This window comes from Sphaerodactylus townsendi, linkage group LG06, assembly GCF_021028975.2.
Source record: "Sphaerodactylus townsendi isolate TG3544 linkage group LG06, MPM_Stown_v2.3, whole genome shotgun sequence".
In the NCBI taxonomy this organism is placed as follows: domain Eukaryota; kingdom Metazoa; phylum Chordata; class Lepidosauria; order Squamata; family Sphaerodactylidae; genus Sphaerodactylus; species Sphaerodactylus townsendi.
The window spans coordinates 8,075,898-8,219,218 of record NC_059430.1 but is presented as its reverse complement, the minus strand read 5'-3'; the positions used below and the strand labels follow the sequence as shown (position 1 = coordinate 8,219,218).

The following is a 143,321-nucleotide window of genomic DNA, read 5'->3' as shown; positions in this document are numbered from 1 at the left end:
CCTGGGCTGCTGGACTCGATTATTAGCATTAAACCTAAGACCTAGTTTTGGGGAAGCAGTGTAGGTAACCCTGTTAAGCACTGTTAAACCCCACTGATTTTCATCCAAAGAACTAAAGCGTGATCCTTTACCTGGGAGTAAGCTTGGTTGCTGGCAATGGGGCTTGCTTCTGAGTAAACCTTCCTAGGGTCACGATTCACCCATTGGAAGAGTTGCACGGTTGCTTCAAAGCAAAACCGCCGACTACCACCAAGCTCACTCCCGAGTAACGCACGCCTCAGAGCCAACTGTTTTTTCTAAACTTAAACCTCAGTATTCAGGTTAAATTGCCAGCACTTTGCAATAAATAAATGGGTTTTGGGTTGCAATTTGGGCACTCGGTCTCAAAAAGGTTCGCTGTCACTGGTGTATAGTGTCTAGATTGTGGGATGCAATTGTACCTCTCTATTCTGCATTGCTTAGACCTTATCTGGAATATTGTGTACAGTTCTGGGCACCACTGTTCAAGAAGGATATTGACAAGCTGGAATGGGTCCAGAGGAGGGCAACCAAAATGGTCAAAGGTCTGGAACCCAAGCCCTACGAGGAGAGACTTAGGTGCTGGGGATGCTTAGTTTGGCGAAGACAAGGTTAAGAGGTGACAGGATAGTCATGTTTAGATATCTGAAGGGATGCCATGTTGGAGAGGGAGCAAGCTTGTTTTCTGCTGCTCCAGAGACTAGGACCAGGAGTCATGGGTTCAAGGTGAAGGAAAAGAGATTCCACCTGAACATTAGGAAAAACTTCCTGACAATCAAGGCTGTTCGACAGTGGAATGTGCTACCTTGGAGAGTGGTGGAGTCTCCTTCTTGGGAGGTTTTTGAAGGGAGGCTGGATGGCCATCGGCTAGGAGTGCTTAGATTATGAGTTCCTGCATTGCAGGGGGTTTGACTTGTTGGCCCTTGGGGTCTCTTCCAACTCTATGATTCTATGAAAGGGTCCATAATGGAATTAATATCAACCACTAAAATATTTCAACATTTAGGGTTAAGTATCTATACAAATAAAATACATATCTTCAATAGCAGTCTAAACAGTCCAGACCAGTGGCATAGTGGCTAAGAGCAGGTGCACCCTGATCTGGAGGAACCGGGTTTGATTCCCAGCTCTGCCGCCTGAGTTGTGGAGGCTTATCTGGGGAATTCAGATTAGCCTGTACACTCCCACACATGCCAGCTGGGAGACCTTGGGCTAGTCACAGTTCTTCTGAGCTCTCTCAGCCCCACCTACCTCACAGGGTATTTGTTGTGAGGGGGGAAGGGCAAGGAGATTGTAAGCCCCTTTGAGTCTCTTATAGGAGAGAAAGGGGGGATATAAATTTAAACTCCTCCTCCTCCTCCTCCTCCTCCTCCTCCTCCTCCTCTTCTTCTTCTTCTTCTTCTTCTTCTTCTTCTTCTTCTTCTTCTTCTTCTTCTTCTTCTTCTTCTTCTTCTTCTTGCGGCTTGGAAGCTAAGCCGGATCAGCCGTGGTAAACACTTAGGTGGGAGACCACCAAGGAAGACATAACAGTTCCTGTGCGTAAGAAGGCAGGTACTTAGGTGGGAAACCTCTGAGAAATCGCGGGGGGTAGGTTCTGTACAAAGGAAGGCAAGAAGAATTAGGACACTTGAGGAAACCTCCTCTGGGTCGAAGGTCTCCCTGAGCTGCTCCTAATTAAAACACACTTAAAACAATATTTAAAAGTTGCATTTTTTTTAAGAAAACCATAAACGGTATTAAAAAAAAAGAAGGCATGAAATCAGCAGTCGGTCGTTTACTTTCTGTCAACTCTCCTGGTAGAATATACCCACTTTTGTCGATCTTTTAAAAATCCTACAGAAGTTTCCCTGAGGAGGAAATTTCATTGGAAAGGTGCCAGCACACAGAAGGCCCTGCCTTTTCGATAGGCTGATGGCACACTTGAGCATGTGTCTCTGCGTGATTGAAATCTGCAATCTCCCCTTCCGCTTATACAAGTGGGCTTGCAAATTCATGCTTGGCAAAATCTGTTTTCATGGCAGCTCGACCCCTGACAGATGCCTTATCATCTGTCCCCTTCCTGGCAACCTTTTCGTGTCAGTGCTGTACGAACTTAGTGTGAATGGACTGGAATCCTATCCGCAGGCTCTCCCGACTTATATCTTTCTTGCCTTTGCGCTAGCCTAAAAACTGCGCCCCCTGCAGGCCAAAACTGGAAAACCACTAAAAATACCCAAAACGACCCCTGCATTTTGATGCCTCCCACAAGTTGGTGCCCTGGGCAGCTGCCCACCTTGCCCAATGGGCATTACGCACCTGCTGTGTACCAACCGTTCTCCACTATGCTAGGTCCACAATACTAAAGGCAGCAATGGGAAACTGCCCTGATGGAGTTTGCTTTTACAAAATTTTGATTTTGACATCATCATGTCTGGGGGCAAGGCAATGTTGCAAATTGCACCCTTTACACTTTTTAACCAATGCAAATAGTTATTTCTCCCACCCTGGGTATTCCACGGGTATACATACTCCACTTGCTTTGCTACCATCAGATCCTCTGAAGATGCCAGTCACAGATGCAGGCGAAACGTCAGGAGAGAATGCTGCTAGAACATGGCAATACAGCCCTGAAAACCCACAACACCCTAATGATTCCGGCCACGAAAGCCTTCGACAACACAGTCTTCCTAGTTGTTTGTACAGTGGAACCTCGGTTTTCATTGCCTTTGGTTTTCATCGGTTTCAGTTTTCATCTATTTTTTTCACTGAAAAATTTGTCTCGGTTTTCATCGACTTGCAGTAAGGTTCAGGGGTTTGTGGAGAAAAATCACCCAGACAAAGCTGTTGCAGTCCGTGTCTGCAACTTGTTTAATGACAATGTCTTGCCCCATTTCAGACAAATCTTAAAAGAGGCGTCAGAAACAGGCCTCTTTGGACAGCTTTCTGGTGCAACATTGGTCCACTAGCTCTGAAGCTGGTCCTAGTGTTATTGTTTGTTACTGTTTTCAGCATTAAACACCATATTTATTGTCAAAGGCTTTCATGGCCGGAATCACTGCAGTGCTGTGTGGTTTCCGGGCTGTATGGCCGTGTTCTAGCAGCATTCTCTCCTGACGTTTCGCCTGCATCTGTGGCTGGCATCTTCAGATCCTCTGAAGATGCCAGCCACAGATCCTCTGAAGATGCCAGCCACAGATCCTCTGAAGATGCCAGCAACAGATGCGAAGCGAGAAGCGTCAGGAGAAAATAAGCTACCATCTGAACACGGCCTTATTTCGAAACCTCTTTATTCACCCCAAAATGTGTTTCTGGTATGTTTTTTTTGGCGTGCCTAGAACGGATTAATTGGATTTACATTGATTCCTATGGAGAAGTTTGCCTCGGTTTTCATCGGTTTCAGTTTTCATCGATTCTTTTTGGATGGATTACTAACGAAAACCGAGGTTCCGCTGCATATTAATCAGTGATCTTAATCTCTTTGCACACCACAAAACTGACCTCACAGCAGCGAACCCAAAGCCTATACACTTGCTACCTGGAAAACACCTGGAAAACGAGGGGAAGGTTTACAGTTCAAAATGAACCCAGATCACAAAAATCTTCTGTGGCTGCGTGCTTCCCCCAGCAGGCAACGAAAAAGGATTGTCACAGCGAATGACAAATAACAGACATTTTAAAAATGTAAATGCCGGAGTAATAACTGGATTATTTGATTTGATTGATTTGATTTATTAAATTTATAGGCCGCCTCATCCCCGAAGGGCTCGAGGCGGCTCACAACATGACTGTTTCCAGAACAGTAAATCAAGACAACATAAAATCTAACTCATTAAAATTCAGCAGCAATTAAAACAATAGATACAAATTAAACAACAAGGTTAATGCTGGCAGGGGCAGATGGGATTTGTAGTCCATGAACATCTGGAGAGCCGCAGGTTGCAGACCCCTGGTCTTGACTGTCCTTCATAAGAACTAGCCTGCTGGATCACTCCACAGTCCATCTAGTCCAGCACTCTGCTACTCGCAGTGGCCCACCAGGTGCCTTTGGGAGCTCACGTGCAGGAGGTGAAAGCAAGGGCCTTCAGAGATGTCTCTGTTGTGCCAGTCCCAATCCTGAAGCTCAACATTTCTTCCTCATACTTTAAAATTGATTCTGACACTTCCCACAAAGAAGGAGAAATGCTTGCAACGGGCGGGGAGGCGGGGGGAGCGAGAGGGAGAAGAACTATAATAAATACGTATGTTGGAAATCTCTTCCCTGTTAAAGCAGCGATGGTTAAGAGCTCTCTGTCCTTAAGGTTACACGTTCCATTTCGTGGCCCCAAACACGGCCGCGCGAGATACCCCGCCGTCGCCCAGGGACAGATAATAAAGAGGAGCGGCAGCCTGTTGGGCCACGACTTTGAAATACTGGAGAGAAAATGAAAAGGGCCCAGCCATGCTTCTTCTGAATTAGCTCCGCTATCAGTGCGGGCGCCGGGCGCTTTGTGCTGCTCCGTCGGTCCAAGCTAGCTGAGAAATGAGATTTGGAAATACAAGAGCCTTTCCGTGACCCCTGGAGTGACAGGTCAATTTCAACAGAGAAAGGGGGAAAACGCGGGGCCTTAATGAAACATGGCTTTTCTCTGCGAGAACACACGCACGTACTATGCGTCCCCGGACAGACGAGCGTCTGCAGCCCCGTCTTGGAAAGCAAAAAAGAAGATAAAACATTATCCAGTTAGCGGACGGAGCCGGTGACTGGCAGATAAGACAGGAAGGCTGGCCAAGTTCGGGTTCATTTGGCGGCCATCTTGCGCTCAGTCCGCTTACAATTGGATGGGGCAGTGAAAGAGAGAAGCGGCAGAGAAAGCGGAGTAGGAGCAAACGTCAAACGCTGTGGTGATCTAGTGCTGGTCTTTTCTCTGTGTTGGTCAGCTCAGCTAAGTACTTAATCAGCAATCTGCCTTACCTGGTTGGCATTTCTTTTTTAGGGGGGGAGGACTTTATTCTTATATTCACGATTGAGGAGATGGGGTTCTCAGAAGGGTTAGCAGCCATGAGGGTCTCTCACTGGCTGCTGCTAATGAAATTACTGTTTGTAAAAATAGTTTTAATGGTTTTTTTAAAATGTAGAAGTTGTAGTCATCCCCGCAGGGTCGTCGCTAAGGAATAGGCGAGACGCGGAGGAGGTTTCATCTGGTGGAGAGCGTCAGCAACAGGAAGCGCGGGATTTCGTGATCCTGACAACTCTGCCCTAATGCTGGTCTCCTGGCTGCTTACAGTAGGGTTTCATTGTGAAGTGTAAAGGAGGTGGGGAGGGAGATGAGCGTGAGACCGGGAGACCTGGAGATCATCATGTGATGCATGATCTCCTGCCTGGCTACGTCTTGAGGAGAGGAGCGTAAGCGTCTGAGCCTAATCCTCACCTGGGGGCAAGACCATTGTCCCTGCGCCCGGTGACTGAGCCAGACAGTTCATGACCCGTGACTCATAGGGGGATGAGGAGTGGGGGTGCGGTGCGACCAGAAGGCCGTAGGTCCGTTGGCGTCCCAACGTTCTACCACGGCGCTGCTGGGTCAGCAGTGCATTACTACAGAAGTTCTCTTGGAAGTCCTGTGGTTGCCGGTGTTGTGGCAGAATATACGCCATTTTTGAATACACAAGTAAAGCATCAGTGGAGCAGCAGTGGCGTAGGAGGTTAAGAGCTCGTGTCTCTAATCTGGAGGAACCGGGTTTGATTCCCAGCTCTGCCGCCTGAGCTGTGGAGGCTTATCTGGGGAATTCAGTTTAGCCTGTGCACTCCCACACACGCCAGCTGGGTGACCTTGGGCTAGCAGCACCAAAATTTCAGCGTATCATCAGGAGACTGTCCTTATGCTACCCCCCAAGTTTGGTGAGGTTAGGTTGAGGGAATCCAAAGTTATGGACTCCCAAAGGAGGTGCCCCCATCCCCCATTGTTTCCAATGGGAGCTATTAGGAGATGGGGGCTACAGTTTTGAGGGTCCATAACTTTGGCCCCCCTGAACCAAACTGCACCAAAACTGGGGGGTATCATTAGGGCAGTCTCCTGATGAGACCCTGCAAGTTTTGAGACTGTGCCTTCAGAAATGTCCCCCCCCCCCCGACTGCAACCCCCATTGACAGCAACGCAGAAAACTCAATGCAGAGCAAAGATTCTTGGGCAAATTTTTGGGATGTTCCTGCAGGGGGTGCATTTTTGGGCGTATCAGCACCAAAATTTCAGGGTATCATCTGGAGACTGTCCTGATGCCCCCCCCCCACCAAGTTTGGTGCAGTTTGGTTTAGGGGGTCCAAAGTTATGGATCCTCAAAAGGGTAGCCCCCATCTCCTTAGCAAAGAATGGGGGCGACCCTTTTGAGGGTCCATAAACCCCATCAGGCACCAATATCCTGGAGCAAAAAAAAAATTGGTCGTGGTGGAGTGGCCGCCCATGGGGGGGGCATCCAACTCAGGTTTTGCCCAGGGCTCCAGTTTGCCTCGTTACGCCCCTAGTACACAGGGTCAATGTTTATCCCCATGCATAAGGCCTTCGTTTCCCTAGAGCCCACACAATAGCCAAATGCCGTCCTCCACAGCTGAAAGATGTTGCTCTTAGGCTAAGAATAACGTTGCCTATGTCCGTCCACTAGGACCGCACTGACACAGTATTCCCAGACCCGTATAGGAAGCATCTCTGGTTATAATGTAGTTGATTAGAGTCGTTCGTCCCTCTTTCCCTATCAGAAGCAGATAGCTGCTTGAAAACTAAGCTACTAGAACAAGAGTATCGGGATATGATAACAGCTGCGAGGGAAACGTGTTCCCCCCCTGACCCTGCTTATTCCAATTGAACAAGGACACATGGCCAATTATTTACAGTGGATCCTGTACCCTAAGTGCAGAAAGAGCTTTAGCAGCTGGCCAGATTCAATCTAGTGCCTTCGGTGCTGCGCTAGGGCAGAAATCAACAAATTGATAAACAGGGGAGGCTATGTCCATGCAATATGAGTCAGGTGAGGGCTACTACAGAATCATACCCTCTTTCATTGTGTAGGTTTTGCAAAGAAACCAAGATGTCGCAATCTGCACTTATCCCATTTCTGTATAACAATCTAACTGATGGTATAACAAGATACCTATGCTTTTAAACAACATGGATCCCAAAGTGTGTGAGAATGTAGCAAGATTTCTACTAACAATAATAGGCATTAAAGTCTAAGATGAATACCAACCAATGTCTATGTATTATGACCACATATAGCCAGCAGTAATTTTGCTAGCTTCTGTCAATTATCCGATGGCCGTTTAAAGTGAGTTAACTTAGCTGAAGGAATGTCCTATAGTTACAGAAGGACCATGTATATATTTTAGTATTTAGTATTTTAGTACCAGTGTCTATAATTGTGAGCAATAATGGGCAAATTTTGTATGCTGATTTTGTATGTTTATTTTATGCCAATAAAGGCTTGTGACTGGTTATAATGTATGGTTGTGAAAAGAGGCGTGCCGACTTGTTATTGGCTCTTATGCAGAGGTGGGACCCAGCAGGTTCTCACAGGTTCCCGAGAGTAGGTTACTAATGATTTGTGTGTGCTGAGAGGGGGTTACTAATTGGGGATTTTGCCATGTAATTTTTGACTTGGTTACACCCCTCCTCTCCGCAGTAGCGTGCAGAACTGGAAGCAGTCTAGCAGGAGGTGCGCCGGCGTGCGTGGCAGCCTGCGCCTGCGTGCATTCGTTTCCCGCCCAAGGACCGGCGCAGTGGCTGTGTCCTTGCCACAGCCCCGCCCAGGAATGCCCCGCCCCCGTCGTGCCCCGCCCAGCCCCATTGGCGCTACGCCACAGTTTGAATCCCACCACCATGGGAACCTGTTACTAAAATTTTTGGATCCCACCACTGCTCTTATGTTATAGGCTCTTGTGACTGTTGAAATGCCACTTGGCATTCTACTGTGTAGTTCACACTGTCTGGTAGAGATAGATTAATTCGGCCTCGATGGACTTCGTAATCTCTTTGTGTACCACAGTAATCTATTGAGATTAAACTCAGCAATCAAGGAATAAGAGGGGAAGTCCTCCTATGGATTAAAAACTGGTTGAGAAACAGGAAGCAAAGAGTGGGTGTCAATGGGAAATTCTCACAATGGAGAGATGTAGGGAGTGGTGTCCCCCAAGAATCCATTTTGGGACCAGTGCTCTTTAACCTATTCATAAATGATCTGGAAGTAGGGGTGGGTAGCGTGGTGGCCAAGTTTGCAGATGATACCAAATTATGTAGGGTGGTGAAAACCACAAAGGATTGCGAAGAGCTCCAAGCGGACCTTGATAAATTAAGTGAGTGGGCTAGGAAATGGCAAATGCAGTTCAATGTAGCAAAATGTAAAGTGATGCACATAGGTTAAAAATCCAAACTTCACATACACGCTACAGGGGTCAGTGCTATCAGTCACAGACCAGGAAAGGGATTTGAAGCGTCCTAGTGGATGGATTCCATAGGAATGTCAACTTCGATGCATGGCAGCTAATGAAAAAGGCAAACTCTATGCTGGGGATAATTAGGAGAGGAATTGATAATAAAACTGCAAAGGAATTGTCATGTCCTTATATAAAGCAGTGATGCGACCGCGCTTGGAGTACTTTGTGTTCAGTTCTGGGTAAGCCCACATCTCAAAAAAGGATATGAGAGAAAGAGATAGAAAAGAAAGTGCAGAGAAAGGGCAACGAAAGGATGATTGAGGGACTAGAAGCCTTCCTTATGAGGAGAGGCTGCAGAGTTTGGGGCTCTTTAGTTTGGAGAGGAGACGTCTGAGGGGGGGGATATGATTGAAGTTATAAAATTATGCATGGGGTAGAAAATGTTGACAGAGAGACATTTCTCTCTCTTTCTCACAATACTAGGAACCAGGGGGCATTCATTGAAGAAATGCTGGGGGGAAGAATTAGGACTAATAAAAGGAAACACTTCTTCACGCAACGTGTGATTGGTGTTTGAAATATGCTGCCACAGGAGGTGGTGATGGCCACTCACCTGGATAACTTTAAAAAGGGCTTGGACAGATTTATGGAGGAGAAGTCGATCTATGGCTACCAATCTTGATCCTCCTTGATCTCAGATTGCAAATGCCTTAACAGATCAGGTGCTCGGGAGCAGCAGCAGCAGAAGGCCATTGCTTTCACCTCCTGCAGGTGAGCTCCCAAAGGCACCTGGTAGGCCACTGCGAGTAGCAGAGAGCTGGACTAGATGGACTTTGGTCTGATCCAGCTGGCTTGTTCTTATGTTCTTATGTTCTTAATCTCCTTGTGCACCGACATGGTGCCCACTGACCATGGGGGGAGACCCCCCGTTCTTCATTGAATCACAATTGGCTTCTTGAACCAGCAGGAAAATCTTAAGTGCATGATGGGAATTGAATTGAATTGATTTGTTAAGGGCGGCATTCCCATTAACGCTGGTTAAGAGAGCACAAGACGAAGGCGCCATCGAGTCTCTCTGGTTTGTAAGGAAATAATGTGAAGGTGGAGAAACGAGAGCCGTCTTTAGCCCATATAAAATTGTTTGTTATTTTTGTTTGCTCATCATTTCTGGATATCAGCGAGGAAATTGCAACATTGAGGAACAATACAACAAAAACGGTATAATTTAGCAGCAAACAGAACAATATGAGATAAACAAAGAAGAAACAATGGGACAAAGGCTACCTGGAATTGTACAGAAAATAGCGATTATAACATTATTCCTTTTATCAAAAAGACCACCTGAAGAGTCCGATTTACACATTCTGTGTTGGGTTGTCAGATCCTTGCTAGCAGCCCAGGTGGGGATGGGGTGCAAATGACAGCAAGGGAAGACCCGGGCCTGTGTTCAACAGCACACTAGTGATGTCACGTCCAGAGCACATAGGAAGAGACATCATTGTGTCATATGGGACGTTTTGATATTTGGGCAAAAAGTCTATGGTAAAGGCCTCTGTTTACCAGATTTTAGCATCCACACCATCCACACCTGCTGCTGCAATGCAGGCCTCCTCCTCCTTCCGATAAGTCCCCCCTGCCCCCCCAGAAGAAGGCAGCAGCGGGGGGCAGGGGGTTGCTGCCCGCCATGGGGCCCTTGCAGTCATGATTCTATGAAATGGTAGAATCTGTCTGACCTTGTCACACAGTTGATAGCAGGAGATTAGACCCATGTCAGAGAACGACTGAGTCGAGTAGCAGAGTGCTGGACTAGATGGACTCTGATCTGATCCAGCAGGCTAGTTCTTATGTTCTTATGTTCTTAAGTATCAGCTGCTCTTGCTCTCTTGCACTTCGGCACCCGCAGATGGTTTTACTCAGATGAGCAGAACTACTCCGGTCGTGTCATTTATTCAATGGCTGTTTAATACAAGTTGGTAGAGCTGAGCCAGGGGTCTGCAACCTGCGACTCTCCAGACGTTCATGGACTACAAATCCCATCAGCCCCTGCCAGCGGTGTAGGATTCCATACGAATATGAAAAAGCGTGGCTCCGTTGCATTGCATGTTCATCGCACAAGGGGATATTCCTCCCTCCTCCAATTTTGTTGGGCAGTCCCCTTTGGAGACCTTTTTATTTCATCCCCAAATAAAACCATCACAATGTTTTGAAGTCCGGTTCATTTTCCGGCATGCATTGTCGTCCCCCCCCCCCCCCGCCCCGTAATAGCTCACATTGAAACAGACTCTTGTCTTCTTCCTTTCCTAACAAAGCGGCATCTATTAGCATTTCTGCGGTTGTTATTTGTAATTGCCTTGCCGTTCCCGATGCCTGCACATTGTAATTAAATCATTTCGGATTCCTAGTTACGGCCCGAAAACAGCTGCACCAAATTACAGCCCAAGACTTGCACTGGAAATATGCAGCTCCAATTAGCTAAATATCGGGGGCACCGAGGGGGGAGGAAGCACGAAAATAAAATGAGAGGCCGAGAATAGGTGACAGCTTTTCATCTGCCGATTTCTTCGAAGAGTGTTGAGTTGAGTTGAGTTGGGAGACACTGCAGTTCCTCTTTCTGCACAAAGAAATAACTCCGGAGTTGATGAACTCTCAATGTTTCCTAGGCCAGGGTTTTTTTTCCTTTATATTGTGTATAATGGCAAGAATGGGTTGTATGTCACAGCTAGTAGTTGTGGGAATGGGTTTCCCAGTTCACTTTGTGCCTAAATGATGGAAGATGGGGCAGGAGTTAGAGGAGCAGTCCATTAAGGCATAGGTCAGTGGTGGCGAACCTTTGGCACTCCAGTTGTTATGGACTACAATTCCCATCAACCCCTGCCAGCATGGCCAATGGGAATTGTAGTCCATAACATCTGAAGTGCCAAAGGTTCACCAACATGGGCATAGGTGTCAAACTCACAGCTCTCCAGAGGTTATGGACTACAGATCCCATCATCCCCTGCCAGCATCATGCTGGCAGGGGATGATGGGAACTGTAGTCCATAACCTCTGGAGGGCCGCGAGTTTGACACCTGTGCATTAAGGGGTCTCAAAGCATCTCACAAACACCTTCTCTTCCTCTTTCCCCAACAGACACCTAAGGAGGTACGTGGGGCTGAGAGAGTTCAGAGAGAACTGTGACTGGCCCACGGTCACCCAGCAGGCTTCATGTGGAGGAGGAAGAAGAGTTTGGATTTATACCTTGCTTATCTCAACAATAAGGAGTCTCAAAGTGACTTACAAGCTCCTTCTATTCTTCTCACCTGAGCAGACACCTTGTGAGACAGGTGGGGCTCAGAGAGTTCTGAGAGAACTGCAACTGGTCCAGGGTCACCCAGCAGGCTTCCTGTGGAGGAGCAGGGAAACAAACCTAGTTCACCGGATTGGAGTCTGCTGCTCGTGTGGTTGATTGGGGAACTCACCAGATAAAAGTCCGCCTCTTATGTGGTGGAGAGAGGAATCAAACCTGGTTCTCCAGATAAGAATCCACCACTCATGAAGAGGAGAGAGGAATCAAACCTTGTTCTCCAGATTAAAGCCTCCGGCTCTTAACCACTACACCACTCTGTCGCTCTATGCTCATTTCAGGTGCTTTATAGGTCGACTCTAGATGGATCCCTAATGGACTCTTGGGCCACCAGACTCCTGCAGAGGCGTGTAGCTGCAATACCATCTTTGGCCACCGGCAGCAGCGGTGCTGTAAGAGAGAAGCAGCCACTCCCTTCTCCCCACATCCAGAGCACAAGACCCCTAGTGCCTCAGACCAGGGGTCCCCAATATGGCCCCGTGGGCACAATGGCACCGTCTGTCCCCCCTTTTCCTGGAGCTCACCAAGTGTTTTTATAAAGTGGGAGGGACCAGGAGCTCTCATTGGCCGTTGGTGGCTTGATTGGCTGTGCAGATTTGTTTGAAATGTTGCATTGGCGGCAGCCGCTGTTGCGCCACCAGGATCTTCGTTGTGTGACAGAGGCCACGCTGTGGCATCCATTCCGTGGCTGGCTGGGCCTCCTGCAGCCAACAGCCGTTTTGTGCCTGTGCCCACCGTCCTGTGCCAGAATCCCACAGGCGCCGGCAGGCTCAAACGGGTCGGCGATCCCTGCTCCAAATGAAAAAATACAACAGATAATTTAATTGGCTGGAAAGATCAATCAGTCAACCAAAACTTTTTGTGGGCGCAAGTTCAATCCTGTACATAGAGAACAAAGTATTTAAAAAGCGTGTCCAATATATTAAACTGGAATTAATTATAAATTGTTTTAAAAGCTCATAAAACAGTATCTGGGACTTATCAGTATCTGGGAGCAAAAGTGGCGTAGTGGCTAAGAGCAGTGGCTAAGAGCTGGTGCACTCTGATCTGGAGGAACCGAGTTTGATTCCCAGCTCTGCCGCCTGAGCTGTGGAGGCTTATCTGGGGAATTCAACCTGTGCACTCCCATACACGCCAGCTGAGGGACCTTGGGCTAGTCACAGCTTCTCAGAGCTCTCTCAGCCCCACCCGCCTCACAGGGTGTTTGTTGTGAGGGGGGAAGGGCAAGGAGATTGTCAGCCCCTTTGAGTCTCCTGCAGGAGAGAAAGGGGGATATGAATCCAAACTCCTCTTCCTCTTCCTCTTCCTCCTCCTCCTCCTCCTCCTCCTCCTCCTCCTCCTCCTCCTCCTCCTCCTCCTCCTTCTTCTTCTTCTTCTTCTTCTTCTTCTTCTTCTTCTTCTTCTTCTAACCACCCTTCACTTTATGGCTGACGCTAAAAACTCAGCTACAGCTTAAGTGACATCTGAGTCCCGGTCAGACATCAAAACCTGGAAAAGTTTGACTCCTGTTTAAATTTTCCTTGGCAACGATTACAGGTCTTATTAATCTGTCCCTTAATACATCATAAAGTCCAGGGGAACGTGCCTCGCTGAGCCAAGAGTTTCGTCTATGCATGCACAATGTCCTCTGAGTAAGAAATTTGCTGGACTTTGCCAAGACAGGACAGATTAGGGGAATGCTGGAAAGATGAAAAGTTATGGCAAGATGGAATTAATGTGTTGATGTAATCGCATCGCCGGATGAAATGTGATCAGTTTATTGTTGCGACGACTTTGGTAGGCACAGCTGAGACCTGTGCTCCTTGCAAACACCTGATTTGATACGTGGGCAGAATTCTGGATCCTTGAAATTGCCCCTTTCATTTAAGCTGTCCCGGCTGCATGAGTGAGATTGAAAATTTCTGGTGAAATATCAGAAGTTTTGGTGGTTGAATGGGCAAGAGGCCGAGTTGGCCATACCGTTTGAAAGAGAGGAGGTCTCAGCCCCACCTACCTGAGAACATAAGAACATAAGAACAAGCCAGCTGGATCAGACCAGAGTCCATCTAGTCCAGCTCTCTGCTACTCGCAGTGGCCCACCAGGTGCCTTTGGGAGCTCACGTGCAGGAGGTGAAAGCATTGGCCTTCTGCGGCTGTTGCTCCCGATCACCTGGACTGTTAAGGCATTTGCAATCTGAGATCAAGGAGGATCAAGATTGGTAGCCATAGATCGACTTCTCCTCCATAAATCTGTCCAAGCCCCTTTTAAAGCTATCCAGGTTAGTGGCCATCACCACCTCCTGTGGCAGCATATTCCAAACACCAATCACACGTTGGTGTGATTACCTCACAGGGTGTTTGCTGGGGGGTGGGGGAGGGAAAGGTGATTGTATGTCCCTTTGAGTCTCCTTACAGGAGAGAAAGGGGGGATATAAATCCAAACTCTTCTTCTTCTTCTGGGTGACCTTGCAACTGGTGGACACAGGGGGAGGTGGAAAATCAAGATGTGGAGGTCCAAATGTCATCCCTAACATGATGGCGTAGCTTCTGACACAACCCAGAAGTGACACAATCAAGTCAGGATGATGCTCTAGCACTCATTTAAAGTCTATGGTTGAACCATAGAGTTTTGGGGCAAGTGCTCAAGTGTTGCCCATAACACAATTACATTACTTACAGGTTGTACCAGAGGTTGTGTTATTGTGTCAGAAATGATACTCCCCCACACACACAATTTCGCTGGCCAGATTCCTCTCATCACCCAAGTGAGCAGGTGGTGTCCCATCGTAAGTGGGGACATAATGAGCCTGTCCTAGGGATCAGAATTAGAAGTCATACTACAACAACACAAGCCTTTATTGGCATACAAAACAGGACACAAAATTTAAAACAAAACAAGGTTAAGAAATGCAGTTAAAATTACTAATTTCCAGTATAAAATTTGCAACAGTTTCACAAAAGAGCACATCAGAGCTGTTCGGGAGATCGGGTATCTTATAACACTCTTGCCACTGAGAACATTGCAAGAAAATGGAATTCGTGTATTTCATGCATATCTTATTGTATTTAGGGCATACAAACAGAGAATGGTCAAGTGTTTCAACCGTAGTCATATCACATGAACAAACTCTTTTAGAACGTTCCATATTCTTAAATCTTCCCTCCAGCAGAGCTGATGGTAGCACATTACATCTTGCAGTAGCCAAGGCTCTCCTCTGGGTGGGATTAATCAGCAGACGAAGATATGCTGCCATAATTCCACGCTCGCATGGGATTAATAATGTAGTCGGAGAACAGGTTGTCTTGGCAGCAAGAGTCAAATTATGAAAATCAAGATCCAAGAGCCTATTCTTAACTAGTCTGAAGGCTTCCACCTTTGTGAGCATAAGGAGAGATTCCAAGGGGAAACCAATAGCTTCAATCTTTCTAAAGATCATAGAAGTCATACTATCAACTGGCTGCTATTGATTTTCTAGGCGATGTGGCCGCAGTCTGGCCATTTTTGCTACTGACGTTTCGACAACATCTATGGCTGGCGTCTTCAGAGACACGTCATCGTAAGATCCATTTCTTTCCACGTCACGGATGTGTTTCTCTCTGCGTCATGGACAGAAACACATCTTCCCACGACGTGCCACTGAAGCGACCAGTCATAGACGTGGGCGAAGCATTAGGAGTAAAAACTCCCAGCCTGGAAAATCCGCAGCGGCCAGCTGGTTCCGGCCACGAAAGCCTTTGATCACACCATGCAACTTATAATAAACGATCAGGGAACGGGGAGTTAGCAGCGAAGTGGCCAAGTTTGCAAACGACGCCACGTGTTTTTTTTTTGGAACGACTGCAAACACAAACAGATTGCGAAGCGCTCCAAGAGGGTATTTTCAAGCTAGGCAGCGACACGGCAAATGAAGTGTAAATAAATGTAAAGTGAGGCAATCTGGGCGAGAAGGAAAACTCTTGATTCTGCCGGCTCAGTGTCTAAGTAGGAAAGAGATATTGGGTGGAGGCTTCCGCGAAAACAACGGAGCAGCAGCAACGAAAGAAAGACCCCCTTCATGCCGGAGATGATTAGAAAAGAGACTGAAAATAAAACAGCCGGCGTTGTAATAACCTTCTGTAAACAGGTCATAGGATCATAGGTCCCCTGCGCACTTATAGTTTTTAGCGTGGCTGTGTACTTCCCACAGTGGTGTAGGCAGAGGTGGGATCCAGCAGGTTCTCACAGGTTCCCGAGAGTAGGTTACTAATTATTTGTGTGTGCCGAGAGGGGGTTACTAATGGGTGATTTTGCCACGTGACTTTTGCCTTAGTTACGCCCCACCTCTCAGCAGTAGCGCGCAGAACTTGAAGCGGTCTAGCAGGAGGTGCAACGGGCGCAGGTGGCAGCCCGCGCCCCGCGCGTAATTGCTTCCCGCCCAGGGGATCACAGCAGCGGCCAAGCGCCCCTGTCACAGCCTCGCCCCAGGAATGCCCTGCACTTCCGGAATGCCCGGCCATCACCGGTCAGTGCCCAACCCCATTGGTGCTACGCCACAGTTTGAATCCCACCACCATGGGAACCTGTTACTAAAATTTTTGGATCCCACCACTGGGTGTAGGGGGGGATGACGCCCAGGGCAACACCTGCTCCGGGCGCCCTCACCCCCATGCCCCACTTACCTTAGCCAGCGGGAGCCTCCTGTGGGCCACCCTTCGGCCCAGCTCCTTCAGCAGACAGAGGTTCCCCCAACCGAAGGAGCAGCCTGGCAGGGCGGGGCTGAGGGGCGACTGGTGGCAGCCCACGTTGGGGGAGGCTCTGCCACCTGAAGAAGCAACCTGGTGGGGTGGGGCCGAGGGGAGGGCTGTGGGCCGCTGGCATGGACCCAAGGACATGTGACCTCATGTGTCCCCATGAATGCTCTGCCTGTGGCTTCACACTGGGGTCTCGCCATGTCCTGGTGCTTCCCCTAAGACCAGCTGCCGTTTTGCTTGCTCCCGACTTCCAGGTTTGGGTGTTTGTTTTCCACCTGTTTCTGAATTCCCTCGAACCTAAGGTGACCAGTACACTGCCTTTTGGGGTGTTCCCCTGTTTCCTGCCCTGTGACAGGGCGAAACCAGGGAGCGCCCCAAAAGGCAGTGTGCTCCTGCAGCCGTGTGCGCGGGAGGTTGCCGCACTGCCTTCTGGGGCGCTCCCTGGGGCGCTCCCTGTCACAGGGCAGGAACCGGGAGCACCCCAGAAGGCAGTGCGGCAGCCTTCCAAAAATCGGAAAATTTTAGAAAACCCGCGGGGCGCGGGACAAATTGCTTAAAAGCGGGACTGTCCTGCCAAAAGCGGGACGTCTGGTCACTATGCTCGAACCGTCAGTCCTGGGATAGATCGAAAGCGTCTCATTTCTTTTTCAAAGGCGCCCCATCGATCCCCCAGAAATGCCAGCAAAACTGTTCCTGCATGGACTGGGGAAGGCCGGAAGGAGCAGAAAACCGGAACGGAGCCCAACACCCGCTGGCGTGCTTCGCTTTCCCTGCGCAGGCAGGGAAAAAATAGTGGGAGATCTCCAGCCCCCGCCTGGAGGCTGGAAACCCTAACGAGGGCACCAGATTTCCTGGAACGACTCCTGATCTCCGACCAGTTCCCCCAGAAAAGAGGAGGCTGCTTTCCAGGGTGGATTCTATGGTGTTCGCCCCACTGAGTTCCCTCCCCAAGCTCTACCCCAAAACCTCCACGAATTCCCCAGCCCGGAGTTAGCAACCAAGAGAGAGCAGAGGCATTTTCATCAGAAATCAGACCTGGCAGATGATCACAGGATTTCTTTAAAACACTGCTTGGTGGCGGAAGGGCGGTTGTTAGCCTGTTGCTTAAAAAGTCCTAATTGGTTGTTGCCGTTACATCTTCTTTTGAGCAAAGGCATCTAGATAGAGCCTCTTCAGCCGTACGTTCATATTGTCTGTTTGCTGGGCTTAAAAAATAGAAAAAGGAGTTAGCGCGCTCCTAGGGATCCTTTTGGTGATTTATTTTGCTAAGCAGATTTGTATTAAAGTGCGTACTAGAGATTTTTGCCTTGTGTGTGATAGAGAGAGGGGGGAGAGAGCGGAAAAGCGAGCACTCGCGTCCCGGCTTAGCACGGATGAGGTTTGTCTTTCTCGCCGGGCTGAGCATCTTTCGTAAAAAGATAGCGGAATCCGAGCTCTGGAATAAGAGTAGGGCTGGGAAAGGATTTGCAGGGTGTAAGTAAGCCATTGGACATAGTGCTCTGGAGCGGCTGCTGAGCAGCTCAGATGTTTTCTTTCGCTTTCTTTTCAAAGTGTGGATAGCTGGGGTGAAAGGGCCCACTGATAGACTTCAAGATCTTGAGCTGCCTGGTTTCCATACAGATTCTAAGTGTGTTTGCAGCAACAAACTGTTCAAAAGCTGGCAACTTCTGAGTTTTGATGGGTGCCAGTAGAATTCTGGGCCTTTCCCCACTTACCTTAAGCCCCGCACTACTTGAGGAGAGTAGCGCGGGGTCCCCCGGCACTCCCCACGAGAGGGGCGACGACCCCCGACGCTGCCGCTGTCGCGGCCCCTCAGCGCGAGGCATCCCTGGCGCTCTTGCAAAGGGCGCCTTTTGATGAACCCGCGCAGAGCGCGGGGTTGTGGGGACACCTGGGCACGTGCCAGGGATGCTGCGCGCTGGGAATTGCACGCAGCGACGGCGGCCGAGAGAAAAGTGGGGAAAGGCCCTCTGTTGCAACAGCAGCACCCAACATTGGTGGAGGAATGCGTCAGGAGAAACTCTTCCATGACAGCTGGATTTTAGAAGAAGAAGAAGAAGAAGAAGAAGAAGAAGAAGAAGAAGAAGAAGAAGAAGAAGAAGAAGAAGAAGAAGAAGAAGAAGAAGAAGAGGAGGAGGAGGAGGAGGAGGAGGAGGAGGAGGAGGAGGAGGAGGAGGAGGAGGAGGAGGAGGAGGAGGAGGAGGAGGAGGAGTCTCCTGCAGGAGACTCAAAGAGGCTTACAATCTCCTTGCCCTTCCCCCCACAAAACAACCACCCTATGAGGTGGGTGGGGCTGAGAGAGCTCCAAAAAGCTGTGACTAGCCCAAGGTCACCCAGCTGGCATGTGTGGGAGTGTACAGGCTAATCTGAATTCCCCAGATCAGCCTCCACAGCTCAAGTGGCAGAGCGGGGAATCAAACCCGTTTCTCCAGATTAGAGTGCACCTGCTCTTCACCACTACGCCACTGTGCGGAACAGCAAAATCCACTTACAAACAGTTCTTCTGAACTCTCTCAGTCCCACCTGTCTCATAAGGTGTCTGTTGTGGGGAGAGGAAGGGAAAGAAGGTTGTAGGCCACCTTGAGTCTCCTTACAGGGGAGAAAGGGGGGATATGAATTTTGAGAAAACTGTGACTAGCCCAAGGTCACCCAGCAGGAATGTAGAAGTGCGGGAACACATCTGGTTCACCAGAGAAGCCGCTGCCAGTCAGGTGGAGGAGTGGGGAATCAAACCCAGTTCTCCACATTAGATTCCACCTGCTCTTAACCACTACGCCACGCTGGCCACTTGTTGCTACCTCTCAGTGAAGGACTTGTAATGTGGAAAACTGCAAAGATGCTCATCAGCATAAATTCTCAGAAGCATTAAACATAAGGCAGACAATACGACGTCAATACGACAATACGACGTTAGCCAAACACATTTGCAAATCTGACATATTTAGAGACATTTGAAGACATGGTACGTGTGTTTTAAAATAATCTGTAAAAGGGAAGCGTTGGAATGGAAACTGTATACAGGGCCCAAAGGAAAGGGACATATGAAGACGCTAGAGAGCTATGCATGCAGCCACAGTTTTTCATGTCTCTGAAGTTCCCACTGTTAAATTAATAGTCAAAAGAAACTGCCAACCAAGATCAGAGTAATTCATGCCACGGTATTCCCTGTACTGTGTATGGGTGTGAAAGTTGGACACGGAAGAGAAGACAAAGAGTTTGGATTCAGACCCCACCTGTAAGAAATCTCAAAGCGGCTTCCAAACTCCTTTCCCGACGGTATAAAAACCAACTATGGTCGATTCCGCACTTGCGTTATCGACCTAAGTTCGAGCTGCGTTCGATCTAAGTGCTCCGCGCAACCACTGGGATCGATGTGGTTTTGTACCAGCTTCGCCGCGGGTAACGGTCAAATTTCCAACTCCAGTTGGGAACTACTACTTTTTCAGGGAACCACGCTTGAACTCAGCTCGATTCCGTAAAGTCGCCGGAGATCTACCTGGTGCCAGGAGTCCCCCATTCAGCCAATCACAGCTGAGTGTTTCAGGCATGCGTACAGCCGGCCAATCAAAAAACGCCACCTTCGTCCCTCCACTCCTGTGGCAGTTTTTTTTATAACGTGTGTGGGGATAGACGGAACATGGCGTAGAACAGTAGCCAATCGGAACGGAGCGGCGAAGAGGCACAGGATGATCCCGCCCTCCGAGCTGGGATCAAGCTGGTTGCAGTGGGGAACAACAATGGCTTCGACCTAGGTCAGTACCCTTCTCAGGGAACTGGGTCGAACCTATTTTACTTGTGTGCGGAATCGCCCTATTTTTCTTTTTCTGGGGCTGATTGTTGGGTTTGTTTCTCCTGACGATAAGGAACTCTATTCAGAACTCCGTTCACCTTTGGGAATGCGACGGTTCTGCTTTAATCACAGGGTAGGTGTCGGGGAGGGGGCGAATTCTGGCCCCCCAACGCTCAGCAGGGGGGTCTCAGCAAAGAGGCAGCCTCCTGGCAACTTCCTCAAGTCAGACTGTTGACTAATGAAGTGCTACTAATTAAGAAATTGACCTCAAAACACCTTTGGCTGCGATGTCTCAAGGGCTCCATTTCCTCATTTGCAACACTAATTTAACAAACGAGGAACTATAGCCAACAGACTTTCCAAATGTACGCGTGAAGGAGCCACCGTTTTATTAAGACAAAAACAAACTGTTCAAAAGCCGGCAACGTATCATATTTAGACAAGTCAATACAAATAGCCAGGAAGTCCCGTTCCTGTATGTCGACTAGGATTTCTGGTTCTTGTGGAGATACTGCTTCCCTTTCCGAAAAGACTTCCCCATGTCAGCTGTTCAGAAGGTTAGGATAAATACATGATAAATAAATGAAATAATTTTTTTCTATCAGGGTGGGTTGCTGCTCTCCCGATTCGATCCTTGGAGAAAAACATATGCCCTTTCCACTCAATTTTTAAAAAAACGTTTTCCGGCAGGCATTCAAATGTTTCCCCCATGGAGTTCCACATTGCTTTTCCACCTCACATCTCAAAAATGTTTGCAGCAGTGGCGTAGGAGGTTAAGAGCTCGTGTATCTGATCTGGAGGAACCGGGTTTGATTCCCAGCTCTGCCGCCTGAGCTGTGGAGGCTGATCTGGAGAATTCAGATTAGCCTGGGCACTCCCACACATGCCAGCTGGGTGACCTTGGACTAGTCACAGCTTCTCGGAGCTCTCTCAGCCCCACCTACCTCACAGAGTGTTTGTTGTGAGGGGGGAAGGGCAAGGAGATTGTCAGCCCCTTTGAGTCTCCTGCAGGAGAGGAAGGGGGGATATAAATCCAAACTCTTCTTCTTCTTCTTCTTCTTCTTCTTCTTCTTCTGAATTCATCTGGGGCTGGAGACAGCGGACATAATCTCACTTGCGCATATTCACTTATCCCAGATAGGACACCATGAACTTCCTTTGCCGCCTCCACTGTAAGAGAAAAGGAAATTTCAGCTTAGCACAGCACCGAATATCCTGTTGATGCACAAGAAGCCCAAAGCCGTCCAAAACACAATGCGTGTTTCTCTCCCAATGCCCTCCTCCTCCTCCTCCTCCTCCTCCTCCTTTGGAAGGTGCGTTCATTGGGTCTGCTTTTCATTTCACGCGCCCATCCTCTGTACCAGCTTACAAGGGACCAAGAACAAAACAAACTTTGAAGCTGGCTGAGAATCCGTCGGCGAGACAAAGCACAATTGTTTTGTCACGCGTCTTGTTATGTTGGTGTATTAGTTTAATTAAATTCCTTGTTAATTAGCGCTGTATGTACTAGCGTTAATTATTATTTGCTTAGCACAATCAACAGTTTAATTCTTCTCAGAGAGTGGTGCGCTCCCGAGTTAAACGCTGATTTTCGTGAGCTTAAAGAGCGACTGCATCCCTTTTGTCCTACACAGTCGGCCTTTTGGCCCCACGAAAAACCCGTTTGGCGCTGGGTTTTCATCAGAAACAGAGTTTAAATGACGTCCCTTTCTCATCTCTTCTCTTGCTGCCTCCTTCCACTGCTGATCAGAGAATGAAAATAGATAACCGGTTGCCCAATCACAGTCGATTTTGGCCCTTTCCGCACCTGCAGAATAATCCACTTTCAACCCACTTTCAACGCACTTTGCAGCTGGATTTTACTGTGCGGAATAGCAAAATCCATTTGCAAACAACGGTGAAAGTGGACTGAAAGTGCGTTAGTCTGCAGGTGAAGAAGAAGAAGAAGAGTTTGGATTTATATCCCTCCTTTCTCTCCTGTAGGAGACTCAAAGGGGCTGACAATCTCCTTGCCCTTCCCCCCTCACAACAAACACCCTGTGAGGTGGGCGGGGCTGAGAGATCCCCTAGAAACTGTGACTAGCCCAAGGTCACCCAGCTGGCGTGTGTGGGAGTGCCCAGACTAATCTGAATTCCCCAGATAAGCCTCCATAGCTCAGGCAGCAGAGCTGGGAATCAAACCCGGCTCCTCCAGATTAGATTCACGAGCTCTTAACCTCCTACTCCACTGCTGCTGGTGCGGAAGGGGCCTTTGTTTCGCTTTGTTTTATGTCCGTACCAAGTGTTTCCCCTCTGCAGGTGCTCAAGAAAATGGCTGCGGTGAAGCGCCGTCAAGTCCTAGTCGACCTACGGCAACCCTATAGAGTTTTCAAGGCAAGAGTTGTTCAGTGGTGGTTTGCCATTGCCCGCCTCTGCACCCTGACCCTGGCCTTCCTTGGAGGTCTCCCATCCAAATACTTACCAAGATCTACCCTGCTTAGCTTCCGGGACCTCTTCAGGTCAGGCTAGCCTGGGGCAATCCAGGTCAGGTCTTGTAAGGTGCTTCAGGACACAAATCTTGCTCTTCAGCTAAAAATTGCTCCACTTCTTTGTCCGACGAAGACAAGGGGCCAACGGGGCGGAGTTCTGACAGCATGCTGTGGGTTCTTCTCCTTGGAAGGGGAGCCGGTAGGCATAGCAAGTGGTGGGATCCAAAAGTTTTAGTAACAGGTTCCCATGGTGGTGGGATTCAAACAGTGGCGTAGCGCCAATGGGGCTGGGTGGGGCACGACGGGGGCGTGGCTGGGCATTCCGGGGCGGGGCATTGCTGGGCAGGGCTGTGGCAAGGACGCAGCCACTGCTCCGGTCCTTGGGTGGGAAACGAATTCACGCAGGAGCAGGCTGCCACGCGCCTCCTGCTAGACTGCTTCAAGTTCTGCGCGCTACTGCCGAGGAGGGGCTACTGCCGAGGAGGGGCGTAACTAAGGCAAAAATCACGTGGCAAAATCACCCATTAGTAACCCCCTCTCGGCACACACAAATAATTAGTAACCTACCCTCGGGAACCTGTGAGAACCTGCTGGATCCCACCTCTGGGCGTAGCCGTGCCGGTGGTGACCTCAGGCAGCAAGGGGGAAAGGAGGAAATAGAATGCATTAATAATGGAGACCTGCGTAGCTCCCTGTCTTGCCAGCCTCTTGAACAGAGGCAAAGATTGATTAGCTTCTCCTTCCTCCTAAGTAATAAAAGAAGAGGAATAAGGTCTAACTGTACAGCACCTTGCTTGGCGGGGTTGGCGGGGAATCAGCCCCATAAGCGGCGGCGGGCAGTTTGTCGGGTGTAATTGTTTCATTAGCTATCTGATAGTTTTGCAGACGGCCGCCTCTTTCATGCCACGTCCACAAAAGCCGTCTTCCTCCGAATCTGCCGTGGGGGGGGACAGGCTTAAAGAAGGGGTTTTTTTGTGTTTTTTAATCCATGCATGCCTCTTCCGAACGGCTAGCAGCGAAAAGAGGAGTTTTGGGGAGGGAAGAAATGCACGAGGAAGGTGGCCAAAAGGGAACAAGGTTTTTTTTTAACAAAAAAAAATAAGACAACAAGCTTCATTCAGAAGCTTGGCAAAAACCGACGGGGGCTTTTTAATATTCCGCCGCTAAATTAGACAGCAGATCCGGCGCAGGCCTCAGGCTTTGACATGTGTTTTATAATGACAGTTAATTAGATGTTGTCGGCAGCAATCATGGTCTGTCATTTCTAATACACGTCTCGAAACTTGAAGGACGGGAGAATCTCCTTTCTCCTCCCCTCCCCTCCCACCCCCCCCCACCCCCCCGGATAGTTTTTTCCCTTGAAAGGAAAGTGGTGGGCAAAATTCACAATGAATATATGAGGTGTTAGTTTGACAATTAATCTGATCTCCCTTTTGCGTGGCAGCCGGCCCTAGGAGGGAGGGGAGGGTCTTTTCACCAGTCTTCCCTGTCAATCTGTGAGTCTCCCTCTGTCCTGCCCACCCCGTTCAGCCTTTTCCAAGGATGTATTACCCATCACGGGGTTATAGCATTAAAGACTGTCAAGTCCTACAAATCTCTTCCAATTGCACTCCCGTTCTCCACCTTCGCGGGGCAAGGACATCATTACTTGCAGGGCTTTGGCTCAAGCCGTCTGAGCGAGGAGGCAATTTTGCTGTCATTCACAACAGTGCGTATCACAGGAAATCCTAATTCCCAGCAAATTCTTCCTTTACAGTGCCAAAGAGCAAGCCAGCCAACATCAGGAGAAGGCCTCAGCATTTACGCCCTGTTTGCTGGACCTCCAGACAAATTGGTTGGCCACTGTGTGAGATGGGATGCTGGACTAGATGGACCACTGGTCTGTCCAGCAGGACTCTTCCGATGTTCTAATGAAGGTCTTGGTCTCTGTGCCCTGTTGTTGGCCCTGCAGAGGAACTGGCTGACTGCTGGACTAGATGGCCCTTTCCGTCTGATCCAGCAGAGCTCTCCTGAGGTTCTTATCAAGAGAAGGCCTCAGTCTCTATGCCCTGTTGTTGAGCCTTCAGAGGAACTGGTTGTCCGTTGTGTGAGACAGGATGCTGGAGTAGATGGACCCTCACTGGTCTGACGCAGCAGGGTTCCTCCTATGTTCTTAGGAGAGCAAGGGGGGATATAAATCCAAACTCTTCTTCCTTCCTTCCTTCCTTCCTTCCTTCCTTCCTTCCTTCCTTCCTTCCTTCCTTCCTTCCTTCCTTCCTTCCTTCCTTCCTTCCTTCCTTCCTTCCTTCCTTCCTTCCTTCCTTCCTTCCTTCCTTCCTTCCTTCCTCCCTCCCTCCCTCCCTCCCTCCCTCCCTCCCTCCCTCCCTTCCTTCCTTCGCTGTGAAATTTGAATCTGGGTTGCCCAGAACCTGGCTGGCCCAGTACTTTACGCACAGCCCTACACCGGTTCTTAATACTCTCTCTCTCTCCTGCTCTCTCTGTAAATACAAATCTAAAATTATAACACCTTGGGCCAGTCACAGTTCTCTCAGAACTCTCTCAGCCCCACCTGCCTCAAAAGGTGTCTGTTGTGGAGAGAGGAAGGGAAAGGAGTTTGTAAGGCACTTTGAGTCTCCTTATAGGACAGAAAGGTGGGGTATAAATCCAACCTGTTCTCCTTTTCTCTTCTCTTCTCCCTCCACCACTGCTCCCGCACTTCATTTTGGTACGCCAGTCCCGGTGTCTTCTGATTTCTGTGCCATGTGCTCACGGGGGGCTGAGTCGCGTTCGCACACCCGCCCCATTGCTTCCCCTTTAATTGCTTCATCGAATCCCTTCATTAGACCATAACACGATTTGCGTCCTGCCGGAGACGCTTTTGTTTAATTTAAGGAAAACTCTTGACAATGTCCCGGCTCCTAATTTCAGCCCCGTCTGAGACGCTTGCGAGACTTATAAGTAGATTGTTACGGCATTAATTACGATTTCGCGGCGAGGGCCGCGTTCCTCGGCAAGGCCGATCGGATTAAGTCCCCCGCCGGGCCTTCGAACGAGCAGCCTGCCCGCGTCTCCGTGAAGCCTCGTCAGCCCCCCCACCCCAACCCACCCCTTCCAAAGGTTTGGGTGATGAAGCAATCAAACCCAACCCGATTTGCCTGTCCCCCCTGGCCTACTTCATGCATCCCTGAGCAACATCAGTGGGAAATTACTGCAGGAGTCTACATTTCCCTTCCCGAGTCGCCTTGTAAGATCACTGTTTCCTGTTTCCTGATATGTTTGGGGGAAGAGAGATATCGGGGCAGGTGGTTTCCTTTCTTGGCTTTTGCAGAGATGGTGAAATTCCAATCCCCTGAAGGGTTCTTCCATCCAATGAGCAGCAAGTTTGAAAACGAATTCCCCCAGTCTGTAATAATGAGCTATTTAAAAACTGCCTTCGCTTCTCCCTCCCATATTTTCTAGGTTTTGCTCAACAGAGCATTCCACCAGATTGGGACCAGGGCCGAGAAAGCCCTGGTCCTTCTTGAGGCAAGCATACCTTGGTTGAGGAAACACTTCGTCAGGCAACGTGGGATTGGTGTTTGGAATATGCTGCCACAGGAGGTGGTGATGGCCACTAACCTGGATAGCTTTAAAAGGGGCTTGGACAGATTTATGGAGGAAAAGTCGATCTATGGCTACCAATCTTGATCCTCCTTGATCTGAGGTTGCAAATGCCTGAGCAGACCAGGTGCTCAGGAGCAGCAGCAGCAGAGGGCCATTGCTTTCTCATCCGGCATGTGAGCTCCCAAAGGCACCTGGTGGGCCACTGCGAGTAGCAGAGTGCTGGACTAGATGGACAGATTTATGGAGGAGGATGGACGAGATGGACAGATTTATGGAGGAGAAGTCCATCTATGGCTACCAATCTTGATCCTCCTTGATCTGAGGTTGCAAATGCCTGAGCAGACCAGGTGCTCAGGAGCAGCAGCAGCAGAAGGCCATTGCTTTCACATCCTGCACGTGAGCTCCCAAAGGCACCTGTTGGGCCACTGCGAGTAGCAGAGTGCTGCACTAGATGGACTCTGGTCTGACCCAGCAGGCTAGTTCTTATGTTCTTATGTTCTTAACCAGACATCTTTATGGACAGCGATCTCCAGGGATCAAACACTTTGATCTCTCAGAAGACAGTTGGCAAACGCTGTTAGTAATCACAACCTGGCTCGATGAGTTTTCCCTTTCCCTTGCAATCAGTTTTAAGCTACGTTGCGAGACTCCTTCATCTGCCGTTCTGACTCGCAAGGTGTTCAGCCCACCTTCTTCTCTCTCTGTCTCCTCGGGACGGGCCACCTGCGCAAGATTCCTCCAGGGCAGTTCACGGGTGGCTCCAGCTACGGTTTAGCCTCCTAGTTTTCACTTCAGGCGCATTTAAACCTCGGCAGTGTTGTTTTAATTACTGACTCGAAAGGAAGGAAAGAATTCATAAAGTATGGCTGGAGCCAGCCGGCACTTGCAGCTTTCCAGATGGAGAGCGCAAACGGTGCCATATTGCTTGGGCATGGCTCTGTAGGGAGAGGGAGGAGGGAGAGGGGCTGTAAATGAAAAGATAAAGCAGGCAGCTAAAAGGGGGGGGGAGGTACGCTCCATCCTCAAAACCTTCTGCTTAAAGAGCCACCAGGACCCATGTCCTTGCACTGCCAGCCTCACAGGGGTTTATGGGATACGGCACTCCAGGTATGGTCAGGTATCAGCAGGAAGCCTACAAGATCAAAGCGGGAAAGGTGAAAGGGAGGGTGTGGTCCTTTTGCAGTTAACTCCAAAGGGGCTTGGATAGATTTATGGAGCAGAAGTCAATTTATGGCTACCAATCTTGATCCTCTTTGATCGGAGATTGCAAATGCCTTAACAGTCCAGGTGCTCAGGAGCAGCAGCAGCAGAAGGCCATTGCTTTCACATCCTGCCTGTGAGCTCCCAAAGGCACCTGGTGGGCCACTGCGAGTAGCAGACAGCTGGACTAGATGGACTCTGGTCTGATCCAGCTGGCTTGTTTCTCTGTTCTTATGATCTTACCTGGTGTCTGTAGAGGGGACTACTTGTTAAATTTGCCGATGACACCAAGTTGGGAGGAGCAGCCAACACACCAGAAGGTAGAGATAGAATTCCATGAGATCGGAACACACAGGAAAAGCGGGCGGAAGCAAACAAGATGGAATTCAATGAGGATGCCCCCGTTTCTATATCTGGATAACAAAAATGAGGAACATGCATATTGGATAGGGGATACACTGTTGAGTGGCAGCGCGTGCGAACAAGATCTAGGGCGATAGGTGGACCATAAGTTAAATATGAGCACCCAGCATGATGCAGCGACAAAAAAGGCTAATGTGATCTTGGGGTATATCAGCAGAGACATACCATCCAAATCCCAAGAGGTCATGGTTCTGTGGTGCATTACATCGGTCAGGCTTCACCCGGTGTGCAGTTCTGGAGGCCTCGCTTCAAAAAGGATGCAGGAAGAATGGAGTGGATGCAGAGGAGAGGGGCGAGGATAATCCAGGGCCTGCAGTCCGAGCCCTACAAGGAAAAGCTGTGGGATTTAGGAATGTGCAGTGTGGGGGGGAAAAGATTGGCGGGAGTCGGGGTACGGACCTGATTGCTGTCTTGAACTATTTGAAGGGCTGTCAGAGGAGGGCAGGGAGCTGTTCCTGTTGCAAGCAGAGGATAGGACTTTATATTGGGCATGGACTGGGTGGGCAGGGACTGTCTGGATAGCAGAGGGAATTTTTTGTCTCCCTGGCTTTTAAGCCCTTTGAGTCTCCTACAGGAGAGAAAGGGGGATATAAATCCAAAACTGCTGCTCTTCTTCTTCTTCTTCTTCTTCTTCTTCTTCTTAAGAACATAAGAACATAAGAACATAAGAACAAGCCAGCTGGATCAGACCAAAGTCCATCTAGTCCAGCTCTCTGCTACTCGCAGTGGCCCACCAGGTGCCTTTGGGAGCTCACATGTAGGATGTGAACGCAATGGCCTTCTGCGGCTGTTGCTCCCGATCACCTGGTCTGTTAAGGCATTTGCAATCTCAGATCAAGGAGGATCAAGATTGGTAGCCATAAATCAACTTCTCCTCCATAAATCTGTCCAAGCCCCTTTTAAAGCTATCCAGGTTAGTGGCCATCACCTCACCTCCCTCGCGGCAGCATATTCCAAACACCAATCACACATTGCGTGAAGAAGTGTTTCCTTTTATTAGTCCTAATTCTTCCCCCCAGCATTTTCAATGAATGTCCCCTGGTTCTAGTATTGTGAGAAAGAGAGAAAAATGTCTCTCTGTCAACATTTTCTACCCCATGCATAATTTTGTAGACTTCAATCATATCCCCCCTGAGCTGCCTCCTCTCCAAACTAAAGAGTCCCAAACGCTGCAGCCTCTCCCTCATAGGGAAGGTGCTCCAGTCCCTCAATCATCCTTGTTGCCCTTCTCTGCACTTTTTCCTATCTCCTCAATATCCTTTTTGAGATGCGGCGACCAGAACTGGACACAGTACTCCAAGTGCGGTCGCACCACTGCTTTATATAAGGGCATGACAATCTTTGCAGTTTTATTCTCAATTCCTTTTCTAATGATCCCCAGCATAGAGTTTGCCTTTTTCACAGCTGCCATGCATTGAGTCGACATTCCCATGGAACTATCAACTAAGACACCTAAATCCCTTTTCTTCTTCTTCTTCTTCTTCTTCTTCTTCTTCTCCTCCTCCTCCTCCTCCTCCTCCTCCTCCTCCTCCTCCTCCTTCTCCTTCTCCTTCTCCTTCTCCTCCTCCTTCTCCTCCTCTCTTCTAAGTAAAACTTGCATCGTTTGTACCATTTTACTGACCTTTTGCTATTATTTTCTGTTTATTTTTTATTATTCATTTACATCCTGCCATTATTCTGAAATTATTTTATATTACTGGGTTTATTGCTGCTTTTAATGGGGACAGTTTTACTGCCGGTTTCTACGTTTATTGAAATATATATATACTAGCAGTAAAGCCTGTCGTGCTGAACAATACAGTGGGCTCTGGGCAGCTGTTGGTGGGTTAATGGAGCCCATCAAGGGGGCAATTATCCTCCGTTCCTCCGTTCCTCCCTCCGTTCCTCCCTCCCTCCCTCCCTCCCTCCCATCCTTCCTTCCTTCCCCCTTCCTTCCTCCCTCCCTCCCTCCCTCCCTCCCATCCTTCCTTCCTTCCTTCCCCCTTCCTTCCTTCCTCCCTTCCTTCCTCCCCCCTTCCTTCCTTCCTTCCTTCCTCCCTCCCTCCCTCCCTCCCTCCCGTCCTCCCTCCCTCCCTCCCATCTTTCCTTCCTTCCTTCCTTCCTTCCTTCCTTCCTTCCTTCCTTCCTTCCTTCCTTCCTTCCTTCCTTCCTTCCTTCCTTCCTTCCTTCCTTCCTTCCTTCCTTCCTTCCTTCCTTCCTTCCTTCCTTCCTTCCTTCCTTCCTTCCTTCCTTCCTTCCTTCCTTCCTATCAGTCGAAGATTGTCAGATTCAAAGTTTGTTTGAAAGGCATTCTTCTCCATCAATAACTTTGCAAGTTGGGCTGATAGCGGGTCTGTTTTCAGAGGGTTCAAGTCTGGTGCCACCTTGAAGACGTTGGGGGCATAAGCATTCCAGAGTCTGATGAAGGGGGCTCTGACTCTTGACAGCATGTGCTCCCAGAATCTTATCGGTCTCCAAGATGCTCATGGTCTTGAATCTAGTGGTTCTGATTCGTGACTCCAGCTGGGCCACTCCAGTGAAATCCGTACCATTTTGATGTGTGACCTCTGCACGAAGTTCTGCTACGATTTTGACTTAAGACGGCATGCGCACCTTGCTAGGGCAGATGTAGAGGGGACCTGTGTTAGATTCCCTGTGCTGCAAACTGCATTTGGCCCGGGATTTTCCTCCCCTCGTTTAATATCACGTGCCACGATTACATTTCCTCTCTGGCATTTTACCCACCATGATGTGTCCGTATTAGCAAGCTGTGAATTGCACTGGAAAGCGGCGACCTCTGTTCCCGGGTCCCAGATGTGTGGGTTGGTGCTTTGATCTGCGGGGGGGGGGGGGCACACAGCGAGTATCAGGCCTCAGCTAGAACTGCCTTGGTATGCCGGACGCGGCTGTTGCCTTTGCCCTCCGGAATACCTGATTGCATTGATTTCTGCGCCCCCTCCCCGCTCCGCCCAGAAAGCGGCTAATCAGCCCGTTGAACGATAATGAAAGATCTCGCCATCTGTCTGCTTTATTTAATGGAGTGTCAGCACATCCCAAATAGGAAATAATTGGATTGACAGACACACAGTCAGTTATTACAGTGTTTGTTATCTGGTTCGAAAGGAGGGAGGGGGGGCGAAGAGGGGAGGGGGATCAGCAGGCGGGGATGCCGGGAAACTGTAATTTGACTTGATCTCATCGCCACCAACGTTGCCAACGTGTGTGGCCGCCCTGGAGGAAGTTGCCAGGTCACACACACACACACGGACATCTCCCGCTATTGCAGTGTATTTCCGGAAGATCAAGAATCAGAGAGCCAGCGTGGAGTAATGGCTAAGAGCAGGTGCACTCTAATCTGGAGAACTGGGTTTGATTCCCTGCTCTTCCCCTTGAACTGTGGAGGCTTACCTGGGGAACCAGATTAGCTTGTGCACTCCAACACACGCCAGCTGGGTGACCTTGGGTTAGTCGCAGTTCTTCTGAGTTCTCTCAGCCCCACCCAGGGAAAGGAGATTGTCAGCCCCTTTGAGTCTCCTTGCAGGAGAGAAAGTCGGGGATATAAATCCAAACTCCTCCTCCTCCTCCTCCTCCTCCTCCTCCTCCTCCTCCTCCTCCTCCTCCTCCTCCTCCTCCTTCTTCTTCTTCTTCTTCTTCTTCTTCTTCTTCTTCTTCTTCTTCTTCTTCTTCTTCTTCTTCTTCTTCTTCTTCTTCTTCTTCCTCCATCTCCTCCTCCTCCCCTGTAGAAAAGGGCTGCTTTGTTTGAGTTGGCCAAGAACCAAACTAACTTGCTGACTTAAAGAAAAAGAATTTAGTGAAGTTTTTGGACAATTGGAAACCTTTGATAGATTATACTGATAAAAAAAGGAAAAAATGGTTTTGAAGATTGGGGATCATTAAAATAACATTCAACAGAGAAAATGTGATTTTTATTACTAGTAGCTCTAAAGAGCCAATTTAACTTGGGTGGTTAGAGTGTAAATGGCAAAAAACATTATTTTTTAGTGTTGAAACTCAGCGCAGATAAAACCGGGAGTCCTTAGAGAAAATGGACTTTGTTTTTCCGGGGTTTTTATGTGTCCTTTGTGATGTACAGCTACTTAAGTTCTAATAAAATTTTAACTTTTGTCAAAAGGCTACTTTGGAGGATGGACTCGGTAGCATTATACCCTGCCAAGATCCTTCCCCTACCAACCCCCCACCCTCTTTAGAATCCGCCTCCAAAATCTTCAGGTACTTTACAGCTCAGAGCTGTCAACCCTACAGTCACATCTTGGTCTCTGCCTGCTTTAGAGGGTGCCAAGTCAGACGTTGGTTCTCTCTGTTTCTAGCATCTTGAGTCTCATCCTGGTCCCTGCAACTCCCTTCAGGGGTCTGCAACCTAAGAACATAAGAACATAAGAACAAGCCAGCTGGATCAGATCAGAGTCCATCTAGTCCAGCACTCTGCTACTCGCAGTGGCCCACCAGGTGCCTTTGGGAGCTCACATGCAGGATGTGAAAGCAATGGCCTTCTGTGGGTGTTGCTCCCGATCACCTGGACTGTTAAGGCATTTGCAATCTGAGATCAAGGAGTAACAAGATTGGTAGCCATAGATCGACTTCTCCATAAATCTGTCCAAGCCCCTTTTAAAGCTATCCAGGTTAGTGGCCATCACCACCTCCTGTGGCAGCAGATTCCAAACACCAATCACACGCGTGAAGACGTGTTTCCTTTTATTAGTCCTAATTCTTCCCCCCAGCATTTTTAATGTATGCCCCCTGGTTCTAGTATTGTGAGAAAGAGAGAACAATGTCTCTCTGTCCACATTTTCTACCCCATGCATAATTTTATAGACTTCAATCATATCCCCCCTCAGACGTCTCCTCTCCAAACTAAAGAGTCCCAAACGCTGCAGCCTCTCCTCATAAGGAAGGTGCTCCAGTCCCTCAATCATCCTCGTTGCCCTTCTCTGTACTTTTTCTATCTCTTCGATATCCTTTCTGAGATGTTAGGCACTCAGGACTGAGGCACCAAGTACTCCAAGTGCTTGGTCAAGACTGCTGCTTTATATAAGGGCATGACAATCCTTGCAGTTTTATTCTCAATTCCTTTCCTAATTATCCCCAGCATAGAGTTTGCCTTTTTCACAGCTGCCAATTGGGAACTACAGTTCCCAATTGGCCATGCTGGCAGGGGCTGATGGGATTTGTAGTCCATTAGCATCTGGAGAGCCACAGGTTGTAGACCCCTGTGGGCCTGTGCGAATTAAGCTTTGTGTGTTTTATCTGTTTTGCATTCTCCCCTGTGCACGAAATCCTTCCCTGTTCTCTTCAGTTCTCTTCCGCAAAGGGTCGCATCCAACTTTCCTTCTTATTCTGTTAACCCCAAATAAAATTAGAATTTGCTGCCTCAGAGAGGCCGTGTCGTTCCCCGGGTGCTCAGGGGTAACAGGGTTGGGGTATGTGCAAGCCAGCTCTTTACTGAGCCAGCCTGCACGTTTAGCTGAAGGAGGGAGCGGGTGTGTCAGACGCCGCCTCAGACCCCCAAGTGACAGGTGGGGCAGTTATTTCGTGCTGCCAGGGTTCTCGCGGTGAAGGATTTGAGACCAGAGCTGAGTAACAGGCCAGAGTCTCTGCCCTGGAGAGCCAGTTCTTAATACAGCTAAGCCAAAAATGGATTTTTGTATCCTTTTTGGAAAAGAATTTATTTGGGAAAATTGTAAGGTCACAGGCCATTGTGAAGGTATACGAAGTCATTCAACAACTGGGGAACGACAGCCCATGGGGATATTGTTCAGTGTTAATTTTGTTGTGAGTCCTTTATAGAGGACTATTTGGTTTATTGGAGCAGCAGTGGCGCAGTGGTTCAGAGCAGGTGCATTCTAATCTGGAGGAACCGGGTTTGATTCCCCGCTCTGCTGCTTGAGCTGGAGAGGCTTATCTGGGGAGTTCAGATTAGCCTGTGCACTCCCACACACGCCAGCTGGGTGACCTTGGGCTAGTCACAGCTTCTCGGAGCTCTCTCAGCCCCACCTACCTCACAGGGTGTTTGTTGTGAGGGGGGAAGGGCAAGGAGATTGTAAGCCCCTTTGAGTCTCCTAGAGGAGAGAAAGGGGGATATAAATCCAAACTACTATTCTTCGTCTTCTTCGTCTTCGTCTTCGTCGTCTTCGTCGTCGTCTTCTTCTTCTTCTTCTTCATCATCATCATCATCATCATCATCATCATCATCATCATCATCATTAACCTGTGTGGATCAACTGATCTTCGATCAGTTGAGGCCAACCTACTAGTGGTCCCTGGCCCCTCGGTGATGCGGCTGGCCTCCACACGGGCCAGGGCCTTTACGGCTCTGGCTCCGGCCTGGTGGAACGCTCTTCCTCCAACTGTCTGGGCCCTGCGGGACCTTGGTGAGTTCCGCAGTGCCTGTAAGACGGAGCTGTTCCGCCGGGCCTTTGGAGGAACCGGCCGCTGATGGTGCCTCCTTCCCCCCTTTCCTGGCCCTCTACATCTGGGCCGTTTGTCATTCAACGGGACCTGCCATTCCTCCCTCTTGGGGAGAGGATTTTTAATATGGAACTGCTGGACGCCATTTATATTTATGCTAGTATTTTTGTATTGTATTTATGAGATTTAGCTTTTATTGTTTTATCGCTGCTTTTAAAGATTTAGCCATTTTATGTTATATTATGTTTATTGTTGTACACCGCCCGGAGCCCCTCGGGGATAGGGTGGTATAAAAATCTAATTAATAAATAAAAAAAATAATATTTGTAATAGTTTAAGTATATGTACATTGAATATCAGTACATTAATACCATTAGCCATATAGGTGCTTTTTGGATTATTAACCCTGGGGCATCCCTGCTACCCTGCTTACATTATGGTTGGGCTTCCACTGTGGCAGGTAACCTCTTATTAGTGGCCTTCATGGCAAATAAGATTTATTCCTGACCTCAGAAATCCTGGTGTCCACATCTGAGTGAGTGAGAAGATTAATCTGAACATATAACTGTCCAAATCATCTTTGATAGTACATTTTCGTTAATGCTCTAGGCGTCTACCATAAACATCCTCTTTTGCCAGATAAGGAGAATGATGTAATGCTGCCCTGAAGAAACAGTATTATTTTTCAGTGTTCTGTATGTTTCTTTTTTTAAAAAACCTAATTAAAAACGTAACTGAAAGCAGGAGCGGGGGGTCATCCTCGTGTTCTTCGTCCCATTTTGCTCATCATATCGTGATCATCAGCTAAATGTAATTAATAGACTATCAGGCAAAAGTAAGTGGAGGTTAACGGTACAGTCACTATGATCTCAAGAAGAAAAGGAGGTGTTTGGTTGTAGGGCAATTCCTAGTGCAGGGTTTGTAGTCCATGAACATCTGGAGAGCCGGATTTGTAGTCCATGAACATCTGGAGAGCGGCAGGTTGCAGACCCCTCTCCTAGTGTCCCCAAGTCCCTCTTGGCAACTAGTAGAGGTGGAGGAGGGATTTACAGAGTATGCGGCATGGCCGGTGACATGATGATGTCACTTCCTATGTACGCCAGAAATGAATTCATCGTGTCACCTGCCTAGGCTGCCATTGCAGTGACATCACTTCTGGCATGCGCAGGAAGTGACGTCACGTCACCAACCATGCAGGATGCTCTGGTTTTAAGCAAAAACTCTTATGTGTGTGTTTTTTACCATAGCGTTTTTGCCCAAATGCCAGACCATCCTGCATCACCAATGTCACACTGGTGTCACTTCCAGCGTACTCTGGCTGTCCTCTCCTCCTAATGTCTCTTGCTGGCCAGCTGAGCGGCAGGGCATGGGGGCAAGGGGTCGTCCATCTGGCAGCCCTTTCAGTTCCTATGCTCGCCAAAGGTCTTGAGCTCAGTCCTTTGGATCTGTGGCTGAGAGATGAAGTCCCTGCCTGAGACCCAAGGATCCTGTTGCCAGTCCAAATATACAGGCCTGGGATAGGCAGACCAAAGTTCTGGCTTATCATCATCATCATCATCATCATCATCATCATCATCATCATCATCATCATCATCATCATCATCAATTGGGCTTGATAAACCGCCCAACCCCCGAAGGGCTCTGGGCGGTGTACAATGAGACATAAAACAAATACAATATAAGGTCTCATAAATACAATATAGCGATAAAACATTAAAATTCATTAAAATACATTATAGCAGCAATTCCAAAAATTACAGATAAAAATACATGCACAGATGCATGTACAGATGGCGCCCAGCCCAAAGGCCAGGAGGGCCAGCATTGCCCAAAAAGAGATGGAATCAACAATCAGGCAATGCTGAAGATGGCAAAACTGTCGTGGGGGCTTCAGCGGGGGCAGGCAGTCTGCGACTGGCATCCCCACAGGCCTGGTGGAATAACTCGGTCTTACAGGCCCTGCGGAACTCGCCCAGGTCCCACAGGGTCTGGACAGCAGATGGTAAAGCATTCCACCAGGACGGGGCCAGGGCTGTAAAGGCCCTGGCCCGGGTAGAGGCCAGCCGCTTAGTAGAAGGCACCATCACAACTGACTTAAAGAGACCCCTAGTGGGGTTTTCAAGGCAAGGGAGAAGCCGGGGTGGTTTTCCATGACTTTCCTCTGCAGAGTCTTCCTTGGTGGCCTCTCATCAGCGTACTGACCCTGCTTAGCTTTCAACTTAGGGCCATTCCAACAAAGGACTTCCAAGGCAAATGAGAAGCAAAGGTAGTTTGCTGTTGCCTTCCTTTGCAGTGTCTTCCTTGGAGATCTCCTTTCCAAGCATCATCCCTGCTTCGTTTTCGAGATGGGGCTATACCATATCATTCCACATTTTGAGGCTAAATCTTGCCAAGATGAGATGCCCCCAAGGGTCTTGCCTTATATTTCCAGTCTCTCTTTTTGAACTTGAATCATGGTGTCATCTTGAATCCCACTGGGGTGTAGCAAAGTTCAGAGTGGGCCGCCAGGGACCACAGTGGACATTGTAGCAGCCGAAGAAATATCTAGGTTGTGTCGGGCTGGAGTTCGCATTGCTGTGATTTCATTGTGCAGGGCCCATTACTCCCGTAATGAAGCTACCTCCGACAACTCCTTTCAACGAGCGCTAAGAGGAACGCTGCTGTTTATGCCAGCACCTGGGCCAAGGCCTATTGATGAAGATTTCCTGCAGTAGGAGAAGTGGACCGAAAACCGACTTCACCAAGCGCTAGTTCCTTCTGTTTTATGAAGTCCTTTCATCCTTCATTACGCTCGCTTGACTCTCATTAAGGCTAATGGAAACAGAGTGAGGGCACAGAAAGGGGAATCGGCCCAGAAGGTGCTATGCTGAAGGGAGGGGTTTTTTGGTTGGTTTGCTTTTTTGGCGGCATTAAGTTTCCTACTAAACTAGATCTGGGGGGCGGGGGAGTGGCTAAAGCGTAGGGATTGGAATTGCAAGCTCCTGAACCAAATCTTTGTCCATTTATGCACTTCGCATTGTGAGCATACATTCCCTTTGGCTTTGATTCTCACTCAAGCATACGTTTCCCCTCTGTGGCAGTTACCCCACTGTTACCCGAATTGGTCTAGTGAGTCCGTTCCCTTTAATAGTTGGTGGAATTAGCTGGGAACAGGCCTGCGATGCAAGAGGCGAGCAGGGGAATTCCCACCGGTGTTTACAAAGGTCGTTGCTCCAAAGATATCCACTCAAAACCAGGTTGCAGTTTTATGGAAAGAAGAAGAAGAGTTTGGATTTATATCCCTCCTTTCTCTCCTGCAGAAGACTCAGGGGCTGACAATCTCCTTGCCCTATCCCCCTCACAACAAACACCCTGTGAGGTAGGTGGGGCTGAGAGAGCTCTGAGAAGCTGAGACTAGCCCAAGGTCACCCAGCTGGCGTGTGTGGGAGTGCACAGGCTAATCTGAATTCCCCAGAGAAGCCTCCACAGCTCAGGCAGCAGAGTGGAGAATCAAACCAGGTTCCTCCAGATTAGATACACGAGCTCTTAACCTCCTACGCCACTGCTGCTCAAAAATACATTCGCAAGTTGCAAGCACAAACACAGAGTTTTGAGGAGCCTGGAAAAAATGCAGAGATGAGCAACAGTGGGAATAGATCAGCATACTGGGAAGGGCTTGCACATGACCACGCATGAAGCTGCCCTCTACTGAATCCATCATGGTGAGTATTGCCTGCTCAGACTGGCAGCAGCTCTCCAGGGGCTCATGCGGACAACTTTCACATTAGGGAACCTGTTTTTAGTGCTAGTGGTGGTGGTGGATAGTTCCATCAAAGTGCAGCTAACTTACAGCAACAGTGGAAAGTGCTCAAGGCAAGAGAGAAGCATAGATGGTCTGCATAGCAACCATGCACCTTCTTGGTGGTTTCCCATCCAAGTACTAGCCAGGGCCGACCCTGCTTAGCTTTTGAGATCTGATGAGATTGGGCTAGCCTGGGCCATCCAGGTCATGGGAGATTCTGGAAGATGCATCTATCATGGGCTGTTGGTGGTGGGAAGTGTCATGTTCCAGCTGATCTATGGTGACTCCGTTGGGTTTTCATGGCAGGAAATGTTCAAAGCTGGTTTGCCATTGCCTGCCTCTGTGTAGCTACCCTGGACTTCCTTGGTGGTCTTCCAGCCAAGTACTAACCAGGGCTGATTCTGCTAAGCTTCTGAGATCCAGCTATCCTTGGTCATCCAGGTCAAGGGAAGAGACATTCATGGGTGGTTTTGCCGTTGGCTTCCTCTGAATAGAAACCCTAGATTTCCTTGGTGGTCTCCCATCCAAGTATCAACCAGGGCTGATTCTGCTAAGCTTCTGAGATCCAGCTATCCTTGGTCATCCAGGTCAAGGGAAGAGACATTCGTAGGTGGTTTTGCCATTGGCTTCCTCTGAATAGAAACCCTCGATTTCCTTGGTGGTCTCCCATCCAAGTACCAACCAGGGCTGATTCTGCTAAGCTTCTGAGATCCGGCTATCCTTGGTCATCCAGGTCAAGGGAAGAGACATTCGTAGGTGGTTTTGCCATTGGCTTCCTCTGAATAGCAACCCTAGATTTCTTTGGTGGTCTCCCATCCAAATACTAACCAGGGCTGATTTTGCTAAGCTTCTGAGATCCAGCTATCCTTGGTCATCCAGGTCAAGGGAAGAGACATTCGTAGGTGGTTTTGCCGTTGGCTTCCTCTGAATAGAAACCCTCGATTTCCTTGGTGGTCTCCCATCCAAGTACCAACCAGGGTTTACCCTGCTAAGCTTCTAAGATCTAATGAGATCAGGCTAGCCTAGGCCATCCAGGGCAGGAGGCCTATCCATAGGTGGTGGGAAGTGCCATCAAATTTGCAGCTGGTTTATACTGACCTTGCAGGGTTATCAGGGCAAGAGCTAAACAGAGATGGTTTGCCATGACCTACCTCTGCCTAGCAAACCTGGACTTGTGTAGTGGTCTCCAATCGAAGTACTAGTCAAGACTTATGCTGGGTAGCCTTTGAGATCTGACAAGGGTGGGCCAGCCTGAGCCATTCAAGTTGGGATCTAGATTTTGCTAATGTTTGGAATGAACCTGGAAAGATCCACTGGGTTTGAGTCCCATCGAAATCCAAGGCAGCTGAGCACATTGAATCCTTTTATTTTGGCAGCGCTGTTGCTTGGCTTGTTGCCTTGGCTGTTATTTTTTCTATTTACATAAAATTAACATGCAGTATTATAATTTATATAATAGGTGAAGCTTGCTTACATCTATTACCATCCGATCTTACAGCAGCTAAAATCCCAGTTAAGATTTTTCAAGTCCAAATGAGATCTAAAATGTAAGTTCAGTGTTTTGTTCATACGCATATAACCCTTATGGTCTCTCGCTATTGGAGTATTTGGTTTATATGGTCCAGAAAACCCTCCCATCTGGATCCATAACTCGTGGATGGTCTGTGATGTACCAAGAATGTCACCTTTGCTATTGTTGAATATTCTATTAGTTTATTGTCGAAGGCTTTCACGGCCGGAATCACTGGGGTGCTGTGTGGTTTCCGGGCTGTATGGCCGTGTTCTAGCAGCATTCTCTCCTGACGTTTCGCCTGCATCTGTGGCTGGCACACAGCACCCCGAAAACCACACAGCACCCCATTCTATTAGTTTGTTCACTGATTCCATAAGATCTGGATGAATTATTTATTTATTTATTTATTTATTATATTTATATACCGCCCTATCCCCTGAGGGCTCTGGGCGGTGAACTACACAAATTAATATTACATAGGCAATAAATAAGTAAGATGAATAACATCATTAAAAACATAACATTACAGCGTTCTGCAAAAACCACTTGGCGTCCAGTATTAAAACTACCAATAAAACCCCTCCCAGAGAGGGGGGACGGTAGATCCAGGTGTCACAGCTCCCAGAATGTTAAAAAGGGAGAGGCAAAGAGGGCGCTCGCCATCAATGGCTGGCCTCCCCAAAAGCCCAGTGGAACAACTTATCTGCTTTCCATTTCGATGCAAACGCAATTCGGGCTGCTGTCACCCAATATTTAAACAGTTCGTTGTGCGCTTTTGGTTGAGTAGCTAAACCTTGTGGGTTCTTGGCTCGTGTGAAAAATGGCGGGGAGGGGAGCCTCTGATGCCGTCTGTATCTTTAAAAAACCTCTGTGGTCCAAAGCACTCAAGTTCAGTTACCGTTCAGTTTAGCTGGAATTGCCATATCATGTTGCTCCCCAGACTCTGTTTTATTTTTATGCGCTCCGATGGCTTATTGTTGTTAATAACACGATAGCTCTGCGCTCTTGTGGTCAGAGGGAAAACGCTGCTGCCGGATAAGTTTCTAGAAAGAGGGAAAGAGCACGGCTATGGCTGTGGTATGAACGCCACCTTTGTTTGTTGTTTTGTTTTGTTTAATATCACAAATAAGAGTCCGCCATTCAGGAGCAGCAGTGGCGTAGGAGGTTAAGAGTTCGTGTATCTCATCTGGAGGAACCGGGTTTGATTCCCCGCTCTGCTGCCTGAGCTGTGGAGGCTTATCGGGGGAATTCAGGTTAGCCTGTGCCCTCCCACACACGCCAGCTGGGTGACCTTGGGCTAGTCACAGCTTCTCGGAGCTCTCTCAGCCCCACCCACCTCACAGGGTGTTTGTTGTGAGGGGGGAAGGGCAAGGAGATTGTCAGCCCCTTTGAGTCTCCTTACAGGAGAGAAAGGGGGGATATAAATCCAAACTCTTCTTCTTCTTCTTCATGAGAACAAGAAGGGAATCAAACTGTGTTCTCTAGGTTAGAGCCCACTCCTTTTAACCACTACACCATGCTGCCTTTTAGACCAACAAGATTCTCAGCTTTTATTTATTTGTTTGTTTGTTTGTTTATTAATTAGATTTCTATACCGCCCGATCCCCGAAGGGCTCCGGGCGGTGTACAACATAAAATTCATACAGCATTGAACGAGGAGCAAATCATACAACCCAGTAAACAAATAACATAGGCTCCATCCAATTAATAATCAATAAAACTTTCTAAAACTTCACATAAAACAGCGGCTAGTAAATAAATAAATAAATAAATAAATAAATAAATAGGAGGCGTCCAGAAAAACCCACATTTAAAACCTACCCCCAAAAGGAGGAACTGCAGGCCCCTCAATATGAGGGGTACCCTGATGTAACAACACGAGAGCAGAGAGGGGAGAGTATCTAACAAAGGGATCTTTGATTGGCTGTCTTGAGCTTTCCGGGCTGTCTGGCCACGGCCTGGTAATATTTGCTCCTAACATGAGGAGGAGATGCAGGCGGAACATTAGGGGCAAAAACTACCAGACCACGGCCACACAGCCCAGAAAACCCACAGCAGCAAGTCCTTTTGGCTGCGAAAGCCATCGGTGGCACATTGGACCTTTGATTCTCGAAAGTTTATACCCCGAAAACGTCTCTTAAGGTTGCTAGCGGAATCTGAACGAAAGAAGCTCTGTTGAAGGAAGAGCCAGGAAAAGAGAGTTCGTCTGGAGCACTTGGAGATTGGGCGGTTTATCTTGGTATGCAATAAAGTGTGTCACCATCTTGTTCCTAGAAGCAATATCTGTTCAGTCATAAACGATAATGCCGTAGCCCAATTCCCCAGCGTCTAGTTTCCCCCTGCAAACGCGGCGCATCCCTCCTTTTAATATTTCCTCCACGGATGCGTCTTCAGTAGCAAATGATCTCCGGCGCATCCAGCGAGGGGAATGTTTTACATTCCTTATATTTATGAAGCCGCACAGGTGTTTAATTGACAGTGTCTTCTGATGCTTCCAGAGGTTCGCTGGGATTCCTTTTCGGCCACGAAAGAGGGGGAATTCGGTAGCTGGAGACGGATGTGGAAATGCCCTGAAAAAGGAACTCTCATCAATTCTGTTTTCAAAAGCAGCTCGATTCCCTTGGAAGGGATGCGCCTTTGAACATTTCTAGGATGGGAGATCAAAGTGCTTAGATCAGACTGGGGCACCTGGCTTAGCCACAATAGCTTCCAGCCCGAGAACAGCCAAAGATTGTTACCTTGGGAAAGCATTCTCTGTTTGCTTGATGAAGGAATTGGGGGGAGGGGGGGTTGGGAGGAGGGTTTCAGCTTCATACCATTGACTGATTTTGGTTGGATCGAAGAATGTTGTTAAGAAATCATTGATATATCTGATCTTAAAGTTGCTGTCTTCCAGGCCAGTCCTAAAAACAGCGATACAAAGCAAAGCAAAGCATTTTATTGTCATTGTGCACGCACAACGAAATTTATAGCAGCATTCCTCGATGCACACAATCTCAGACTCATACCCCATCCTCACTTTCCCCTTCCTCCACCCATCCCTACACAGCCCCAAACACATCAACACGAAGCCACGGAATCCAGCATAGCCACAGCTCTAGAGTAGAAGCTGTCTCTAAGCCTCTTGGTCCTAGTTTTGATAGACCTGTATCGTCTGCCGGATGGTAACCGTTCAAAAAGAGAGTGTGCTGGATGAGACGGGTCTCAGAATATTTTGGGCTTTCTTTAGGCTTCGGGAATTATAGAGTTCTTCCAAGGAGGGGAGAGGGCGGCCGATCATCCTCTGTGCAATCAAACCACTTATGACAAGTGGCCATCCAGCCTCTATTTTAAATCTCCAAGGAGGGAGACTCCACCGCCCTCTGAGGCAGCATTGCTGAACAGCCTCTACCATCAGGAAATTCTTCCTAATGTTTAGGTGGAATCTCTTTTCCTGCACCTTAAATTCACTATTTCTCGTCCTAGTCTCTGGAACAGCAGAAAACAAGTTTGCTCCCTCTTCAACAGGACATTGTGTGCATCGAGGAATGCTGCTGTAAATTTCGTTGTGCGGTCACAATGACAATAAAATGCTTATGCTTATGCTTATTGTGTATTCCTGCATGGCAGGGGGTTAGATTGGATGGCCTTGTGGTCTCTTCCAACTGTCTATGGAATGGCCGTCTTGAGTTTCCTTACAAGAGAAATGCAGGGTATAAATCCACATTCTTCCTCTTGCTACAGCGACTTGGACAAGGAGTAATGGATTCAAAGTACAGGAAAAGAGATTCCTCCTAAACATTAGGAAGAGCTTCCTGACACTCAGGGCTGTTCGACAGTGGAATGAACTACCTCGGAGTATGGTAGAGTGTCCTTCTTCGGAGGGTTTTAAAGAGAGGCTGGATGTCCATCTGTCAGGAGTGCCTTGATAGTGTGCTCCTGCATGGCCTAGGTTGGACTCAATGGCCTCTGTGATTTTGTGATCCATGGAATAGTGAGAGCAATTGAGCGTCAGTTAAAGGAGAGCAAGTCAGAGGAAGGTTGGGAGAATGAGAGCTTGCTGAATAATGGAGGGGAGAAATTTAGACACGTAGGATGACTGGGCAGTTCCCGCTTGCCTACTTATGGTATGCGACCACCTGCTGATTGTTCCCTTTGTCCACCGATGCTCAGCTGACTAGCGTGTGGAAACTGTGCCCAAAGGACTGTGTAATCATCCTGGGGAGAGAATTTTAAAAAAGATAAAAAAGACCCTGTCTTCTAGGGCGTTCTGACCACTGAGTCTGTGACGATTCCTAGCATTACCCAATAGTGATAAGAGTAGCTCTAGCACTAACCAGAATCTTTGTGGTAATCTTACCATGATGTGTCTGGCAATTGCTGGTGCTACTTATGGTCACTCTAGGAATCACTGGGAACTCTATGGTCAGAACTTCTGGTAAGTAGCCAAGGCCTTTTATTTCTTTTAAAATTTTCTCCCCAGACCCTGCTTGGGAACCCTAGTTTCTGCAGATTTCCAAAAATGTTGTAAGCAACCTGACGGCACGTAACACACACGCAACATTCTTTGATATTTGCCAGCGGGTAGTTAATTGCATAGCAGAATGCCAGGTGAAAGAAGCAAGATGGAAGGCTTGCTCACAAATTTGTATCATGCCCATTTTTTATTATTTTATTGTTTGTTGTTTGTTAATATGGCTTGATGTTTCTTCTTTCATCGTCCATTCTTGTTTGTGTGTTTTTAATATGGATAAAAATTAATAAAATAAAAATAAAAACACATGGGTGCTGTGTGGTTTCCGGGCTGTATGGCCGTGTTCTAGCAGCATTCTCTCCTGACGTTTCGCCTGCATCTGCGGCTGGCATCTTCAGAGGATCTAAGAAGACTCCCAGTCTCTACCGTCAGGAAATTCTTCCTAATGTTTAGGTGGAATCTCTTTTCCTGCACCTTAAATTCACTATTTCTTGTCCTGGTCTCTGGAGCAGCAGAAAACAAGTTTGCTCCCTCTTCAACAGGACATCTCTTCAAATATTGAGCCATGGCTATCATGTCATCCCTTAACCTTCCCTTCTACAGGCTATACATACGTAGCTCCATAAGCCGCTCCTCATAGGGCACGGATTGCAGACCTTTGACCATTTTGGTTGCCTTCCTCTGGACCTGTTCCAGCTTGCCAATATCCTTCATGAATTGCTGTGCCCAGAACTGGACACAATATTCCAGGTGAGGTCTGACCAATGCAGAATAAAGTGGTAATATTACATCCCTCAATCCTGACACTATTCTCCTATTGATGGAGCCCAGAAATGCATTGGCTTTCTTGGCTGCCGCATCACGCTGCTGACTCATATTCAGCCTGTGGTCTAAGAAGATTCCCAGGTCCTTGTCACATGTACTGTTGGTCAAGCCAGGTGTCCCCACCCTATATGTGGATTTCATTGTTTCTGCCTGTGTAGTATCTTACATGTATTATGGATCCTAGACCATCCTCAGTTCTCTACAGACCATTTTCTTCCTGCAGGCAGGGTATGTGTGTTCCCTTTTAAAAAAATTATGAAGTAATTCTTCTCTGCACACCTGATGAGCTGCTTCAGATCCTCTGAAGATGCCAGCCACAGATGCAGGCGAAACGTCAGGAGAGATCCTCTGAAGATGCCAGCCGCTGATGCAGGCGAAACATCAGGAGAGATCCTCTGAAGATGCCAGCCGCTGATGCAGGCGAAACATCAGGAGAGATCCTCTGAAGATGCCAGCCACAGATGCAGGCGAAACGTCAGGAGAGATCCTCTGAAGATGCCAGCCACAGATGCAGGCGAAACGTCAGGAGAGATCCTCTGAAGATGCCAGCCACAGATGCAGGCGAAACGTCAGGAGAGATCCTCTGAAGATGCCAGCCACAGATGCGAAGTGAGAAACGTCAGGAGACCTCTGAAGATGCCAGCCACAGATGCAGGCGAAACGTCAGGAGATCCTCTGAAGATGCCAGCCACAGATGCAGGCGAAACGTCAGGAGACCTCTGAAGATGCCAGCCACAGATGCAGGCGAAACGTCAGGAGACCTCTGAAGATGCCAGCCACAGATGCAGGCGAAACATCAGGAGAGATCCTCTTGAAGATGCCAGCCACGGATGCAGGCGAAACATCAGGAGAGATCCTCTGAAGATGCCAGCCACGGATGCAGGCGAAACGTCAGGAGAGATCCTCTGAAGATGCCAGCCAAGGATGCAGGCGAAACGTCAGGAGAGATCCTCTTGAAGATGCCAGCCACGGATGCAGGCGAAACATCAGGAGAGATTCTCTGAAGATGCCAGCCACAGATGCAGGCGAAACATCAGGAGAGATCCTCTGAAGATGCCAGCCACAGATGCAGGCGAAACGTCAGGAGAGATCCACTGAAGATGCCAGCCACTGATGCAGGCGAAACGTCAGGAGAGATCCTCTGAAGATGCCAGCCACTGATGCAGGCGAAACGTCAGGAGAGATCCACTGAAGATGCCAGCCACAGATGCAGGCGAAACGTCAGGAGAGATCCTCTGAAGATGCCAGCCACAGATGCAGGCGAAACGTCAGGAGAGATCCTCTTGAAGATGCCAGCCACAGATGCAGGCAAAACGTCAGGAGAGAATGCTGCTAGAACACGGCCACACAGCCCGGAAACCACACAGCACCCCGGTGATTCCGGCCGTGAAATCCTTCGACAATACAATAAAAACACACATACAACACACAACTGAAATCAAACGGAGTCAAATGGCACTCTGAGCAGACATAGAACATGTGCTCTTTGTGACCTGCTGAGGCAGCCAAAGGCATACCTGGAAGGTGACGGAGTACAGGTTGACCTCTTCTGCCGTTAAGCGATGGACATGCTAGGGAACCCATACACAGTGGGAGAATATGTTGAGTCTCTCCGCAGTTGTAAGATCAGGCAGGTACTACCCTGTTTCCCCGAAAATAAGACAGTGTCTTATATTAATTTTTGCTCCCAAAGATGCGCTATGTCTTATTTTCAGGGGATGTCTTATATTTCTGTATTCTGTTCGTCAGGCATGCTTCCAAACAAAAACTTTGCTACATCTTACTTTTGGGGGATGCCTTATATTTCGCACTTCAGCAAAACCTCTACTACGTCTTATTTTCCGGGGATGTCTTATATTTGGGGGAAACAGGGTACTATAATTTAGCAAAAATTCCCTTTTGAAGCATCTTTTAGATAAGAGGCATCATAACAAGAAAACCCACGCAGCCCTCCGCTTTGCGAAAGAGAGTGATCTTTGTCGGGTTCTGTATCAGTGCTTGCCTTATCTGTATTCGCTAAGCCAGCAAAGGCAATAAAGCGGAGAGCTGAAACGTCTGAGGTTTTAGAAAACAATAAAATGTTTTACAGGGGAAAAAAAATAAAATCCAGCGAGTTGTCATTTGTAAAAAAAAGAAAAATAGAGACGATTTTACCTAAAGTGCTTTTCCGTCTAGAGGGACCGCTTAATTGTAGTCACACGTCACCTTGAATGCTTCCTCGGAAAGATAAAACATGTTAAATTTGTATATCACTTGGCGAGCGCTTGGCTTCTGAATTGGATGTAAGATGGAGATTTCCACTTTGCCCCCCTCCGCTTCTTTTGAGCTCCCGCCCTGATGTTTCTTTTCTTGCTGTTTCGATATTTCGCAGTGGCATGGAAGCCAACAGGCTGATTTCCCCCCCTTCGTCCTCTCTTAGCATCATTAGGTTCTGGACTTTTTCCCTGTGGGGCGTTATCTGGGGGCCACGGTCCAGCAACCCGGAATGTACCGCGCTTTGCATTTTGATTTGCAGAAATCTCCTTAGCCTTTTACAAGAACGGGAGCACTGCGGTTGTTATGTTAAATAAGTGTAATTACCATGCGTTAAGGGAATTTTCCATCCTTGACTTACCACATGACTTGCTCTCTCACACTGAGAAAATACACCCTGCAGCGCCTTTTACCTTTATGGGGTTTTCTCCCCTCCATTTTCATCTGCCAGCGCGAGAGGGTTTCGGTGGAGAATTGATTCCGATTCCCTCGTCAATCGACATATGGTGGTGTTTTTATTTGGTTATTTTTTTTTTGAAGTGGAATTGTTTCAGAAAAATTGTTCAGAAAACCGTACAGGGCTGTGTAACACCAGACCTTCGGCTATGAGCCGAACCGGTCTCTACGCTCGGCAGAGGCCAATTTACTGGTGATCCCTGGCCCTTCAATGATGCGGCTGGCCTCCACCCGGGCCAGAGCCTTTACAGCTCTGGCCCCGGCCTGGTGGAACGCTCTTCCTCCAGCTGTCCGGGCCCTGCGGGATCTTACTGAGTTCCGCAGGGCCTGCAAGACTGAGCTGTTCCGCCGGGCCTTTGGGGAGACTAGCCGCTGATGGGCCCCCTCCCTCCCTCCCTCTTTAATATCAAGTGGATCTACCACCCCTTCCCTTTGGTTTTCATGGGTATTGATAGTAGGTGCCATCTTTTATACTGTTTTAATAATGCTGCATTTTAACGGGTGGGTTTATTTTAGTAGAGCCTATATGTATTATTTAATGGATTTTAGTTTGATATATGTCTGTGGTGGCGAACCTTTGGCACTCCAGATGTCATGGACTACAATTCCCATCAGCCCTTGCCAGCATGGCCAATTGGCCATGCTGGCAGGGGCTGATGGGAATTGTAGTCCATAACATCTGGAGTGCCAAAGGTTCGCCATCACTGATATATGTGCTCTGCCTTTTGCTGTTCACTGCCCTGAGCCCTTCGGGGGCGGGCGGTATATAAACCTAACCAATAAATAAATAAATAAATAAATAAGTTGTGTATTTCAGCCGGCCGGGTGCTGAATAAACACCCTTATTTTGTGTCCTCCCTCATTTGTGGCTACCTTGAAAGGTCTCTAGGGCTCTCCGATAGCACACAAATGCAATTTGGGTGTGTCACCCATGTAAGTGACTTTCACCACTTGTGCCTGTGTTGGTGGAAAGTGCAATCAAGTTGCTGGCATGAGTTAGGTCAAAACTCCTTGGAATCAGCCGCTGGGCTGAGGACTTTTAGATTCTGGCTGCGAATTCATTTTCTCCCGGACTGTAATTCCCTGGTCCACCATCTGCTCTCTGACACCCATTCCAACCCCTGGTTTTCCATAATTGAAGAAAAAATGGTCTCTATCGGACTGTCAGTGGATTCACTTTGCCCTTTGTCTTATTCAGAAGCTTTTAGGAAATTAAAAGGTCAACTATTGGATAGAGAGTTCTCTACCCTAATCACCGCAGCCAAGAAAACATGCTCCCCCCTGTATTTTTCTCTCCCATTTGAATGGGGCCACTTGGCACACTACCTGTATTGCTTAATAAACCCTGTTCAAAGGAGAGCCATAATGCTTGCCAGGTTTAATGTTATGCCTTCTGCCTTGTTACATGGCAGATTTAATAAGCAAGAAAAGGCTAAACGACTGTGCCCATGTAACGATGGCTCAGTTGAATCTCTGGCCCACCAATTACTACACTGTCTCAGATTCAAGGAAATCAGATCCAAGTATGTGAATCTTACTCCTTTACATTTACCCCCTCTCCCCGATTTAATTAGATTACACTACTTGTTGGACAACCCTGATCCTTCTCTCTGTATGACAGTGGCAGACTTTCTCCTGGAAATTACTAAACGCCAGTAGATTTCCTTCGACCTAACATTTTATTCCTGTATTGTATATGCTTTTTAATCCATTTTATGTTGTTGTTGTACTGTTGTCTATGCCAATAAAGGCTTGCTTCTCAAGTTGCTGGCAACTGATGGTGACCGTTTATGGTTTTCAAGGCAAGAGACATACAGAGGGGGCTTCCTGCTGCCTCCCTTGATGGGGCAACACTGGATGGTCTCCCATCCAACTACTAACCAGGGCTGACTGTGATTATCTTGCAAGATCTGATGAGATCAGGTTGTCTTGGGCCATCCACGTCAGGGCAAGAGACACACAGAGGTGGTCTGCTATTGCCTTTCTTTGCCTAGCACATCTGGACTTCCTTGGTGGTCTCCCATCGAAGCACTAACCATGGCCGACTCTGTGTAGCTTCTGAGATCTGATGAGATCAGCCTAGCCCTGGGGTCTGCAACCTGTGGCTGTCCAGATGTTCATGGATTACAAATTCCCATCAGCCCCTGCCACCATGGCCAATTGCAGACCCCTGGGCTAGCCTGGACAATCCAGACAAGAGAAGTTCAGAGGTGGCTTGGTGGTGATGTGAAAAGACCTCTGCCTGATACCCTGGAGAGCAGCTGTTGTAGGAAGTGGGCTGGACCAGTGTGGCTTTTGCCCAACAAGGCTTCTGATTGGCTATTGGGAGATTTGATTGGTTGCGCAGATGTTTTAAAACGTTTATTCGGCAGCAGCTGCCACCACAGCACAGGGATCGACACAGTGTTAACGAAGCTAAGCCGTGGCAGTCATTTTCTGACCGGCTCCGCCTCGTTCGGCAGCCATCTTGTGTCGTCCATTTTGTCGCTGTGCCCACGGTGCTGTGACGGACTTCCAAATGTGCCCCCAGGCTCGAGAAGGGTTGGGGCTCATGGTTCCATCGGCCACGGTTGGCACCGTCACGCTGAGTCTTCCTTTCTTGTCGTGTATTCCAGGTTTATTCAAGAGGTTGAACACGCTTTGGGACTCAGCCCGGCTAAGCAGTGTCCGCTCCGCGAGTTCCTCACCATGTATATCAAGAACATCTTCCTCAACCAAGTCCTGGGAGAAATCAACAAGGAAATCGAAGGGGTGACCAAGACCACAGACCCGCTGAAGATACTTGCCAACGCGGACACCATGAAGATGCTGGGCGTGCAGAGGCCCCTCTTACAGGTAACTGTGCTAAACCAGCCGACGAGGCTCCTACTGAGGTCTCGGTGCACCGTTATGTATTATTTATTGATTCATTAGGTTTCTTCATCACCTTTCCCTAGAAGGCTCAGGGCAATTTACAACCCCGAGTTAAAAACAATATGCATCACAATAAATGCTTTGAAACTCCATTCTCTAAAAATACATCTACATTTCCCAGTGATTACTTACAACTATTAGAGCCATCAGACAATAGATGCCTATAACTCTTATTCTGCCACCGGAATTAGGTGAACCCTAGCAAAGGGATCGGGAATGTAGGGAGGAGGAAAAGGGGAAGAAAAATTGTTTTAAGAGACATGCAAAAGGAAGGGGAAGGGAAGCGGGGAGAAGGAGAAAGGGGGAAGGGGAAGAGGCAGAGAAAGGGGACCACTGATGTGTGGTTGCCTGGCCTCTTTACCCCCATGGGCCCTAATACCATCAGGACCCATTATTTCGCATTAGGAGGGTTTCGTAAGGGCGCGGGCGATGTTCTAAGATACTACTGTTGTTTTAATTATATGTATGTTTTTAGCTGATGTTTCATCTGTACATCGCCCTGAGCCCTTCGGGGACAGGGCGGTATACTAAGTTTAATTAATAATAATAATAATAATAATAATAATAATAATAATAATAATAATAATAATAATAATAATAAGAAGAAGAAGAAGAAGAAGAAGAAGAAGAAGAAGAAGGAGGAGGAGGACTCAATATTCAGAGATGAATTCCAGACACTTGTGCTGTGTTGTTATGTGTATAATAATAATAATAATAATAATAATAATAATAATAATAATAATAATAGTTGCCTCAACCATATGCCAAGTGGAACAGCTCCGACTTACAGTCTCTGTAGAATTGCATTAAGGCCTGCAGGGCCCTGATCTCTCCAGGCAGAGCATTCCACCAGGTGGGGGCCAGGGTCAAAAAGGCTCTGGCCCGGGTTGACCAAACCGAACTTCCGTCAGGCCAGGGATCACCAACAGATTTCCATTTGCCGAGTGTAGCGGCCTTCGAAGGACATAACGGAAGAGGCAGTTCCGTATATAATGCAGGTCCCAGACCATTTAGGGCTCTGAAGGGTTAACACCAGTCAGGGGGAGGGAGGCCCGCAGCTTTGGAGCAGTCACCGAGGAGACCTTGTTATGCATCAATGATAGATGGTAGAAATCCGGTTGCCAGGCAGCAGTCTGGCTGGCAGAGGCATATCTAGGGGAAATATAGCCCAGTGCAAACTCTGCGCGAGCGCGCATGTAACCTCTATCTGTGGGTTCTGTGGGGCAGAACTTGGAATGAGTTTGCAACAACAAATTTTAAAAACAAAATGGTTTACTTTCTTAACATACAACATCAACATTTAACATCACACTTCAAGGTCCTGTTCAGGTTGCATTTTCAAGTCCTTATATTTACAGTCTACTGATACTGCCAAGTCCAATTCTTCTTTGCAAGTGGGTTGGCTCCTGAAGACTCCAAGGGCTTGATGAACAGGATTCAACATGATGAAGGTTTCCAGGAGAACTCTCACCCATTACAACCACAAAAAGAAACTCCATTCTCTAAAAGGTGTTAAGGGCTTATACCAATCAAGGTCCGAGTCTGGTAGCCTTGTCTCCTCCAAACTACATGAGCTCTGCAGCCTTCTGCTGCTTTGAGTCTCCACCCCTTTCTGGGTCAACCCATTCTGAGCATGGGGGTTACACACACGCACACGCACACCCCACCCGGTATGGTCAGCTATCCTTCTCCACCACAACCAAACAAGTCAAGTTTTTTTGCACCAGATGTTGAAGTCAGTGTATGGACCTGGGGGGAAGGAGGAGGAGTGTGGGGGTGATTTTATTGCCCCCCGTGTGACTAAGTAGCCTGGGACATTTGATCTCGTACGTCCCCCTGGGCGGTACGCCCCTACTGGTTGGCATTGTAGTGAGAGACTCACAGTGCAATTCAAAGGGCATGCACATATGAAACCACTGAGGAAACAACGTTACCCCTGGGCCTGCATAATTGCCCCCTATACCAGCATAAAGGGCATTTACACCGGCACTTAGGCGGGTGGCAGGGAGCTCCACATCAGCAGGACACCTGAGCACCATTGTGGGAGCCCATGCTAGTGCTGACGTGGGGGCAGAGCCACTTTCGATCAGCTTCCTGAGCCCTTTCAGGCTCACAAATAGACCAGCAAAATCAACGCAGCAGCCCATTGATATGCCATATGCACAGAGATAGCTTTAAAAGGGGCTTGGACAGATTTATGGAGGAGAAGTCGATGTACGACTACCAATCTTGATCCTCTTTGATCTGAGGTTGCAAATGCCTTAACAGACCAGGTGCTCGGGAGCAACAGCCGCAGAAGGCCATTGCGTTCACCTCCTGCCGGTGAGCTCCCAAAGGCACCTGGTGGGCCACTGCGAGTAGCAGAGTGCTGGACTAGATGGACTCTGGTCTGATCCAGCTGGCTTGTTCTTATGTTCTTATGCTGCTGTTCGTGTGCCGGCTGCAGCAAGTCTTTGAGAAAGCTGCATGGCTGCGTTGTCCCCCGGGCACACCGCAACTGCTCCCCCTGCAGGATTGCATGGGTCACTGTCCATTTTCCACCATGACCCCAGCCCTCCACGTGGAGACTTTTCATACCTACCTGTGAGCTGTTATTGTCTTCCTCCCACTTTTCTATAGGGGAAAGATTCGTACAACCTGAGCCTGTGCAGGCTTCCATTTAGAAGTTGCACCTTATTTATTCATATTTATTTATTTATTTATTTATTTATTTATTTATTTATTTATTTATTAAATTTTTAAACCGCCCCTCCCCCCCCCACCGAGGGGCGGTTTAAAAATTGCATGTTATAGGGGTGGAGGGAGGACACACTCACTGTACCAGTAAAACTGGACTGTCTCACACCAATGCGAGACGTCGCTGTTATGCTCTGTGGTCACATGATTTGGACACCTGGACGGTATTATGAAAGAAATTGCATCTGGCTGCAGGCTTCACAATGGCCCAGGACAGGAGGGAGTTCTTTCTGGGTCAGATTTTGTAAACACAAATCAACCATGAAATGGTAAACCACTCAGTGGCGTAGTGGTTAAGAGCAGGTGCGTTCTAATCTGGAGGAACCGGGTTTGATTCCCCGCTCTGCCACCTGAGGTGTGTAGGCTTATCAGGGGAATTCAGATTAGCCTGCGCACTCCCACATACGCCAGCTGGGTGACCTTGGGCTAGTCACAGCTTTTCGGAGCTCTCTCAGCCCCACCTACCTCACAGGGTGTTTGTTGTGAGGGGGGAAGGGCAAGGAGATTGTCAGCCCCTTTGAGTCTCCTGCAGGAGAGAAAGGGGGGATATAAATCCAAACTCTTCTTCTTCTTCTTCTTCTTCTTCTTCTTCTTCTTCTTCTTCTTCTTCTTCTTCTTCTTCTTCTTCTTGGGAGGGGAAGCGAACATGATTGTAAACCACTTTGAGACTCCTTACATGAGAGAAAAGTGGTATATAAATGCAAACTACTACTACTACTACTCTTCTTCTACTCCTCCTTTCTTTAAGCAGCTGTCAGTGGGCCCCACATTTGTTTCCCTTCATGATTTTCAGTTTATTTATTGACCTTTTTAATTTATTATCTCTTGCTGCAGCGATGGGCAGTATAAACCGAGCTAAGGTATGCACGTTTGGCATTTTGATTTCCTAGCAGGCATTAAAAAAAAGAAGAAGGCTGGCTTACTGTATAGAAAAGTAGTAGTTCAAGAAAAACTCTGCCAATTTATTTTTCCAGCCACGGGGCCCAGAGCAACGCGGCAGATAATGGGTGTCAGTCTTCAACCTGCTTGGAGCCCGTCCATCAAACAGGGGAGAGTTTTCTTTCAATTTCTCTAGGGATTTTGCCCTGGTCTGCTTACAGAAGGCCTTCCGTTGAGAGGTGGCAAAAGAGAACGGTCGCTTCGAGCACATGATAGCGAATCAGGCTTCCAACGAGGCCGCAGGAGGAAAATAGAAGCGTACTTAAAAGAGAAGGGAGAGAAACGCGGTGATAGTGGGTCTTGGTTGAAACTACCCAGCCCACATCTGTGTTCAGAATCCACAAGAAAATATGCAGTTCTGCATACTTGATAATTCTCTTACTTTATCTACTCCACAGGTGTCAAACTCGCGGCCCTCCAGATGTTATGGACTACAGTTCCCATCATCCCCTGCCAGCATGATGCTGGCAGGGGATGATAAGAGATCTTAAACCATAACATCTGGAAGGGCTCTTGAAGTTTACAATCAGTTACTACTGTATACTACCCAGCTATACACCTGTGAGTTACACTGTATATTACCCATGTTATGGACTACAGCTCCCATCATCCCCTGCCAGAATGATGCTGGCAGGGGATGGTGGGATCTGTAGTCCATAACATCTGGAGGGCCGCGAGTTTGACACCTGTGAGTTGCACTGTATACTACCCAGCTATACACCTGTGAGTTACACTGTATACTACCCATGTTATGGACTACAGCTCCCATCATCCCCTGCCAGAATGATGCTGGCAGGGGATGGTGGGATCTGTAGTCCATAACATCTGGAGGGCCGCGAGTTTGACACCTGTGAGTTACACTGTATACTACCCAGCTATATACCTGTATACACCTGTGAGTTACACTGTATACTACCCATGTTATGGACTACAGCTCCCATCATCCCCTGCCAGAATGATGCTGGCAGGGGATGATGGGATCTGTAGTCCATAACATCTGGAGGGCCGCGAGTTTGACACCTGTGAGTTACACTGTATACTACCCAGCTATACACCTGTATACACCTGTGAGTTACACTGTATACTACCCATGTTATGGACTACAGCTCCCATCATCCCCTGCCAGCATGATGCTGGCAGGAGATGATGAGAACTGTAGTCCATAACATCTGGAGGGCCATGAGTTTGACACCTATGATTCTACTCTAATCAATTGTTTTGCTGTGAAAATTGTCAGGCTTTCCAGAAGAAGGCATCATTGTTGGAGTCGTGTGTATTCTTCCCGACTTAACTATTGGGCCTGGAAATCTATATTTGGCACCCTGGGAGTCTTTGAATGAATTTTTGTTTTCATGAGATTGGGGAAGGAGGAGGAGGAGGAGTTTGGATGTTGATGATGATGTTTCTAATCTGGGGAACTGGGTTTGATTCCCCACTCCTCCACATGAGCATCGGACTCTTATCTGGTGGACCAGATGTGTTTCTGCACTCCTGCATTCCTGCTGGATGAACTTGGGCTAGTCACAGTTCTCTCAGAACTCTCTCAGCCCACCTGCCTCACAAGGTGTCTGTTGTGGGGAGAGGAAGGGAAAGGAGCTTGCAAGCCACCTTGAGTCTCCTTACAGGAGAGGAAGGTGGGGTATAAATCCAAACTTCTTCTTCTTTGATGATGATGATGGATTTGTCACAGTTCTCTCTGAACTCTCTCAGCCCCACCCGCCTCACAAGGTGTCTGTTGTGGGGAGAGGAAGGGAAAGGAGCTTGCAAGCCACCTTGAGTCTCCTTACAGGAGAGGAAGGTGGGGTATAAATCCAAACTACTTCTTCTTTGATGATGATGATGGATTTGTACCCAGTGGCCTGTCTAGGAAAACTCATTCAAAGTCTTTGTCTGCACCACAGCTTCCGCCGTTTGGCTTCCTCTCCGGCCACTCTCTTTTGCCTCCTCCACCCCCCCCCCACCCCCAGCACATTGTTACCAGCCACCAGCCTGGCATACTGTTCTCATCTTGTCAAATTACTGCCCGTTAATCAGATGGATGCCGGCGGCGAGCACCGTTCAGATGGCCTCCAGCGGCGGCCATCTGAGTTTTGCTACTTCGTGCAGTAAGCAAACGAGTGTTCTTTCCGGTCCGTTTGCAGCCATAATCAGAAACAGTTTGGCAGCGACTTGGCGCTGATCAATCGGGTGTTTCTTCCTTCTCAAGGAGGAGCACAACCTTTGCGGCAGGAGCGGGAATTGTGATCAGTGATGCTTTGTGTAGCCGTTGTCGTTCTCCCCAAAAGGGCTTGTGGAACATTCGTGCATACACCCACCCATTGGCACACATATGTGGAAACACATCCCTTTTTGTTGCTGAGGTCTATTCTACGGAGAGTTTAACTGAAACCCCAGAACCTGTGTCAGTAATGGAGCCAGCCCTTTCCAAGATGGCTGATCAAGAAATACAGGCTTTAGGATGTTGTGGGTTTTCCGGGTTGTATGGCCGTGTTTCAGTAGCATTTTCTCCTGACGTTTTGCCTGCATCTGTGGTTGGCATGATGTTGTTGGTTTTCCAGGTTGTATGGCCGTGTTCCAGTGGCATTTTCTCCTGACGTTTTGCCTGCATCTGTGGTTGGCATGAAGATGCAGGCAAAACAGTCAATCCAGTCTCCAGTCTCCTTGCTGGGTAAAAACCCCTCCTGACCCCACTGATTTTTCAAAAACAATTGGTGGATGTCAGGTGTAACGAATCAGCAAGGTCCAGACCCAAAGTAACTATAGTCGTTCTTTATTGAGCTGGCATTCTTGATCGACTACAGACAATGCGGGAACTGGAGCCCCCCTCCACAAGTAGCCGCTTTTATGGGCTCCCAATTCCCGCCACAAACTAAGATAAACATTTGGCCATTCCCATCCAAAGAGCTGTGAGACCGGTTCACACAGACAGAAAGCAAGGTTAAGCAAGTAGATAACAAAAGTATGTTTCACCCTGGGCAATGCGCCTGGTGAGGAGTTCCACTCAAGACCACTCTCCCCTGCCGGAAACAGACGAAACCTTACACTCTGCCTCTCCTAAGAGAGCCCGTAAAAGCGGGTACTTGTGGAGGGGGGCTCCAGTTCCCTCATTGTCTGTAGTCGATCAAGAATGCCAGCTCAATAAAGAACCACTATAGTTACTTTGGGTCTGGAAAGACGTTCACAGTGCCCACCTCCGCACTGAGCAGAAAATAGGAGTCCCATGTACCCGCCATATTGCTTCAGTGCAAAACTGGACAGCTGTTTGCGCTGCGTAATTCTTTGGAAAGTCTCTAGATGGTAAAAGCGGCGCGATGGTCCCACAATCCGATGGGGTTTTTACACGCAAACACAGATACATACCTAGTTTTTTTCCCGTTGGCACCTCCTGACGTTAAAGACAGCTTTTCATCTGACCTAGCCTCAGACGTGGACTGCATGATGGATTATTTTAATTAGCCCAACCGCTGGACAAGCTTGCCTTCACAGGGCAAATATTGGGCTCATAAATCTTCATTTTTACCTGTTCGACCAGATCCGCCGGCCTGTTCTCGCCCCTGTGTCTGCATCCAAGGGCTGGGAGCTGCTGCTGCTTGATTGACAGTGGCTCTCTGTTTCTGGTTAGCCTGTTTATAAATCTGCAGCGGCCAAAGCTAGAGAGGGGAATGCTCAATGCCAGAGAACGCAAGAGTTGTTTCCCTGCATCAGGCTAGCTGACCCAGGAGAGAAAAGTGGCCAGTCTCACACGTTGCCTAGCTTCCCTTGCTGGGTTGTTGAAGAAGAAGAAGAAGAAGAAGAAGAAGAAGAAGAAGAAGAAGAAGAAGAAGAAGAAGAAGAAGAAGAAGAAGAAGAAGAAGAAGAAGAGGAGGGGGGGGGGAGGAGGAGGAGGGAGGAGGGAAGGAGGAGGAGGAAGGAGGAGGAGGAGGAGGAGGAGGAGGAGGAGGAGGAGGTTTGGATTTATATCCCCCCTTTCTCTCCTGTAGGAGACTCAAAGGGGCTGACAATCTCCTTGCCCTTCCCCCCTCACAACAAACACCCTGTGAGGTCAGTGGGGCTGAGAGAGCTCCGAGAAGCTGTGACTAGCCCAAGGTCACCCAGCTGGCGTGTGTGGGAGTGCCCAGGCTAATCTGAATTCCCCAAATAAGCCTCCGCAGCTCAGGCGGCAGAGCTGGGAATCAAACCCGGTTCCTCCAAATTAGATACACGAGCTCTTAACCTCTTACGCCACTGCTGCGGAGGAGGAGGAGGAGGAGGAGGAGGAGGAGGGGGAGTTTGGATTTATATCCCACCTCTCTCTCCTGTAAGGAGACTCAAGGTAACTTACAAGCTCCTTTCCCTTCCTTTCCCCACAACAGACACCTTGCGAGGCAGGTGGGGCTGAGAGAGTTCAGAGAGAACTGTGACTAGCCCAAGGTCACCCAGCTGGCATGTAGGAGTGCCGAAACACATCTGGTTCACCAGATCAGCCTCTGCCACTCATGTGGAGGAGTGGGGAATCAAACCCGGTTCTCCAGATTAGAATCCACCTGCTCTTAACCAGTACACCACATGTGGATAAACTGGAGGAGAGGAGAATAAGTCACCGCTGGGGAGATCAACAGGGCACAAACCAAGAAAATAATATGAATCCGTGAGCATTTCCTATTGTAATTTTGTTACTGCGCTGCCTGGTAACTTTTAATAGCTCCAGACCAACCAGCTCTCGGCAGCGCAGGGGAACAGAAACGGGACCCAACACAGCGAGTATAGTGAAATAATAAAAGGTTTTATTGAGATGCTGACCTACGTGTCGGCACCTCCACACCACGGCAACTGCAACTCCCTAGCAGCGTTACAACAGCTTTTATGCACTTTCTCCTGTCCGGGGGAATACAGGACAGCCTACAACCATTCATTCACAAAATACATAATAACCAATCATGCATCTGTAATACATGAGAACCAATTAGAATCCAGTGGGCAGCCCCTTCTTGAATTTCGCAGCAGAGGCAGGGCAAGGCGATGACGTAGGCACTGGCGGAAAAAACACAAAAGAGTCCTTCGGGTGCTTGGGCCAGGAAACTAAACTTAACGATGACAGCACCCTTGTCTGCCTGCTGGTGGGATTAGGCAGATGGAGGCGCTTCTTCCGGGGATTCACTTTGAAGTAAGCACGTCAGAACAGGGTTTTACAAATGAAGAAGGGACATGCCCAGGAGGGTCAGTGGGGGACTCCTGCCTTGAGCCTAGGAGGTTCCATGCAGGCACCCTTATCTGCCTGCTGGTGGGATTAGGCAGATGGAGGCGCTTCTTCCGGGGTCCCTTTTGTCAACGTCCATTCAGGGTTTTTACACATGAAAGGGACATGCCCAGGTGGAGCAGGGGTGGACTCCTGCCTTGAGCCAAGGAGGTTCCATGCAGGCACCTTATCTGCCTGCTGGTGGGATTAGGCAGATGGAGGCGCTTCTTCCGGGGTCCCTTTTGTCAACGTCCATTCAGGGTTTTTACAAATGAAAGGGACATGCCCAGGTGGAGCAGGGGTGGACTCCTGCCTTGAGCCAAGGAGGTTCCATGCAGGCACCCTTATCTGCCTGCTGGTGGGATTAGGCAGATGGAGGCGCTTCTTCCGGGGTCCCTTTTGTCAACGTCCATTCAGGGTTTTTACACATGAAAGGGACATGCCCAGGTGGAGCAGGGGTGGATTCCTGCCTTGAGCCAAGGAGGTTCCATGCAGACGCCAATACAAAAGATAGCTATAAGTCCAACTTTCTATCTAATACAGTGTGTTCCTACCTAACTGAGCAGCAGTGGCGTAAGAGGTTAAGAGCTCGTGTATCTAATCTGGAGGAACCGGGTTTGATTCCCAGCTCTGCCGCCTGAGCTGTGGAGGCTTATCTGGGGAATTCAGATTAGCCTGTACACTCCCACACACGCCAGCTGGGTGACCTTGGGCTAGTCACAGCTTCTCGGAGCTCTCTCAGCCCCACCTACCTCACAGGGTGTTTGTTGTGAGTGGGGAAGGGCAAGGAGATTGTGAGCCCCTTTGAGTCTCCTGCAGGAGAGAAAGGGGGGATATAAATCCAAACTCTTCTTCTTCTTCTTCTTCTAACTTATACGGAAATAAAACACAGTTCCATCTTTATTTAAAAACAAGATCAGAAATGGAATCAAATCACTTCTGACTCCGCTATCAGTTTCTGCATTCTGAAGGCTGTGTACCTTTTGGAGATGTCCGCATTATTCCGGTCCCCTTCATCCAATGTTTGCAGAAATGAAGCTTACAGGTCATAACGAGGGTTATTTTGGGTTCCGTTTTCAATGAGAGCGGAAGATCGCTGGAGACGGGGCGCGGAAGGGACGCGGAAGGCCCTCGTCTAGACTCCACAAGTGGCAACGCGCCGGCTGCCATTTCGCTGCCGCTTTCCTCCCTCCTCTGAGCACACATAATTACACCTGGGTTATTTCTTTAAAGAGCATAATGTGAAATGTGACATCAAACTACAGCAAAGACAAAAGCAAGATTAATCGCTGCTCAAATGGAAAGCTAAAGAAGTCATCTTCGGAGGGGGGGGAACGCCCCCCCCTTCCACCTGACAATTCCGTCTGGGGAGCGTTTGAAAGAGCAGTGGGTTTCGAAGAGGTTTTTGCCTCCCGGAGAATGAAAAGCTAGCGGGTGTAGTGGCCCACGTGCCAGGATCTCGCTGTTCATTTGTGAACAGTTTGCTGCTCAATTGCCTCCCAAAAAATTCTGAAGCTGGCTGCCAAATCGAATATTGCCTCGGGGGGGGGGGGGAGGAGTTTGGATTTATACTGCACCTTTCTCTCCTGTAAGGAGACTTCAGGTGCCTTACAACTCCTTTACCTTCCTCTCCCCACAACAGCAGTGGCGTAGGAGGTTAAGAGCTCGTGTATCTAATCTGGAGGAACCGGGTTTGATTCCCAGCTCTGCCGCCTGAGCTGTGGAGGCTTATCTGGAAAATTCAGATTAGCCTGGGCACTCCCACACACGCCAGCTGGGTGACCTTGAGGTAGGCACAGCACTTTGGAGCTCTCTCAGCCCCACCTATCTCACAGGGTGTTTGTTGTGAGGGGGGAAGGGCAAGGAGATTGTCAGCCCCTTTGAGTCTCCTACAGGAGAGAAAGGGGGAATATAAATCCAAACTCCTCCTCCTCCTCCTCCTCCTCCTCCTCCTCCTCCTCTTCTTCTTCTTCTTCTTCTTCTTCTTCTTCTTCTTCTTCTTCTTCTTCTTCTTCTTCTTCTTCTTCTTCTTCTTCTTCTTCTTCTTCTGAGGTAGGTGGGGAGAACTGTGACTACCGCAAGGTCACCCAGCAGGAATGTAGGAGTGTGGAAACACATCTGGTTTAGCAGATAAGCCTCTGTCACTCATGTGGAGGAGTGGGGAATCAAACCCAGTTCTCCAGATTAGAATCCACTTGCTCTTAACCACTACACCCCCACCTGGTTTGAAAAGAGCACCTATGCATGCTGCGCACCTATGCTACACCTACTGCAAATTGTGTTTTGAAGATGCACAATAATGGGTGACACCTGAGAGACAACCTGATCACTGCAATCTGGGCATTGGAAGGTGACAACAGCTCTTGACTACAATTGGCCGTGCTGGCAAGGGTTGATGGGATTTGAAGTCTGGAGGGCTGCAGGTTGCAGACCCCTGATCTAGACACTAGATGCCTATGGATGCAGCCCAGAATTGCATTGGCTTTCTTGGCTGCCGCATCACACTGCTGACTCATGTTGAGTTCATGGTCTACTTCCGCAGGTTACCTTTTAGGCCTTAGCTGAATTTACCCGTATTTCTTGGTGGGGAGTACGTTCCTGAGGGACCATGTGCCGCCATCACCACCCTTTTCAAGGCAGTTACAACCTAAGATCGAAAAATATTAGATTTTCCCCCTCGCAGATGTATGCCGTGATCTTCAGTAAGGCCACAAAGACCCCGGGACGCTAGGCAACCTGTGCTGCATTTGGTGTTCATCGCTGCCGGCTGTGCCGAGCTCTTGGTGACATTTGGGGAAGGACAAAATATCTGTCCAGTATAAATAATAATCTGGCCTTAATAACTGACCATGACGATAAAGCAAGTTAGCAAAAGGTCAGGCAGATGGACGGAGATGCAGGCGCTGGAGATCTTGAAGGGTACCGGAGGAGCCTGTGAATAAGTCATTTGGAGTCTTCAAGCTGCTCCACGCTGGCGTCTGTTGACAAGCACATTATCCGAAGCCTCCGGGTGACTGTATATGCTATTAATCCAGACAGCTGTTACAGGAGGCCTGCGGAGAGTGCCCTTCCAGTCAACTCTCTGTTCTTAGCCACCTTCTTACTCACTTCTTCGGAAGAACCCAGCAACTTCTTTCAGTAGAAGTGAGGAATAACCGAAAAACTGGGAACCCACAAGGAATTGCAAAGGGAATTAGCTATTAATCCGTTTGGGGTGCTGTGTGGTTTCTGGGCTGTCTGGCCGTGTTCTAGCAGCATTCTCTCCTGACGTTTCGCCGGCATCTGTGGCTGGCATCTTCAGAGGATCTGATGGTAGGAATGGAAAGCAAGTGGAGTATACAGCCCGGAAACCACACAGCACCCCAGTGATTCTGGCCGTGAAAGCCTTTGACAGTATATTAATCCGTTTCTTCCCTCCCACCCCAAATCTGATACTATATGCCAGTGGTGGAGAACCTATGGCACAGGTGACAGAGGTGGCACTCAGAGCCCTCTCTGTGGGCACGCGGAAATAGAGTCCCCCCCCCCCCACATCTAGGCTGGCCTGGGCCACTGGGCTCGATTATTAGCATTAAACCTAAGTTTTGGGGAAGCAGTGTAGGTAACCCTGTTAAGCGCTGTTAAACCCCACTGATTTTCATGCAGAGAACTAAAGCTCGATCCTTTACCTGGAAGTAAGCTCGGTTGCTGGCAATGGGGCTTGCTTCTGAGTAAACCCTCCTAGGGTTGTGAATCACCCGTTGGAAGAGTTGCACGGTTGCTTCAAAGCAAAACCACCGACTAGCACCAAGCTTACTCCTGAGTAACGCACGCCTCGGAGCCAACTGTTTTTTCTAAACTGAAACCTCAGTATTCGGGTTAAATTGCCGTGTTGGCACTTTGCGATAAATAAGTGAGTTTGGGGTTGCAATTCGGGCACTCGGTCTCGAAATGGTTCGCCATCACTGCATGTTAGCTGGAGAAGACCAAGTCTGCATGTTTCTTAAATCTGTGTCCTGCCGTTGACTTAACAATCCAAGAGCAATAAGCATTTTTATCAAGCCATTTGGGAAGCAGTTTTTTAAATTAATATTTTCATCTCGCCTAAAGAATCCCCCAAGAATGCAGAAACCGCCACATTATTTTTAGGTGGTCCCATTTTCCTGCCCTACTTACAGCCCCTAAGTTTGCTATCAGAAGGAATAATTGGGGACCTGCAAGAACTTGAGGGGTCATCTCATTTCCCCCGTCTGTCAGGAGTGCTTTGATTGTGTTTTTCATGGCAGGGGGTTGGACTGGATGGCCCTTGGGGATCTCTTCCAATTCTATGATTCTATATACCCCACCTCAAAATCACTCCACATTGTGGCACAAAGAGGAACACATCTTACCGGGACATGCCTCGGAAGATGCCAGCTGTAGATGCGAGCGAAACACCAGGAGCGAAAACTACCAGACCACGGCCACACAGCCCGGAAAGCCCACAACAGCCAGGGATCTGTTGCTTTGCAGAAAATGTTTGCTATAACAAATGGACTCTGCAGCTGCTGCTGCTGCTGGATCTGCCTCGTATTGCCGGGGAGCACTTTGGAACGATGGCTCGCGTCTGAAGATGAATTACCTCCATTCCAAGTTAATTTCTGTTTCCCAGCAGGATCCCAGCCGGACCCCGCTGGGTTTGGAAATGGCGCTGATTGGGTAATGGATGAGCGCTCCGTGGACGGCTGTGCCCACGCTCTCCTGGTGCCCGCTTCGGCTTTCCCGGTGCCCTTCATTTCCTGCTTTGCAGCCAGCGCCGCTCGAGCTAAATGGGTTTTTTCACAGGACAGTAACTTGACGGTCGTTAGCACGGGGAAGATAATGTATGAGCCCAAGACGGAACCGAAATGCTTATTCGGTGGAATCTGCAACTGCTCGGGAGTTCGTGTGCGGCGAGATCGGCAGGGAGCCATCTGCTCCGGTGGAACATATCAATCACGGAGGGGGGGGGGAGGCCAGATCTATCAAGAGACTTTACTGGAACTGCAACATATTCTCGGCCTGGCCCGACGGCAAGTGGTGGCACACGGTCAAGAGCTTAATAGCTGCCTTTCTGGGCCAAGCCCGGGGTCCATATAGGCTAGCGTTTCGTTTCGGCAGCTCTTTGGACTGGATTTCTGCTTTTAAAATCTCATTAGCTGCTTTGAGCGGAGGAGAGCCGGCGCTGAAATACGTCAGGAAGAAAATGGATGTGATGAAAAGCTTACCAGTACCAGGGGAGGGTGGCATTGTTTTATCCCCATCATCTGGTGTTTATCCCCATCATCTGGAGCAGCAGTGGCGTAGGAGGTTAAGAGCTCGTGTATCTAATCTGGAGGAACCGGGTTTGATTCCCGGCTCTGCCGCCTGAGCTGTGGAGGCTTATCTGGGGAATTCAGATTAGCCTGTGCACTCCCACACACGCCAGCTGGGTGACCTTGGGCTAGTCACAGCTTCTCGGAGCTCTCTCAGCCCCACCCACCTCACAGGGTGTTTGTTGTGAGGGGGGAAGGGCAAGGAGATTGTCAGCCCCTTTGAGTCTCCTGCAGGAGAGAAAGGGGGATATAAATCCAAACTCCTCCTCCTCCTCCTTCTCCCCCTCCTCCTCCTCCTCCTCCTCCTCCTCCTCCTCCTCCTCCTCTCACACTGGGCCCTGAAGCCAACAGTTCTGCCCAGCCAGTGCATAGAGCAAAGGTAGTCTGCCTCTAAACCTGGAGGTTCTGTGTACCTCTCCTGGTTAACACAGACTGAGAGACCTCTGCTCCTTAAGCAGTATAGTTTTCCAGCCGCTCACCTCTTAAGGTGATCGCCAGGTGCCTCCCCTTCCCCTCCACTCTGCCCCAGAGGTGGAGGAGGAGCCGAGCCGAATTGTCTAGGGTTTTGTCAGCCTGATGGATTACAGCGCAGCCCGTGCTCCCGCAGCGAGGTGAAAACGGCGTGGAGTGGAACAAATCTATATGTATCTTGCACTCCCGCTGGGTCGAGCCCCAGCTGCGTCAGCTGACATGTTGATTTATACATTTGCCGCTCCCTTCTCCTAATGAATAGTGCCCCACCACGGGTCACCGGAGCCCCCTGCTGTAGAGACCCCGCCAGCTCCATCTACACGGGGAAAATGAATCATGTTTTCCGAAGCCTCCTTCTCCGAATCAAGTAGCGCCCGAACTCCAGCTGGGAGGCAGCTGAGGAAAATTAAATTGAAACCCCAAGCAAACAAGGAACCCAATTCCTGTCAATGGACCCGTGTGAAAAACCGTCAAGAGGGTGCCAATTTTGTCCCTAGTCACTCGGACTTCAGAGTTGACCGTTCTGGTGAGGAACAGCACCTTGGGTGGGGAATTCTCCTGAGCGGCTTCGCCCAGCTAGACCGATCTGATCAAGTTAAGCAGGGTCGGCCCAGCGTGGTATAGTGGCTAAGAGCAGGTGGATTCTAATCTGGAGAACCGGGTTTGATTCCCCACTCCTCCACCTGAGTGGCAGTGGCTTATCTGGTGAACCAGACGTGCTTCCACACTCTGACATTCCTGCTGGGTGACCCTAGGCTTGTCACAGTTCTCTCAGGACTCTTGCAGCCCCACATTTTGTCCCTAGTCACTCGGACTTCAGAGTTGACCGTTCTGGTGAGGAACAGCGTCTTGGGTGGGGAATTCTCCTGTGTGGCTTTGCCCAGCTAGACCGATCTTATCGGGTCTCAGAAGTTAAGCAGGGTCGGCCCAGCGTGGTATAGTGGCTAAGAGCAGGTGGATTTGAATCTGGAGAACCGGGTTGGATTCCCCACTCCTCCACCTGAGTGGCAGAGGCTTACCTGGTGAACCAGATGTGTTTCCGCACTCCAACATTCCTGCTGGGTGACCTTGGGCTAGTCACAGTTCTCTCTAAACTTTCTCATCCCCACCAACCTCACAAGGTGTCTGGTGTGATGAGAGGAAGGGAAAGGAGCTTGTAAGCCACCTTGAGTCTCCCTACAGGAGGGGAAAGGTGGGATATAAATCCAAACTCTTCTCTTCTTCTTGAATAGGTGGCTATCAAGGAAGTCCAGGGTTGCTATGCAAATGCAGGTGATGACAAACCACCTCTAGTCGTCTTTCACCTTGAAAACCCTATGGGGTCACGGTGACCTGGTGGCACTTTTTCTTTCATTCATTCATCCTTTATTGGCATTTAAATGACACAGCGTAACTGGGTCTAGAGATAAATCTCACAATAGTCTACCTTCTGACTGTAACAATTTCTGCAAGAACCTTAGCAACCATCGTGGTAATCTCTGGAGCGCAATCATTTAGCAAGCATTGAACACCGCTGTCCTCATTCGTGACATCTCTGGAACGGGGTAAAGGGCTAATGAAGCCGTTGCGTGGAATTGCATGTCGCTGGCAGACGAGGAACTGTGTCAAGAGAGCTTGGAGAGCATGTCCACGTTTTCTCCTGCTGTGGAGTCTTCTGGTATCTCCCAGCAAATACTTTTTGAGGGAGGAATGTTAAAACGAGCTAACGTAAAAGCTGCACAATGCAAGGGAACATCTAAGGAGCAGCAGTGGCGTAGGAGGTTAATCTGGAGGAACCGGGTTTGATTCCCAGCTCTGCCGCCTGAGCTGTGGAGGCTTATCTGGGGAATTCAGATTAGCCTGGGCACTCCCACACATGCCAGCTGGGTGACCTTGGGCTAGTCACAGCTTCTCGGAGCTCTCTCAGCCCCACCCACCTCACAGGGTGTCTGTTGTGAGGGGGGAAGGGCAAGGAGATTGTCAGCCCCTTTGAGTCTCCTGCAGGAGAGAAAGGGGGGATATAAATCCAAACTCTTCTTCTTCTTCTTCTTCTTCTTTAAGAACCTTATTCTCTTCACAAGAAAAGAAACCAGGACATGCTGAAATCAGGCTGCTTCAGGTGAGCAACAGACTAGCAGCATAAAAACATCAATTCTGGGGGAGTTTGCAAGGCTCCTGGAGGTTTCAGATTGTGCCACAAGAAACTCTAGCCCGATGCCCTGGGGCAGCATGGAGCACCCAAAGTGCCCTTTTTGGTGCCTCACAAGTGGGACCTTGGCCCAGCAAGGCTTTGGATTGGCCACTGGAGATTTGATTGACTGTGGAGGGGTTTGCTAAAGGTGGCTGTGGTGACAAAAATCTTCACTGTGCAACTGAAGATGTGTTGTGGCAGCCATTTTGCTCCCCGTCCTGTGGCGGCCATTTTGGGCAGCCATTTTGTGGCTGCGTGCAGCACACTGTGTCAGACTTCTGAAGGTGCCCTTAAGCTCAAAGGTTTTTTTAGAAGTGGCTGTGGTAGCAAAGATCTTTATAGCGTGACTGATGATAAGTTGCCGCAGCCATTTTGCGACTGGCTTCTCCCCTTGTGGCAGCCATTTTGTGACTGGCTACTCTTCTCGCGGTGGCCATTTTAGACAGCCATGTTGTGGTTGTGTGCGCCACACTGCGTCATACTTTCAAAGGTGCCCTCCAGCTCAAAAGGTTTTGGGACCTCTGTCCTAGAAATTCTGTGTCGAGCATCACCAGAGAAAGCTGGGAAATGGGATGGATAGCTTTTTGGAGTCCTCACAGCATAGAGTCCTCCATCCAGGGATAGCCTACTAGCCGGAGGTGAGAAGCTGAGCCGGCCAGTGTAGTGCCCGGTCATGTCTTTCGCAGCTGGGGATAGAAGGATTGGGAGCCCCAGCAGCCTCTGGGGGGCGGAGGGGGGGCACACCTGGAGCAAGTGTTGTCTCTGGGCACTGTTTTCCCCCAATACACCTCTGTTCTTTTGCAGTGTGTTCAGGAGCAGCAGTGGCGTAGGAGGTTAAGAGCTTGTGTATCAGCCTGTCCTGGTTTCTTTTCTTGTGAAGAGAATAAGGTTCTTAAAGCTGTTCAGCCTTTTCTAGCCCCTCAACATAAACACCCAGCGGAGCGTTCACCTTGTGTATCTAATCTGGAGGAACCGGGTTTGATTCCCAGCTCTGCCGCCTGAGCTGCGGAGGCTTATCTGGGGAATTCAGATTAGCCTGTGCACTCCCACACATGCCAGCTGGGTGACCTTGGGCTAGTCACAGCTTCTCGGAGCTCTCTCAGCCCCACCCACACAGGGTGTTTGTTGTGAGGAGGAAGGGCAAGGAGATTGTCAGCCCCTTTGAGTCTCCTGCAGGAGAGAAAGGGGGGATATAAATCCAAACTACTACTACTACTACTACTACTACTACTCTTCTTCTTCTTCTTCTTCTTCTTCTTCTTCTTCTTCTTCTTCTTCTTCTTCTTCTTCTTCTTCTTCTTCTTCTTCTTCCTCCTCCTCCTCCTCCTCCTCCTCCTCCTCTTCTTCTTCTTCCTCCTCCTCCTCCTCTTCTTCTTCCTCCTCCTCCTCCTCTTCTTCTTCTTCTTCCTCCTCTTCCTCCTCCTCCTCCTCCTCCTCTTCCTCCTCCTCCTCCTCCTCCTCCTCTTCTTCTTCTTCCTCCTCTTCCTCCTCCTCCTCCTCCTCCTCCTCTTCTTCTTCTTCTTCCTCCTCCTCCTCCTCCTCTTCTTCTTCCTCCTCCTCCTCCTCCTCCTCCTCCTCCTCCTCCTCTTCTTCTTCTTCTTCTTCTTCTTCTTCTTCTTCTTCTTCTTCTTCTTCTTCTTCTTCTTCTTCTTCTTCTTCTTCTTCTTCTTCTTCTTCTTCTTCTTCTTCTTCTTCTAGCCACACCTGGGGGCTTGCCAACTGTTAGGGGACTGGCTGTTTGCAGTCTTGGGCAGACACCAGGACCAGGACGGTTCTCATTGCCCCGGCAGCCTGCTGTCCAGGACCAAGGGATTTGATTGGGCAGGAGTGGAATGGGCTTGCCGTGTGCCATCAATCTATATGCCTTTTGCCGCCATCCACGTGCAGCTCAGGACGAATGCTTCAAAGTGCCTTTGACGCCCGTCATCCTTCTCCAGGCCTTAATGCGCCCTACATGCAAAAAAGCCGAGTTGCGGCACCGGGCAAGAGTGAGGCTTCCTGATTCTTTTCAGCACATTGGAGAGGAGAATCGATCGCTGTCACTCACCGGTGAATCTGCAGCAACGGGATTATGGATCCGGGTCCTTCTGCACAGCTTTAATCTTAAAATCAATGTTCAGAAGGAAGCCGGGGGTGGGAAGGCAGGTAGGCAAGAGGCTTCTGGCTTTGACCGCAACGAGCTTTTGCGGCTTCAAATGCAAAGTGTCCAGCTGCGTCTCCCCTTTTGGATGACTGGAGCAAGCAGGGAGGGTGGATGTCTCACCTATCTCTGTCGACGACGACAACCCCCCGTGGAGGACTTGAGTTTGATATGTAAACACAAGCTGGCTTTGGAAGAAGCTTTGACTGCAGAATCACCCGGTCTAGGCTGTTGGGAGTGTCCCGGGATGGCACCAGACCCGGATTCAGCTTCAGCATTTCCCCAGGGGGAGGGGCTACAGCCTCAGTCTGTTACCTGTTGTTGGGATAAGTGCTCCTGGTAGTTGGAGATGATCCCTATTCGTAGTTAGCAGAGCGGCACGGGCGGCTAGAACACAGCGGAAGCCTGACCTCGTGCGCGCGCGTGCGCGTGATGGATCCCAATGTGCGGCAAGCTTACACAAGAGGTGGTTGACCGTTGTCTTCCTCTGTAGAGTCATCCTTGGTGGCCTCCCATCCAAGTACTGACCCTGCTTAGCTTCCAACTCATGGGGTCCCCAGCAAGAGGCTTTCAAGACACGTGTTTTGATGATGTGTTCCTGCATGGCAGGGGGTTGGACTTGATGGCCCTTGGGGGTCTCTTCCCACTCTAGGATTCTACGAGAAGCACTGTCTTCCTCTGCAGAGCCATGCTTGGTGGTCTCCCATCCAAGTGCCAAGTCTGCTTAGCTTCCAAGATCTGACAGGAGCAGGCAATACCATCCCACCTTCCCTCCCCTGAACCACATAACGGAACATGTACGAAAGAGGGGCTGGAGAGGTTGCCCTACAAGAAAAGGTTGAATGAACTGGGAACCTCAGTGACGGAGAAGAGATTCGTGGGAGATGGCCGCACATCGGACGGCTCCCAGTGCTGTGAAGGGCTCCCCCGCTCCTGTTGGGATAAGTGCTCCTGGTAGTTGGAGATGATCCCTATTCGTAGTTAGCAGAGCGGCACGGGGGGCTAGAAAACAGCGGAAGCCTGACCTCGTGCGCGTGCGTGCGCGTGATGGATCCCAACGTGCGGCAAGCTTACACCAAAGAAAGTCGGAGTCAGTTGTAGTTTCTAATCTAATTAAAAGAGTATTTATTATTTTTTAATTTTTTAATTTTTTATTTATTTTTCACATTTATATCCCGCCCAACCCCCGAAGGGCTCTGTGAACTCCATTCTGGATAGAAAGGTAGGTAGATAGAGTCACTCTACTATCCTAATCTAGCTGGATGGAGATGGATGCACGGAGCATCCATCCTCTCTCTAGGCATGGTAGGAATAAGAATGGAGAAGGGGTCGAGGAAGAAGCCGGAAGGAAGGAAGTCCCTGAGAGTATCAGTCTAACATCAAAGGGATAGAACCAGCATGATAGAGTAAAGTAAGCTGACCAGACATCCCGCTTTTGGCGGGACAGTCCCGCCTTCGAACTATTTGTCCCGCGTCCCGCGGGTTATTTAAATTGTCCCGATTTTTGGGAGGCTGCCGCACTGCCTTCTAGGGCGCAAGGCAGTGCGGCAGCCTTTCGCGCGCACGGCCGCAGGAGCATGGCCTTCTGGGGCTTGCCGTTTCCCACCCTGTCACAGGGTGGGAAACGGCAAGCCCCAGAAGGCCGTGCACTCCTGCGGCTCGCGTGCATGTGTGCGTGCGCAGCCGCCTACCCCCCCGTCCCGGTTCACAAAGGTGACCATCTGGTCACCTTAGAGTAAAGGTGTCAAATCCCTAGGTCCCTATCTAGCCACTAGCTCTCTAGTAAAAACCCCTCTGTAGGTTGAGGCAGGAAACAGCGTAACAGTGTAAAGTCCTTCACTTCCAACACCTGTCACATGGGATGAGCTGCTGCTAAGGACCCAGGCTGACCGGGTTGTCTGTCACAAAGGGGGACAAGGGAAGGGGAAAAGGCTTATGTCCTAAACAGAGCCAGGCGGTGTAGTGGTTAAGACTCTAATCTGAAAACCCTATGTGTTTGCCTTAAGCTAGCTGTGACTTGACTGCAAAAAAATGCCTCAAACCAGTGTTTAAGTACCGTACCGTATATACTCAAGTATAAGCCGACCCGAATATAAGCTGAGGCATCTAATTTTACCACAAAAAGACCTGGGAAACTTATTGACTCAAGTATAAGCCTTGAACTTGACTCAGTAGTAGCTAAAAGCAGAAGATTTGGGAGCCAGATGAGATAGAGTTGCTTAACAGAGTTGGCATTAGGGATGAGCAGCTTTCTAGCTCTCTAGGAACACAAATGAACCACTGTTTTCCTCCAAATGTAGAATAATTCTGGGATTCATAGCCATGCCAGCCTAAACTTTGCTTCAAAGAAAGTCTTTGTCTTCAGCAACATCAGTATGTGGCAGTAAACTACTGTATGAAGAATTGTATTCATCTAGAATGCAACGCGCCAATAACCCTTAGGAGAGAAATGCCTCGGTTTCTTTTAACACACACACACACACACACACACACACACACACACACACACACACACACACACACACACACACACACACACACACACACACACACACACACACACACACACTATTTGTAATGCTATGCAGGCTGTCCTTACAGCTTGTTTTTATGGCTCTCTGGTGAGTTAGAAAAAGAGCAGCAACATGCTTACCGGATCCCCACAGCAGCCACAGCTCCGGCCGCCATCTTGGAATTACCGTATATACTCGAGTATAAGTCGAGGGGGGCTTTTTCAGCACTAAAAATGTGCTGAAAAGTCGGCTTATACTCGAGTATATACGGTAATTGTATTTTTGTGTTTGTTTCTCAGAGCACGGTGATTGTGGAGAAAACCATCCAGGACCTCATGAACCTGATGCATGACCTGAGCGCGTACTCGGACCAGTTCCTCAACATGGTGTGCGTGAAGCTTCAGGAGTACAGGGACACCTGCACGCTGGCCTACAGGTAAGTCGTGCTTTGGGTAAGGCTGGACCAGAGTTAGCCTTGCCGAAGAGAGGAGGTTGAAGCATTGTGGGATTTGTAGTCTGGGAGGGGGACTGAGGCCTCTGAAATTCCGTGCAGTGAGACCAGGTCCAGTTCTCCAAGCAGCTGTTTGTGTGTTTATGTGTGTTAACCGAGTCAAGGCACTTGCAACCCTTTACTGGTTTAGGAGCGTGGCAAAGACTTTCCTCTTTCCTCCAGGCATTTGGCAAGCCTCTCTGGAAGCCCCCCTATAGATGCTGGTCAGGGGGGTGAGGGTGGGGATGAGGGGTGGGAGCAGGAGGAGGAGGAGGAGGAGGAGGAGGAGGAGGAAGATACTTGGTTTTTATACCTTACTTTCCTCTACCTTTAAAGAGTGTCAAAGCAGTTTACAAACATCTTCCCTTCCCCTCCACCCAAAAGACAGGCGGGACTGAGAGAGTTCAGAGAGAACTGTGACCAGGAGGCTCCACATGTAGGAGCAGGGAAACAAATTTAGTTCACCAAGTTAGAAGCTGCCACTCATATGGAGGAGTGGAGAACCAAACCCAGTACTCTTAACCACAACACTACACTGGATCTGTGGTCGAGTGAGGAGGAGGAGGAGGAGGAGGAAGAAGAAGAAGAAGAAGAAGAAGAAGAAGAAGAAGAAGAAGAAGAAGAAGAAGAAGAAGAAGAAGAAGAAGAAGAAGAAGAAGAAGAAGAAGAAGAGGAGGAGGAGGAGGAGGAGGAGGAGGAGGAGGAGGAGGAGGAGGAGGAGGAGGAGTTTGAATTTATACCCTGCTTTTCTCAGTCATAAGGAGTCTCAGAGCAACTTACATACTCCAGTCCCTTCCTCTCCCCAAAACAGACACTTCTGAGGTGGGGGTGGGGGCTGAGAGAGTTTCAAGAAAACTGGTTGGCCCATGGTCACCCAGGAGGCTTCATGTGTAGAAGCGGGGAAACAAATCCAATTTACCAGATAAGAGTCCGCCATTCATGTGTAAGAGCGAGGAATCAAACTCGGCTCACCAGATTAGAGTCCACTGCTCTTAACCACTCCACAACGATTGTCTGTGGAGTGTGGCAGATAGAGTGGCCAGCTAGGACTGTGAGAACCCGGGTCTGGATCTTCACTTCTGACATGTATGTATAGTCCTTTCCATTACTGAATGCAGTTAGAAGAAGAAGAAGAAGAAGAAGAAGAAGAAGAAGAAGAAGAAGAAGAAGAAGAAGAAGAAGAAGAAGAAGAAGAAGAAGAAGAAGAAGAAGAAGAAGAAGAAGAAGAAGAAGAAGAAGAAGAAGAGGAGGAGGAGGAGGAGGAGGAGGAGGAGGAGGAGGAGGAGGAGGAGGAGGAGGAGTTTGGATTTATACCCTACCTTTCTCTCCTGTAAGGAGATTCAAGGTGGCTTACAAGCTCCTTTCCCTTCCTCTCCCCACAACAGACACCTTGTGAGACAGATGGGGCTGAGAGAGTTCTGGAGAACTGTGACTAGCCCAAGGTCACCCAGCAGGAATGTCAGAGCGCGGAAACACATCTGGTTCACCAGATAAGCCTCTGCCACTCAAGTGGAGGAGTGGGGAATCAAACCCGTTTCTCCAGATTAGAATCCACCTGCTCTTAACTGCCACACCACGCTGGCTCTCAGCCACCTGAATAACTGAGCTCCGGCCAGCTCCCCATGGACTGCAGCCTTTTTTCCCAGCGCCAGGGTGCGAGCATTCTAGCCGTATCATTTTCCAGGACTATTAGCAGTCCTTTGGGTTTTGGAGCCCTTGGAGGCCCGACTGCACCCCACCACCTCACGCAGATGTCTCCTGCGCACAAGACGTCAAGCTGTGGGAGAGGCCAGGCCGTTTGCCACGATGCCCCGTCGCCTGTGTGTGTGGTGGGCCTCTTTCCTGTCCCCCCCCCCCCAGGAGCCCGATACGACACAGCACCGCAGATGGCTCTTTCTGTGGTCCATTGAGCCCGGAACTAATTATTAGATTGTCAGGTTGGTGGTAATGATTAACCCCATTAGTGGAACAGGAAAAATTGCAGAATGAGTTGCTGGGGGTTGGGAAAGGGGCAGGCTGCGTTCAGATGAGTGCTTTCTGCTATAGCTGTCAGCATCTCGGGGCTATCTGCCGTTTTGTCCCGTTAGCATTATCCTCATGCATCTGCCGCATCAGAAGAGAAGGTGAAAAAAAGAACACACAAAGTATTGTTGAAGGCTTTCGAGGCCGGGTTCAACTGGTTCTGGTGGGTTTTCCTGGCTGTGTGGCCGTGGTCTCGTGGATCTCGTTCCTAACGTTTCGCCTGCATCTGTGGCTGGCATCTTCAGAGGTGTATCACAGAGGGAAATCTGAAAGAAGAAGAAGAAGAAGAAGAGTTTGGATTTATATCCCCCCTTTCTCTCCTGTAAGGAGACTCAAAGGGGCTGACAATCTCCTTGCCCTTCCCCCTCACAACAAACACCCTGTGAGGTGGGTGGGGCTGAGAGAGCTCCGAGAAGCTGTGACTAGCCCAAGGTCACCCAGCTGGCGTGTGTGGGAGTGTACAGGCTAACCTGAATTCCCCAGATAAGCCTCCACAGCTCAGGCGGCAGAGCGGGGAATCAAACCCGGTTCCTTCAGATTAGATACATGAGCTCTTAACCTCCTACGCCACTGCTGTTACACACTGGAAACAGTGTGTAACAGACTTTTCTCTGTGATACACCTCTGAAGATGCTAGCCACAGATGCAGGCGAAACGTTAGGAACAAGATCCACCAGACCACAGCCACACAGTCTGGAAAACCCTCCAGAACCAGAACACACAAAGCTTCCTTACACCAAGAATCAACCCCCTGCAATGCAGGAGGACACAATGAAAGCACTCCTGACAGGTGGCCACCCAGCCTCTCTTTAAAAACCTCCAAAGGAGGAGACTCCACCACACTCCGAAGTAGTGCCTTCCACTGCTCAACAGCCCTTACTGTCAGGAGGTTTTTCCTGATGTTTAGGTGGAATCTCTTTTCCTTCACCTTGAACCCATGACTCCTGCTCCTAGTCTCTGGAGCCACAGAAAACGAGCTTGCTCCCCCACCAACATGGCATCCCTTCAAATATCTAAACGTGGTCTATCATGTCATATCTTAACCTTCTCTTCACCATAACCTTCTACTTCACCATATAAAGCAGTGGTGCGACCGCACTTGGAGTACTGTGTCCAGTTCTGGTCGCCGCATCTCAAAAAGGATATTGAGGAGATAGAAAAAGTGCAGAGAAGGGCAACAAGGATGATTGAGGGACTGGAGCACCTTCCCTATGAGGAGAGGCTGCAGCGTTTGGGACTCTTTAGTTTGGAGAGGAGGCGTCTGAGGGGGGATATGATTGAAGTCTATAAAATTATGCATGGGGTAGAAAATGTGGACAGAGAGACATTTTTCTCTCTTTTTCACAATACTAGAACCAGGGGGCATCCATTGAAAATGCTGGGGGGAAGAATGAGGACTAATAAAAGGAAACACTTCTTCACGCAATGTGTGATTGGTGTTTGGAATATTTTGCCACAGGAGGTGGTGATGGCCACTAACCTCGATAGGTTTAAAAGGGACTTGGATAGATTTATGGAGGAGAAGTCGATCTATGGCTACCAATCTTGATCCTCCTTGATCTCAGATTGCAAATGCCTTAACAGACCAGGTGCTCGGGAGCAACAGCCACAGAAGGCCCTTGCTTTCACATCCTGCACGTGAGCTCCCAAAGGCACCTGGTGGGCCACTGCGAGTAGCAGAGAGCTGGACTAGATGGACTCTGATCTGATCCAGCAGGCTCTTTCTGATGTTCTTAAGGCCATTGCTTTCCCATCCTGCATGTGAGCTCCCAAAGGCATCTGGTGGGCCACTGCGAGTAGCAGAGTGCTGGACTAGATGGACTCTGGTCTGATCTAGCAGGCTCTTTCTGATGTTCTTAAGGCCATTGCTTTCACATCCTGCACGTGAGCTCCCAAAGGCACCTGGTGGGCCACTGCGAGTAGCAGAGAGCTGGACTAGATGGACTCTGGTCTGATCCAGCTGGCTTGTTCTTATGTTCTTATGTTCTTATACTAAACATCCCCAGCTCTTTACTGATGCGAGTCCAGATGATACTTGGGAGGACCACAATGTCAATTCCTTGCCACACAGCAGGACTTGTGCTCCCAGGTGCCCCTACCAGGCAAATCAACATTCACAATCTAGGCCTCAGTGCGCCATTCAGGAAGCAAGTTTCTCGTGCGGCTGCCCTTGTTGAGCAATTCCTCCAAATGCGGCAGGAAAGCAATGTCCCAAGCAAGATGGAGATGACGGCCACATAAACACGGCTGCTATTATCGCCCGTCACGCAGCACCAATTCCCTTCTGGAGGCATCCTTCCCATTCCACCTTCGAGTCTGCCCTTTCTTGAATTATTAGATCATCTTTGAAGCCAGAAACGCTGCGCTGCTAATGCTGATGTCCAACAGGCACACTGGATGAAACAAACCTGAGAAATGCCTCTCCAAACTGCAATACCGAGGAGGAAATAGTTGTATTTGTTAAACTGTGAAATAGACGCCCCGGAGAAGTCGCAGCCTCATCTCAGTTGTCATTTCAGACTTGAGTAGTCTAAGTGTACTGGCGGACGTACCTAGCAAACGGGCCTTCGTTGACAAGAAAATGGGGGGGGGAATAGCCCAATTGGTCTCTCCCATCTCAAATGACTACAATTTTCTGATATTGTTTTTAACAGAGCATACTATGAGGATCCTTTGGATTTTCTGCAGTATAAGCTGTAGGGTTATTTGTCATTCAAGGCATCCCGCACTCCCGGCCGCCATTTTTATCTAGTTTTTAATTTTGCCTTGATTTTTTTTAAAGAGGGGCTGTAGCTCAAGGGTTGATAGTTTAGAAGATGGGAAAGCACTTTGTTCCAGAGACTAGCTGAAGCTGAAATGGAGACTTTGGCTCTGGGATCCAGCAGCCATTTGAAAACAAGACTTTTCATTTCGCTTTTGGCAGAAGAAACCAAGCCAACCGGTTAATGTAACTTACTAAACTTTGGGGTTTCAAAGAATTCTTTGCCACCATGACTAATTCTCGCAAAAGCTGCTTCTAAAAAGACTTGTGATAAGAACATAAGAACATAAGAATTAGCCTGCTGGATCAGACCAGAGTCCATCCAGTCCAGCTCTCTGCTACTTGCAGTGGCCCACCAGGTGCCTTTGGGAGCTCACATGCAGGAGGTGAAAGCAATGGCCTTCTGCTGCTGCTGCTCCTGAACACCTGGTCTGCTAAGGCCTTTGCAATCTGAGATCAAGGAGGATCAAGATTGGTAGCCATAGATCGACTTCTCCTCCATAAATATGTCCAAGCCCTTTTTAAAGCTATCCAGGTGAGTGGCCATCACCACCACCTGTGGAAGCATATTCCAAACACCAATCCCACGTTGCGTGAAGAAGTGTTTCCTTTGATTAGTCCTAATTCTTCCCCCCAGCATTTTCAATGGATGCCCCCTGGTTCTAGTATTGTGAAAAAGAGAGAAAAATGTCTCTCTGTCCACATTTTCTACCCCATGCATAATTTTATAGACTTCAATCATATCCCCCCTCAGACGTCTCCTCTCCAAACTAAAGAGTCCCCAACGCTGCAGCCTCTCCTCATAAGGAAGGTGCTCCAATCCTTCAATCATCCTCATCATCATCTTAATAATTAATCACTGTCAACGACCAGTACAAAGAACAATAAAAATCACTACAACAATGCCATCTGTGTGACCTACGTATATATAAAAGAATTGGCTAAAAGTACACTTCTACAATAAATGTAGTCTACACTAGATTCACACAGAAGAATTTTTTTGAAAATTCTTTGACGATTACTTGAAAATGCTTGTCAGGCTGAAAATAAAATTAAAACTAGTTTATTTTCTGGTAAAAGAAATGCATGTTCTAAGTTTACCGAGCTCCATGCAAATGCGAGTGACTGCACGTGTCGTTTGATTATTCTTGTCTGAGAAAAAATAATTGAGTCTGGTTTTCAGAGGCGTACCAGGGGTAAATGGCGCCCGGAGACAAATTGTCTCCAGGACGCCCCCCCAAGGGGTGGGACTTCCTGCTCCCCAAGCCCCACCCCCGGCCTCAGTGCTTATAAAAGAAGGTCTCCAAGGCCGGGACTGCAGTCTCTTCTGGCCTGCCCGGAGGGGGGGAGGAAGGGAGTGGGGAGTCCAGGGCGGGGTTGAGGGCAGTTGGAGGCAGCAGGACGTCCTGCTGTCTCGTCGTTTTTGCATGCCTCAGACGGGGTCAAGGCACACGAAAACAATGAGACAGCAGGACTTCCTGGTCACATGGGGGGCTGATTTTGCTCCCCCCACATGACCAGAAGAGTGGCGCCTGGGGACAAGGGTTACCCCTTGTCCCTAGGCAGATACGCCACTGCTGGTTTTATTTGACCTACCGGGAAACCTATCCACTAACAGTGCAATAGATCCTTCTTCAATTTTGTTATAAAAGACCCAATTTAAAAATACATGTTTGATTGATTCAGGTTCTCTTTGTGGTCTTGTGTGTAACCTTTGCTCAGAGGGAATTTTCTTAAATTTCCTCTCCAATACTGCAGAGGGAGAGGTCTTACTTCTAGCCGGTATAACCACCCTTCTGGCTTTATTATCCCTGTGGTCTGCAGAGGCCCCAGAATCTGTAGCTGGGACACATAATTCTGCACGGGTAACTGTTTTATTTGTAATGTGAGCCACAGTATTAAAAGGTCAGAAGTCTGTCCGTAGCCAATTCAACCTGCCCCTTAATGTCACTGTTGCTGATTGTATTTAGGAGTATTGTTCAGTCGGATGAAAAGCTGGTGATCAGCGCGTCTTGGGCTAAAGACGATGACATCAGCCGCCTCTTGAAGTCTCTGCCCAATTGGATGAACATGGCCCAGCCCAAGCAGCTGAGACCAAAGAGGGAGGAAGAAGATGATTTCATAAGGTATGTGTTTCCGGAGGCCCTTTAAAATGAGGCTAATGTCATGACCCTTTGGTGTCTTAACCTGGATCCTGCCATATTTCTGCCTACTTAATGCTTACTGCCATAACTCTGTCTGCTTAACACTTAATGCTTAAGCAGGCCTGGGAATGTTTCCTTGTACCAGAAAAGCTACGATATTTTCATCCCAGTTCTCACCGGCTGAGGAATGTGTGCGCCTATAAATATATAAATATAAAACAATACTTTCTCACTACAGCAGAGGGAAAGGGGCATTATAGGCCTAAAGTATCTGTGCCGTGGGATATAATACTTTATCTGTTTTTATATACTCAATTCTGACAGCTAAATGCAAGGCTGAAACCACGGCCTTGCCTTGATTGGGTCTTATATGACGGCGCTTATAGAGCCTACTGATTCTTTGAACATATAGGATAAATCATCTTGGGATTGCTTGTTACCAAGAAGTAGATTTGAACAGCTAAACGTTCCCCCTGGGCATTGTAGCGTACTTAATAATGCGTGTTACTTTAGCCGATGAGTCAGGGTTTGACCGGCTGACCTTTAGATCAATTTTGCCAGCCCTTTTTGTCCAGCCAGCTCTCTCCTCCCACCCCACCCCCGCTGCCACCTCCAGGGACAGCTGGAAAAACCTCTTCATGAGCTACTGAGCTGTTTGAGAAATCCCTGGTGATAAATGAGAGGCCTGTTACCATAACTTACCGGAACCCATTAGGAAAATTATGTTAAGGAATTCTCCCCCTTGCCATGTTGTCTGGAGCCAATCTGTTGAAACTGATTTAGTGCTAGAGGGGAAAAAATTATTTTTTTTTACTAGCCTTCTGGATCAGACCAGAGTCCATCTAGTCCAGCACTCTGCTACTCGCAGTGGCCCACCAGGTGCCTTTGGGAGCTCACATGCAGGATGTGAAAGCAATGGCCTTCTGCTGCTGCTGCTGCTCCTGAGCACCTGGTCTGCTAAGGCATTTGCAGTCTGAGATCAAGGAGGATCGAGATTGGTAGCCGTAGATTGACTTCTCCTCCATAAATCTGTCCAAGTCCCTTTTAAAGCTATCCAGATTAGCGACCATCACCACCTCCTGTGGCAGCATATTCTAAACACCGATTCCACGTTGCGTGAAGAAGTGTTTCCTTTGATTAGTCCTAATTCTTCCCCCCAGCATTTTCAAGGGATGCCCCCCGGTTCTAGTATTGTGAGAAAGAGAGAAAAATTGAGCATCGGTTATGCTTAAAAGTCCCCCCAGACAAATCTGATTTTTGAGGAAATGAGGGTGGGACCAACGTAGACTGAGATGAACTGGCGTGGAACCAGTGGGGGTTCAGATCAAGCCACGTGGCCTCCTGCCCTGTACAAAAAGTAACCGAAGAGGTCCTTTTCTCGGCTCTGCCCTAGGATGTATGATTGTCGTTCTCATTCTCCGTGTCCTAGGACTGCCTTCGGCAAGGAATCCGAAGTCCTCATTGGGAACCTGGGAGACAAACTGATCCCTCAGCAAGAGATCCTTCGTGATGTCAGTGATCTGAAGGCCTTGGCCAACATGCATGAAAGCCTGGAGTGGCTGTCCAGCCGCATGAAGGCCGCCTTCTCCAACCTCCCAACGGCACAGAGTGAGTACCGTCATCTAAAGATCAGACTGTACGACCAGGAATACCAATCTCTCCTGAGTGCTGCACAAAGCTCCTGTTCCCCTCTATATTTTGGGATCGCCCCCCCCCACCCGAAATCTGGCCCTGCTGTATTTTTAGAACAGCTTGTTAATTATAAGTGCAGATGGGTCATGACAAAAGCAAGGTGCAACTCATTCCCCTCTGTCTATCTTCAAGGTCGTTTCCTTAACATCCCACAAAGTGAGCGTTGCTGTCGGTGCTGTCCCAACGCTATGGACTCAGTCCCTCAGATCCTGCTTTACTGTTCGAGGTATAATGATATTAGAACCGATCTGGGAGCTTTACTACCTCTTGAATTTATGTTTCTCTCAGACAAACTAAAAACGTCTTTGAACAGCCCTCACGTAGAAATTTCTGAAGCAGTTGCTACATTTTTAATCCATGTTCTACATGATATATAACAGTGATCCTGTTCTTGTACTCTGAATGTATGGTACTTCTGGTTTATGCCTAAAGGTTTTTGGATTGGATTGGATTGGATTGGATTGGATTGGATTGGATTGGATTGGAGTAGCCCAGGGGTCTTCAAACTATGGCCCTCCAGATGTTCATAGACTACAATTCCCATGAGCCCTACCACTTGGCCATGCTGGCAGGGGCTGATGGGAATTGTAGTCCATGAACATCTGTAGGGCCACAGTTTGAAGACCCCTGGAGTAGCCTCAAGAGAAACGGACAGAAGGATAATCTTACTGGGTCAGTCTCTGTGACCCTTTGACCAGTGCTGATGGTCAGCATCTGCTTAGGGATCTGCAACCTGTGGCTCTCCAGATGTTCACGGACTACAATTCTCATCAGACCCTGGCAGGGGCTGATGGGAATTGTAGTCCTTGAACATCTGGAGAGCCACAGGTTGCAGACCCCTGGTTAGAATCACAAGTGCTCTAGTGTTACAGCCCTTGACATGTGGGCCGGAGGAGGCAGGAGGGATGGATGAGGGAGGTTGCTAGAGGATAACATGGAGGGGCAGAGAAAGAATCTTTGGAGGGCAGATCAGTCAGAATCATCAAAAAGGCGACTCTTGGTTTTCCGGGCTGTGTGGCTGTGATCTGGTCGTTTTTGCTCCTAACATCTGTGGCTGGCATCTTCAGAGGCACGTTGCGGTAAGAGGTGTTTCTCTCTGTGACAGCCAACACATCTTACCTCTGACGATGCCAGCCATAGATGCAGGGAAACGGTAGGAACAAAAACCCTCAGGCCACGCCACACAGCTGGAAAACCCATAACAGCCAGTGGATCTTTCTCACAATACTAGAACCAGGGAGCAGGGAGAACCAGGGAGCATTCATTGAAAATGCCGGGGGGAAGAATTAGGACTAATAAAAGGAAACACTTCTTCACGCAACGTGTGATCGGTGTTTGGAATATGCTGCCACAGGAAGTGGTGATGGCCACGAACCTGGATAGCTTTACAAGGGGCTCAGACAGATTGATGGAGGAGAAATCGATTTATGGCTACCAATCTTGATCCTCTTTGATCTGAGATTGCAAATGCCTTAGCAGACCAGGTGCTCAAGAGCAGCAGCAGCAGAAGGCCCTTGCTTTCACCTCCTGCATGTGAGCTCCCAAAGGCACCTGGTGGGCCACTGCAAGTAGCAGAGAGCTGGACTAGATGGACTCTGGTCTGATCCATCAGGCTTGTTCTTATGTTCTTATGATTCCGGCCTGACAACCTTGGCTTCATATCCTGTTTCCATTTGCTGTTTTTCTTGTACTTTTTGTAACTTGTTTTTGCTATTGGACTCCATGGAAAAGAGTTGTCTGTAATTTTTATTTATTTTAAACGTCTGAATAACACATACATAGAAAGATGAAGAAAAAGTCCCAATCTAGTCCCCATAATACTAATACTAAATGAAAAGAAGAAGAAAAAACTTACAGAGACACCTACAACGTTTGATGTCGCCATGCTGTTGATACTCAAACAATGTAGGTTTTTAAACTGAAACATATTGACGTTCGATTGTTTTATTGTGAATTATGCCGTGATGGTGTCGTTTGCCACCCTGAGCCCAGTCTACCAGGGTAGGGTGGGGTATAAATTTGGAATGAAGTAAAAAGTATGCCCTGTTGTTGGCCCTCTAGAGCAGGGGTCTGCAGCCTACGGCTCTCCAGATGTTCATTATTCTTATTATTACTGTTGTTGTTGTTGTTGTTGTTGTTAATTGGTGTTAAGGAGCAGCAGTGGCGTAGGAGGTTAAGAGCTCGTGTGTCTAATCTGGAGGAACCGGGTTTGATTCCCAGCTCTGCCGCCTGAGCTGCGAAGGCTTATCTGGGGAATTCAGATCTGCCTGTACACTCCCACACACGCCAGCTGGTTGACCTTGGGCTAGTCACAGCTTCTCGGGGCTCTCTCAGCCCCACCTACCTCACAGTGTGTTTGTTGTGAGTGGGGGGAAGGGCAAGGAGATTGTCAGCCCCTTTGAGACTCCTGCAGGAGAGAAAGGGGGGATATAAATCCAAACTCTTCTTCTTCTTCTTAATTCGGTTTATTGGCCATGCTGGCAGGGGCTGATTGGATTTGTAGTCCATGAACCTCTGGAGAGCCGCAGGTTGCAGACCCCTGCTCTAGAGGAACAGGTCCGTATCTGAGACAGGATGCTGGACTAGACAGGTCTAATCCCGCAGGGCTCTTCTGATATTCTCAGGTTCTTGTGGCGGCGTCCTAAATTCCAATATCCCCTTCACAGCGAGGATGACACCATTTAAGTCATTCACGCTTCTCCGGCTGTATCAAGATTTGGGATTAAGACTGTTTTTGAAGCAGTCGAACGCCATCCTGACTGGGATTGGCGACTTTACAGCCAGCCTGTCGAAGCCTCCCCGTCTGTCCCCCCCCCCAACCCCCGTGCAGATAAAAATTCAATAACCTTTCTTCCGCACGTCTGCCACAATTATCACTCATTTAAAAGCAGCCGGGCTAATGGAGTGCTTTATCGGGCCCGGCAGTCTCTGCCTTGTTCATTATTTAGTGTTTGCTAAGCTGATGACACGTCCACAGCCTTCCCCTTATCTGGCCTCCTTCAGAATTGGATTTTTTGTATTTTTCCCCAAACCGGTCAGATAGGACACACTTATTTTTGTCTTCTCCCCCGGCCCTTTTCAAAGAGTGCGAACTTCTTTCTTCGGAATCACCGTTTTCGAGGCCGCTGTTGTGTCAGGTGGCTGAGAAGGGGTCGCTGGAGTTTTTATTCTTCCGTAAATTCAAATTTGAGATCTGCCGCTTCCCCGCAGAGGAGAATTACTTAGAGGTGCGGGAACAAGCGTAATGTTGTGGTTAAAGTGTCGGGCTGTGTGTGTGTGTTAAGTGCCGCCGAGTCGCTTTTGACTCACGGCAACCCGGTGAATCAATTTACTTTAAAACGCCGTACGGTTAACAGCCTAGCTCAGTGGTGGCGAACCTTTTCGAGACCGAGTGCCCAAATTGCAACCCAAAACCCACTTATTTATTGCAAAGTGCCAACACGGCAATTTAACCTGAATACTGAGGTTTTAGTTTAGAAAAAACGGTTGGCTCCGAGGCATGTGTTACTCTGGAGTAAGCTTGGTGGTAGTCGGTGGCTTTGCTTTGGAGCAACCGTGCAACTCTTCCAATGGGTGAATCATGACCCTAAGAGGGTTTACTCAGAAGCAAGCCCTTCTTCTTCTTCTTCTTCTTCTTGGCCACCTCAAAAGAGAAGGAGAGAGGTGAGGTATAAATCCAAACTACTTCTCCTCCTCTTTCTTCTCCTCCTCCTCCTCCTCCTCCTCCTCTTCTTCTTCATGTGAAGGAAAGCAGGGACATGGGCATGTAATTCTGTTCACCCTTAGAGGAATCCAGCCCTGTGTTTCTGTCTGAGTCACTGTGCTAAACACATTTCCTACTTGAAAGCCCAATGGTGGCTCATACAGGGGTACGACGGACATCTGAGGGCAGGTAATTCCACTGTGTCTCAATACTGGGAGTACTTGAATCTCCAGTGGGAAAAGATGGCAGAAATGACCATTTTTCCCACCCGCGGCAACAGCTAAAATCGGAAGGAATGAGATTTAGAACAGTGAATCATGCAGAGATGCAGAGGCAACCTCTCGTTCTGTTTGGGCGCTTTAGGACTGTAGAGGTCTTTGTTTCTCCCACTTCGCCAGCTTCCCGGCCCCCCACAGTTTGGGAATTACTGCTTCAATGCCTCTAAAGACAATAGTTTAAGATTAGCCTGTAATATTGTACAAAGAAACTTCAGACAGTCACGCAAAGCATAAGAGGGGAGACAGTAGAATTGCTGTCTCTCTCTCGAGAGAGAGAAATCAGAGCAGGCAGGAGTGGGGCAAACGCTTCTACATGCGTGTCGATATGCATAATCCTGTGTATACCCAAAGATTTATTGTGCCCAGCATAATCGCTCATTATGTTTGCTGTTGCTGTGTCTTCCGCCTCCTTAGGAAGGATTACAGGTGTTTTGGGGTTAAATCAACCTTGAATGTTTCTGCCTGCAAAAGGAAAAAAGAAACCCCCGAATTCTCCCGCTCCACATCTTAAGGCAGGCTTGTGGGCAGGTGCTTAGTCCAGAGGTGGGGCACAGTCCACCCATGGGAAATGAGATCTTGAGGATTTCATAGAATCATAGAGTTGGAAGAGACTCCAAGGGGCCATCAACTCCAACTCGCTGAAATGCAAGAACACACAATTGAAGAAGGAGGAGGAGGAGGAGGAGGAGGAGGAGGTTCTACTGAACTTGAATATCGCTCAGCTGCAGAGAAGGGTTCGTTTAGTGGGTTTTCAAGGTGACCTGGAACTCCTTAAGAGGCAAAGCCGGTTCATAAGTTCAATCCGCTTGGGTTCCAGGTGTCCCTTGAGACTACACAACTTCAGAATGCAGGTCATCAGTTGTAGGTTTGTCCAGGCATGGCCAGGAACATCTTCCACCGTGAAAAGCTCCCTGTCAGGCTATACTCGGCCTTATCCCTGATGGGTTAGCTTTCCAGACGAAGGCTCCTGTCCCACATTTTGCGTGGTACATACCTAGGAGGTCAGCTTCTTTTAAGAAATGGCACACAGAAGCCACAGTAAATGAAATAGGAAGCCACCGTGGTTCTCAGAGACGTCAGGCGCAGCCGGCAAGTTCTTTTGTCATATTAGAAATAAAGACGTGCTGCGGATGACAGAAGGGCAGGCGAGTGTCTTCTTTCCTTGCGTAGTAAGCGGACCTGGCAGCTTTTGCCTGGGGAGAAGGGAAGCAGCTGCTCGTTTGTCAGGTGACGACTGGTGACCATTGTTTGCAGCTAGGGAGCGAAGCAAGGTGGGCAGTGAGGTCCTCAGCGACCCACGGTCTCCTTCCATCACAGCTGGCCGATCGGCAGTTTCCGTGCGCTCCCCTAGCAGACGGCCGGCTGGGAAAGTGGCAAGAGAGGAATCAGCACCTTGGAGAGCTCTCAAGAGAGGAATCAGCACCTTGGAGAGCTCTAATCTGACAAGGCAAATCTCTATGGGGACTGTGCAGAAGAGAAGGGAACGGGTAACCGATGGAGTTCTGTGGAGGTGTACCAGGGACATTGGCGCCCGGGGCAACACCTGCTCAGGGCGTCCCGCCCCTGCCCCCCCCACACCCCACTGACTGAAGAAGAAGAAGAAGAAGAAGAAGAAGAAGAAGAAGAAGAAGAAGAAGAGGAGGAGGAGGAGGAAGAGGAGGAGGAGGAGGAGGAAGAGGAGGAGGAAGAGGAAGAAGAAGAAGAAGAGGAAGAAGAGGAAGAAGAGGAGGAGGAGGAGGAGGAGGAGGAGAAAGAGTTTGGATTTTTACCCCCCCCCCTTTCTCTCCTGCAGGAGACTCAAAGGGGCTGACAATCTCCTTGCCCTTCTCCCTTCACAACAAACACCCTGTGAGGTGGGTGGGGCTGAGAGAGCTCTGAGAAGCTGTGACTAGCCCAAGGTCACCCAGCTGGCGTGTGTGGGAGTGTACAGGCTAATCTGAATTCCCCAGATAAGCCTCCACAGCTCAGGTGGCTGAGCTGGGAATCAAACCCGGTTCCTCCAGATTAGATACATGAGCTCTTAACCTCCTACGCCACTGCTCTTAGCCACTACGCCACTGCTGCTCCCTTAGCTGGCGGAGGAGGGCGGCGGTGGTCCCAGGCAGCTTGACGGGGCCTGGTCATGCCAAGGGGCACCCAGAGGGCCAGTGACAGGCGCCTTCAGGAGCAGCCCGGCCAAGAGTCTGCCATGGGCCCACCAGGCACATCTCACCACTTCTTCCTTCTCACCACTTCTTCCTACCATGCCTAGAGAGAGGATGGATGCTCCGTGCATCCGTCTCCATCCAGCTAGATTAGGATAGCAGAGTGACTCTATCTACCTACCTTTCTATCCAGAATGGAGTTCGCTAATAAATACTCTTTTTATTAGATTAGAAACTACAACTGACTCCGACTTTCTTTTGTGTAAGCTTGCCGCACATTGGGATCCATCACGCGCACGCACGCACACGAGGTCAGGCTTCCGCTGCGTTTTAGCCCCCCGTGCCGCTCTGCTAACTACGAATAGGGATAATCTCCAACTACCAGGAGCACTTATCCCAACAGGAGCGGGGGAGCCCTTCACAGCACTGGGAGCCGTACGATGTGCGGCCATCTCCCACGAATCTCTTCTCCGTCACTGAGGTTCCCAGTTCATTCAACCTTTTCTTGTAGGGCAACCTCTCCAGCCCCTCTTTCGTATATGTTCCGTTATGTGGCTCAGGGGAGGGAAGGTGGGATGGTATAGCCCAGGGGTAGGGAACCTGCGGCTCTCCAGATGTTCAAGAACTACAATTCCCATCAGCCCCTACCAGCATGGCCAATTGGCCATGCTGACAGAGGCTGATGGGAATTGTAGTTCCTGAACATCTGGAGAGCCACAGGTTCCCTACCCCTGGTATAGTCTGCTCCTGTCAGATCTTGGAAGCTAAGCAGACTTGGCACTTGGATGGGAGACCACCAAGGACGGCTCTGCAGAGGAAGACAGTGCTTCTCGTAGAATCCTAGAGTGGGAAGATACCCCCAAGGGCCATCAAGTCCAACCCCCTGCAATGCAGGAACACATCATCAAAGCGCTTGACTTGAAAGCCTCTTGCTGGGGACCCCATGAGTTGGAAGCTAAGCAGGGTCAGTACTTGGATGGGAGGCCACCAGGGATGACTCTACAGAGGAAGACAGTTCTTCTCGTAGAATCCTAGAGTGGGAAGAGACAACACAACAACCTTTATCAGGCATATTAAAATAGGCTCCAGAGCGTTACAGACATTTCTAAAGTACAAATCAAAAGTACATTCAAAACACAGACAAACTGTATCTAGCATTGGACGTTACTTAGAAAATTCTGTCACTTGAAAAGAAACTTTGCTACTTTTTCCAAGAGCCTCTGTGTCATTTAACAAAAGCTCCACAACAGAGTTGTCAGAGTCTCTTTCAGATTTGTCTAAGACCTGCCCAGGAGAGAAATTCCTAATGCCCACATATCTCGGACAGTCAAGAATAATGTGAGCAAGAGTCTCCACTTGGTTTTTACAGTGTGGACAGACCTGATCCTGGAGAGGGATAGATAGGTAGCGACCCTTTGTAACGGCCGATGGGAAAGTATTGCATCTGGCCCTTGTGATAATCCATCTCTGTTGGGGTTCAGTTAATAGTTCAAGATATTTGGCTACGTGCCCCTGTTCTGGTACTCTCCTGACAGAAAGGGGTGAGCATGATTTGTTTGCTTGGCAAGTTGGAAGAGACCCCCAAGGGCCATCAAGTCCAACCCCCTGCAATGCAGGAACACATCATCAAAGCACTTGTCTTGACAGCCTCTTGCTGGGGACCCCATGAGTTGGAAGCTAAGCAGGGTCAGTACTTGGATGGGAGGCCACCAAGGATGACTCTACAGAGGAAGACAACGGTCAACCATCTTCTTCTCACTTGCCTTGAAAGCCCCTTGTTAGGTCACCCTAAGTCAGCTGCAACTTGACTGCGCCCTGCATGCCCGTGTAGTTCAGGAAGGCCGTGGAATACCCCCGGCCCTCTAGTGCCCCTCCTGGTGTCTCACTTTTGAGAAAAACCTCCGTCTTCTGGGGGTGGGGATTCAGGGGAGAAAACGGGCACGGCCGTTGTTAGTTTTGCTCTCGGCCTTCCCTGAGTCAGCGAGGGAGGCTGTTCTTCCACCGGCTGCTAAATCCTCCAGCCCCGGAACCTGCTTCCCATCTTCATGCAATCAGGGCTTGATTATGCTGATTGCCCCCAAATTAATCAGCACCGCTTGTCCCGGGGATGTGTCATCTGCAGCCGGAGCACATCACATTCTGGGGGGGAGAGAGCTGTGCTCTGACTCCTGGCGTCACCCCTGCTCGCCTGCTGTTTACGTTTTTCTTTTTGTGGAAGAGCTCTTTAAATCGGCTTTTCCAGCTCTTCTGCTTATGTTGATCATGAAGAGCCATGAAATGCCAGACCCATACCATACTCTCTCTAAGGTTTCTGCAGGGATGTATTGCCCGAAGAAGAAGAAGAAGAAGAAGAAGAAGAAGAAGAAGAAGAAGAAGAAGAAGAAGAAGAAGAAGAAGAAGAAGAAGAAGAAGAAGAAGAAGAAGAAGAAGAAGAAGAAGAAGAAGAAGAAGAAGAAGAAGAAGAAGAAGAAGAAGAAGAAGAGGAGGAGGAGGAGGAGGAGGAGGAGGAGGAGGAGGAGGAGGAGGAGGAGGAGGAGGAGGAGGAACTTGGATTTATATCCCCCCTTTCTCTCCTGCAGGAGACTCAAAAGGGCTGACAATCTCCTTGCCCTTCCCCCTCACAACAAACACCCTGTGAGGTAGGTGGGGCTGAGAGAGCTCCGAGAAGCTGTGACTAGCCCAAGGTCACTCAGCTGGCATGTGTGGGAGTGTGCAGGCTAATCTGAATTCCCTAGATAAGCCTCCGCAGCTCAGGTGGCAGAGCTGGGAATCAAACCCAGTTCCTCCAGATTAGATACACGAGCTCTTAACCTCCTACGCCACTGCTGTTCCCTAAGGCGGAAGCAAGGGAGGAAGTCCCTAAGAGTATCCATCTACATCAAAGGGATAGAGTCAGCATGATAGAGTAAAGGCGACAAATTCCTAAGTCCCTATCTAGCCACTAGCTTGCTCGTAAAAAAAAACCCCTCTGTAGGATGAGGCAGGAAACAGCGTAAAGTCCCTTTCTTCCAACATTGACCTTGTTTGTCATCCAGAAATCTGACCACCCCACCCCCACCCCCACACACTTCCTGCAGCTGGAATTTTGATTACACCACCAACTGGGTCACACGTTTGTGTGACATTTCTCCACCTGCAGGGCAAGGAAGCTGGCAGGAGGAAAGAGAAAGTGGGACACGGAGCAATTAACATGATCGTAACCCCAGGCAAATGCAGTGATCCCAGGGTGCCCAGTCAGTCTCCAAGAGAGCAGCATGTTTGAGACCTTGGAAGGGAGGCTGGCAGCTCCGTACATCTAAGATTGGGAAGTTGCTTTCTGGTGCTTGGCGGTCAGTAACCCTGACATCAGCCTCTTCCTAAACCCGCGCCCAGCAGCTACCCATTCTCTGCCAGAGCGGAATGTGTCTGATGCCAGGATCATAGAGTCATAGAGTTGGAAGAGACCAGAAGGGCCGCCAAGTCCAACCCCCTGCAATGCAGGAAGTCACAATTGTTGGGATAAGTGCTCCTGGTAGTTGGAGATTATCCCTATTCGTAGTTAGGAGAGCGGCACGGGTGGGTTAGAACCCAGCAGAAGCCTTACCTCGTGTGCGTGCGTGCGCGTGATGGATCCCAATGTTCGGCAAGCTTACACAAAAGAGAGTCGGAGTCAGTTGTAGTTTCTAGTCTAATAAAAAGAGTATTTATTAGTGAACTCCATTCTGGATAGAAAGGTAGGTAGATAGAGTCACTATGCTATCCTAATCTAGCTGGATGGAGATGGATGCACGGAGCGTCCATCCTCTCTCTAGGCATGGTAGGAAGAAGAATGGAGAAGGGGTCGAGGAAGAAGCCGGAAGGAAGGAAGTCCCTGAGAGTATCAGTCTAACATCAAAGGGATAGAACCAGCATGATAGAGTACAGGTGTCAAATCCCTAGGTCCTGATCTAGCCACTAGCTCTCTAGTAAAAACCCCTCTGTAGGTTGAGGCAGGAAACAGCGTAACTGTGTAAAGTCCTTCACTTCCAACAACAGTCAGAGCACTCCTGACAGATGGCCATCCAGCCATCTCTCTTTAAAAACCTCCAAAGGATACCTGGCAGAGTCCCATGACAATCCTGAAGGGCGTCATCTCTCTACTTGGGGGCCGTGGCCCCAACATGCACAGGGTTAGATCCAGCTTGATTCTTCACTCTGTCTTACCCTCACCTTCTTCGTTATTTCAATCCCCGTCCCACAAGGCTGTTGGATGTGTGGGTGCCGTGAACCCCAGCATGGCCCTAGACAAAAGTGATGATCTCTAGGGGAAGGATGACACTTTATAAAAACGTTAACCCCAGGATGAAATCAAGTTATTGAGAATCGGTATACTGAGGAAGATACCTCCGAAAATGCATTCAGACGCGTGGTGCGATTCTATACAGGATTCTCAGTTTCAATGCACCATCTATGTATGGACTCAAGGCATGGGATATACTAGCTCTTTTGTGAAGTTCCATTTGGGAATCACATGCTGCCACAGGAGGTGGTGACGGCCACTAACCTGGATAGCTTTAAAAAGGGTTTGGACAGATTTATGGAGGAGAAGTCGATCTCTGGCTACCAATCTTGATCCTCCTTGATCTCAGATTGCAAATGCCTTAGCAGACCAGGTGCTCAGGACTAGCAGCAGCAGAAGGCCATTGCTTTCACCTCCTGCATGTGAGCTCCCAAAGGCACTTGGTGGGCCACTGCGAGTAGCAGAGAGCTGGACTAGATGGACTCTGGTCTGATCCAGCAGGCTAGTTCTAAAAAAGAAAGAAAAAAAAGAAAGTGGAAATGTAAATATTTCTTGGAATTCATAATTTTGAAGTCTCATATGGACTTTTGGATACATACTTGACAAATGATATGATGAAAATTGTATATTGACATTGTTTTATTGACACTGGCACTTTACATAAATGTATTGCACTTTTGACTTTCATGAGTATGAGATTAGAATAGGGTTAGTATGAGCATAATTGTGTTATTATTTATATGAAAAATAATTGAAATAATAACTTTGTACAAATGGATGTTTGAATCATTTATTACAATTGGTATATGCATATAAGTCCAAGTTAGTGTGCCAATTTGGTTGTTCGTTCCTAGACAAAAGTGAGTCAGATCCAACCTATACTCTAAGATGCAACATACGGTAGATACGTTGCATGGAACGGTCATCATTAAAGGATTTTCTGTTTAAAACAGATCCAGTGTGTCAGATCTGGTGACAGTGAGATATAAAGGCTCAGGAATTTTCATTCTTGTATCTGAAGAAGGGAGCTTTGTTTCGAAAGCTGGCTCCCCCCTCCCAATCTTGTTGGTATCTAAGGAGCTACTGGACTTGAGAACATGAGAACATGAGAACAAGCCAGCTGGATCAGACCAGAGTCCATCTAGTCCAGCTCTCTGCTGCTCGCAGTGGCCCACCAGGTGCCTTTGGGAGCTCACATGCAGGATGTGAAAGCAATGGCCTTAAGAACATAAGAAAGAGCCTGCTGGATCAGACCAGAGTCCATCTAGTCCAGCACTCTGCTACTCGCAGTGGCCCACCAGGTGCCTTTGGGAGCTCACGTGCAGGAGGTGAAAGCAATGGCCTTCTGCTGCTGCTGCTCCCGAGCACCTGGTCTGTTAAGGCATTTGCAATCTCAGATCAAAGAGGATAAGGTTGGTAGCCAATGGGCTACCCACCTGAAACAGTATCCAACTGACTGGCCTCCGTTCCCCTTCCTCTCTCCTCTGTCCTTGTTTTTTTACAGTCTATTTATTGGTTCTATATTTTGTATTATTTGTCCATTCGCTGTCTGGTTAATTATTATAAATAACTAAGGTACTTTGACATTGTATTTATTTTTATTTATTGTTTGGATTTGTAGACCGCCCCATCCCCAAGGGGCTCTGGGCAGTGCACAACAACATCAACATATATACAGTGTATAACAAAGGATCACAATAGTGACCACATAAACAATTGTGACATTTACTAAAATCCATTAAAATCCATTAAAACAGCGGTCAATACAATAATAACAGGCGTCCCATAACCCAATTTATTCTAAAGCCTCCCCAAAAGGAGGGAACAGTAACGTAGATGTAAACAGAAATAGAATGTTTGGGTGCTGTGTGGTTTCCGGGCTGTATGGCCGTGTTCTAGCAGCATTCTCTCCTGATGTTTCGCCTGCATCTGTGGCTGGCATCTTCAGAGGATCATCTGAAGATGAAAATGCTCTGAAGATGCCAGCCACAGATGCAGGCGAAACGTCAGGAGAGAATGCTGCTAGAACACAGCCAGACAGCCCGGAAACCACACAGCACCCCAGTGATTCCGGCCGTGAAAACCTTCGACAATACACAGAAATAGAATGGTAAAAATAAGTGAGTAACAGAAACAGCAACAACAACCTTTATTGGGCATATAAACATTGTACTGCAGTTGTTGGTTTTAGTCGTGTGGTTTTATTGGCGTAAGCCCCCCTGAGCCCACCTGGCGGGGAAGGGCAGCCTATAAGCTCAATAAATAAATAAATAAAAATTAAAACAGATCTGGAGGCAGGATTTCAGGAATTATTTGGGTAACCCTGGCCCCTTCCGCACATGCAGAATAATACACTTTCTATCCACTTCCACAATTTATTGTTGAAGGCTTTCACTGCCAGAATCACTGGGGTGCTGTGTGGTTTCCAGGCTGTATCGCTGTGTTCTAGCAGGGGAGAATGCTGCTAGAACATGGCCATACAACCTGGAAACCACATAGCACCCCACTTCCACAATGCTTTGCAATCCAGCTGCAAAATAAGAACATAAGAACGTTGTGTGAAGAAGTGTTTCCTTTGATTAGTCCTAATTCTTCCCCCCAGCATTTTCAATGGATGCCCCCTGGTTCTAGTATTGTGAGAAAGAGAGAAAAATTTCTCTCTGTCCACATTTTCCACCCCATGCATAATTTTATAGACTTCAATCATATCCCCCCTCAGACGTCTCCTCTCCAAACTAAAGAGTCCCAAACGCTGCAGCCTCTCCTCATAAGAAAGGTGCTCTAGTCCCTCAATCATCCTCGTTGCCCTTCTCAGCACTTTTTCTATCTCTTCGATATCCTTTTTGAGATGTGGTGACCAGAACTGAACACAGGACTCCAAGTGCAGTCGCACCATGGCTTTATATAAGGGCGTGACAGTCCTTGCAGTTTTATGATCAACTCCTTTCCTAATGATCCCCAGCATAGAGTTTGCCTTTTTCACAGCTGCCATGGAAAGTGGGTTGAAAGTGCATTATTCTTCGTGTGCGGAAGGGGGCACTGGGTCTTTAGCCAAGGATTGATGTCTGCCTCCAGTCCTGTCCTACCCTAGGCCAATATTCCTGGTTCCCAGATGTTCCCAGATGTTCTATCATCCTCCCTCTTCCAACTCCGTCATTTTCTCTCTCCCAGCCCTCCCAAATAATCTCTTTCTTGAGGCTGCAATATATGCAAAAACCAATAGAAAACCAACCGCTTTGGGTAGGAATTATTGCCTTTAAAAAAAGGGGGGGGGCTAATTTTTTGGTTGCCAAATTCATGCCTGCCAGCAGAGGCTGCTGAGGAGCAGCCCCAGGCCGTCCTAACAAGACAATTCATTAGCCGCAGAAGGTACCCACGCCCGCAAAGAACATTAATTCGCGAAATGAAAAACTAATAGAGTGTTTAGCCGGCTCTTTATCACCGGTGACAGGCGGCACTCGCCCGATCATTAGTGTTTACTGAACGGATGGAGCCCGCTGCCCCGGCCTGGCTTATCAACCCTCATCTCAAAATGAGACTGTTGTGCTTTCCTGCTTCGCCCACTGGCCTCCCTCCCTCCCTGGACTCAAACGCTATAACCTGTACTTAGCTGGAGAGATTTATGGCCGTCTCCTCCCGGTGCCTGGAAGGGGAACAGATTTCCTTGCTGTTAACATTTTGTCCACCTTCAGCTACACCTTCGGTCGCTCTTATTTATCAGCTGCGCTTCCACTTTTGGCTGCCATTTCCGGGTAGGGGAATTAAGAACATAAGAAAGAGCCTGCTGGATCAGAACCAGAGTCCATCTAGTCCAGCTCTCTGCTACTTGCAGTGGCCCACCAGGTGCCTTTGGGAGCTCACGTGCAGGATGTGAAAGCAAGGGCCTTCTGCTGCTGCTGCTCCTGAGCACCTGGTCTCCTGAGCACCTGGTCTTCCTTCCTTCCTTCCTTCCTTCCTTCCTTCCTTCCTTCCTTCCTTCCTTCCTTCCTTCCTTCCTTCCTTCCTTCCTTCCTTCCTTCCTTCCTTCCTTCCTTCCTTCGGGAACTATTCCTTCCCTGGAGCAAGAACTAGCCTGCTGGATCAGACCAGAGTCCATCTAGTCCAGCTCTCTGCTACTCGCAGTGGCCCACCAGGTGCCTTTGGGAGCTCACGTGCAGGAGGTGAAAGCAATGGCCTTCTGCGGCTGTTGCTCCCAATCCACCTGGTCTGTTTAAGGCATTTGCAATCTCAGATCAAGGAGGATCAAGATTGGTAGCCATAAATCGACTTCTCCTCCATAAATCTGTCCAAGCCCCTTTTAAAGCTATCCAGGTTAGTGGCCATCTCCACCTCCTGTGGCAGCATATTCCAAACACCAATCACACATTGCGTGAAGAAGTGTTTCCTTTTATTAGTCCTAATTCTTCCCCCCAGCATTTTCAATGGATGCCCCCTGGTTCTCTGTCCACATTTTCTACCCCATGCATAATTTTATAGACTTCAATCCTATCCCCCCTCAGACGTCTCCTCTCCAAACTAAAGAGTCCCAAACGCTGCAGCCTCTCCTCATAAGGAAGGTGCATTTGTGCAGCAGCAGACAAGATGGCGGGCGCAACTCTGAAATTTACCAGAGCTCTGTCAGCTAGCAGGCAGGAAAAAAGAACTGTTTTGACTGGCAATGTTTTGTGTACTGCGCTGTGAGAACACAGAAAGCCAAAACGGAACTTTTAAAAACGTCCTCAAGGTGTTTACTTTCCGCTGTGCGGAAATGACGTGAAATGCGCAGCCGACTTTCATAACAGGCCTTGATTTGGCCGAGTTGTTTTATTTGTCAGGAGCTCCGGGGGTGGGGGGTGGTGGTCTTTAATATTCTTGAGTCCTTGTCCTTTGCATTCATTGATTTACAAGGCACAGTCTTTCAAGAGGAACCGCGTTGCTCAGAGTCACACGATGATTGAAATCGCGAGTGACAGCCTGCACAAATGACTTAATTTTTTTCCTCCCTTCATTTTGCCAGAATGAATTATTCCTCTGTTTGTCGCAATGGGTTTTTTGTGAAAGTGTCGGGAGCTGCCAAAAAACCTCTCTTGTTGACTGAGAAGCGAGAATCCAGCTTTTAAATCAGTCCTGTTGACAAAGGATTTTCTGATTCTCACCATCAAACTGGGGGCTTGCTGAAAAACATTAGACTTGAAGTAATTTCTGACGTTTTGTAGTCGAAGTCTGCATTGATTCATCTCATTTGGGATCCCAGTTTTTGATTTTCAAGAAAGCAACTTTCTAGCCCTCATTAGGACTGTCAGGTACCCCATGGCAGCTGGCGGACGAGGGTCTTGTGTGGTACAACTTGAGGGCCTGAAACCATTGGCACATTGATGTCATTTCCGGAAGTCATCCTAAATAAACTCAAAAATGGACACGTTGCACTCTGGCTGTGTCCAATCTTATATATTGATCTTACATGTAATTAAGCAACTTAACACTTCTATTTGTATTTTCATTTCCTTATTTCTCTGACAAAGTTCTTAAAGATACAACATAAGTCTTTTCCAGCAGCTTACTAAACATTTGAAGATAGTCATCGATGAGTTCATTCAATTCTTTGTACAGAAACAAAGCTTCAGTTCCATATCGTTGTTTCTGTACAAAGAATTGAATGGACTAAGTGATTATTTATGTTTAGTTATAAGAGTTGGAAGCCTTATGTTGTATCTTTAAGAACTTTGTCAGAGAAATAAGGAAATGTAAATACAAATAGAAGTAGTGGCTAAGAGCAGGTGCACTCTGATCTGGAGGAACCGGGTTTGATTCCCTGCTCTGCCGCCTGAGCTGTGGAGGCTTATCTGGGGAATTCAGATTAGCCTATGCACTCCCACACACGCCAGCTGGGTGACCTTGGGCTAGTCACAGCTTTTCGGAGCTCTCTCAGTCCCACCCACCTCACAGGGTGTTTGTTATGAGGGGGGCAGGGCAAGGAGATTGTAAGCCCCTTTGAGTCTCCTACAGGAGAGAAAGGGGGGATATAAATCCAAACTCCTCCTCCTCCTCCTCCTCCTCCTCCTCCTCCTCCTCCTCCTCCTTCTTCTTCTTCTTCTTCTTCTTCTTCTTCTAAATGCTGCTTTCTTGAGGATGGTGCCCAGCTTATAGGAGATTCTTTGTCTGGAAGGCTACGTGAACTGTTTAGTTTGTTTTCTCTTTTCTCTTCTTCTTCTTAATTATATGTAAGATCAATATATACGATTGGACACAGCCAGAGTGCAACGTGTGTATTTTTGAGCTTATTTAGGCTAACGTTGACATTGCGCTCTTAAAGATAGTGGTGATTTCTGGAAGTCATGTCATCATGTCATTGACCGCAGGGAAGATGCTCTGGTATTTGATCCGAAACTCTGTGGTAGAACCTGTTTTTACCATAGAGTTTTGTCCTAATACCAGAGCATCTCCCACACCATCAGCAACTTGATGAGGCCACTTCCAGAAATGTGCCAACGGCATCTAAGCCTGGGCCTCAATTTGTGCCCAACAAGACCCCCACTGGCTGGCTGAATAACTCCCGGGGGTAGCGGGCCCAAACCTGGCAACCCTAGCCCTCATAGTTGCAAAAGAAACGGGACAACCACATTTAATAAAATCCCATTTAATGCAAGTTTTGAGATTAAATGAAGAAGCAAGCCTTTATTGGCAACAGCACAACAATAATAAAAAAACAGATTAAAAAGCATATACAATACAGGGCATAAATGTTAGGTCGAAGGAAATCTACTGGCGTTTAGTAATTTCCAGGAGAAAGTCTGCCACTATCATTCAGAGAGAAGGATCAGGGTTGTCCAACAAGTAGTGTAATCTAATTAAATCGGGGAGATGGGGTAAATGTAAAGGAGTAAGATTCACATACTTGGATCTGATTTCCTTGAATCTGAGACAGTGTAGTAATTGTTGGGCCAGAGATTCAACTGAGCCATCGTTACATGGGCACAATCTTTTAGCCTTTTCTTGCTTATTAAATCTGCCATGCAACAAGGCAGAAGGCATAACATTAAACCTGGCGAGCATTATGGCTCTCCTTTGAACAGGGTTTGTTAAGCAATACAGGTAGCGTGCCAAGTGGCCCCGTTTGAAATTAAATGAAGGGATAAACAGGCCTGCTCTTTGTTCAGAGGACAGACTTCATTCTTTTGTTCAGTCCAGTTCAGTTCAATTCAAAGACCTTTAATGGCATTATATTCTGTTCTGTTCCCTTGATCACAAGGAACAGGGAGGTCACTGAGAAGCCTCCCTCTTTGTCTCTTATTGTCTTTAGCATATTTCCGTGCCGCTTCACGGCAGAGGGCTCTTGAGATTGTTGGCCACACAACTAAAACGTTATCGTGTGATAATGAAAAGAGCTGTAAACACAGATTGTTTTCTGAAACACAAGAGTAATCTGATGGCTCCTTCGCTTTCGTCTGCAGTGTCTCCTGGCCAAAACGGGCACGCCAACATGGACCTCCCGCCGGTTTCCGAACAGATCATGCAGACCCTCACCGAGCTGGCGAGATCCTTCCAGGAGATGGCTGACCGCTGCCTGCTGGTTCTGCACTTGGAAGTCAGGTAGGACGTACAACTGGTTGAGCGAGGGACACGGTGCAGCCGGCGTGGCGGAGTGGTTAAGAGCAGCGGACTCTAATCTGGAGAACCGGGTTTGATTCCCGCTCCTTCATATGAGCGTCGGACTCCTATTTGGTGAACTGGGTTTGTTTCCTTGCTCCTGCACATGAAGCCTGGTGAACTGGATCTGTTTCCCTGCTCCTCCCCATGAAGCCTGCTAGCTGACCTTGGGCTGGTCACAGTTTTCTCAGAACTCTCTCAGCCCTGGAACACTTCCCTCCGACACATTTCAAGTTGCTTTATCTCACAGCTAGGCAGTAACATAGCGAATGCGATGCTGTGTGTGTCGGGTGGTGGTGGGTGGGGGCAGAGCTTTGGGCGCCACCCCCTATGATTTCATGGGGGGCACATTACTGTACCGTGCTCCCCCCCCCCCAACTGCGTTGGGATAAGTGCTCCTGGTAGTTGGAGATTATCCCTATTCGTAGTTAGCAGAGCGGCACGGGTGGCTAGAACACAGCGGAAGCCTGACCTCTTGTGCGTGCGTGCGCGTGTGATGGATCCCATGTGCGTGTGAGCTTACACAAAAGAAAGTCGGAGTCAGTTGTAGTTTCCAATCTAATAAAAAGAGTATTTATCCGTGAACTCCATTCTGGATAGAAAGGTAGGTAGATAGAGTCACTACGCTATCCTAATCTAGCCGGATGGGGATGGATGCGCGGAGCGTCCATCCTCTCTCTAGGCATGGTAGGAAGAAGAATGGAGAAGGGGTCAAGGAAGAAGCCGGAAGGAAGGAAGTCCCTGAGAGTATCAGTCTAACATCAAAGGGATAGAACCAGCAGGATAGAGTAAAGGTGTCAAAATCCCCAGGTCCCAATCTAGCCACTAGCTCTCTAGTAAAACCCCCTCTGCAGGTTGAGGCAGGAAACAGCATGACAGTGTAAAGTCCTTCACTTCCAACAAACTGGACCCCGCCTGGATTTTGCAGTTTGTCGCACAGGTGAGCATCAACCAAAAGGGCTGGCCCCAAACCCGAATCCTCAAGTCATGTGGAGCTGGGGGGGGGGGGGCGGGGGGGGGCAAGCCAAAACTATAAAGCTGGAGCCAGTCAGCTCAGCTTCCTCAGTTTGATCTTGGCCTCAGTGGGGCTTTGAGCCCACAGTTTAAAGTTGGACCCGGGCAAACTAAAACCAGCGTCCAAGGAATCCGCACCCCTCCTGACCTCCATGTGGAGTTTGGGGGCAGCCCGAGCTTGGGTGCCCCCACTCCTTGAGCTCTTCAGGGATTTTGAGGGCAGGGCTTACTTGTGAAAGACGTAGCGCCGCGGTGGGAGGGGGGGCACAGTACCCAGGGTGAACCCCAGACTCCCTTTTACTCAGCTATGCCCCTGAAGCAAGAGACAAACTATGTGATCCGGAGCCAATTCTGTTCCCTGTGTGGGTAGCAAGCAGTTATATTCCAGAAAATATTCCAGGAAGGCTGGAAGGCATTTGGAATGCCATCTTCCAGGTGTTGGCTGGAGATCTCCCAACATTAGAAGAGTTTGGATTTATATCCCCCCTTTCTCTCCTGTAAGGAGACTCAAAGGGGCTGACAATCTCCTTGCCCTTCCCCCCTCACAACAAACACCCTGTGGGGTAGGTGGGGCTGAGAGAGCTCCGAGAAGCTGTGACTAGCCCAAGGTCACCCAGCTGGTGTGTGTGGGAGTGCCCAGGCTAATCTGAATTCCCCAGATAAGGCTCCACAGCTCAGGCGGCAGAGCAGGGAATCAAACCCGGTTCCTCCAGATTAGATACACGAGCTCTTAACCTCCTACGCCACTGCTGCTCCTTACAACTGATCCCCCAGATGAAGGAGAAATTGGTTGCTTTGGAGCATGTACTGTATGGCATTATGCCCCTCTCTTTCCCAAACCCTGGCCTCCTCTAGCTGAATTTCCAAATCTCCAGGAATTTCTTAATCTGAAATTGGCAGCTCTAGACCTTGGATGCAGATGCCAGGAAGGCCTGCAACCTGTGGCTCTCCAGATGTTCATGGACTACAATTCCCAATTGGCCATGCTGGCAGGAATGGTAGTCCATGTACATCTGGAGAGCCACAGGTTGCAGACCCCTGTGCCAGAGCGACCTGCCATGTTAGGCCGAAGCTGGAAAGGGAACGGGCCAGAGCCCACAGGAGCAGGTACGTATCTTAAAGGGAATCAAAACAAAAATATGTATCTAAAAGGAAGTTGGGGCATAAAAGCTGTATGGGAATACAAAGGACACATATTAAAAGCATAAATACTAATGGGGAATAAAACTTTAAAAACCATAATAGGGCTGTAGACATAATATAAACAATAAAATGGGTAAATTGGGACAGCCTTACCCCATATGTCCCTACACGGCCTCTGCATTCAGCAGAGGTCAATTTACTGGTGGTCCCCGACCCCTCAATTATATGGCTGGCTTCCACCCGGGCCAGGGCCTTTACAGCACTGGCCCCGGCCTGGTGGAACACTCTTCCACCAACTGTCTGGGCCCTGCGGGATCTTGGAGAGTTCCGCAGGGCCTGTAAGACCGAGTTATTCCACCGGGCCTTCGGGGAGGCCGGCCGCTGATGGTGTGCGCCCTTCCTGTCCCTCCCTTTATCATTCTGGGAGTTTGTAACATCTAAACCGTCCCCCTCTCTGGGAGGGGTTTTTACTGACAGTTTTAACGCTGGACGCCAAATGGTTCATACGGAATGCTGAAATTTTATATATTTTAGTGATGTTAATGATTTAAATGTTATTGTTATTGCCATATTGTTTGTAATACTTGTTGTCCACCGCCCAGAGCCCTTAGGGGATGGGGCGGTTTATAAATGCAATAGATAGATAGATAGATAGATAGATAGATAGATAGATAGATAGATAGATAGATAGATAGATAGATAGATAGATAGATAGATAGATAGATAGATAGATAGATAGATAGATAGATAGATAGATAGATAGATAGATAGATAGATAGATAGATAGATAGATAGATAGATAGATAGATAGATAGATAGATAGATAGATAAACGTATGTTAAGAAATGGGGAGAGTGGCATGCAAGAGAAGGGAAGGGAGGGGGGAGGGGGAACGCTACTTCAGCATTAGCATCTGTAAGCAGCAAGGAAATATGAAATTGCTCCCCATGGCCTGGGTATCTGAACAGCAGAATTGAACTGCCAAATGCTGTTTTGTGACCCACAAACACACATTTTTCTGCCTGCAACTTTGGCATTGCCCCTTCAGGGTTTTCTTGGAAATCCCGTCATTAGCATGTTTGCTGAGCCAGCACATTCTAGGCTGGAGAGCTGGCGGAAAGGACATTTGGGATTTTACCTGCGACCACATGCGCAGCGTCTAATCAAGACGGGCCTTTCCGTACCTTTTACCACTCCGGGGGGTGTAGCAACGGACTGAAACGCTCGCTAGATTTTGTGCAGAAAATCGCCAGACGAGTGCTTTCTTTCCCCCCTCCCCTCCTCCTATTATTATTATTTTCCACTGTTTGAACAGCGGAAGTTGTCATTTTGTTTCTGAGAATGTCACTTTTATCAGGCAGTTTCCACGGAATATAAAAGTCCACCCTTCGGGGAGGCTTTTAGCGATTCGGCAGCGGCCGCAAGATTGCTGCAAACAATCCCGAATACGCATTTTGCAAAAAAAAAAACACACCACAACCGACCCCTGCTGTGTAATCAGCAATGTTTGCAGAGAACCTGAATGCCAAAGTTGCTCCAAGGTCAGCTCAAACATGTCAGGATGTGGAGAGGGGAGCCCTCCGGGGCAACGGCGTGATTTGTTGCTCGGTGTTTCGTAGTTGGTTTAATTTCCTGAGAACCTTTCTCCTGCTCCTTGCCAACATCAGTTAACAAGCAGGGAGCATGTGTTGCCCAGAGTAAACCCTCCCCTTCCCCAGAGCTAAGCTGTTTGCCACCCCTTGAGTTAACTGCGGCGAAGGCGAGTGGAGATTTTGGTTTAACCGAAGTGTAGAGTACAGTTGCCAACTACCAGGTGACACCTGGCGATTGGCCGCTGTTACAATTGATCTCCAGAGACTGCATAGATCAGGTCCCCTGTGCAGAGTGGAATGTACAGCATTACAGCAGTGGCGTAGTGGTTAAGAGCAGGTGCATTCAAATCTGGAGGAACCGAGTCTGACTGGGCTTCGTCATGCTGAGCTGTGGAGGCTTCTTATCTGGGAATTCCAGATTAGCCTGGGCACTCCCACACACGCCAGCTGGGTGACCTTGGGCTAGTCACAGCTTCTCGGAGCTCTCTCAGCCCCACCTACCTCACAGGATGTTTGTTGTGAGGGGGGAAGGGCAAAGAGATTGTAAGCCCCCAGGGACGTAGGTATAGATTTTTTTTTTATGGGGTTCGGGGGTGCCGCCCTTAGGGCATGGCCATGCCTCCCCCAGCCCCACCCCCGCCTAAGCTTTCTATAAAAAAGCATCTCTCCAAGGGCCGGGATGGCAGACTCCCCTCATTTCTGTCTCTCCCCCCTGCCCCCCCCCCACCAGCTGGGCTCCACAGCCGGCAGCTGGCAGTTCGCTTCTGCCCACTCCCTCTGGGCAGGGAGGCATAGAGGGAAAATGGAGCCTGGTGCAAAATGGAGCCTTTATGCCTCGGCAGCCGCCAGGATGTGATGGAAGTCCACTGCCCCAAACAGCATCACTTCTCAATGGTGTTTTAAGTTAGAGAGCCCAAATTCTCCCTTTTAAATCCACCTTAAAAGGGAGAATCTGGGGTCTGTGGATTAAACAACATTGAAAGTGATGCTGTTTTGGGGTGGATTATCCCCACCCTGAGAAACAGCATCTTTCAATGTATGAAAGTGCGTTAGGAGCAGGTGAATTCTGATCTGGAGGAACCGGCTTTGATTCCCCTGCCTCCCTGTCAGCCTGAGCTGTGGGGAGGCTTATCTGGCAGGGAATTCAGATTAGCCTGTGCATCTCCACACACGCTGCTGGGAGACCTTGGGCCAGTCACAGCTTCGGAGCTCTCTCAGTCCCACCCACCTCATTGCAGGGTGTTTTGTTGTGAGGGGAAGGGTAAGGGAGATTGTAAGTCTCCCTTTGAGTCTCCTTACAGGAGAGAAAGGGGGGATATAAATCCAAACTCTTCTTCTTCTTCATTATAGAAGAAGAAATGTTTGGGTTAATGGCCCCTCTGTCTCTCCTGTAAGGAGACTCAAAAGGCCTTACAAATGCCTTTCCCTTTCTCTCCCTACAACAGACACTTCGTAAGGTAGGTCAGGCTGAGAGAGTTTGGAGAAAACTGTGATTGGCCCAAGGTCACGCAGCAGGCTTCCCATGTAGGAGTGGGGAACCAAATCCAGTTCACCAGATTCGAGCCCGCCATTTATGTGGGGGAGTGGAAAATCAAACCCGGTTCTCCGGATGAGAGTCCACCTGCTCTTAACCCGGGCTGCACCACGGCTGGCTCCGCTGGTCTCCCTTCTGTAAACCCATCTCTGCTTTTACCCTGTAAGGGCTTTACAAAGATGTTCTAATTTCCCAGAACCAGCGGCTTAATCCCAGGAGCATCAGTTGCCCATATAATACAGAACCATTGTTTTTTTAATATTATTTTTATTGTATAGAATATTATTATTTGTTACATTCAATATTTTTGTTGCATCTTTATACATTTTCCCTCTTTTCAATTTTCATTGATTGTTTCAAGCAAACGGCCCGGAAGGTTCATTCTTCTAACTATTCTCTTGTTCCATAAGTTCTTTGTTAAATCGAAGCTTCTTCCATCCATTTTTTTCGCATACAACGTCGCATAGTTTCCATAATATCTTCTAGTTTCTCTTGCCATAGTGTATTTTTTACCAGTCTCTCAAAAATCTCTAACTGAATTTGTTCCCAAACATATTCCAACCCATTTTGAGACTGTCCTTTCTTTGTTATCACTTCACGAAGCCCAATGCCAACCTCTGCGTGTTGCTCTAATCATTATTTTATGCACATTGGATCCAGCAAACTTTTGTTCACTTTATATCATCTATTAACCCCACAATTTAATAAAGTCATTGTTTACATCAATTTTACTTTACTAACACGTGTGCTGAACTGAGAACAAAACTTCGCAAAAGACTGTCGCGCCTTGCGCAGCAATTAGTGCGACTTTGCCGGTACCGTGGTTCAGTTTCTGGTCGCACATCCCATAAAAAGGATGACTGATAGAAAAGCAGAGTGCAGAAGGCAACGACGATGGGTTGAGGACCGCTAGCACCCTTCATGCGAGGAGGCTGTAGCGTTTGGGACCTCCTTTAGTTTGGAGAGGGGCGCCCGAGGGAGGAGATTATGAGCCAAAAAATTATAAGTCTATATAAAATTATGCATGGGGTAGAAAATATTGAGCAGAGAGATATTAATTTTTTCTCTTTCACTAGAAATGTTGCAGAACCATAGCATCTATTCGTGAGAAAATCGCTGGGGAAAGAGATTAAGGACCTCAATAAGAGGAAAGCACTTCACGCAAACTGGCAGATGTGGTGGGGTTAAATATGCCACAGGAGGGTGGTGGCAAATTAACGTGGATAAAGCTTTTTGTGCCGAGGCTTGACAGATTTATGGCGGAGGAGATCAAAGTCGATCTGCGGTCACCAATCTTGATCCTCTTTGATCTGAGATTGCAAAATGCGCTAACAGACCCGGTGCTTTTCCCGGGGAAGAACAGCAGAAGGCCATTGTCAAAACACTCTCCTGCATGTGGAAATCCCCAAAGGCACCTGGTGGGCCACCGTGGTAACGGAGTGCTGGACTCTGGTCTCATCCAGCTGGTTTGTTCTTAACGGAGAAACGAACTGTTTGCACTATCATTTCAAAATAAATTCTCCCAAAACTTTTACCACTTTGCCATTCTATCATCCACATAATTATCAGCATATGCCTTTTGTCCACAGTGCCAACATTTTGGGCTTAATCGCGCTAATAGTGTGGAAGCTAGTTGTATTGGGGTTCTATACATTTACGGCACACTCTTTCCAATTCCACATATTTTCAATACCGTAACCATTGGCAGATGACTGACGTCCTTTCGTCGTGACACCATAGACCCTTAGATTCCCTCGTGAAAGCCCAGCGTCCCAGTAATCTTATTGATTCCCTAAACTGGCTGGCTATCCCAAGTCCAACCCCTGCAAATGCAGAGGAACACACAATCCAAGCACTCCTGACAGATGAAAGTCACCCATCCTCTCTTTACAAACCTCCAAAGAGCGGGAGGACTCCCCACCAATCTCGAAGGCAGTAGATTCCACTCGTCAACAACGCCACTTACCGTCGGGAAGTTCTTCCCTGATGTTTGCGGAATTCTCTTTCCTTCCACCCTTTGAACCTGACATGATCTCCTGTTTGTCCTTGCACATCTCTGGAGCAGCAGGAAACAAGCTTGCTCCCTCACCAACATGACCTCTTCCAATATCTAAACAGGGCTATCCTGTCACCTGATAGTTTAGGAGACCTTGGTCTGAAGAGTTTGCCCTCCTGTTGTTAAATATGAGGAGGAGGTTTGACTTACCATATCCCCTTTCTCCTCCTGCAGGAGACCTCAAAGGCCATGAATCTGCACTTTTGTCCTCCTCACAACAAACTTACCCTGTGAGGGTAAGGTGGGAGACTCCCACCACGCTAGAGAGAGTCTCGCCAGAAACCGTGGACCCAACATCTTAAGTCGGTCACCCAGCTGGCGCCCAGTGCCCATAATTGGAGCCTGAAATTCCCAAGGTGACACGCCTTACCAGCTCAGGCTGTAGAGCTGGGAATGACCCCCTGTTCCTCCGTGACGAATGCACCTGCTCTTAACCTCCTGTGCCACTGCTGCTCCTAGCCTAAATCCCATCCCCACCAGAGGTATACCAGTGCAGTGTCCTTCATTCACCCACATCTGGGGCATGTTTTTGCCACTTCTACCAGCTCTCCATCCTGTTTCCAGAGATGCCTCATTTAAGCAATCAAGAGCCAACCCATAAAACCCCTGACCCAAAATTGACCCGCATTATGGGAAATGGAGGCTATTTCTTGCATAGTATATGCATACAATTGACACTAATTTTGCCAAAGAATTCTGCCTTTGCATCACCGGGAGGTTCAGAGCCAGCTTTTGATCGTTCCCCGTGAACAAGAGAAATCGGCATGCACGCCGCACCTTGTTGCCCGCCCTCCGCGGTTTCAGGGTGCTCTAGGACAATAGATCCCTGGCTGGACCCATTTTGCAGATCCTTCGTGAGGGCAGGTGGTAGGGAGGTTAAGGCGCCTGCCGTATCTAACCCTGGAGGAACCTGAGATTTGGGATTTACAGCTCTGCCGAGCTGACTGTCGAGTTATATCTGGAAATTCAGACAGCCTGTGGCCACCCCCACACACGCCAGTTAAGACCTTGGGCTAGCCTGCGACAGCTTCTCGGGAGGCCTCTCAGCCCCACCCACCTCACAGGGTGTTTGTGAGGAGGGGAAGGGGCAAGGAGGATTTCAAGCCCCTTTGGAGTCTCCTACAGGAGAATATAAATCTCAAACTCCTCCCTCCCTCCTCCCTCCCTCCTCCCTCCTCCTCCTCTCTTCTTCCTCCTCCTCCTCTTCTTCTTTCTCCTCCCTCCTCCTCCTCTTTCTTTCTTTCTTCTTCTCCTCCTTCTTTCTTCTTCTTCTTTCCTCCTCCTCCTCTTCTTTTTTCTTTCTTCTTCTTCCTCCTCCTCCCTTCTTTCTTCTTCCATTCTCCTCCTCCTCCTCCTCTTTCTTCTTTCCTCCTCCTCCTCCCTCTTCTTCTTCTTTTCTCCCTCCTTCTGTCTTTCCTTTTCTTCTTTTCTTCTTCTTCTTCTTTCCATTTCCTCCTCCTCCCTCCTCTTCTTCTTCTTCTTCTTCTTTCCTCCCACCTCTTTCTTTTCTTTCTTTCTTCCTCCTCCTCCTCTTTCTTTCTTCTTCTTCCTCAACTCCTCCTCCTCCCTCTTTCTTCTCTTTTTCTTCCTCCCTCCTCCTCCTCTTTCTTTTCTTCTCCCTCCTCCTTTCTTTTGCTTCTTCTTCTTCTTCTTCCTCCTCCTTCCTTCTCCTCCTCTTCTTTTTTGTCTTCTTCCTCCTCCTCCTCCTCCTCTTCTTCTTCTTTGTCTTCTTCTTTCCTTTTTCTTTTCTTCCTCCCTCCCTCCTCCCTTCTTTCTTCCTTCCTCCCTCCCTCCTTCCCCCCTCCCTCCCTCTCTCCTTCTTTCTCTCTTTCTTCTTCTTGCCTTTTCTTCTAGTTCTTTTCCTCCTTCTCTCTTCTTTCTTCTTTCTTTTCTCTCTTCCTCCTCCCCTCTTCTTTTTCTTCCTCCTCCTCCTCCTCCTCCTCCTCCTCCTCCTTCCTCCTCTTCTTCTTTGTCTTCTTCCTCCTCCTTCCTCCTCTTCTTTTTTGTCTTCTTCCTCCTCCTCCTCCTCCTCCTCCTTCCTCCTCTTCTTCTTTTTCTTCTTCTTCTTCTTCTTCCTCCTCCTCCTCCTCCTCCTCCTCCTCCTCTTCTTCTTCTTCTTCTTCTTCTTCTTCTTCCTCCTCCTCCTCTTCTTCTTCTTCTTCTTCTTCTTCTTCTTTTCTCCTTCTTCTTTCTTCTTCTTCTTCTTCTTCTTCTTCTTCTTCTTCTTCTTCTTCTTCTTCTTCTTCTTCTTCTTCTTCTTCTTCTTCTTCTTCTTCTTCTTCTTCTTCTTCTTCTTCTTCTTCTTCTTCTTCTTCTGACAGGACCCTGAAGTGTAGGGAGAAAAAAGCTCATTTGTGCCTCTGGAACAAACCAAGCAGCATTTTGTTCTAGACATGAAGTCTCAGAGGTCGTCAGTGGGTTCAGCCAGGCTAAAGATGATCCAGAATTGCCAGATCTCAGAAGCTAAGTGTAAGGTTCTGGTACAACAGGCAATAATTCAGACTCTGGATGTAGAATCAGTAGCCTTTATTATGCTGCCACAGTTACCTGTACTGCAGGAAGCCAGATCTAGGGATTGTGGTTCCTGCAAACACCTTTATTCCCACGTTTTCCACTCGAACTACCCCCCCCCCCCGGTCCAGTCTTTCCACAGATTAACAGAACAACAGAATAGCGAGGTGTGGATAGAGGTGAGAGCAGCAGTGGCGTAGCGGTTAAGAGCAGATGCATTCTAATCTGGAGGAACCGGGTTTGATTCCCCACTCTGCCACTTGAGCTGTGGAGGCTTATCTGGTGAACTAGATTATCTTGTGCACTCCCACACACGCCGGCTGGGTGTCCTTGGACTAGTCACAGTTTGGAGTTCTCTCAGCCCCACCCACCTCACAGGGTGCTTGTTGTGGGGGGCGGGGGAGGGAAAGGAGATTGTAAGTCCTTTTGAGTCTCCTGCAGGAGAGAAAGGGGGGATATAAATCCAAACTACTACTCCTCCATCAGTCTACATCACAGGGATAGAGTCAGCATTTTAAATTTTTTAAAGATTTAGCCATTTTATGTTATATTATTTTTATTGTTGTACACCGCCCGGAGCCCCTCGGGGATAGGGCGGTATAAAAATCTAATAGATAGATAGATAGATAGATAGATAGATAGATAGATAGATAGATAGATAGATAGATAGATAGATAGATAGATAGATAGATAGATAGATAGATAGATAGATAGATAGATAGATAGATAGATAGATAGATAGATAGATAGATAGATAGATAGGATAGATAGAGTGAGTAAAAGGTGACAAATTCCTGGAAGTCCCTTTATCCCTAGCCACTTGCCAGCTCGCGTTAGTAAAAAAGCCCCTCTGCTTAGGATGAGGCAGCTGAACAGCTGTAAGTCCCTTTTGAGTCTCCTTACAGGGGAGAAGGGGTGAGGACATTCAGTCCCAAACTTTTTTTCTTCTGCCTAGGAAGAATCCCATTTTCTTGGAGCCAAGCCAGGATTTACTATATGAAATGGAGCTTTCTGCCAGGGGAAGCATTAAAAAAAAAATAAGGATTCTTCCTAGGCAGAAGAAGAAGAGTTTGGATTTATATGACAACCCCCCCCCCCCCCCCCAAGCAGTCCACTGGAACTTGGTCATTGCCAGGGAGTCCCAGAGCCAAAACACTTCCCCTCTGAAGCTCCACGCCTGAGAAAGCCTAAGCAGCAGGGTTTCTGCTTTCTCAGGGTCCACTGCTTCCATCTCACACACCTGATGCCTCTGGCTAAGTGCTAAGGGAATTACTTCTTCTATCAAGCCGCCAACGCATTGGAGAGCATGGGACTACGCACTACTGGGCCAGGTGCTGAAGCTCAACAAAGGGACATCCAGTGCACATCAGAGAGAAGCCATGAACGCCAGCCTCCAGCAGCACAAGTTCCAGTACATCTTTGAAGGTCTGTTGGTTTCTGGCGGTCTGGAAACGGTGGACATCCAGGGCCAGGGAGGGAGGGAGGGAGGGAGGGGAGCCGGCCCCGGCCAGTGTATTCAGTTCTGGTCAGCACATCTCAAAAAGGATATCGAAGAGATAGAAAAAAGTACAGAGAAGGGCAACCGAAAGGGATGATTGAGGTGGACCTGGAGCACCTTCCTACGCCTGAGGAGGGGCTGCAGCGCTTGGGACCTCCTTTTTTTTAGTTTGGAGGAGGAGACGCGATCTGAGGGGATATACATGATTGAAGTCTATAAAATTATGCAATGGGTAGTGAAAAATGTGGGACAGAGAGACATTTTTTCTCTCTTTCTCTCACAAATACTTTGTGAACCAAGGGGGGCATCCATTGAAAATGCTGGAGGAAGAATTAGGGACTAACAAAGGGAAACACTAACTTCACGTTAACGATGTGATTACAGGCTTGGAATCATACTGCCACAGGAGGTGGTGATGGCCACTAACCTGGATAGCTTTAAAAAAGGGCCTGGACAGATTTATGGAGGAGAAGTCGATGTATGGCTACCAATCTTGATCCTCCTTGATCTGAGATTGCAAATGCCTTAACAGACCAGGGTGCTCGGGAGCCTTGGCAGCAGCAGCAGCAGAAGGCCCTTGCTTTCACCTCCTGCCTGTGAGCTCCCAAAGGCACCTGGTGGGCCACTGCGAGTAGCAGAGAGCTGGACTAGATGGACTCTGGTCTGATCCAGCTGGCTTGTTCTTGTGTTCTTATGTTCTTATGTTCCTTACCTTTGCGTTTCCTCCCTCCCAGGTCTGGGCCACCTGATTTCCTGCATCCTCATCAACGGGGCCCAGTACTTCAAGCGTATCAGTGAGTCGGGCATCAAGAAGATGTGCAGGAACATCTTCATCCTCCAGCAGAACCTGACCAACATCACCATGTCCCGGGAGGCCGACCTGGACTTTGCGAGGTGAGTCCAGACGTCTGCTTTTCCTGACATGCTGATTGATTCAGCAGGGACAGACCTTGCCGTGCCTTTTTGAGTCTGCGGGCACATTTGGAATTCTGGCACAGTGTGGTGGGTGCGGCTACGAAGTGGCGGCCACAAAATGGAAGCCGCGGGCACAAAATGATTTACATGGTGGGTGATTACAGTGGGCAATTCGCTGAAGAGAGTTTGAAGAAGAGTTTGGATTTATATCCCCCCTTTCTCTCCTGCAGGAGACTCAAAGGGACTTACAATCTCCTTGCCCTTCCCCCCTCACAACAAACATCCTGTGAGGTGGGTGGGGCTGAGAGAGCTCCGAGAAGCTGTGACTAGCTCAAGGTCACCCAGCTGGCGTGTGTGGGAGTGCCCAGGCTAATCTGAATTCCCCAGAGAAGCCTCCACAGCTCAGGCGGCAGAGCGGGGAATCAAACCCGGTTCCTCCAGATTAGATACACGAGCTCTTAACCTCCTACGCCACCGCTGCTCCCAGATGATGTAGTGAGGGAAACAGACGTATTTGGCTTTAAAGGGGAATTTGACAGGATTTATAGAGGACTGGTCTATGTGGCTACTAACCATAGAAACTAAAGGGAATCTCCACCCAGGAGGCAACATCAGGGGAAGGCCTCGGCCTCTATGCCCTATTCTTGGCCCTCCAGAGGAATTGGTTGGCTATCGTGTGAGACACAGTCGTGGACTAGACCAGGGTCCCCAGCCCTTCTGAGCTCGCAGGCACTTTTGAAATTCTGGCACGGCACGGCAGGTATAGCAACAGAATGACCGCCACAAAATGGCTGCTGCAGGAGGCAGGGCCGGCCGTGAACTGATTGCTGCAGCTTCACTTCAGGAAAACAATGCCGAATCTTATACTGTACTGTCACAAATATTACACCCATGCGTACTCCAACTCACTAGGTGAGTATCATTTGAACATTATCTTACTATCACAAATATACAAAAAAATGTTTAGTAAGTACACCATCAGGTATGGCTATAAAACCTCTAGATTAGGTTTTTATTTTGGCAGTCCTTTGTCAAGCCAATAATTGTTGTACAAAGTATTCTTTTTCTTACTCCTCTAGGAGCACAACTGTTTTTTCTTACACTGGATAGTTTCCAAACTGAATTTCAAGTTTCACTTGAATGGCTCTTCTTTCAATAGTCCTTCTCTCTGGATATCAGGATCTCATGAGATTTGATACTCACCTAGTGAGTTGGAGTACGCATGGGTGTAATATTTGTGACAGTACCTGTTGTACACCTGCCTTGATTATTATGGTGGATTCTTATACTGTGGCAACAGCTGCTGCCAGAGCAACATTTTTTAAAAATTTGCACAGCCTACCAAACCTCCAATAGTCAATCAGGCCTTACAAGCTCCTTTCCCTTCCTGTCCCCACAACAAACACCCTGCGAGGCAGGTGGGGCTGAGAGAGCTGCAAAGAACTGTGACTAGCCCAAGGTCACCCAGCTGGCGTGTGTTGGAGCGCACAAGCTAACCTGGTTCACCAGATAAGCCTCCACAGCTCAAGTGGCAGAGCGGGGAATCAAACCCGGTTCTCCAGATTAGAGTGCACCTGCTCTTAACCACGACACCACGCTGGCAGGCACCTGGGTGCCTATGTTGGGAACCTCAGCCCTAGAGGGCAGCTCACCCGGTATTTTCAGCTTTGACGGGCCGTGGCTCTCTGGGACCTCCGAAAGAGAAGGGTCTTTTTCCCAGCCCAGCTGTCTGAGCTGTTGAAGTGAACCCAGACCCAGAGGTGGCATCCAGCAGGTTCTCACCAGTTCCCGAGAGTGGGTTACTAATTATTTGTGTGTGCCGAGAGGGGGTTACTAATTGGGTCCGCTTTTCCGTTAGAAATTCCATTAGGTCCAAAAATCATAAAGTCCTGTTGTTTCCTATGTGGCTGGTTAGCGAAGGTAGAAAACGGGATAATTCTCCCTGGTGGGCTGTTTTTAAAACATGTTTGAGAAATATGGAAAAAGTTCCTTGTTTAAGGAAAGTTTCCTTCTTTTGATTTCTAGAAACAAAATTAAGTATTTGAAAGTATTAAGTATTTGACAGGCAGTCAATTAGAGGAGAAGTAGTTGTTTCTGTTGGCAGTAGACGATAGGACTTGCTAGAATGAGTTTAAATTATGGACAGAAAGATACCAGCTGGAAATTAGGAACTTTTTTTTTACACTAAGAGTTTTTTACAGTAACAGAGAAATTATTAATACCCCGCCCCCGGAATGCCCGTCCGCGCCCCCATCGTGCCCCGCACAGCCCCATTGGCGCTACGCCACTGTTTGAATCCCACCACGATGGGAACCTGTTACTAAAATTTTTGGATCCCACCACTGCCCATACCCTCCTGCATGCAAAGCGGATGCTCTGCAAACTGAGACCCATGAGTGATTGGCTCAATTTGTTACACTCTTTAGAAAAATACAAACGGCAGGATTTTATTTTAAAGCGCCTCTTCTAAAATGCAAGTGTCACCTCCCGCCTGAGCAATCGTTCCCATACGGCTCCTTGTATCCATAAAAAGAACCCAAAATCAATGCACAGAAACCCTTGGGAACGGTATTTCAAAGCGGTCCGCCAGGATTGGACGAAGCGTTGCAAATCTCCTTCCGTGCAAGTTTCTGAAATTGCCTCAATTTTAGGCTGATTTCAGACTGCTTCTCTTCCCCTCTATAGTGCTAGCAAGGGCGGGTAGCTATTGGGGAGGGGCTGAATGGCTTTATCACCCAACCCTCTTGACAATGTGGAAATAGCATCATGCTGGCAGGGGATAATGGGAACTGTAGTCCATAACATCTGGAGGGCCGCGAGTTTGACACCTGTGACCTAGAGTACTGTATTCACTTCTGGGCACCGCAATTTAAGAAGGATATTGACGAGTTGGAACATCTCCAGAGGAGGGCAACCGAGATGGTAAAAGGTCTGGAGTCCCTGCCCTACGAGGAGAGACTTGGGGAGCTGGGGATGTTTAGTCTGGAGAAGCGAAGGTTAAGAGGGGACGTGATAACTATGTTTAAATATTTGAAGGGATGCCATGTCGGTGAAGGTGCAAGCTTGATTTCTGCTGCCTCAGAGACCAGGACAGGGAGTCATGGGTTCAAGGTGCAGGAAAAGAGATTCCACCTAAACATTAGAAGAAGAAGGAGGAGGAGGAGGAGGAGGAGGAGGAGTTTGGATTTATATCCCGCTTTCTCTCCTGCAGGAGACTCAAAGGGGCTGACAATCTCCTTGCCCTTCCCCCCTCACAACAAACACCCTGTGAGGTGGGTGGGGCTGAGAGAGCTCCGAGAAGCTGTGACTAGCCCAAGGTCACCCAGCTGGCGTGTGTGGGAGTGTACAGGCTAATCTGAATTCCCCAGATAAGCCTCCACAGCTCAGGCGGCAGAGCTGGGAATCAAACCCGGTTCCTCCAGATTAGATACACGAGCTCTTAACCTCGCATGCCACTGCTGCTCCTCCTCCTACGCCATTAGGAAGAACTTTCTGACTGGTTGTTGTGGGTTTTCCAGGCTGTGCAATCGTGGTCTGGTAGACCCTGTTCCTAACGTTTCGCTTGCATCTGTGACCGGCATCTTCAGAGGTGTATCACAGAGGGAAGTCTGCTACACACTGTTGAATCCAGCCATGATAGCCTTCGACAACAGAACTTCCTGACTGTCAGGGCTGTTCGACAGTGGAATGCACTGCCTCGAAGAGTGGTGAAGTCTCCTTCTTTGGAGGTTTTTAAACAGAGGCTGGATGGCCATCTGTCAGGAGTGCTTTGATTGTGTCTTCCCGCACGGCAGGGGGTTGGACTGGATGGCCCTTGGGGTCTCTTCCAACCCTCTGATTCTAGGATTCTGAGACATTCCTTCCCCTGTCCTTCTGCAGCCCACCGTTTGGCCTAAGACCAGGGATCTTTAACCTGGGCCATAGGAACAGAAGTGGCGTGGAACTTGTCCTCCCGTGCCACACACTTATCACGCAGCGTGGCAAAAAAATACGAAGCCAGTCCAGGGCCTCCAAGACTGCCTGCGTCTTTTTCCAGCGCCATAACGCGACGACGCAGTTGCGGCCGAGCGCCCGGGTTAATGGAAGCGCGCATCAACCTGCAGCCCTGAGGAATTGCATTGATTTTGCAAATAGATACAAGCCGCGTGGGCCTCTCTCTTTCGGCCAGATTGTTTCTCAGATCTGGGTTGCCCTCATTTCAACAGTGGACAGCTGAACGGATCAAATATTCATAAGGATATTGTTGGGGGTCAGGAATCAAAAGGGCTGTCTGGACCCAGCAGAAGAGCCTCGTTCTTTCTCCCGTCTCTGCGCTCGAATAAGCCACCAGTAATGGAAGGGGGGGGGGGAACTCTCTGCCTTTTGTCCGCCTTTTCCTAAGACCGAATTAGATGGGTGAAGGAGTCTGACTCGAGCAGATTTCGGGGGAACAAAGTCCGCCGGCGCGCTTCAATTATTTGGATTCTCATGTGGGGAATGATCTTATTATTGAGTTAGCCTATTCATAATAACATTGACATGGGGGAATTACGTTGCCCCCCAGGCAGAGCAAGGGGGAGGCTCCATTATCCGTCCTCTCCAGAATATGATTCTCAAATTCAATCATTCTCCTTTTGAAATGATTTTTTAAAAAAATAAAAAAAACACCAGCTTTAAATGTTAACTAAATTAGCCCTGGTTTTTGGCAGGCGGCAGAGGGCTTGAACGTGTGCGGACAGCGACTGGCAACCCCCAAATCAAAGGCGCCAGGGTGAAGGAAAGGAGGCTGTTCTCAGGAGAAAGGGGGGGAGAAGGACACACAGGAACAAACAAATTGTTTATTTATTTGGTTTTATAAGCTGGCCTTCCCTTTGGGTGACCTTGGGCCAGTCATGGTTCTCTCACGGTTCTCAGCCCCACCTACCTCACAAGGTGTCTCTCAAGGGGAGAGGAAGAGAAGAGGAGATTGTAAGCCGCTTTGATCCTCCTTGCGGTAGAGACAAACAGGGTAAAAATCCAAATCCTCCTTTTTCTATCAGAACTCTCTAGCCTAAGGTGACCAGACGTCCCGCTTTTGGCGGGACAGTCCCACCTTAAACCAATTTGTCCCGCGGGTTTGTTGAACTGTCCCGATTGGATTTGTCACGGCCTTTCCCGGTGGTTTAAACTTTAACCCCCAGCAACTTGGGTACTCATTTTACCAACCTCAGAAGCACGGAAGGCTGAGTTAACATAACAGCACTAATAAAATAGAGAGGCTAACATGCAGACAGCCAAAGACTGCTTAGAGCTCCCATGGTATAATGGTTGGTGAACCAGCCTCAGATTTGGGAGGTTCGAATCCCCCTTCTGCCACGGAAGCTTGCCGGGTGGTTTTTGACCAGTCGCATACGCTCTAACCCTAATCTACCTCACAGGGGCGTTGTGAGGCAAAAGATAGAGGGTATGCAGAGATGGAGAAAGGCAGGCAGACAGGTGGCTGCAGAGCTGTGTGGTTAGAGCCAGCAGTAGTGGGCCACATCACAAGCCCTGGCAGCTACCCCACCTGAGGGTGTGCCAGCACTGACTCTAGCCCATATGTTCACACTCTGTACGTGTGTGGGTGTAAAATTGTTAAACTCAGCAAACTCTTTCCCCCTGAAATGCTGCTATTAAAATGGCAGCTCATTTTATAGAGCAGTGATGGTGAACCTTTTCGAGACCGAGTGCCCAAATTGCAACCCAGCACCCACTTATTTATCGCAAAGTGCCGACATGGCAATTTAACCCGAATACTGAGGTTTCAGTTTAGAAACGCGTTACTCGGGAGTAAGCTTGGTGAAGCAACCATGCAACACTTCAAATGGGTGAATCACAACCCTAGGAGGGTTTACTCAGAAGCAAGCCCCATTGCCAGCAACCGAGCTTACTCCCAGGTAAACGATCGTGCCCAGGCAAGCCTTGATATGTGTGTGTGTGTGTGGGAGGGTGATTTCCCGCCCCTCCACATGACAGACTCTGGGTATTCATGCCCACAGACAGGGTGAGTGCCACCTCTGGCACCCGTGCCATAGGTTCGCCACCACTGTTATAGAGTGTCATGGAGTTCTCCATGAGTAGCAATTTGGCCATGAAGCAAACTGAGCATTTTGGACCAACTGCAGGTTCCACTGAACGCTTTAGCAACTCGCCCCTTCGTTCTGCGGACGACCAACTCACCTGTGACCATTTGGCGATCCGGCTCTGCAGCTCGGATATGATGCAGTCAATCGTACCGACAGGCCACGGTCTCTTTTCTGCTGCCGTTGGTGTGGTTACGTTATTTTTAATTTTGTTCTGTCTCAAGCCGCGGGGGGTGGGGGGTGTTTCCACTTCACACTAACCAGGACGTGCCCATTTGGGCAAAGGGGATAAGCGAGATGATGCTGCCATCTACTGGTGATTCCTGGCAGTGGGACAAGGGCACACCAGTCTGCAAGAAAAATCCAAATACTCAGAACTTTCAGGATGTGCCGTTTCTGATTTTTTAAAAATCTTGTTTGTATTTTGCCTGCTTTCCCTAGGAGGGGGGCTCTAGGACAGTGATGGCGAACCTTTTCAAGACCGAGTGCCCAAATTGCAACCCAAAACCCACTTATTAATCTCAAAATGCCAACACGGCAATTTAACCTGAATACTGAGGTTTTAGTTTAGAAAAAAACGGTGGGCTCCGAGGCGCGCGCTACTCGGGAGAAAGCTTGGTGGTAGTTGGCTTTGCTTTGAAGCGACCGTGCAACTCCTCCAATCACGACCCTAGGAGGGTTTACTCAGAAGCAAGCCCCATTGCCAGCAACCGAGCTCACTTCCAGGTAAAGGATCGTGCTTTAGTTCTTTGCATGAAAATCAGTGGGGTTTAACAGCGCTTAACAAGGTTACCTACACTGTTTCCCCAAAACTAGGTCTTAGGTTTAATGCTAATAATCGAGCTCAGCGGCCCACACCAGCCTAGATGTGTCGGGGGGGGGACTCTGTTTGTGCGTGCCCACGGAGAGGGCTCTGAGTGCCACCTCTGGCACCCGTGCCATAGGTTCGCCACCACTGCTCTAGGAGGTGGAGCGCGGAAGCGTGGAATTATTCTTGTTAAGCCAAGCAGCAGGCCAAAGTCCTGCCGAATGTCAATTCAGGAACTGCCTCCCTGTTCAACACTGGCACAACTCAGATCCCTGCTGAAGTTTTTTTAAATGTGCATTTATTTACTTCATTTGTGTGCGTTTGTGTTTTGTGGTGCCAATTCGCTTCCAACTGATGGCGGCCCTATACATTTTGTGCGCTGAATGGGCCGTCGGTTGCTTCTGGCCGGATTTGTTGCTCGCACAGAAGAAAGGCAAGGCGTCCCGGTTGCCGTTCCGCTTCACACATTACTCTCGTGATCTGCTTTTGGTGGTTCTTCAGAAGAGGTCACCTAGATCAGTGATTCCCAAAGTGGGCACTACCGCCCCCTGGTGGGTGCTGCAGCGATCCAGGGGGGCGGTGATGGCCACAGGTGCATTTGGGGGGTGATGAATAACTGTTAGGGGGCGGTGAAAGCATAAAAGAAAGAAGAGAAGATTTAGAAAAATTGACTTATGTATTCCGCTCATAACGCTTAATTTTTCTTTGAACAACGTTCTTAATTGCATTTCCTTCGTCATATTTAGTGGAACGTGGACTCAGTGCGGTAACCAATTTATTAACAACAACAAAAGAAACCGATTCCAAATAGTCAATCGCGGTGATTTAAGATTACTGCTGACGCAAATAGAGCCGAGGATTACTAAATTGGTAGCAGCACACCAGGTTCATCCTTCTCATTGAGATGATTTCGAATATTTTAAACTTTTTTTGTATTACCTTTCTATTCTGAGTTCATAAATAGTTTCATAATTTCAAAGTTCAATGTTTCCAATTTACGCCTTTCTTTACTATATTTTACGAAAAAGGTAGAAACATGAATACATATATCTTTCTGTTTAATTGCTATTAAAATTTAAAAAAAATTAATTTCCAGGGGGCGCTAAGTAATATTTTTTTCTGGAAAGGGGGCGGTAGGCCAAATAAGTTTGGGAACCACTGACCTAGATGATAATGATATGTATGCTTGTTATTGGTTTTTAGGGCACACTGTTTTGTCAGTACTTATTCATACGCTGATAAGAACATAAGATCCCCAGAGATACAGACGTGCACACAAAGATTTCCCATGTGGGAAATTGGAGATCTAATTCACCCTGGAGAATGGCAGCTGCAGAGATTGACCCCAGAGTAGGAAATCTTAGCTGTCAGTGACCCAGGAGTAGGAAATCTTAGCTTAACTAAGAAAGGGAAAGGCGTTTGTAAACCACCTTGAGTCTCCTTACAGAAGAGAAAGGTGGGGTATAAATCCCAAACTCCTCTTTCTCCTCCTCCTCCTCTTCTTCTTCCTCACCCGCCATACGAATTACCAGTGAAGACTCCCAACACTCTTGTTAGGGCATCCTTATATCCAAAATAGAAGTGCCGATGGCCCTTCTGTTGGAAGTGAAGGACTTTACGCTGTTTCCTGCCTCAACCTACAGAGGGGGTTTTACTAGAGAGCTAGTGGCTAGATAGGGACCTAGGGATTTGACACCTTTACTCTATCAGGCTGTTTCTATCCCTTTGATGTTAGACTGATACTCTCAGGGACTTCCTTCCGGCTTCTTCCTCGACCCCTTCTCCATTCTTCTTCCTACCATGCCTAGAGAGAGGATGGATGCTCCTTGCATCCATCCCCATCCGGCTAGATTAGGATAGCATAGTGACTCTATCTACATACCTTTCTATCCAGAATGGAGTTCACTAATAAATACTCTGTTTATTAGATTAGAAACTACAACTGACTCCGACTTTCTTTTGTGTAAGCTTGGCGCACATTTGGATCCATCACGCACGCGCACGAGGTAAGGCTTCTGCTGTGTTCTAGCCACCCGTGCTGCTCTGCTAACTACGATAAGGGATAATCTCCAACTACCAGGAGCACTTATCCCAATACCTTCTAGACTCAAGAAGGAATCTGCCTCCAGGCCAGATTGGCCAGGGATCCTAGAAGTTCCTTGCCTTTCTCTGGGCATAAAGCAGGGATCACTGGGACAGTGTGTGTGTGTGTGTGGGGGGGGGGGGAGTAGTAGTAGTAGTTGTTGTTTTTGAAGCAAGCCATTATTGGCATAGACAGCAGTACAACAATAATAAAAACAGATTAAAAAGCATATACAATACAGGATATACATGTTAGGACGGAGGAAATTTACTGGCATTTAGTAATTTCCAGGAGAAAGTCTGCCACTATCATACAGAGAGAAGGATCAGGGTTGTCCAACAAGTAGTGTAATCTAATTAAATCGGGGAGATCGGGTAAATGTAAAGGAGTGAGATTCACATACTTGGATCTGATTTCCTTGAATCTGAGACAGTGAAGTAATTGGTGGGCCAGAGATTCAACTGAGCCATCGTTACATGGGCACAATCTTTTAGCCTTTTCTTGCTTATTAAATCTGCCATGTAACAAGGCAGAAGGCATAACATTAAACCTGGCGAGCATTATGGCTCTCCTTTGAACAGGGTTTATTAAGCAATACAGGGGAGTAGTTGTGAATTTCCTGCATTGTGCAGGGAGTTGGTCTAGATGACCCCAGAGGTCCCTTTCAGCTCTGTGTTGCTATGAAAACAAGATGCAAAGCAAGAATTTGTCAAGACCCTTAACACCTTGGTCTTGCCCTGTCTGGAAGTTGTGGCCTCCTGACCGTTCCTGCTTGTAGTTTGAGTTTGAGCTTTGCCATGTAGGAATGCATGGACCTAAGTGGAACGCCGTTTCCAGGGCAGGAGTGCGCCCGGTCTTGGAAAAAAGCAGGCTGGAGAACTAGTAGTGGGAAACTAAAGAGAGGTGCTACATAGCAACGGAGCAGGAGGAGGGGTTGCAGCGTGGGAACTAATGAGACAGTTGGGTTTTGGCAAAGATCTTGTGAAATGTAACCTGTTTGAACTCCAATCAATACTTTGATTTCGTATCCACGGAGTTTGTTTATTAGGAGGGTCCACGGAACATGACAGACCCGGTCGAGTTCTGTAGTCTGTCTCGGGAAAAGATGTTAGCACTGTTGTATATTCCTCCACCACAGAACTCAACATGCCGGACCTTCTTTGTTGTAGAGTGTGCTGCCTGTTTGTCATTCAGTTTAAATTGCACAACACAAGGCACAAAATAATGGTTTTGACAAAGGCAGTGCATAAAAACGAATGATAATTCGCATATTCATTTGGGACTACATTAAGGTGACCAGATTTTCACCTTTTTAAAGTGGGATGCGCGCACATGCGGCCGCAGGAACGCACTGCCTTTTGGGGCGCTCCCCGACGGGAACCGGGAGCGCCCCAGAAGGCAGTGCGGCAGCCTTCCAAAAATCGGGACATTTAACAAACCCCATGGGATGCAGGACAAATTGGTTAAAAGCGGGACTGTCCCGCCAAAAGCGGGATGTCTGGTCACACTAGACTACATTCTAATGCGGAAGCGTACAACTTTCTCGACCGCAGCATCTCAGCTGACCATGGGAACATCTTTTTCTGAGACAGGGTATGTATAGCTCTGTTGCCGATAGCAGTGGCCATTCCAGCTTGCAAAATCCCTGGAGATTTTGGAGGTGGGTCCAAGGGAGGGCGGAGTCTGGGGAAGGCGGGGACCTCGGGAGGATATAACGATGCGCATCGTAGCCACCAAAGCTGCCATTTTGTCCCGAGGAACCGGCCTCAGTCATCTGGAGATCAGTTGCAATTCCAGGAGATATCTACCACCCCCACCCCGGAAGTTGGCAATTCTCGTTGCAGGTAAAGACCCCAAACAGGAACGATTGCAGGAGGGGATACATTTGAAATCGGGCCCGAGTTTCTTGCACAGTCAGCCCCTGCTTGGGTTTTGCTTTGCTTTTGAACTGCAATAGGCATTTTAGCCGCTCAGTTAGGAAGTCGGCTCCCCAAAACGCTCCCTTTCCCTTTTCATTCCTTCCCCGTCTTGTTTGTTGCCTTCCCTGCGGTTTCCGCCGGGCTCTGATCTTGGCACAGTTTTAATTAGCTCTAATTAGCGCTTGCAACACATTAACCAAAGGAAAAAAAAGATCCCAACCGCGGCGGATTAAGCCCAAACTCTCTGCTTTGCGGTGCCTTTTGACAGCCATCTTTCTGTGCCGGGCGATCAAAGCTCAGGACTTCCCTCCCTTGTGACAGACGCAGGCGAGAAAGCGGAGCTGCTGGAGGAGGTTTTCGGAACATGACTCCCGTGCCGTTAATGGCCGCCTAGGAGGGAGAAGAAGAGGGGTTTGGATTTATACCCTGCTTTTCTCTCCTGTAAGGAGTCTCAAAGCAGCTTACAAGCTCTTTTCCCTTCCTCTCCCCACAACAGACCCCTTGTGACGTAGGTGGGGCTGAGAGAGTTCGGAGAGAACTGCGACTTGTCACCCAGCAGGCCTCATGTGGAGGAGCGGGGAAAGAAATTTAATTCACCGGAGAAGAAGAAGAAGAAGAAGAAGAGGAGGAGGAGGAGGAGGAGGAGGAGGAGGAGGAGGAGGAAGAGGAGGAGGAGGAGGAGAAGAAGAGGAGGAGGAGGAGGAGGAGGAGTTTGGATTTATATCCACCCTTTCTCTCCTGCAGGAGACTCAAAGGGGCTGACAATCTCCTTGCCCTTCCCCCCTCACAACAAACACCCTGTGAGGTGGGTGGGGCTGAGAGAGCTCTGAGAAGCTGTGACTAGCCCAAGGTCACCCAGCTGGCGTGTGTGGGAGCCGCATAGATAATCTGGTTCTGATAAGCCCCCCCACAGCTCTGTATGCAGTGAGCGGGGAATCAAACTCGGTTCCTCCAGATTAGATACACAAGCTCTTAACCTCCTACGCCACTGCTGCTCCTAAGAGTAAGAGTCTGCCATTTATGTGGAGGAGTGGGGAATTGAACCTGGTTCTCCCAATTAGAGACTCCGGTCTTGACCCCTACACTAGTGAGACTAAGAGAATGTTAAACGTGCTTCCTGAAATTCTCCCTTCACAGGAGATCTGCCCATGTGCCCACGTGGATTTATCTCTGGGGTGGCAGAGTGCTACCCTCAGCCATTCATCCCCCACCTCTCTTGCAGGGGCAGAGCGAGGGAGAAATGTGCCCCTGCCACACCCACACCCCGAAACGCCCTCACCACACCCTCGCAGGGGCACATGCCCGGTGCATTGCACAACCCCTGCCTCCTTGGCTCCCTCGGCTGCCTCTGGCCATTTCCAGGAGCCGGGCCTCCGGCAAATGACGCTCAGTCCTTCTGAAAGCGTTTGTGGGGCTGTTTCTCAGCTGAGTGTTCTCTTGCTGATGGCTGTGGCAGAGCCCTTCAGCTATCTGGTAGGCCTCATATCCTTCTTAGATGCATTTCCCAAAGGCCTTTTCTGTCAGCTCCGTCCCCTCTAGTTGCTGTCGTGGCCCGTTGTGAGTTCCCCTGCCCGATATGACTTTCCCACTAGGAGAATTATCCAGCGCAGTTCTGCATTAGTGTTTTCATGCGCTTGCAGACAACCCTACAGATATAAAACAGATCAGCAAATATATACAGTCAAACCAACACTAGAAAATCTGAGGTCAGCCAAACCTAAGAAGCATGGACTGTATATATAGTGACACAAGGCAATGAACTAATTGGTATATGCAATTAATTCGAGTATAAAGTCAATAGATAAGTCATACGCCATTCATAAAGATATATTGTGATTGTATTACAAGTAATATGCAACTGGCCCCTCTATGATGCGGCTGGCCTCCACGCGGGCCAGGACTTTTACAGCACTGGCCCCGGCCTGGTGGAACACCCTTCCTCCAACTGTCCGGGCCCTGCGGGACCTGGGTGAGTTCCGCAGGGCCTGTAAGACTGTGTTGTTCCACCGGGCCTTTGGAGTGTCTGGCCGCTGATATGGTGCCCCCTACTGCTCCTTATTGCCCTCTGGTTTTCAGGGCTGTTACATCAGGGTCCCCTCATATTGAGGGGCCTACCGTCCCCCCCCCCTTTTTTCTGGGGGTAGGTTTTAAATCTGAGGTTGGATGCCTGCTTTTATGCTTTTATGTATTAATTTGTTTCCGCTGGTTTTAGGTTATTTTAGTGCTGACATGAGATGGAGCTTATGTCTTTATATTGTATATGTGTTTTGCTCCTGTTGTCTCTGAATCCTTGCTGTTCACCGCCCAGAGTCCTTCGGGGATCGGGCGGTATAAAAGCCAAATTAATAAATAAATAAAATAAAATAAATATATTTTATTTATTTATTTATTTTTCAAACTTATATACCGCCCAATCCCCAAAGGGTTATAAAGGCTAATATAAAGGCTAATAACAAAACATACAATGAGGGCACTTAGTCAACCTAAGAAGCGTAATGGGACAGTACTTAGTAACAAATTCTCATAAACATTGTACAAGATCTCATAAACATTGTACATAAGGCAAGAGACCTGTAACATTCATATTGCGTTCCAATAGAATTGCGAAAAGAGTCAGTATCACCAATGTTCAATGAGTCAAAAATATCAATATTGTGGGCTGTTGTTGAACATAATGCAAATAACGTCCAGCTCTCAACCTTGTCTCTGCAGAGCTGTGCAATTCTAACATAATTGTACTTTGATGATATTCTGGGTTAGAATAATAGAATCCTAGAGTTGGAAGAGCCCCCAAGGACCATCAAGTCCAACCCCCTGCCATGCAGGAACACACCCTCAAAGCACTCCTGACAAATGCCCATCCAGCTTCTCTCCCAAAACCCCCACAGAAGGAGACTCCACCACACTCCGAGGTGGTACGATTCCACTGTTGAACAGCCTTTACTGTCCAGGTTTTTCCTGATGTTTAGGTGGAAGATCTCTTTTCCTTCACCTTGGGCCCATAACTCCCTGGTCCTAGTCTCTGGAGCAGCAGAAACAAAGTTTGCTCCCTCACCAACATGACATCCCTTCAAATATCTAAACAAGGCTATCATATCACCTGTTAACCTTCTCTTCACCCAACTAAACATCCCCAGCTCCCTCAGTCTCTCCTCGTAGGGCCGTGGTGGCGAACCTTTGGCACTCCAGATGTTATGGACTACAATTCCCATCAGCAACAGGGTCATCGCTCATCTTCAGTTGCAGCAGAACCCAAAGCAGCAGAACCAAATTGGCCATGCTGGCAGGGGCTGATGGGAATTGTAGTCCATAACATCTGGAGTGCCAAAGGTTCGTCACCACTGTCGTAGGGCATGGATTCCAGGCCTTTGACCATTTTGGTTGCCCTCCTCTGGGCCCGTTCCAGCTTGTCCATATCCTGTTGGGGGTTGGAGGTGTAAGGTATGGAAGCTGAACTTGGCACCCAAGAAACCAGCTGCTACATTTCCCCTGTGATTCTGTGGCTGGCAGATACCCTCCACCCTCCACTCAGCGGCCGACTGCCCACTTCTTAACACTGTCAGTTCCCACATTGACAGCACTTGAAGTTTGGCATTTTCCATCGTGTTCCCCCTCCCCCACCTTCTTTCTTACGAGACTAGAAAAATGTCCAAAGCTCGTCCTTAGGTTCAAACAAACCACGCTGTCCAGCCCCCGTATCCCATATCCCGAAGGCCACACGGAAGGAGGGTGGAGATGCTTCCTTATTTTTGCTCTACCTTTGAAACATTGTGTCAGAAAATCAGGGAGAATGGAGTCAAGGAGGCGTACTATTGATTTTTTTTGTCCTCAAATTAGCATATCTGGCAGATGGAGCCTGTCTGCGAACAGTTCAGAGAGGCATCTGTGGCCTGCCTGATGGGAGCCCCTGAACTTCGCACATCAGATGTGGGATTTCGACACACGCTCTGCTCGACGCAGGCTGTCTCCTCTCCCCGCTCTCTCCGACGAGCCGGTTCAATCTGCCGTCAACCGGTTCTGCACAGCCAAGAACACATGGCAGCCACTAGCAGAGCTTTAGAACCTCGATCCGTAGTTTTTAGTTCGGGGTAGGATAGAGGTGGAAGGGAAATTAAAACAATACAGAGTGTGTCATGCATAAACATTGCTCCACAGAGCAGGGAAGACAGATCCTGATATATATCTCTTCACCTGACAGATGAACTGTGACTAAATTAGCTTAAATCTAATTACTCTGAGTTATCGTATGTTGCGGGAAAGGCCGTGTTTGTCAAACAAAGCCCACAATCCAGTTAACTGACTCTCTCCTTTCATGCGTTCATCCTCCCGTCTTGTTTGCTAAGAACTGGATTAGCCAGTGAAATAGTCTCACTCGGACCTGAGCACCTTTATGCTGGGTTACGAGTGGGCGTGGATTGCGCCTCTCCATTTCTCACCTCCCCATTTCTTCCCCCTTCCTAGTCCACGTGCAAACATTTCCACCTTTTGTTCACTTCAGAGGTTGCTTCATGACTGTATAAGGTCTCCTGAAGAAAGAACAGAAATAGTCGGATGCCTTCATGCTCTCCTACGTTTCCCTGAAAATAAGACATCCCCTGAGAATAAGACGTAGTAGAGGTTTTGCTGAAGTGCTAAATATAAAGCATCCCCCGAAAGTAAGACATAGCAAAGTTTTTGTTTGGAAGCATGCCTGTCGAACAGAACACCAGAAAAATAAGACATCCCTTGAAAATAAGACATAGTGCATCTTGGGGAGCAAAACTTAATATAAGACACTGTCTTATATTCGGGGAAACATGGTAGTAGCCATTTGGCCGACCACTGCTAGAAACAGCATGCTGGGCAAATGGAACCCTTGGTATTGCCATCCAAAATGGTGGGAGTCTCTCCCTATTAGAGTGGGGAATTAGCAAGAGCAGACTCTTGGCTTTAGCAAAAGGTCAGGGCAAGCTCAGGATCTTTGTTGCCTGTGTTCAGAGAGATCAGCTTTGACAAGAACTTCTACAGGAGAGTGAATAAAAATCAACAAGTTTAAGGATAGTGGGGGTACACAATCACACAATAATCAAAGCAGCGGAACCCAAAGGCCTAGGATATAAGCAGTGTTCAGTGGATAGGTTTGGAATAGATGGAGGAAATTGGGGAGAAAGGGTTATAGTTACCTGATCTTGAAGTGAAATGATCCAATGAACAGAGCTTAGCCCACACTTAGCTCTGGTAGAGCGCAACACATTGTGGGACAATATGAACACAGAGAGAGGTGTTCAGAGATACTGAACAATGGCTACTGTGCTTCTTATAGGGAAAAGGGGACCCCGAGCGTTGTGCAGAGTGGCCCTTAATTTCCCAGGACAATGAGGATTCCTGCCTTTCTGAGGAAAGACAAGAGACAGACATCAACCTTAATGATTTGCGTTGTTAATCTATTGGTTGAGGCATTAGCTTGAGGAGCCAAGCTTGGGCTTACCTTAAGGTGGGAGGAAACTGATGAATTACAGTTTCTATAACAATTACAATGTAAATAAGGTTAGAGAGTCAGAGAGATTTGTCAGAGGAAGAAGTACTGGGTTAATAAAACACTTGGCAGCAACGCTTGGGACAAACACATTAACAAGTCCTTTGTCTCTGCAGGGGTGTTTTAGAGTGTAGGGGCACAACAGGGATTGCGTTGACATCTCATTTTGCATTTCTTCTTCTGGATCAGGGGTCCCCCAACTTGTGAGCACCTCTGGAATTCTGACTCAGGGTGGGGGTGCAACTAGAAAATGGCCGCCACAGAAGGTCACAAAATGGCTACTGCAGGAGGTGGGCCCTCTCTCTGTCACACACACACACACACACAGAGAGAGAGAGAGAGAGAGAGAGAGAGCTGAAGTACAGGGAACAAAAAGACCCTCCATCTCTGGACCATGGGACTTCAGGGGGTGCCATCCCCCCATGGGAACTGGTAGTCAGGGATGTGACGTCAGGTGTAATGGGGGGCATAATGGAGATTATACTTAGTTCTGGCAGTAGAAGTCCAAATGCTTATTCCTGAGGTGTGTTCTATGTGGTTATGCACAGAACACTTCCTTATTGGGTGGCAGGGTGGGTAGGAGGTTAAGAGCTCGTGTATCTAATCAGGAGGAACCGGGTTTGATTCCCAGCTCTGCCGCTTGAGTTGTGGAGGCTTATCTGGGGAATTCAGATTAGCCTGTACACTCCCACACACGCCAGCTGGGTGACCTTGGGCTGGTCACAGCTTCTCGAAGCTCTCTCAGCCCCACCTACCTCACAGGGTGTTTGTTGTGAGGGGGGAAGGGCGAGGAGATTGTAAGCCCCTTTGAGTCTCCTGCAGGAGAGAAAGGGGGGATATTAATCCAAACTCTTCTTCTTCTATTTAAACCCCCATTTTTAAAAAATGGATTTTTCTGCAGACTTGGGGGTCTCCCGAGACCGCAGAAAAACCTGTTGGGGAAAGCGTGTCCCCTTATCTGTGGATTTAGCTATTCACGGGTAATGGGCACATGTAGGAATTAGATATATAGATGTCAGTACTGGTTAATACTTGGATGGGAAACCACCGAGGAATACTAAGGTTGCTATGCAGAGGCTGGTAATGGCAATCCACCTCTGTTATCCTCTTGCCTAGAAAAGAGGGGAGGGGGTTTGCCATATCAGCTGCAACGTAACAACATTTTACACATGTTAGGCGATGGGAAAGATTTCTGCCTGTGGCCCTGGAGGGCCTCTGCCAATCTGAGGAGACTTGTGGGAGACTTGTCTGATTGAGCATAAGAAACGTCCCTTCCGCACGTGCAGAATAATGCACTTTCAATCCACTTTCACAATTGTTCGTAAGTGGATTTTGCAATTCTGCAGAGTAAAATCCAGCTGCAAAGTGCATTGGAAGTGAATTGAAAGAGCATTATTCTGCATGTGCGGAAGGGGCCAAATGGAAGAGTAGAAGAGTTTGGATTTATAGCCTGCCTTTCTCTCCTGTAAGGAGACTCCAGGTGGCTTACAAGCTCCTTTCCCTTCCTCTCCCCACAACAGACACCTTGTGAGGTAGGTGGGGCTGAGAGAGTTCTAGCTCACCCAGCAGGAACGTAGAAGTGGGGAAACAAATCCGGTTCACCAGGTAAAAGAGTCCACGACGCAGGTGGAGGAGTGGGGGATCAAACCCGGTTCTCGGGATTAGAGTCCACCTTCTCCTAACCATTATACCACGCTGTCTCTCAAAGACAGCTCCATGTGTTCATGTGAATGATGATGAAATGCTTCACGAGGCTCTTGAGAAGGCCAGGGCGCCCGGCCGGGCGCTTGGTTCCAAGTCCCACGAAAATGAAGACTCGTGACAACCTTAGAGGTCTTTTATCCGAGCAGCAGTGGCGTAGTGGCTAAGAGCAGTGGCTAAGAGCAGGTGCACTCTGATCTGGAGGAACCGGATGTGATTCCCAGCTCTGCCGCTTGAGCTGTGGAGGCTTATCTGGGGAATTCAGATTAGCCTGGGCACTCCCACACACGCCAGCTGGGTGACCTTGGGCTAGTCGCAGTTTCTCAGAGCTCTCTCAGCCCCACCCACCTCACAGGGTGTTTGTTGTGAGGGGGAAAGGGCGAGGAGATTGTAAGCCCCTTTGAGTCTCCTACAGGAGAGAAAGGGGGGATATGAATCCAAACTCTTTTTCTTCTTCTCTCGCTTTGGGGCACCGCTCCGCAGCCGTTCGCCTGACGCCAGGCAAACTTTTTCCCCCGCGTTTGTTCTTCCCGGCGGGCAGCTGAAATTGCGTTAGATTTTGTGCTGACTCTCAGCGTTGCTTGTTCCACCGAAGTGCTGACTCCCACCTTCCTCTTCTTCGGGGTGGCATTTCATTTCCCCCTCCGCCATCGTTTACAGAGAGGGAAGCTGCTTAATATTCTTTACAAACTGGCATCCCGGTCAGATAATTTTTGTACTCGACACAGTAAAAATGCAAATCTGTTGGGCCAGCGTGCAGCGGCGGGCATTAATAAGCGATGCTTAAGTAGGCTGGATTAGCAGTTTTGCTGATATATGAACCAGATCCGTCTCCCTCCTTCCCGCTCCGCCTCTCTCTCTTTCTTCCTCCCTCTCTCCCAAATAATTTGCACATGCAAAATCAATTTGAACACAACACACTAAATTGAATTTGGTTTTTGTATAGGAAATTGCACTTATCGGCCCGAACCGTTAAATTTACTGTTTAATGTGTACTTTCCAGCTCACTTGGTTAGAATTTCATTGCCCTTTATCTGCATAAATTTAATTAGGCCTGATATCATCAGTATATTATAGAACTAATTAAAGATTTAGATAAGTGCGGAGGGTGTTTCTTTAATGCTCTGTAAAGTTCCGCTGGGAGGGTGAGGAAATTCTTTTCCCGGCTTCGTCACGACGCTGCGTAGGAGGGCTAGGGGACCTCCGTCTCTGACGCGGGCGGGGAAATGATATCGAGTTGGTTTGAATGGGCTTATCCTTTGAAACTCCCTTAATTAAGCTGCGATGCCGCGTGACTTGTTGGGTGCTATCTTGACATAAATCGTTGGCCAATTAGCCTGGGTGTGCGGGGGCAGTAGGGGACCCCGCTTTGTGATGTGATAGTGTTCTAACTCGGAGGATTCCCCCTGGAGTGGTCACAGGGTCTGTTGCGGCTGACTGCTCAGCTGCCTGGCTTTCTCAGGCTAGACACTGTCAGGTGCAGTACTAGGCACTGTGAGAATGGGGGGAGCCAGTAGGAAGCCTCTACAACAGGGGCAGTGAAAACTTGTCAAATCCACCCTCGAGTCTGACAGTGAAAGGAATGGGAAAGCCAGTCAGGGATCATCTACAATCAGCAGAGCGGGAACTGGGCAAACATATTCGTAAGCCTGACCAGATGAGGGAAGGGAAAGCCAGGCAGGAACCCTCTACAAGCAGGACATCATGGAGTCTGTAAAGTCACTTTCAAGTCTGAGATGGTGAGGGGTGGGAAGGCCAATCAGGAAGCCTCTGCAGCAAGGAGAGCGTGGACTTGGCAAATGTGCCCTCAGGTCTGACAAGGTGAGGGGTGGGGAAGCCAGTCAGGAACCCTCTAAAAGCAGGACATCATGGAGTCTGTAAAGTCACTTTCAAGTCTGAGATGGTGAAAGGGGTGGGAAAGCCAATCAGGAAGCCTCTGCAACAAGGAGAGCGTGGACTTGGCAAATCTCATTCCCTCAAGGTCCTGACAAAGGTGGTGATTGGGAAGCCAGTCAGGAACCCTCTACAAGCAGGACATCATGGAGTCTGTAAAGTCACTTTCAAGTCTGAGATGGTGAGGGGTGGGAAAGCCAATCAGGAAGCCTCTGCAACAAGGAGAGCGTGGACTTGGCAAATGCGCCCTCAGGTCTGACAAGGTGAGGGGTGGGAAGCCAGTCAGGAACCCTCTACAAGCAGGACATCATGGAGTCTGTAAAGTCACTTTCAAGTCTGAGATGGTGAAAGGGGTGGGAAAGCCAATCAGAAAGCCTCTGCAACAAGGAGAGTGTGGACTTGGCAAATACAAGGTGAGGGGTGGGAAGCCAGTCAGGAACCCTCTACAAGCAGGACATCATGGAGTCTGTAAAGTCACTTTCAAGTCTGAGATGGTGAAAGGGGTGGGAAAGCCAATCAGGAAGCCTCTGCAACAAGGAGAGCGTGGACTTGGCAAATGCGCCCTCAGGTCTGACAAGGTGAGGGGTGGGGAAGCCAGTCAGGAACCCTCTACAAGCAGGACATCATGGAGTCTGTAAAGTCACTTTCAAGTCTGAGATGGTGAAAGGGGTGGGAAAGCCAATCAGGAAGCCTCTGCAACAAGGAGAGCGTGGACTTGGCAAATGCGCCCTCAGGTCTGACAAGGTGAGGGGTGGGGAAGCCAGTCAGGAACCCTCTACAAGCAGGACATCATGGAGTCTGTAACGTCACTTTCAAGTCTGAGATGGTGAAAGGGGTGGGAAAGCCAATCAGAAAGCCTCTGCAACAAGGAGAGCGTGGACTTGGCAAATGCGCCCTCAGGTCTGACAAGGTGAGGGGTGGGGAAGCCAGTCAGGTATCCTTTACAACAGGGACCTCCGAACAGCAACTTGATTAAACAGCTCCCTGCTTACAAATGGCAAGTAGCACAGGAACTGAGCCAGTTGGTGTTCAGATATAACCTGGCTTGTCTTAACTGGTGATGCCAAACCCAAGGCCTTGTCCACAACTGTCCACAAAAAAGCGTGAATCTGCAGCTGAGTCGTTGACTTTTCCTATCTCCGAAATATACTTCCAGTACCTTAAACCAGACGAGTCTGGCACAGTTGGGAGGAAGTTAGATTAAGAAGCGAAAGCTCAGTGGAGAGAAGCGATCCTACACTGAACTCCCTGCTTTGGAGGAAAGGAAATGGTTTGTAGATTTTTTTTAAAAAAAATCATCTCTGTGGAAAAGCAACTCTGATGAAACAAACTCCCTCGTGAGCCGTCAACACTGCTCTCTATTTAAATGCTAATTTTAACCTCTGCCCCCGGCCCAGCCGGCCTAAACAAAACAAGAAATGTTTCAAAAGGTGGTCAGGGGGGATTCCTGATTGAATCCTCCTCTGACTAGACTTTGATTTCTTTGGGTGGGGGCGATCTGTGGACAAGGCCTCTGTGCTTTGGAATGGCGTTTCCTCTGCTTGGTGCATGGCTATCTCCGTGCCGTGCCGCTGGGGTTTCGGCGCTTGCGGGTTCCTCAGAGGCCCCCGACGCATGGAGAGAGCAAGGCCACGTCTTTGCCATTAACAGCATTGCAGAGTCACAGAGTCAGAAAAGTTTGTCCTTCATTTTCTCTCTTGTGCAGAAATACAGCAGCCAATTCTGCATGCACTACTTACCCTAGGGCTGTTTGCTGCGCAGTGGGGTTTCCTCGCAGTGTTTTCTTTACTCAGGGCAGAAGTCCCCAAACTATGGCCCGGGGGCCAAATGTGGCCCCCTGAAGGCATTTATCCGGCCCGCCAGGCATGGCGGCGATGGCTCCATTCATGTGCAGTGGGGGCTCGAGGGAGAGGAGGAACCGGCCCCAAACAGCTGTTGATTGCAGTTACATGATGGCACCCCCAAATCTCCATGAATTTTCTGACCCAGAGTTGGAAACCTTACACGTGGCAACGCCTGCTCCGCCCTTCCCTCTCGGCTACTCCATGTGTTGCTCTCAGGCTTTCTGTTCCGCCTCACTCCCATTGGCATCAGCCAGGCTGGCGAATCGCTCGCTGGCTGCTAGGGAGGAAAGAACCCAGGAAGATACCTGATCCTGGGTTAGATGGAATGCTTCATTGGGAAAGTTCTGCTTTTTTTTTTTTTACAGGGGAAGGTATTCCACAGCCTCCCCAACAATATTTGGAGCCCACCCTGTACTTGGCATACTTTGGTCACTGTTCTAAAAATAGACCATGACAGAAAGGCTGAAAGGTGAAATCAAACATTTCACAATCATTTGTGCATAGGAATTGGTTCATAGCTTTTTTTAGTCCGGCCCTCCAACAGTCTGAGGGACAGTGAACTGGCCCCCTGCTTAAAAAGTTTGGGGACCCCTGACTCAGGGATTCTCCACCTGTGAAGTTTCCCTAGCCAAGCCAATCCGGCATTTTGCGCACCCGCTGTTTCCTTGTCCTTTCCACGCTTCTTCCATCTGGGGAGTTTGCTTGCCGCTTCTTATTTTTTATTGCGGTTTTTGGTCGAGGATTACTTTGGTGGACCGCCACAGTTTCGTGTCCATTTTCTTCAGCATTAAAAATTATTAAAAAGCCCTTCTGGTCAATTTGAAAAAGTGGCCCGAAGAGAGGGCGAAATTGCTGTTGTGTGGGCAGGGGCTGATGGGAATTGTAGTCCATGAACATCCGGAGAGCTGCAGGTTGCAGACCCCTGACCCAGGTGAACAGGTCAGTTTTCACCAGTCACTGAAACTCCAGGAGGGTAAATGTATTACCCTTGTAATATATTTAGCGGGTTCTCTGAACCCCTAGCTTTCATTTTTTAAAAAAATAGGCCTCTAGCTCCTTTGCTCAAGGAGATATAAGGCAAGGGGCTAGCGATTTACCTTTTTAAAAGAGAAAGCTGGGAATTCAGAAAAACTGCTAAACTTATTATCATGATAGCATAGTGATATTTATATATATGCAGAGGTGGGATCCAGCAGGTTCTCACAGGTTCCCGAGAGTAGGCTACTAATTATTTGTGTGTGCCGAGAGGGGGTTATTAATGGGTGATTTTGCCACATGATTTTTGCCTCAGTTACGCCCCTCCTCTCAGCAGTAGCGCGCGGAACTGGAAGCAGTCTAGCAGGAGGTGCACCGGCGTGCGTGGCAGCCTGTGCTCACGTGCATTCGTTTCCCGCCCAAGGACCGGCGCAACGGCTGCGTCCTTGCCACAGCCCCGCCCAGGAATGCCCCGCCCAGCCCCGTTTTAGAAATATGGTAAAGTTCCTGGTTTAAGGAAAGTCTTCTTCTTTTGATTTCTAGAAACAAAATTAAGTATTTGAAAGTATTAAGTTTTTAACAGGCAGTCAATTAGAGGAGAAGTAGTTGTTTCTGTTGGCAGTAGACAATAGGACTTGCTATAATGAGTTTAAATTATGGACAGAAAGATACCAGCTGGAAATGAGGAACTTTTTTTTACAGTAAGAGTTTTTTCCAGTAACAGAGAAATGATTAATGCCCCGCCCCCGAAATGCCCACCCCCGCCCCCGTCGTGCCCCGCCCAGCCCCATTGGCGCTACGCCACAGTTTGAATCCCACCACCATGGGAACCTGTTACTAAAATTTTTGGATCCCACCACTGTATATATGGGATGTATTTTTGAAAAATTAAAATGAAACCACTCATCTGTCGGGCATAGGGAAGGCAAGGAGATGGTTTGATGATGAAAAACAGCTCAGTCAATGAAAAGGTTGCTGAAGGTGGGTGGAGCAAGGAAAATCAATAGAAAAAAAACCAGAAACATTACTTGGAAGGAAAAAGCTTGGGGAAAGGGGGGGAGGGTCTCAAAAAGACCAGAATAAATGGAGATAAAGCAAAAGAAGAAGAAGAAGAAAAATTAACAGCATACAATGTATGTGATGATCGGGGGGTAAACTAAAGCTATATGAGACCAGAAAAATTGAGGGGGGGGGATTAAAACCACAAGGAAAGGCTCAGGATGAAATGTTTCCATTCCAGAATGGAGCTCTGGCAAAGAGGAGAGGTGAGCGGTTGGAGGAAGGACGTTCCCAGTCTGGGCCTTCTGGCGAGTTAATGGGTTTTGCGTCGCCCTACGGAAAGTCCATCCTGAACCGCAAACAAAACATGTTTTTTAATGGCTGGAGAGGAGGGGTGGGAGAGATGACAGCGGGACGCGAGGCTAATTCCGCACCCTCGTTCATATTTCATTATTTGATGACATCAGGAGGACGGGCCGAGCGGAATTGCTTTGGCAAAGGCAAACAGGAAGCCCCCCTGATCAATATTTATGAATGCTTCTCGGAAAGGCGAGGGAGGCGCGGGCCGAGCCAAAGCACTTAATGGAGGGGATAATTCCACCCGTCTGGCCCAGCGGGCCGACGGCCCCGGCCAAAGGAGGCCAGGGTTTAATTGCAGCCAATTAAAGAGGCATGCTTCTCTCTCATTCTCGCACTCCCCTTTTAAAATAATGGTTGGTTTTTAGTTTAAAAAAATAATCTGAGTGCCTGATGAATCCTGAGAGTCTTGGATTCAGGAGAGGGAAAGGAAAAGGGAAGAAGAAATTCATTTGGTGCGTAGGGACCATAGTAGCCATTCTCTCGTCTACCCTCCCACCTAGGAACAGGGTATCCCCCCCCCCCTCTATCAACCGCCCCGTTTCCAGCATCTGCACAGATCTGATTCACAGCCCCGCCGGGATCAGTAATAATGCTTATTATAATTGCATTGGGCACAGAGTGGGGTTGCTAATTGAGGGCTGGGAAATTCCTGGCACAAGTAGCTAGCTGGGAGGCGTGGGGCAGTGGTGGGATCCAAAAATGTTAGGAACAGGTTCCCATGGTGGTGGGATTCAAACTGGCGTAGCGCCAATGGGGCTGGGTGGGGCACAACAGGGGCGTGGTCGGGCATTCGAGGTAGCGAGGGGGGCATTCCTGGGGCCCGGGGGGCGCATGTGGCAAGGGCAGCAGCTACTGCACCGGTCGCTTAGGCGGGAAGCTTGAGGAATGCGCGCACTTAGCGCCCATGGGCTGCCACGCACGCTGGTGCACCTCCTGCTAGACTGCTTCAAGTTCTGCGCGCTACTGCTGAGAGGAGGGGCGTAACTAAGGCAAGAATCACGTGGCAAAGTCACCCATTAGTAACCCCCTCTCGGCACACACAAATAATTAGTAACCTACTCTCGGGAGCCTGTGAGAACCTACTGGATCCCACCTCTGTGGGGGGGGGGCGCTAGAACCCCTGGTGCCACTTTCTAGGGTCATGGGGGGCACATTGCAGTTGAGAGGGGCAGCTATGGAGGGGCAGCACCTAGGGTGAGCTTTGGGTGCCATTTTACCCAGCTATTCCCCTGCCCAGTGGGGCCTCAGTCGGGCATAATGCCATAGTGCTCATTCTCCAAAGCAGTTGACTTTTGGATCCCAATACCAGGAGGCAACATCAGGGAAAGGCCTCAGCCTCTGTGCCCTATCGTTGGCCCTCCAGAGGAATCAGTTGGCCACTGTGTGAGGCAGCATCACGGACTAGGGATCCCCAACCTTTTTGACCCTGCAGGCACATTCTAAATTTTGACACGGCCTGGCAGGCACAGTAACAAAATGGCTGCCAGAAAATGGCCGCCTCAAGAGGTAGAGCTGACCACAAAATTATTGCCTCTCTTCCCCACCCCCACCCCTCTTTTCCTTTGCTGTCCCTTTTCCTGGTGAAGGTAAGGTCAACTGAATTGCATATGAGCAAAGCGGTTTCTTCCCATCCTTGCTATATTTTACATTATTTAATTGCGCTAGGGTTGTTGTTGTAGGCTGTTATATGGCATTGTAATTACTCTACTGCATAGAGGAACTATGATATAAACCACTTCGAACCCATGCAAACGGGGGCGGGGGGAGCAAGGGGAAGTCAAATAACCCAATGGATGGATGGGAATGGATGGATGGCGCTAGGATGGATGGGAATGGATGGATGGCGCTAGGATGGATGGATGGATGGATGGATGGATGGATGGATGGATGGATGGATGGATGGATGGATGGATGGATGGATGGATGGATGGAGGGAGGGAGGGAGGGAGGGAGGGAGGGAGGGAGGGATGGAGGAATGGATGGAGGGATGGATGGAGGGATGGAGGAATGGAGGGATGGAGGAATGGAGGGAGGGAGGGAGGGAGGGAGGGAGGGATGGAGGGAGGGAGGAATGGATGGAGGAATGGATGGATGGAGGAATGGATGGAGGGATGGATGGAGGGATGGATGGATGGATGGATGGATGGATGGATGGATGGATGGATGGATGGATGGATGGATGGATGGATGGATGGATGATCAGTCAGACACTGTAGCTCTTTATGCTGTTCAAAAACATTTTTAAAAGTCTACCCAGCTGATCAAACCTTCAATTGTAAATCAGAAACCTAGTTGGGCCACAGTCCTACCTGACCTCACCCACTTCCGAAAAGACACTTGGCAGGCACCAGAAAAGGTGCTGGGGGGCACCGTGTTGGGTCCGATCCAGCAGTGTTCTTCTTGTGTTCTTAAAAAAAAATGATTGTGCATATGCAGACCTGAATGAAGATGGGTGTTTTGCTTTCTTGCCCAGGCAATTCTACGAGATGCTGTACAACACAGCCGGGACGAATGACTTGAACCTGAGTGAGTGCGACCAAGGGGTGAAGTGCAGGCCGGAAGGTACATCTGCAGCTTTGAGCTTGCTGCACACGCCTTGCCCAGGCAGGCGTGGGCGACCAAGCCAGGCAGGCATGCGGCTGCAGCGCCTGAAAGAGATCATCTGCGAGCAGTGATCAAACGAGGCCACCCTGGGACAAAGAAGATCACCACCCGTGTGATTTCCATGATGCGGTCCCTCCAGTGAAAGGGCCTCCTACTCCACTGAAGCCAGGAGGTTTCTTCACGTGATTATAGCCAATGAGAGTTCTACGTGTCCCCTTGGGTAGCCATTCTGTGTTGATAATGGCGAAGGGGCGGGCATCTGGGGGGGTAGCATTAGGATCTGAGTCTCTTTTTTGTGAAAACTTTCTTTGCACTGTTTGTTGCAGGGTCTGGGGTGGGGGGCCCTTTGGGGGGGAGCTCAAGATGGAACCAGACGCATTGTGAAGGGGAAAATTGCAAAGGAGGGGCAAAGGTATTGACGTGAGCTTATTTTTTAATTTCTGAAGCAGAGGTGGGTCAGTTGTGGCCAAGAGGTCCAGCACAGCAGAGTTTCTCCATCCAGCCTTCATGCTGCTTATGACCATTACGTTGGGAAGTCATGAGCATCTACAGTGTCCCCAATGAACTGTGGGGAAGCAACTCCAAGGCTCATCGAGAGCTAGTGCAAGGAGATCGCGCCTTGGATCTCTGTCTGCTATTTCCAACTCCTGGTTGGCACTGCAAGCAGCAGGGAGAAATGGCATCTGAGCGAGAACCCCCCAGATATCAGGCAGAAGACAGGTGTGGCTGAAAGAATGTTGTTCATCCACACCCCTGGTTGAATGGATTTTAGGTATTTGAATTGGGTGGGAAAGCAGGAGAGAAAGCTCAGTCCAACCCAAGTCACCACAGTGTGGCAAAAGGTAACCCTAGCTGGAAGATCTAGAGCACAGGTGTCAAACTCACGGCCCTCCAGATGTTATGGACTACAGTTCCCATCATTCCTGATGATGGCTACAGGGAGCTGATGGGAACTGTGGTCCAGAACCTCCTGGAGGAGGCATGAGAGTTTGACACCTATGATCTAGAAACTGTAGTGGCGAGGCTTTGCCCCAGCTCAAGATGTCCTGGACTACAATTCCCATCAGCCCCTTTCAGCATGGCCAATGGTGGCCATGCTGAAAGAAACTGATGGGAATTGTGATCAGGCTATCTGGAAGTATAGGTGCCTGAGATCTAGAGGAATTAGAGTGCCTGAAAGTGGCCATCCCCCCACTATAGATGCCTTTCTATTTTGCCCTGATTTTCCACAATCTGTAGCCGTACAATTCCACGCTATCTTGTGGGGATGAATCTTGTCTGCCGTTTCAAATAACATGGACCAGGAGGCAGAGAAGCGAGAGAAGAGCAGGGATCGCGGTGAATGCAGGCAGAAGAGTATCTATTCAGAAGCAAAGGACGAAGTGCAGTTGGAAACTCTTCGCAAGCTGGCTAAGTGGGAGGTGGTGAGAATTCTGCCATTCCTTGGCTAGCCCTCTTCGTTTGACCAGGGGGCTTTCCCCACTCACCTTCTGCTGCGCGCCGCTCTCGCGCCCCCTCAGCGCGCGTCATTCCTGGCGCACTCTCGGGGTTCCCCTATGGTTGCAGAACCAGAGTACAATTATCCTGAGTACTTAGCAGGGACGAGAGTGAGAAAATCAACTTGCGTTGGGCTATTTGCATGCCACGGGGTTAAAAACATGCTGTCGTCCGTATTCATCCTTTGCCAAAATTATTATTGTGCCTCGATGGGGTGCCAGCCTGGAACTCCGCTAAAATGGCCTTCTCGAAGACAACAACGTAGGAATTAGCTATCTCTGAGGGGCTGGGGAATTCCCTAGAGATGTCTTGCTCCCCGTTGAAAATAGCCAACTGCCATTTTGGAGCCTGTGTGTGACAAATTTGGGAGGCCAGGTGAATGTGAGCATACTCCCGTGGTGGCGAACCTTTGGCACTCCAGATGGTATGGACTACAATTCCCATCAGCCCCTGCCAGCATGGCCAATGGGGATTGTAGTCCATAACATCTGGAGTGCCAAAGAGTCTCTAACATCTCCATCATGCAGCCCGAGGAGCTGCTGTCAAGAACTTAAACTTTTTGCTGGTCCCGCTCCCTGGTTGTGAGACAAAAACGGGCCATGAACCATGTTATTCCTTACAGGGGACTTCCCTGTCTTCAATTAAGAGGCCTTACTCATAAGCGACTCATTAAGCTGTCGCTCCCAGGAAGTCCCCAAGACTCCAAGCAGAAGGCAGCCAGGACGGAGCCTCTGCCCCCGAGCAGCTCCCCGATCGACCCGGTTCTCCTCTCCATATATTTGACTGCCAGCCGGGTTGAATTAATCCGGGGCTCCGACTGAACCGAAGGAATCGGTCACCGGCTGCCCCCTTAGCACATCCTTGCAGTGTTGTCTGTGGCTGCCGTTGCCCCGGATCCGTTCCTACCAGCGCCATCTTCTGGTCATCACAGAAAAGATCCATCACCCACAGGTGATGTGGGTGGTAGACCTGGCCTGCCACTGGGGTTGGAACCGCCTCCAGCCACAGGAGGAAGAGCGAGGGAAGTAGCAGGGAAGCCAGGCCAAGTTTCCTCTAAAGGCCTTCTTCTGGTAGGCAGAATCTCCCTTGTCGAAGGGGTGCTGCATAAAAAGTACGCTAGAACATAGGTGTCAAACTCGCAGCCCTCCAGATGTTATGAACTACAGTTCTCATAATCCCCTGCCAGCATGATGCTGGAAGGGGATGATGGGAATTGTAGTCCATAACATCTGGAGTGCCAAAGGTTCGCCACCACGGGCCTAGAAGATCTTGCCTTCTGCAGCTGCGGTTCTGATGGAGGAAGTGGGGGGAGGCGGATTGAGCTGGGGGTCACCTGCAGTCCGAGGTGCCTCCCTAAGAAAAAGCACTTCACACGGTATGAAGAGAAGGGATTTCTGTACATGCCTGTGGGAAGCACGGGGGAACTTCTGCTGCACATCACTGCAGGGCCCGGAAGCCGACTAACCTCTCTCCTCCTTGATGTGTGAGATTCTTTTCCCGCCAGTGGCACCCCCTGCTTTCATTTCTGAGAGCCCGTTATCCTCTGGCTGCTTCCCCTGATGCAAATGGGGAATTATCAGCCTTGGGAAGGCCCTTCCCCATATCCCACCTCCCTTATCCCGTCAGGGCGCATTCCGCTCCCCTCGCCCAAACCGCCCTCCGTTTGCTGCCCGGAAACGAAAATAAGCCGTCTGTCTTCCTTTTCTCCCGGCTGCTTCTGTTCCTTTCTTCTCAGTTCAACTGGAAAATTAAAGGATGATTTGGGAACCCCGAATTACTGCGTTGTGACTTGCTTGGATGCACTAATGGCCATTTCGGCTAATTCGGCAGCTTCTGGGTGGGGATTCGGGATTCAGGCAAAGGTTTGGGGTGAGGCTGGCGTTTGGTTCCCCATCGAGTGGAAATGCCTTCCCCCGGGCCCCACCAAGGGAGGGAGAGTGAAAGGACACAGCTGAAGTCACAAGAAAGTGGGCAAAGTCTGGCTGAACATCACTCAACTTGTTCATAAACAAGAGAAAACAAACTAAACAATTCACGTAGCCTTCCAGACAAATAATCTCCTATAAGCTGGGCACCATCCTCAAGAAAGCAGCATTTAGGAGGAGGAGGAGGAGGAGGAGGAGGAGGAGGAGGAGGAGAAGAAGAAGAAGAAGAAGAAGAAGAAGAAGAAGAAGAAGAAGAAGAAGAAGAAGAAGAAGAAGAAGAAGAAGAAGAAGAAGAAGAAGAAGAAGAGTTTAGATTTATATCCCCCCTTTCTCTCCTGCAGGAGACTCAAAGGGGCTGACAATCTCCTTGCCCTTCCCCCCTCACAACAAACACCCTGTGAGGTAGGTGGGGCTGAGAGAGCTCCGAGAAGCTGTGACTAGCCCAAGGTCACCCAGCTGGCGTGTGTGGGAGTGTACAGGCTAATCTGAATTCCCCAGATCAGCCTCCACAGCTCAGGCGGCAGAGCAGGGAATCAAACCCGGTTCCTCCAGATTAGATACACGAGCTCTTAACCTCCTCCGCCACTGCTGCTCTCTTTTACCAAAATGACTACATGAACCCGCTGCGAAACAATAACTCGGAGGGAGGAGGGCGACAGGGAGGGATGGTTAAGAGCAGCGGACTCTAATTTGGAGAACCAGGTTTGATTCCTCACTCCACCACGTGAGACGCAGACTCTTGTCTGGTCAACCAGGTTTGTTTCTCTGCTCTTATACATGAAGCCTGCTAGGTGACCTTGGGCTAGTCACAGTTCTCTCTGAACACTCTTAACCCTACCTACCTCACAAAGGGTCTGTGGAAGGGAGAGGAAGTTGTTTTGAGACTTCTTACAGGAGAGAAAAGTGAGATAAAAATCCAGACTCTCCTCTGGGGGCCTTCAGAGGTGTGATGTAATGCACACAGATCACTTTTTCCTTGTGCAGACAGTGTTACCCTTTTCCAGGTGGGGCCCAGAGTTATCCTAGAATTGCCGCTCATCTCCAAACTATTGAGATTAGTTTCCCTGGAGAAGACAGCTCCTCTGGGTGGGCGGGTTGTATGATACCATGAAGTCCTTCCCCAAACCTCTCTCCCAACCTCCACCCCCAAAACTCCATATTTGAAGGGATGTCATGTTCAAGAGGGAGGAAGTTTGATTCCTGCTGTTCCAGAGCCTGGGACGAGGAGCAGTGGATTCAAACTACAGGGAAAGAGATTAGTCCTAAACAGTAGGAAGAACTTCCTGACAGTCAGGGCTGTTCGACAGTGGAATATACTAACTCGGAGGGTGTGGTCGAATCCCCACTAGCGTCTTAGCCAGGTTTCAGAACACAAACTAACCAGGTTTGAGGGACGACCTCCCCATGGCTTGCGTGGCAGATTCCGTTTCTGGCGCTCGTTCTCCCCGTTAATCTGTGTTCCGGCAGGACCTGGTTGAAAGCGGCATAGACTCCATTAACACGGTTCAGAGCTGATCCGAGGGGAGGGATGAGGGTTGAAACCCTGACTCGTTTCCCGCCCTGGAGTGTGACGCAGAATTTGGGCAACCAATCAGCACTGTGATGCACACGCAGCCTTTCCTTGGTTTCATTTCCGCTTTTGCGATCGGCCAGCAGAAGGGAATGCAAACATTAAACAGTCAAACGCGTAACTTTGAATTGTTCATGGTTTAAACAGGTAACGATTGACTA

General features: G+C 48.7%; 1 protein-coding gene across 1 annotated transcript; it reads left to right on the top strand.

The window, feature by feature from the left end:
* Positions 1-38,061: 38,061 nt before the first annotated feature.
* Positions 38,062-139,088, top strand: LOC125435287 (exocyst complex component 4-like). The gene is made up of 10 exons (XM_048501475.1): positions 38,062-38,168; positions 49,970-50,432; positions 72,306-72,442; positions 79,250-79,405; positions 80,853-81,031; positions 98,929-99,067; positions 110,190-110,231; positions 110,278-110,399; positions 111,207-111,366; positions 138,038-139,088. The coding sequence occupies exons 1-10, from the start codon at positions 38,062-38,064 to the stop codon at positions 138,237-138,239; spliced, it is 1,707 nt and encodes a 568-aa protein (XP_048357432.1). The 3' UTR covers positions 138,240-139,088.
* Positions 139,089-143,321: the final 4,233 nt, after the last annotated feature.

Bases quoted from the DNA above. Each gene is read 5' to 3' on its own strand.
- LOC125435287 (XM_048501475.1), top strand. From the start codon at position 38,062: ATGCGGACAACTTTCACATTAGGGAACCTGTTTTTAGTGCTAGTGGTG. The intron at 50,433-72,305 runs GTAACTGTGCTA...TTTGTTTCTCAG, and splicing joins TGCAGAGGCCCCTCTTACAG to AGCACGGTGATTGTGGAGAA. The intron at 72,443-79,249 runs GTAAGTCGTGCT...GATTGTATTTAG, and splicing joins ACCTGCACGCTGGCCTACAG to GAGTATTGTTCAGTCGGATG.